General features: G+C 38.2%; 2 protein-coding genes and 1 long non-coding RNA gene across 5 annotated transcripts; 2 read left to right on the top strand and 1 right to left on the bottom strand.

The window, feature by feature from the left end:
* The first annotated feature begins 37659 nt into the window (after window positions 1–37659).
* FAM241A (family with sequence similarity 241 member A) lies at window positions 37660–78080 on the top strand. Its single transcript, XM_043871164.1, has 2 exons — window positions 37660–37997; window positions 75711–78080. The coding sequence occupies exons 1-2, from the start codon at window positions 37824–37826 to the stop codon at window positions 75954–75956; spliced, it is 420 nt and encodes a 139-aa protein (XP_043727099.1). The 5' UTR covers window positions 37660–37823; the 3' UTR covers window positions 75957–78080.
* Window positions 67789–115605, bottom strand: LOC122673409. The gene is made up of 3 exons (XR_006334676.1): window positions 115402–115605; window positions 101263–101334; window positions 67789–67894 (listed from the first exon to the last, which is right to left on the bottom strand). It is a non-coding gene; the product is annotated as an uncharacterized LOC122673409 (long non-coding RNA).
* Window positions 115606–115722: 117 nt separating this feature from the next.
* AP1AR (adaptor related protein complex 1 associated regulatory protein) lies at window positions 115723–142832 on the top strand. Of its 3 annotated transcripts, XM_043871127.1 has the most exons (10): window positions 115724–116151; window positions 126440–126488; window positions 128192–128218; window positions 130678–130703; window positions 133005–133101; window positions 134296–134394; window positions 136474–136532; window positions 137223–137296; window positions 138104–138232; window positions 140959–142832. In XM_043871127.1, exons 1-10 carry the CDS (start codon window positions 116069–116071, stop codon window positions 141222–141224), a joined length of 909 nt encoding a protein of 302 aa, XP_043727062.1. In that variant the 5' UTR covers window positions 115724–116068; the 3' UTR covers window positions 141225–142832. The 3 variants fall into 3 exon arrangements, with proteins under 3 accessions (XP_043727063.1, XP_043727062.1, XP_043727064.1); XM_043871128.1 differs by lacking the exon at window positions 134296–134394 and having other exon boundaries at window positions 115723–116151; XM_043871129.1 differs by lacking the exons at window positions 115724–116151; window positions 130678–130703.
* The last annotated feature ends 1347 nt before the right edge of the window (window positions 142833–144179 follow it).

Here is a 144179-nt window from a genome sequence, read left to right as displayed (position 1 = left end):
TTCCTTCCAAGGAGTAAGCGTCTTTTAATTTCATGGCTGCAATCACCATCTATAGTGATTTTGGAGGCCAAAAAAAATAAAGTCAGCCACTGTTTCCACTGTTTCCCCATCTATTTGCCCTGAAGTGATGGGACCGGATGCCATGATCTTAGTTTTCTGAATGCTGAGCTTTAAGCCAACTTTTCACTCTCCTCTTTCTGTCACATAGACATTTATTATATTAAGTTATGTTCCCTCTATGCTCACTTCCTGGAAGTCTTACAGGCTATGTTGTCCAGTTCTTTCCATAAAATTGGGTCAGGGTTGTTGTTCTTTAGTAAAACAAATAAAGATTTAGCATAAGAGATGAAGATTTGGCCAACAGATTGTCCAATCTTATGTCTGTAAGATTTGGTCAATTTCAGCAATAATCAAGTAGCCAAAAAAATCGCAATTTGTAATTAGTTTGGGGATTTGGTAAACTTAAGACACCGTGAAGTCTATCTTCATTTAGATGTAGCCCTTGTTCTGATATCAAATGCCCTAAATATCAATCAAATCCAGGTTTGGGCAAACTAATCTTCCTTTGGTGAACTTATGTCCCTTTAAGACTAAAAGCTGCAAAGGGATACTGTTTTCCTGTGAGAAAGCTTGAGAAGGAGAGCAAAGAACAAAATCAGGCACATATTTCGACAAAGTACAAACCCTAGGGAATTTTATATTATCCAGGTTGGCCTTCAGGATTTCTCGGAAACAAAAAGGATTCAGTAAAACCCTGAGGCATTACTGTCCAGGTGAATTTTTTTTTTCCTCCAAGTGAGCACAAAGAAGTATTGGTTAACTTCATCAACTGGAATACTAAAAAATGTACTGCATACATCAATTACAGTTAAAAATTTGCTTTTGGTAGGCGTGAGTGTTAGTAGGGGTGTGAGGGTTAGAAACAGCAGGGTGTGAAGGGATAGCAATGCTTATTGCTCAGAGGTTCTAACCAAACTTCCCTTCGGTTTTCTCAGCAGCAAAACAGAAGTATTGCAGGGACTAGTACAAGGAATAATGAGGCCTTGGCCTTGCGATTTTCTATTATAGGCTTTATATCTGTAAAGACTTCTATACTTGATATTGATTATTTCTGAGGAGAGGGTCTGAGGGACCTATTTGAATCTTGATGAGAGGTATGCTGTGGATTTTGTCAGTATCAGTTAGAGATTTTGCCCATAAGGAAGATGATAGGTGATTCAGTAGGGATAAATTGATCAGTGTTTCCAAAATGAGGTACATTTTGGAAATGTCAGAGACAGAGCAAACAGAAGACATTCAGTTCAGTTCAGTTGCTCAGTCGGGTCCAACTCTTGGCAACCCCATGAATCGCAGCACGCCAGGCCTCCGGTCCATCATCAACTCCTGGAGTTTACTCAAACTCATGTCCATCGAGTAAGTGACGCCATCCAGCCACCTCACCCTCTGTCAGCCCCTTCTCCTGCCCCCAGTCCCTTCCAGCATCAGGGTCTTTTCCAATGAATCAACTCTTCGCATGAGGTGATCAAAGGGAGTTTCAGCTTCAGCATCAGTCCTTCCAATGAACACTGATCTCCTTTAGGAGGGACTGGTTGGATCTCCTTGCAGTCCAAGGGACTCTCAAGAGTCTTCTCCAACACCACAGTTCAAAAGCATCAATTCTTCAGTGCTCGGCTTTCTTCATAGTCCAACTCTCACATCCATACATGACCACTGGAAAAACCATAGCCTGACTAGATGGACCTTTGTTGACAAAGTAATGTCTCTGCTTTTTAATATGCTATCTAGGTTGGTCATAACTTTTCTTCCAAGGAGTAAGCATCTTTTAATTTCATGGCTGCAATCACCATCTGCAGTGATTTTGGAGCCCAAAAAAGTAAAGTCTGACACTGTTTCCACTGTTTCCCCATCTATTTCCCATGAAGTGATGGAACCAGATGCCATGATCTTAGTTTTCTGAATGCTGAGCTTTAAGCCAACTTCTTCACTCTCCTCTTTCACTTTCATCAAGAGGCTTTTTAGTTCCTCTTCACGTTCTGCCATAAGGGTGGTGTCATCTGCATATCTGAGGTTATTGATATTTCTCCTTGCAATCTTGATTCCAGCTTGTGCTTCTTCCAGCCCAGCGTTTCTCATGATGTACTCTGCATATAAGTTAAATAAGCAGGGTGACAATATACAGCCTTGACGTACTCCTTTTCCTATTTGGAACAAGTCTGTTGTTCCATGACCAGTTCTAACTGTTGCTTCCTGACCTGCATTTAGGTGTCTCAAGAGGCAGGTCAGGTGGTCTGGTATTCCCATCTCTTTCAGAATTTTCCACAGTTTATTGTGATCCACACAGTCAAAGGCTTTGGCATAGTCAATAAGGCAGAAGTAGATGTTTTTCTGAAACTCTCTTGCTTTTTCGATGACCCAGCGGATGTTGGCAATTTGATCTCTGGTTCCTCTGCCTTTTCTAAAACCAGCTTGAACATCTGAAAGTTCACGATTCATGTATTGTTGAAGCCTGACTTGGAGAATTTTGAGCATTACTTTACTAGCGTGTGAGATGAGTGCAATTGTGCAGTAGTTTGAGCATTCTTTGAGATTACCTTTCTTTGGGATTGGAATGAAAACTGACCTTTTCCAGTCCTGTGGCCACTGCTGAGTTTTCCAAATTTGCTGGCATACTGAGTGCAGCACTTTCACAGCATCGTCTTTCAGGATTTGAAATAGTTCAACTGGAATTCCATCACCTCCACTAGCTTTGTTCGTAGTGATGCTTCCTAAGGCCCACTTGACTTCACATTCCAGGATGTCTGGCTCTAGGTGAGTGATCACACCATCATGGTTATCTGGGTCATGAAGATCTTTTTTGTACAGTTCTTCTGTGTACTCTTGCCACCTCTTCTTAATATCTTCTGCTTCTGTTAGGTCCTTACCATTTCTGTCCTTTATCGAACCCATATAAAGGTCATTTAAACCCCTTGGTTGGCTGCTTTGATGACTAGTGTCAAATTCTAGAATCATTTCCTCATTTTGAGAGAAAGAAATTCTAGAATTATATTTATCTAAGAAATCTTGGCCTAATAAATGAATGGGGTAATGGAACTCAGGAGGAAGAGGTGTGTATCAAAGGGCCTTAACAAAAGGAAATAGGCTCAGAGACAGGAATTTCCAAGGTTCATTAGAGATCCCCACCTTTTGAACTGTTTTAGTACTCTGAGGCAGGAACTCATTATGGTAGTGGGATGGAGCAACAAGAGTGTTGCTAATGTGTGAGTTAGGTCTGTAAGAGTCTTCCTCAACCTGGAGAAATGTTCCTGCAAGACAATTAAGAGGGAGGACTGGGAAGAGCCCCAAATAGTTCTCTGAGGCTCTATCTTGAGAATGGGTAGGGCATTAAAAATGCTGCTTCAAGGGCTGAAGGTGCTTGAAGAGCTGTATTTAAATTTATAACAATCCCTTTTCTAATATCCTGGCCCACTATAATAATACCAGAAATCAGAAGGACTTTGTTTTTGGTTCAGATCAGTTCAATCATTCAGTATGCAACCCATGAACCGCAGCAGGCCAGGCCTCCCTGTCCATCACCAATTCCCCAAGTTTACTTAAACTCATGTCCATTGAGTCAGTGATGCCATCCAACCATCTCATGCTCTGTCATCCCCTTCTCCTCCTGCCCTCAATATTTCCCAGCATCACGGTCTTTTCAAATGAGTCAGTTCTTCACATCAAGTGGCCAAAGTATTGGAGTTTCAGCTTCAACATCAGTCCTTCCATAATGAACACCCAGGACTGATCTCCTTTAGGATGGACTGGTTGGATCTCCTTGCAGTTCAAGGGACTCTCAAGAGTCTTCTCCAACAACACAGTTCAAAAGCATCAATTCTTCTGTGCTAAGCTTTCCTTATAGTCCAACTCTCACATCCATACATGACCACTGGAAAAACCATAGCCTTGACTAGATGGACCTTTGTTGGCAAAGTAATGTCTCTGCTTTTTAATATGCTGTCTAGGTTGGTCATAACTTTCCTTCCAAAGAGTAAGCGTCTTTTAATTTCATGGCTACAATCACCATCTGCAGTGATTTTGGAGCCCCAAAAAATAAAGTCAGCCACTGTTTCCACTGTTTCCCCATCTATTTGCCCTGAAGTGATGGGACCGGATGCCATGATCTTAGTTTTCTGAATGTTGAGCTTCAAGCCAACTTTTTCACTCTCCTCTTTCACTTTCATCAAGAGGCTCTTTAGTTCCTTCACTTTCTACCATAAGGGTTGTGGAGGTGGTTCTGCCTTTCCCTGAGACTGTGGGGCAACTCCCTATGGCCCCAAGATCAGGGGTAACGGACCCTAAGAAAGGAACTCCAAGAACCGCTTTTCCAGGAGGCTGGGACAGGGAGTGCGCAGGATGCGGGGAAAGCAAGCCTCCTTTGGGGAAGAAGAATCAGCCAGCCAGCATGTGTTTGCAAGGAACAGTTTCGCTTATACAACGGGAGACCTCCACATCTGCTTAAAGGACCAAAGTAACAGAGGCAGGGCAATATATCTCCCCTTCCCGTTGCAATTTGCAAAGACACTCCTAGCTGATAGCACTACTGCCCATGAGTAAGCAAGCAGCAGGTGTGTGTCTGACATGACTGGATGCCTTCCTGGGCTCAGCTCCTCAAGGGGCCATTCCTCTCGAAGTAGGCCCCATGTCCGCTTGGGGAGGGGGTTGGGCCCTCTTCCCTCCACACTGCCAAAGGGTGGAGCAAAGCTAGCCTTGTCAGAGGTCGAAAAGAGCAATTGGATGGATTTTCAAGCTCTTGCTAGGCTGCACCGCTTCAGGGCCCACTCGAGCGAAACAGGTGTCCTGTGGCCCCTAGGTTGGGTATGCAGGTTCACACATAGGGTGTGTTCCCATCAAAGGTAAGAATTTTCCTGACAGACCTAGGCTCACTAGAGCTCTCCTACAGAGCAAAGCAGATGGAAGAGATGTGGTGTCATCTGCATATCTGAGGTTATTGATATTTCTCCCGGCAATCTTGATCCCAGCTTGTCTTCATCCAGCCCAGTGTTTCTCATGATGTACTCTGCATACAGGTTAAACAAGCAGGGTGACAGTATACAGCCTTGACGTACTCCTTTTCCTATTTGAAACCAGTCTGTTGTTCCATGTCCTGTTCTAAATGTTGCTTGTTTTAGGTTATGGGCTTTCATTTGATGAAGTTGCAGAAATTTAGCAGTCTTCCTTTTAGGGGATTAATCTAGATTGTGACAGAGCTCATTAGCCAGATTAACTAAATCTGGAGTGGGCCTAGGTTTCAATTTTAGTCCTTTTTAAATAGAAGGGAAAAGCCATACTTGAGACCACTAGTAAACAGAGTTACTGTTAACAAGCTATCCAGGTGGAATGAAGGAAGGAAGACCAGAGTTCTCTAAAAAATACTCTGAAGTCTACTGTAATAATTATGGACAGCTTTGTCAGATTTTTGTGTGCAAGCCTGAATTTTGTTCCAATCAACAGGCTTTGGAGAAGTCCAGGAATTGCCAGATGAAGCTGCCTAATGATTGCATAAAGCTGAAAGTTAACAGGCTGGGTTTCTGGTTGTGACTCTAGATACCTTTCAAAGCTTTTCTAATTATTTTCATGCAATGCTGGGTCTAGGCTTCATGAACATGTACATGAACTAGCTGATATAAGTCAGAGAAATAACATTGAAGAGTTTGAATGACTATATTAAATTCCTCAGTAAATCTGTGAGGATCTTCACTTCCTTTGAGAAAACTCTTTGGGGCCTGCAGTTCAGCTTTAGTCCAAGGAATATAACAAATTAAGGGTTTAGCCTCTGGATCCTCAGAAAGCTTACTATTAAAGGAACAGGTTCTAATAGATTAAAAGGAAAAGAAGTGGGGAGAGTTTCACAGAAAGGGGGAGGTTTGACAAGAGAATTAGTACAAAAGAACCGAGGGTATAGAGGGGAGGTAGGTGGTGTAGAAGAGGAGGAAGATGGCATCGGAGTTAGGGCCTGAACATAAGGAAACTAAGGGAGAGGAAGAAGACGGTGCTGGAGGCAGAGCCTGAGAAAAGGAGCCAGGGAAGAGGAGCTTGAGGCTTCAGAAGCCATATTACCTTTCTTGAATCATTTGCCTCAGTTAATTGTAAAATCTTATTTTGCAGAGAGGTAATTTTAGGCTCCTGATAACATTTGGAAGCCTCAAGTTCAGTTCAGTCGCTCAGTCGTGTCCGACTCTTTGCGACCCCACGGACTGCAACACGCCAGGCCTCCCTGTCCATTGCCAACTCCCGGAATTTATTCAAACTCATGTCCATTGAGTCGGTGATGCCCTCCAACCATCTCATCCTCTGTCCTCCCCTTCTCCTCCTGCTTCCTGCCTCAAAAACCAATCCAAATAAGCATTCTGTTCAGTCTGGGAAATTTTAGAGCTACAGCGTCAAATTTGGTTTTAAGAAAAGTAAGTTTGGGTGTTTCAAAAGTTCCCCATAATGGCCAATGATGTTCTAAATTGCCTTTGGTTAGGTCAGTCCTAACCAAATGTAGGTGAGGAAGGGTCATGGTTTTTAAACATAAAATTGGCCAGGGTCCCTGAAGGGGATGGTACCCTCAGAACATTTAGATAACTGGAATCTCATTTCTCAGAAGTTTTTCTCTAAAGTTAAAGAATTTTCTAACAGTCTAAACAGATCAAACAGTTCAAATAGCCTGCAGGCCTAATAGCAGTCAGTCCCAAGGGAACCGTCTGATCCCAAAAAAGCCAAGCTGAAGGCTGCACAGCACAGTTCTAATCAAATAGCCTAATCCCAAGGGAGTGAGGACAAAGGCTAAACAAGCACAGATCCAAGAGAACAGCCCCTACTGCAAAAAAAAAAAGAAAATCAGGCTGAAGGTTGAACCAACACAGTTCCAATGAAATAGCCCATGTTCCACAAGAAACAGGCCAAACACTAGCCAATTTCAGGAGGGATAAATCCTGTTTCAAAAGGAATCAGGCTGAAGGTGAACACAGTTTCAGTTGGAACTGCCTGTTTATTGCTAAAGCACCAAATGAGTACTTGTATACACAACAAGACCTTAATCAGAATCGGTGACACCTGAAAATAGATTCGAAATAAAATCTGAAGAGCTTCAAAACACAAAGAGGGCAGAGTCTGAAAAACAGGAGAAAGGCTTACTCCAAAACGCTGGGGTCTTTGACAAAAGCTTTGTGCATAAATGTGCTCAATGTAAGTTCTATACCTGTTCGCTTACCAGCCTGGAAGTCATCAGGAGCCTTCTCTGGATCCCCATGTGGACCACCAAAATGTTTAATTAACACAGATTACCAGTTATTTCTCCAGCAAAAATGGGCTTCATTGGAATCAACAAGGATTTGAAATTTGGGGTCTGTAACCACGGTGAGCCACCACAACAGAGAGAGGAGAACTCTTTAAAGAGAGGTAAAGAAAGTTGCCACGTTTACGGGAAACAAAGAGTCCAACGAAGAGTTGAGAGTTCGAAGTATAGGGGCTTCTCATTGGCTGAATTGTGAGAGTCTTTCATTGGCTGAGCTCTTGCCAGGCAACAAGGGGAAGTTGTTTTCCTTCCGGTTGAGTTCCACCGTCCTCATAGAGTATGAGAGCTTTCTTTTCTGGCCTCCTGACGCTATTTTAATTGAAGTCTCTGTTTATTAATTTTTACTCCTTGCACACCATCGGAACACTGCATGTACTAATTACCCAGTGATTCCCTACGGAGAACTCTGGTCCCTCATGTAAGAAACATCCTGCCTTGGAGCCCAGCCCAGGTTCCTGCAACTTGTTCAAACTGAGCTCATAGGATACACCTGTCAAGGGAAGGAATCAGATATCTGTGTCAGCTCTTCCTACTTGTTCCCTTCCTGTCTTTTTGACAACTCCATTGCAATTATTTTCCATGGCTCTACGAGCCATGCCTGGGCTTCCCAAGTGGCTCAGCAGTAAAGAATCTGCCTGCCAATGCAGGAGATGCAGGAGTCATGGGTTCAATCCCTGGGTCAAGAAGATGCCCTGGAGAAGGAAATGGCAGCCCACCCCAGTATTCTTGCCTGGAACATCCCATGGACAGAGGAGCCTGGTGAGCTACAGTCCACGGGGTTGCAAAGAGTTGGACGTGACTAAGTGACTGAGCACCACAAGCCATGCCTATTCTCTAAACATTATCATTTCCTCAGGTTCAAGTGCCACATAGTAATCCCAAAATATACTGTTAAATAAAACAAAATCCACAGAAACTGAGTAATCTGTTCATATCCACAGTGACAAAATTGGGCTTGGTATTCAACTTTCTAAAGCCTAGGAGAATGGTTTACTTTCCACAGCATATAGAACAGTCTTGTAATAGCCATCATTGGACGAACTCCATGAAGCACTTTTTGTTTGATTCTGAAAGTGACATTTTAAGCAGCATGTTGATATATAGTCATTCTAAGAGGGAAGGATCCAAAAGGGATTATCAAGTGCAAAAGTAAAAGGACTAAGAATGTTCTCTCTTGGGAAGAAAATTCTTAGGTGAGAGCAGTGACCTCAAATATCTAAACATCTGGGCTGTATAAAGGAAATCAGATTTATTTCGTGCTTCTCAGGAGGAAGATTAGGAACAATGAGCAAAAGATACAATTAATTCAATCCAGGTTAAATGCATAATATGAGACATTTCCAATGATCAGAATTATCCCAAAATATTGTTACCTTGTGTGGTAGTAAATACCAATTGGTAAAAATATTTTAAGCCAAAGTTAGATGCCAATCTATCGGGGATGTTGGAGACACACACCCGATTTGATCAAATGACTCAAGATTCCAGATGCTTTTTAAATTCTAGACTGTGTCTCAAGTGAAATATAATCAGTAAAAATTTAATTAGTGCTTCTTAAACTTCAGTATGTGTAAGAATCATTGAGAGAGCTATCGAGAGAGTTCTATTCAGGGCCCCAACCCTCAGAGATCCTGATTCAACGTGGGACCCCAGAATTTGTTTTTCTAATATGCTCCCAACTGATGCCAAATCTACAGGTGCAGAGGCCATGCTTTGAATAGCTCTGCAAATCATAATTATTTTGTGAAAAATCATATTATTTGTGAAAAGATGAACGAAATGAAAAGGCTTTGGCAAGCAAACAAGGAAATGAAAAGTGAAGTGTACCTGGCATTCCTATAGAGAAGTAAAACAGTGTAATGACTACTTCAAGGAAAAGTTCCTTCCAAAACACAGGCCACATACACACTGAGGAAACCAGATCTGAAAGAGACACGTGCACCCCAATGTTCATTGCAGCACTGTTTATAATAGCCAGGACGTGGAAGCAACCTAGATGCCCATCAGCAGACAAATGGATAAGGAAGCTGTGGTACATATACACCATGGAATATTACTCAGCCATTAAAAAGAATTCATTTGAATCAGTTCTAATGAGATAGATGAAACTGGAGCCCATTATACAGAGTGAAGTAAGCCAGAAAGATAAAGACCATTACAGCATACTAACACATATATATGGAATTTAGAAAGATGGTAATGATAACCCTATATGCAAAACAGAAAAAGAGACACAGATGTACAGAACAGACTTTTGGACTCTGTGGGAGAAGGCGAGGGTGGGATGTTTCGAGAGAACAGCATCGAAACATGTATATTATCTATGGTGAAACAGATCACCAGCCCAGGTTGGATGCATGAGACAAGTGCTTGGGCCTGGTGCACTGGGAATACCCAGAGGGATCGGGTAGAGAGGGAGGTGGGAAGGGGGATCGGGATGGGGAATACATGTAAATCCATGGCTGATTCATGTCAATGTATGACAAAACCCACTACAATATTGTAAAGTAATTAGCCTCCAACTAATAAAAATAAATGAAAAAAAAAAAAAAAAAACACAGGCCACATCTATGCAACAAACTTTTGGAGAGGAAATTAATTGGTCCATATGGCTGTGAGTGCTCATTTTTAAACATTCCACCAAAGCCCTTCTTTTAAACATTTGGTTAAGTAATTCTAATGTGATGCTGCCATTTAAAAACCTCCTGGGGGGGAATGGGTTACCCACTCAAGCACAGGTATCTCTTCTGCATATCTCTAACAGTCCTTCCAATGGATATTCAGGGTTGATTTCCTTTCAGATTGATTGGTTTGATCTCCTTGCTGCCTATGGGACTCTCAAGAGTCTTCTCCAGTACCACAGTTTGATAGCATGAATTCTTCAGCACTCAGCCTTCTTTATGATCCAACTCTCACATCCTTACATGACTACTGGAAAAACCATAGCTTTGACTACATGGACCTTTGTCAGCAAAGTAACATCTCTGCTTTTTAATTTGCTGTCTATGTTTGTCATAGCTTTCCTTCCAAGGATGGGAACAAGTATAAGAAAACTGTATGGAACTCTAGGGCCAAGGTATAGTAGCAATGGAAGAATAAACTTGGAAGGGATTCTCCTACCCAAGCTTCAGACTTCACTAAAGAAGGGACAGTTCAGGCCACTGGATAGCAGAAAAGTTCACTGATTTGTTTTAGCCAGAGCTGACTGAGGTCACTGAGAGAGCAGGACGCATCCTTGTACAGTGTGAAACAAGGATAATTAATAAGCAGCCAGAGAAATTAGTGTGCACTGGGGATGGGAGCCTTGGGAACAGGCAGGCCATGGGAGCTGGAGGAGGTAGTAATAGCTCAGTGAACATGTCCAGGCTTGCAGCAATCCACACATGGGACTGTTTAGGGAATGAGGGCTTTCATGCCATGGGCAGGAAACCTGTGAAAAACCAGCTTCTGTATCAAAGCTGGGAGTGTTGTGGAAGCTCATTGCCATGTGAGGCTGAGGCTACAAGGTCACCTAGTGACCTCACATTCTGGGCATGTGGCTAAAGCCAAGCTCCACTAGATGTCTTATACCCACTCTACCTACTCATTATGCAACAGCTGGATAAAGGGAAAGAGCAGGAGACAGCCTCTAACAGCCTCTCCTGAGAAAGCACAGCCTCATACTCACTGTAAAGAGGAGCTGCTTAAAAATAATTCTGTCCATTAGCAAAGACATATATTGAAGAACAAACTTGGAGCTGAGAGGTAGCAAGTTGATAACTGACATATTTGTATTATTCCTGGAATTTTGGTTCTCTTTAAAAAATATTTATTTGGCTGCATGGCACATGGGATGTTCATTGTATCATGCAGGATCTTACATTGTGGCTCACAGACTCTCTAGTTGCCGTGCTCAGGCTTAGTTACTCTGCAGCATGTGGGATCTTAGTTCCCCACCCAGGGACTGAACCTGTGTCCCCTGCTTTGCAAGGTGGATTCTTAACCACTGGACCACTAAGGAAGCCCCAAGAATGTTGGTTCTTTTCAGTTTAATGGCTAGGTTTCATTTTTGTAGTCTCTTCATTGCCTAGTTTCTATAATAATATATGCATGCATGCTAAGTCACTTCAGTCATGTCCAACTCTTTGTGACCCTTTGGACTGTAGCTCACCAGGCTCCTCTGTCCATGGAATTCTCCAGCAAGAATACTGGAGTGGGTTGTCATTTGCTTCTCCAGGGGATCTTCCCAACTCAGGGATCGAACCAGTCTGTCTTGCGGCTCCTGCATTGGCAGGTGGGTTCTTTACCACTAGCGCCACCAGGGAAGCCCTATAACAATATACTCCTAAGTAAATACTGAGGAATTAACCGTCTGTTTTGCTGTTGTTATTGTTGCAGAAATTGGCAAGATTATCCTAAATTTCATACGAAAGTGTGAAGGCCCCGGAATAGTCAAAACAATCTTGAAAAAGAGCACAGTTAGAGGACTCACACTCCTTGATTTCAAAACTTACTACAGAGTTACAGTAATCGAGACAATGTGGCACTAGTAGATGGATAAAAATATATATCAATGAAAAAGAATTGACAGCCCAGAAATAAAATATTAAATTAATAGTAAATTGACTTTTGGCACTGGTGCCAAGATCACTCAATGGTGAAAGAATATCTTTTCAACATATGTTGCTGAGACAACTGAATATACACCTGCAAAAGAATGAATTTGGATATAAGGATCCCTACCTCATACATATACAAAAATTCACTCTAAATGGATCATAGATCTAAATGTAAGAGCTAAAACATAAAACTCTTAGAAGAGTAAGTCATCATGACTTTGGATAAGGCAGTGGTTACATAGACATGACATCAAAAGCACAACCAATGAAATAAAAAATAGATAAATTGGATTTCATCAAATTCAAAGCCTTTGTGCTTCAAAGGACATCATCAAAGAAGTAAAAGACAGCCCACAAAATGGGAGAAAATATTTGCAGATCATATATCTGATGAAGCATTTGTATCCAGAATATATAAAGAACTTTTACAAATCAACAATTAAAAAAATAACAAACCAGTGTTAAAAACAGCCCCCCCCCAAAAAAAGGAACAGATATTTTCCCAAAGAAGATATACAGATGGCTAATACGCTCATGAAAAGAAGCTCAATATCAGTAGTCATTAGACAAATGCATATCAAAATCACAGTGATCTATTCACCTCATACCTACTAGGATGGCTATAATCAAAAAGACACTAAGAAAAAGTTGGGAAAGCTATGGAGAAACTGGAGCCCTCCCTGGTGGGAATGCAAAATGGTACAGATGATAGTCTGCACCATTTGGAAGACAGTTTGATAGTTTCTCAAAATGTTAACATAGAGTTACCATGTGGTCATCAATTTCACTCCTCAGCATATACAACAAAAAAAATGAAAACATATATACACAACAAAAACTTACATATGAATACTGTTGCATTTGCACTAGCCAAAAATTGGCAACAACTCAAATGTCCATTAAATGCTGAAATGGCTAAACAAAATATACTATATCCATGCAACAGAATGCTAAAAGCTACCATTAAAAGAGAAGAAGTATTGATATTAATACATGCCACCACATGAGTAAACCTTGAAATCTATTCTAAGTAAGTCACCCACAAACAGCTACATATGATTCCATTTATATCAAATGATCAGAATAGGAAAATACATAGAGCCAGAGAGTAGGTTACTGGTTGTCAGGGGCTGGAGGGGAAAGAGAATGGGGAATGACTGCTAATGGATATGGGGCTTTGTCAAGAAAGATGAAATTGTCCTGGAATTAGATAATGATGATGTTAGTTAGCACCATTTGGTTAGCACCATAATACCAGAAAGAATGAAGAGACAGAGCAAAAGTAAAAACAACACCCAGTTGTGGATGTGACTGGTGATGGAAGTGAAATCCGATGCTGTAAAAAACAATATTGCATAGGAACCTGGAATGTTAGGTCCATGAAAAGGTAAATTGGAAGTGGTCAAACAAGAGATGGCAAGAGTGAGCAACTTTTCAGGAATCAGTGAACTAAAATGGTCTGGAATGAGTGAATTTAACTCAGATGACCATTATATCTACTACCACGGGCAAGAATCCTTTAGAAGAAATGGAGTAGCCATCATAGTCAACAAGAGAGTCTGAAATGCAGCAATCTCAAAAGCGACAAGATGATCTCTGCTCATTTCCAAGGAAAACCATTCAACATCACATAATCCAAGTCTATGCCCCAAACAGTAATGCTAAAGAAGCTGAAATTGAATGGTTCTACGAAGACCTACAAGACCTTCAAGAACTAACACCCAAAAAAGATGTCTTTTTCATTATAGGGCACTGAAATGTAAAAGTAGGAAGTCAAGAGATGCCTGAAGTAACAGACGAATTTGGCCTTGGTGTACAAAATGAAGCAGGTCAAAGGCTAACAGAGTTTTGCCAAGAAAATACACTGGTCACAGCAAACACCCTCTTCCAACAACACACGAGAAGACTATACATGGACATCACCAGATGATCATACCAAAAAAAGACTGATTATATTCTTTGCAGCCAAAGATGGAAAAGCTCTATACAGTCAGCAAAAACAAGACCAGGAGCTGACTGTGGCTCAGATCATGAACTCCTTACTGTAAAATTCAGACTTAAATTGAAGAAAGTAGGGAAAACCATTAGATTATCCAGGTATGACCGAAATCAAATCCCTCATGATTATACAATGGAAGTGACACATAGATTCAAGATATTATATCTGATAGAGTGCCTAAAGACCTATGGACAGAGATTTGAGACATTGTACAGGAGGCAGTGATAAAGACCATCCCCAAGAAAAAGAAATGCAAAGGCAAAATGGTTGTCTCAGGAGGCCTTACAAATAGCTGAGAAAAGAAGAGAAGTGAAAGGCAAAGGAGATAAGCAAAGATATACCCATCTGAATGCAGAGTTCCAAAGAATAACATGGAGAGATAAGAAAGCCTTCCTCAGTGATCAATGCAAAGAAATAGAGGAAAACAATAGAATGGGAAAGACTAGAAATCTCTTCAAGAAAATTAGTGATACCAAGGGAACATTGCATGCAAAGATGGGCACAATAAAGGACAGAAATGGTATGGACCTAACAGAAGCAGAAGATATTAAGAAGAGGTGGTGAGAATACACAGAAGAACTATACAAAAAAGATCACCAGATCACCACGATGGTGTGATCACCCACCTAGAGCCAGACATCCTGGAATGCGAAGTCAAGTGGGCCTTAGGAAGCATCACTATGAATAAAGCTAGTGGATGTGATGGAATTCCAGTTGAGCTAGTTCAAATCCTAAAAGATGATGCTGTGAAAGTGCTACACTCAATATGCCAGCAAATTTGGAAAACTCAGCAGTGGCCACAGGACTGGAAAAGGTCAGTTTTCATTCCAATCCCAAAGAAAGGCAATGCCAACGATGTTCAAACTACTGCACAATTGCACTCATCTCACATGCTAGTAGAGTAATGCTCAAAATTCTCCAAGTCAGGCTTCAACAATATGTGAACCATGAACTTCCAGATGTTCAAGCTGGATTTAGAAAAGGCAGAGTTACCAGAGATCAAATTGCCAACATCCACTAGATCATCAAAAAAGCAAGAGAGTTTCAGAAAAACATCTACTTCTGCTTTATTGACCACACCAAAGCTTTTGACTGTGTGGATCACAACAAACTGTGGAAAATTCTGAAAGAGATGGGAATACCAGACCACCTGACCTGCCTTCTGAGAAGCCTGTATGCAGGTCAAGAAGCAACAGACTGGATGTGGAACAACAGACTGGTTCCAAATAGGAAAACGAGTGCGTTAAGGCTGTTTATTGTCACCCTGCTTATTTAACTTATATGCAGAGTACATCATGAGAAATGCTGGGCTGGAAGAAGCACAAGCTGGAATCAAGAATGCTGGGAGAAATATCAATAACCTCAGATATGCAGATGACACCACCCTTATGGCAGAATGTGAAGAGGAACTAAAAAGCCTCTTGATGAAAGTAAAAGGGGAGAGTGAAGAAGTTGGCTTAAAGCTCAGCATTCAGAAAACTAAGATCATGGCATCTGGTTCCATCACTTCATGGGAAATAGATGGGGAAACAGTGGAAACAGTGTCAGACTTTACTTTTCTGGGCTCCAAAATCACTGCAGATGGTGATTGCAGCCATGAAATTAAAAGATGCTTACTCCTTGGAAGAAAAGTTATGACCAACCTAGATAGCATATTAAAAAGCAGAGACATTACTTTGTCAACAAAGGTCCATCTAGTCAAGGCTATGGTTTTTCCAGTGGTCATGTATGGATGTGAGAGTTGGACTATGAAGAAAGCTGAGCACCAAAGAATTTATGCTTTTGAACTGTGGTGTTGGAGAAGACTCTTGAGAGTCCCTTGGACTGCAAGGAGATCCAACCAGTCCACCCTAAAGGAGACCAGTCCTGATGTTCATTGGAAGGACTGATGCTGAAGCTGAAACTCCAATACTTTGGCCACCTCATGAGAAGAGTCTACTCATTTGAAAAGACCCTGATGCTGGGAGGGATTGGGGGGAGGAGGAGAAGGGGACGACAGAGGATGAGATGGCTGGATGGCATCACCAACTCAATGGACATGGGTTTGGGTGAACTCCAGGAGTTGGTGATGGACAGGGAGGCCTGGCGTGCTGCAGTCCATGGGGTTGTGAAGAGGCGGACATGACTGAGCGACTGAACTGAACTCAACTGATGTTAGTACAAAGTATTGCACATACCAGAAACTGTTGGATTATACCCTTTGGGTGAACTTTATGGTATGTAAATTATATCTCAATATACCTGATATTTATTTTTAGAACTAAAATTTTTATATTTCCCTCCATTTTTTCTTTCCTTTCCAAGTACAGAGTTACAGCCAAAGAATGTATACTGAAAAAAAAAATAAAATTCCTTTCTTTTCTTGGAATAATTAGGATATAGAGAGAATTGGAATGTAATCATCAGAAGCTCCAGTGGTGCAATCGGTTAGGACGCGGTACTTATATGGAATGTAATAATCAGTGACTTCAAGTTTCATAAATCTTACAAAATTGTGAATGGTTGTCATGAATCCTGAAAATTCTTGTAAACAAGTGAATAGTGGAGAGACCATAGAGCTGATTAACCTATGGAAGAGAAGACTTGAGTGAATCACTTGGGCTCTCCCTGGGTCTCCAATGCCTCAACTGTGAAATGAGAAAGTTGGGGTAGATGACCTCCTGCATGCCCTAGAAAATTAGCTTTAGAATCAAATTTTCAATGAGTTAAATAGTAATAAGGATTATATCCTGACCAAAAAAATCTATATTAAATATGGGTAGAAATATACATTATGATTTTCTTTTTCTCCTGATGGAGCCTGTGTCTTCATTACTAGAATTATTATATAATTCTAACCCTGTGTGTGTGTGTGTTATTATGTTTGGATGTTTAAGTATTCTTTGAAGGAATTTTTACCCACATAGCAACATAGGCCTTCTAATTCTATACATATTTGTTCATATTTTACATAGATTCCATTTTCCTCTGTGTAGAGTTAAAATTAAGACAGCTGGAAAAAAAGCTTGGGCTATTTTTGCCAACCCTCTCCTGGGACTCTGTTCCCAAGTTAGGCAGTTATTTAAAACTGAGCAATTGTACTGTCTTTTTTCTAATAGTTATCATTTCAAAAACTGACAGCACTTTAAAAAAAAAAAACAGAATAAAGCAAACCTTCTTCAACTGGTCAGTGTGTTCCCTTGAAACACAATAGATACTCATCTATCTATCTATATTTGGATTTAAGTATATATTTAGACTCTTTATCCTAGGGAGCAGACTGCTTGCACTCTGAAGCGTATTCTCTTGTATTGTTAGTCATCTTCAGAAATCATTACTTCTTCCTTTCCCACTTCAAAAAAAAAGTATGAGATAATTTTAAAAGAAATAATTTGATTAAGACCAGGGAAAGAGGATAAGCAATAAGAAAGAAAAATCACAGCAAATCAAGTTCTGTGAATCTGTTATGTCCACCCACCCGCTCTACACAAGAATCACTGCCTTCGTGTGAAGCCCTCCATGACTGCTGAAGTCACAATCAACCCTACCTCTCCTCTGGGGCCCCTCAGCATGTTCCTCATGACTCCATTTGGCACTTATTTTATTCTTTATTCTGTTGTATGTTATATGAATTAGTTAAATGTTTGTCTCCCCCATCAAAATTGTTTTTCCTCAAGTGTTGTGGCAGAATACTGCTGAGTCACAGTGAATAAAAAACTAGTCATTTCCCAATTTAAAGCTCTCCAAATTCTTCTAAAATGGGGAAGGATGTCTAAGTGATACTTGTATTCCTTGAACAGTTCGCTGTACAATGATTTCATAAAGTGTGTCCTCAATACAGTTCATTGAATTAAATTCACTTGTGAGATCATTCAGTTAAGTCTTATTGATTGGCCATTTCCTTGAGTTAAAAATTGGCAAGAATTCCATTACCTGGTCCAAATCAAGTTCAGAAACCCACTGTTTAGTGTCATCTTCCTCTTTCCCTATAAACAGGCTCTCCAATTAACTCCTTACTTTCAAGTGATTTCTGTCAACATTTCATTCAGCTTGATTTAAAAACTTTCACTAAAAAGTTTTCAAGTTATAGAAATACTTCAATTATAAAAACACTATTGGAAATTAATTTCCTCTTGTCTGTCACAGATTTGGTATTTAAGAAGTGAAGCAGGGAAGCAATAACCAGTAGGAACAGAACATAAGGTGGAGCAATGTTTGTTAGTCTTTTGAGGTGTTATAGAGCCTTTGAGACTCTGACAGAAAATATGGACACACTTCTCAGAAAAATGTACACGTTCATACACACACCATTTTGTATATAATTCCAGCTGTTAACAGATCCTTTCCATTCCTGTCAAGCTATTGATTAATAAGTTTTCTTCTAGAGGGCTACACTCAGAAGATGAAGAAAGTATTGAGTAATTGTCCAGTCATTTCAACTATTTCCCAATTTTAGATCAAGGGAAAAAATAGTTTATTCTGGGATCTACTACTCTTTGCCTGTATAAACACAACTAAACTGGAAGAACACATGATATGTTGTCCACCCTGAGATACTTTTGAGGATGAAAGGGGCACCAATAAGTACCAAAACAACAGAACCATGATCTATAAAAAAAAAATGTTATCACTAAATATTTGTAGAGTTTATAGACCTCTATTATCCAGATGATCATCCCATTTCTTCTTTTTCCATAAGGGGCTAATGCCTATCACCATAAAGGACAATGACCAAATTCTTGGATTTTTTCTTCCTTTTATATTTTAACTAGAAAAAGTCAGTTAAATGTTATAGGACTCACACTCCTCATTAGTAAATTAGTAGGTAGAATACATGAGCTCTTAAGTGCGGCTCTACCATCCTATAATCCCAATTTTAAAGTGAGATTTTTATCAGAAATGTTTGTAAGTAAGATTTTTAAGCCTCCTGCTTAGGGGGGGAAAAAAGCATTTACAATCACAGTGTATTTGTAAAATGCAAATAAACTTGATTGAAAGTAGCTAACAGCTTACAATCAGACTGAGAAACCTGTATGCAGGTCAGGAAGCAATAGTTAGAACTGGACATGGGACAACAGACTGGTTCCAGATAGGAAAAGGAGAACGTCAAGGCTGTATACTGTTACCCTGCTTATTTAACTTATATGCAGAGTACATCATGAAAAATGCTGGGCTGGAAGAAGCACAAGCTGGAATCAAGATTGCAAGGAGAAATATCAATAACCTCAGATATGCAGATGACACCACCCTTATGGCAAAAAGTGAATAAGAACTAAAGAGCCTCTTGATGAAAGTGAAAGAGGAGAGTGAAAAAGTTGGCTTAAAGCTCAGCATTCAGAAAACTAAGATCATGGCATCCGGTCCCATCACTTCATGGCAAATAGATGGAGAAACAGTGGAAACAGTGGCTGACTTTATTTTGGGGGGGCTCCAAAATCACTGCAGATGGTGATTGCAGCCATGATATTAAAAGACGCTTACTCCTTGGAAGGAAAGTTATGACCAACCTAGATAGCATATTAAAAAGCAGAGACATTACTTTGTCAACAAAGGTCCATCTAGTCAAGGCTATGGTTTTTCCAGTGGTCATGTATGGATGTGAGAGTTGGACTATAACGAAAGCTGAGTGCCAAAGAATTGATGCTTTTGAACTGTGTTGTTGGAGAAGACTCTTGAGAGTCCCTTGGACTGCAAGGAGATCTAACCAGTCCATCATATAGGAGATCAGTCCTAGGTGTTCATTAGAAGGACTGATGTTGAAGCTGAAACTCCAATACCTTGGCCACCTGATGTGAAGAACCGACTCATTTGAAAAGACCCTGATGCTGGGAGAGATTGGGGGCAGGAGGAGAAGGGGACGACAGAGGATGAGATGGTCGGATGGTATCACCGACTCAATGGACATGGGTTTGGGTGGACTCCAGGAGTTGGTAATGGAGAGGGAGGCCTGGCATGCTGCGGTCCATGGGGTTGCAAAGAGTTGGACACGACTGAGCGACTGAACTGAACTGAACTGAACTGGCAGAGTATTTACTATATGCCTAGCACTATGTTATGCCCATCACATATCTTCTCACATAATTATATCACAAATGAGGTAGACCCACTCTACCTCATTAGACCCACTCTACAAACAAAGAAAACAGAACTTAGAAAATTGACTGATGTTACATTGCTAGAGAATGACAGAACCAAAATTAAAACCAAGTTTGTCTGCAGGGCACTGGTTCTTCTAAAGTAAAGCTAAAACTAAAAAATTCACTAAGTAATGTCCCAGCTTTGAACTTATCTGTCATTCTACTTGTAGCCCTGACACACAAAAATACCATATTTCCTGTCTCTATAACAGATATCTCTTGGCCAATCACGTAATTGCTTATTATTACAGTAAGTAATAATAGTCATGCTATTGGTTTAGATAGGGGGAAAAGTATATTCAATATTTGTTATTGTTGCTGTTCAGTCACTAAGTCATTTCTGACTCTTTGCTACGCTATGGACTGTAGTACACCAGGCTCCTCTGTCCTCCACAACCTCCTGGAGTTTGCTCAAATTCATGTCCACTGAGTGGGTGAAGCCATCCTACTGTCTCATCCTCTGTCAGCCCCTTCTCCTCCTGCCCTCAATCTTTCCCACCACCAGGTCTTTTCCAATGAGTCAGCTCTTTACATCAGGTAGCCAAAAGTATTGGAGTTTCAGCTTCAGCATGTCCTTCCAATGAATATTCAGGGTTGATTTCCTTTAGGATGGACTGGTTGGATCTCCTTGCTGTCCAAGGAACTCTCAGAGTCTTCTCCAACACCACAATTTGAAAGCATCAATCCTTTGGTGCTCAGTCTTCTTTATGGTCCAACTCTCACATCCAAAGCTATGGAATAACCATAGCTTTGACTATATGGATATTTGTCAGGCAAAGTAATATCTCTGCTTTTTAATACACTGTCTAGGTTTGTCATAGCTCTTCTTCCAAGGAGCAAGCATCTTTTAAGTTCATGGTTGCAGTCACCATCCACAGTGATTTTTGTTAGCATGTATTAAAAATATCTACTGAAAAATAAAATAAAAAATAAAAATATCATCTACTGAGACCAATAATCTAAGAAATAGTTCATAATAGACTACGTCCTTGAATATGAAATAGCTACAATTGTGAGGAGTATTAGTTTACCTAAAAGAATTTTTAAATGACAACCCCAAAACTATACACTATATTTCTACATATGGTATTTAAGACCAACTTCTATCAAGAAAAAAAATTAAAATATGCAAGTATAAAACATATATGAAAAGTGAAGTGTCAGTTGCTCAGTTGTGTTCAACTCTGTGCGACCCCAGGGACTATGGGCCACCAGGCTCCCCTGTCTATGGAATTCTCCAGGCACAAATATTGGAGTGGGTAGCCACTGCTGACCCAGGGATCGAACCCAGGTCTCTTTCACTTCAGGCAGATTCTTTACTATCTGAGCCATTAGGGAAGTCCATATATATATGTGTGTGTGTAAATGTCCATTTTTTTCAGCATTAGGAAGATACATTAACACAGCATATGATTACTATTACTATCACTTTAAAAGACACCACCTATATTATCTAAATATGTACCACCTTGGAAAAAGTCACAGGCCTTTATGGATTTTTAAACCTAACAAATTATAGGTTTAATGTTTTAACCTTGAAGCCTAACATTGCAAAACTTAACATGCAAGAATATAATGCAGATTTTCCTGGAGATATACAGAAAAGTCAAGCAAAATTTAGTAAAGGACATTTTATTAAATAACCAAAAATGAACCACTTCAACAATACTTAAATAAAAATTGCTGAGTAATGTGTCATTTTATATGCTCAGGACTACACAGTAACCAGTTAATCATATGGTTTTTAACCATAATTGTCCTCCTCTCCTTACATGAATCTGCCAGTTTAGGTCTATAACAAGGCAGAACAAAGATGTTTTTCAGAATAGAAATCTTTGAAGACCCTAGAGATGTTCCATTAAATTGCTTTAGCACTTTCTCTCTTATTCTTACTTGTATAAATGTTATATAGTGCCTATCAGATTTTTAGCACATGACGAGGAGGATCTCTTAAACAAGCATGTGTTGCTAGGTAGCAAAACAAGAAAAATAATATCAGAAGATATTAATATTAAATAAGCTTATATTCTTGGTGACCCAAAAGTTTTAAATTTCAAGGAGTATTTTAGAAAAAACTTAAAAGAGTTCCAAACCTTACACCTAGAATGTAACTTAAGTCCATGTAAATTATAACACAAACAAAAATTATAACCAATTCACTCCCCACCCCTACAATTAGGATGAGAATAGTATACACTTTCATTGGTAGATCATTAGATTTGTACCAAATAACATAATTCAAACTAAAAATAGTAAACATGTGCATTAACTATATCCGATGGAACACCAAAGCTGGAGATAAACTGTCTTGTAAAATACACCAAAACATAGGCCCAAAACCAATGGCAATCTTTAACACAGACCCAAAATCTTACCAAATCAAAGGTAAAACATGGAGGTTGTTTTAGCATTACTGCCCAGAAACCTTAAACCAATTGGGTACAGAAAAAATCTGAGGTTTCTTCAAAACCACCCACACAGTGGCTGTCTTCCTGCTCCTCTCGGGTCTGCCCGAGGAGACCAGCTTCCAGCTCAAGCATTAGGAGCACCCAGTGCAAATGGAAACCCTTAGTCAGCCAAATTCCCACCCACATCAGTTCCTCCCCTCAACAGCACCCTGACAACCACAGAAACCGATAGGCTCCATGGCATGCGGGATGAAAGCAGGACCGCTTCTCTTGTAAATAGAAATATTTAGGTACATTGCAGAGACTCAATCAACCCACAGAGCAGATGAATGAAGTATCAAGAGTTTTAAACAGCAAAAGCTGAAAAGATACATATCATTAAAAATGCAGGCTTAAAACATGAAGGAATTGTGTTTTCTTAATTATACTTGGAAAAAGGAGCAAAACGGGTTAAGTGGTCACATAAAGAAAACTTATATGGAAAGTAAAATCCATTTTAAGGGAGTTAGAAAAAGAAAAAATACTTTGAGTAATGTAAACAAAAATTCAAACCATTTGTCTTCAGAATCACTAGTGAATGAATTATGGCGTTCAGAGATTTTGGAGAGCTGGATGGTCATCCTTTAACTGACACATTGTAAACAAATTTAGCTTTCTCAAATGCAAACCTTTCTAAAATCTATTATTTTATTTTAAATGATTATCTATTGTTTTGCTTTATTAATTAGTCTTAAAGGCTTATGATAAGAAACACTGTATAATGATTTACAAACTCCAGCCTGAGCTCAGATTCTAGGTTTTTGATTCATAAGAATCACCTGAGAAACCTTATAAAAATATGGAGAAGATACTCTGATTTACTAGTGCAGGAGTGAAGCCTAGAAATCTGTGCTTTTAAAAAACCTTCCCGGTGATCCTGATTCACAGTCAGATTCATGACACTTAGAGCAAAAGAGGAAGAAGACTTGCCTATTTGTATTCAAGTAGCTTTATTTCTCTGGAGAAGAAAATGGTAACCCATTCCAGTACTCTTGCCTGGAAAATCCCATGGACGGAGGAGCCTGGTAGGCTGAAGTCCATGGGGTCACGAAGAGTCAGACATGACTGAGCGACTTCACATTCATTTTTCACTTTCCTGCATTGGAAAAGGAAATGGCAACCCACTCCAGTACTCTTGCCTGGAAAATCTATCAACGAAAGACCTCCTCAATCTCAGCCTGGGCTTCCTGGAGAAGATGGCATCTGAGTCCTGAAGACTGAAATATTAGCCAAGTAAATCTGGAGACAGAATGAGGAGAGAGAGGGGGGACAATGTGCCAAACACCCCCTCCCCCATTACATACCCCCATACAGTATAAGGAGTGGTAGGAAACAGAGAAGGGCTGGATGGGAATTCAAAGTTCAAGTTCCCATCTTGCAAGCAATGGGAGGCTACTGCAATACACTCAGTGAATGTCACCATCAGATTTTCATTTCAACCAGATGTCTCTGGCTGTATAAGCAGTATGCGTATTTCAGAAGGATAAGAGATGGAAAAAGAAAGATGAATTAGGAACCCATGGAAGAATTCCAGACAAGAGATACTGAGGGTCTGGTGTAAGGCAGTGAAAACTGAGATGGAAAAGGGAATACAAATTTCAGGAAAACTGAGGCAAAAAGACAAAGTGATGGCTTAGATGGAGATGGCAAGTGGGAAGGATAGAAAAGGTGGAGAAAAAGTAAAAAGGAGTCAAGGATGAGCCCACCCCCATCGCTACCAGATTGAAGTGAGTGACTTACCCTTTCTAAATATCATTAATAAAATATGGAGCCAGGATGGGCTTTAAGAGAACTTCTAATTCTAGAAATCTATGTATCATTTTACAACACTGATTATTGAATTATTCAATAATGTCCTCAAAGCCTCTTAAAGTTGGCTTTACACTAAGTGGCTCCTGGACATACTAAGTTCACATACCTGCTTTCTAGAATATTGCCAGTCTATTTCTTAATGTTAAATTATCAGCTATAAAAGTAGTGACTGACAGCATCCCTACCTAAAGCAGCTCTTACCTCTTCTAAATTTGCTATTCTAGATGTACACCATAGGTATGGAAGTTACATAAGTAAGTAATCCTCCTCTCTTCTGAATTACATAGCACTTCATGTGTAATTCCTTATGACACTTTCCTCATTCTACACTGCTTTATTCTTAGTTGTGTAAATGCTTTATATGGCTTACTTAAGCACCTGAGAATATGAAGAGTTTCAATATTCTTTGCACCCCTTCACATAAACCATTCCATACACAACCACGTTGCATACAAAATTTAGACAATACATAGGTGTCTTTTTGCACCAGGATTATTAGAGTATAAATAGACTGTGAATAAATAGACTGTGAGTAAGGACCAAAGCAGCATTTTTCTCTGAGTAGAGGAACTATAATATAGTGCTCAAGAGGCTCAACAGTCGTTCAGAAGATCTTTTGCTTAGTTCTTTGTTCTCAGTTGGGTTCTGGATAGATAGACCGTTAAGAGGCAGAGACAGAAAACAGCAATACATCATTAAAGCAAGAAAAATCAAACATATTCAAGTACAACTGAGAAAAGAGGCAACTATCAAATAAAATATATAGATGGTCCCCTGCTTTTGCAGGTAATGCAGTTCTGAAAATCTATAAGAGAGTTAACTGTGTACATTCTCAAAAGGCTAAAAACTACAAAAAATCTTTAGGTACATCTTATTGGTATAATTTGAAAAATATGTCTAGCAATATGTATCAATTCTTTATTTTTACTTACCCTGATAAATGAACCTCACAGATAAGTGAATAAGCTAAAACTAGATAGTGTATTGTTAAAGCCAAAATCGTGCTACTAGGGACATGCCTGATAAGTTTGACTTTTGTTAAATCACAACTAAGTTTATGAGGCCTATACTGTTTATGTTTCAACAGAACTTTAATTTTTCTAGCACACAGCTTCATATCTATAAAAATTTTATATCAAAGTTCAACTGAATAGTTAAATTGTCACTATTGTTCAGAAAAAGAAAGCAATGGGGCCAAAACCAAGTTACTGGCCCTCTTCCTCTAATGGCTCAAAATAATCTTTTTCCAGCTGCTGAATATAACACCACCTGTGTTATTTGTGAGTGTCAATTAATGATGTGGAAATTATAGGTTTGACATAATTTCAAAAGTTATGACTTTGGGACTACCTATCATTTGAATATTTGAGAAGACAAGTAATCATAGAATTTTGACTCTGTTTTTTAGTATTTAATGTGTTACGTGTTTAAGAGGTAGAAAAGAGCCGGTTAGTATGTACAGAAGATCTAAAATTTTTGCATCTCCAGGGTCTTCCATATCTCTATTTCTGGCCTGAATTCTGTCCTACACGAACTCTGTAAAAGGGTTGAGCCATCAGGGGTTTACTGCTCTTTCTCCATTCTTTTTTTAATTGGAGTTTAGTTGCTTTACCATATCGTGTTAGTTTGTGCTGTACTATAGTGAGTCAGCTGTACGCATACATATATCCCCTTCCACTTCAACCTCCACTTAGACCACCCCCCCCACCCCCCCATCTAGGTCACCTCTGAATTGAGTGCCCATGCTGAGCTCCTATGTTCCCACTAGCTGTCTATTTTACACGTGGTAGTGTATATATGTCAAACCTAATCTCCCTGTTCATCCCACCTTCCCCTTCCCTTCGAATCCACGTGTCTGCCCTCTATATCTGTGTCTCTACTCCTGTACTGCAAATAGGTTCATCTGTGCTATTTTTCTGGTTTCGACATATGTACATTAACATATGGTATTTGTTTTTCCCTTTTTGACTTACTTCACTCTGTATGACAGGCTCTAGGTCAATCCACATCTCTACAAAGGACCCAATTCCATTCCTTTCTAGGCCTGAGTAATACTCCATTGTATATATGTATCATATCATCTTTACCCATTCATCTGTCAATGGATACTTAGATTGCTTTCATGTTCTGGCTGCTGTGAATAGTGCTGCACTGAACACTGGGGTGCATGTGTCTCTTTGAATTATGGTTACTCGGGGTGTATGCCCAAGCAAACATCTTTTTACTCTTAGTTTACTTGCTATAAGATGAGAATTTTCCAAATGTATTTTTAATAGGAAAATAAGCAGGGCAGAAGGTTTTAAAAGAAGCACAGAAATGGAATGAGTTTTACAGGGTAAAGACTTTCAACCCAAATCTAATCAAAATTTAGATACAGCTGAATCAACTCAAACATTGATTATGTACCCACTACATACCTAGCACTTTTTAATGCACAAAGGATAATAGTGGGTCTTCCTTCTGGAAACTTCTACCCCGATTAGAGAGACAAACTCATAAATAAAGGAGTTGCTGTAAGTTGTTAAGGCTGTAATGTGGTAATGCTAAGATAGACATATGCACATAATACTGGTTTGCTAACAGGCTTGATGGAATATTTCACTTGAATCTACTAATTTTTCTCTCTCAGCCTTAATGTATTTACTATCCAGTTGTCAACTTCACTTCCCATTCCTGAAACTCGCTCTGTCTTTCAGACCTAGATCAGAAAGGTAAATGCACAGCACTTGTGCCATCACTCATATCTCCAATGCCACTGCAGTTATTCTTTCCCCAAAAGTTCTCACAAGCTATCTTATACAGTGTACCAGGCAGCCATGAAGAGTAACTGGCATGTGAGATGTAATCCATCTGCTACCCTTATCTAGTTTTACTTCCACTAGTACCCTATTGGCAGAAGCTATTTGAAACTTTCAGCAGGGGGTCTAATTTCTTGCCCAGCCAAAAATACATACTCTTTCATTTCTGTTTCAGCTTTTTGCATTCCCTTTTGGGCCAACCACAAATTTATTTCCCATGTGGGGAATCTCAAGGTCCAAGGTTATTTGGAGAGCACAGATAATTATGGTTTCCTACAAGCAATGAAAAATCACACACATCTCATGTGAGATATGTATTATATGAGACTGTACTCATATAATAATACTAACTAATATGTTTAATAGTAATACTAATTAATAGGTGCCAATAATACCTATATTTTGCAAATATGATAACTGAGGATTAGAGAGAGTCAGGATTGAAAATCAGGCAATTCCTTCTAACCTTTTGCTTTGGAGAATTAACCTCTCCAACAAGAACAACTTGATCAATTGGGATAAAAGCAAAGGACAGCAGCCAAGACACTCAGGTTAAATCTGGAGGCGAAGTCATATAGAAATCATAGAATTTTAAAGCAGGAAGGGGTTTTTCAAATTGCCTAGTTAAACTTTCTCATTTTACTGATGATGAAATCCAGTATCAGAGACTTTAAATGAACTACCCACATTTCTGCAGTCTGAGAGTAGCAGAACTACTCATTTCTTTTGTATCCCAGTTTAGAGCTTTTATGATTCTAACTTTTTCAGTAAGTGACAAAAAGCCAACCCAAGATGGTGTATGAAAAAAAGATGGGGGAGAAGTGGCATTATTGTGATAGATTTACTGGAAAAAGGCATACAGGAATAGCTCAACTTTTGGAGTAGTTAAAAGCTGGCTTTAAGAAGCTCATCTCTCAGTCATAAATTCTGCAGGACAGACTTCATTCTCAGGCCCTATAAGCTGGTTCTCTTGTAGTTTCAAGCTCGTATCACCACACACCAATCCTGTAGACAGGATCTCCTTTTCTTACAGTACAAAAATCCAAAAATTTAGTTTCACTGGCCTTGTTGGACTTGACTGGGGCCATGTGCATATCCTTAAACCAGTTCACTGTGGCCACAGGAGGTAGGAAGGGTAAGATGCATTTGAATTACCTAGTGAAGTTCATATTCCCCACTCCTGGACCCAAAAATAGATTCAATTTCTCTGAAATCACAGACTGAGAGTAAAAGAAGGTTGAATAAATAATTTTTAAAAAGTTGTAGTACTGTTAACGTAAGAAGTAGATACAGATTCAGTTCAGTTCAGTTGCTCAGTTGTGTCCGACTCTTTGCAATCCCATGAACTGCAGCATGTCAGGCCTCCCTGTCCATTACCAACTCCGAGAGTCCACTGAGTCAGTGATGCCATCCAATCATCTCATCCTCTGTCATCCCCTTCTCCTCCTGCCCTCAATCTTTCCTAGCATCAGGGTCTTTTCAAATGAGTCAGCTCTTCACATCAGGTGGCCAAAGTATTGGAGTTTCAATTCAACATCAGTCCTTCCAATGAACATCCAGCACTGATCACCTTTAGGATGGACTACTTGGATCTCGTTGCAGTCCAAGGGACTCTCAAGAGTCTTCTCCAACACCATAGTTCAAAAGCATCAACTCTTTGGTGCTCAGCTTTCTTTATAGTCCAACTCTCACATCCATACATGACTACTGGAAAAACCATAGCCTTGACTAGATGGACCTTTGTTGACAAAGTAATGTCTCTGCTTTTTAATATGCTATCTAGGTTGGTCATAACTTTCCTTCCAAGGAGTAAATGTCTTTTAATTTCAAGGCTGCAATCACCATCTGCAGTGATTTTGGAGCCCAAAAAAATAAAGTCTGACACTGTTTCCACTGTTTCCCCATCTATTTCCCATGAAGTGATAGGACTGGATGCCATGATCTTAGTTTTCTGAATGTTGAGCTTTAAGACAACCTGTTCACTCTCCTTTTTCACTTTCATCAAGAGGCTCTGTAGTTCTTATTCACTTTCTGCCATAAGGATGGTGTCATCTGCATATCTGAGGTTATTGATACTTCTCCCGGTAATCTTGATTCCAGCTTGTGCTTCTTCCAGCCCAGCGTTTCTCATAATGTACTCTGCATGTAAATTAAATAAGCAAGGTATTACAGCTTTGACTGTACTCGACATCACGGAGTCTTGAGTCAAGGATCCTTGACTCTGACTGTACAGCCTTGACGTACTCCTTTCCCAATTTGGAACCAGTCTGTTGTTCCATGTCCAGTTCTAACTGTTGCCTCCTGACCTGCATACAGGTTTCTCAAGAGGCAGGTCAGGTGGTCTGGTATTCCCATCTCGTTCAGAATTTTCCACAGTTTATTGTGATCCACACAGTCAAAAGCTTTGGCATAGTCAATAAAGCAGAAATAGATGTTTTTCTGGAAGTCTCTTGCTTTTTCAATGATCCAGCAGTTGTTGGCAATTTGATCTCTGATTCCTCTGCCTTTTCTAAAACAAGCTTGAACATCTGGAAGTTCACGGTTCACGTATTGCTGAAGCCTGACTTGGAGAATTTTAAGCATCACTTTACTAGCTTGTGAGATGAGTGCAGTTGTGCAGTAGTTTGAGCATTCTTTGGCATTGCCTTTCTTAGGGACTGAAATGCAAACTGACCTTTTTCAGTACTGTAGCCACTGCTGAGTTTTCCAAATTTGCTGGCATATTGAGTGTAGCACTTTCACAGCATCATCTTTTAGGATTTGAAATAGCTCAACTGGAATTCCATCACCTCCACTAGCTTTGTTTGTAGTGATGCTTCTGAAGGCCCACTTAACTTCACATTCCAGGATGTCTGGCAGATAACAAACAGCAAAATCTACAAATTCTACATCTATCCATAAATAATAGTTGAAAGAATAAAGGCTAAGAGAAGACAAAAACTGCCTTTTTAAACACATCCAAAAGACTGTCTTGAAGGGAAAAAAAAGATTAATCAGTTATCTTGTATTTCAAGAAAGAACTGAACCAGTAGGCAGAGACAAGAATACTGATTCAACTCAGTAGATGTAAAAAACTTTCTAACAACTAGAGAGATCCAGTAATTGAACAGGTGGCATCATGAAGTAATGAGTTTCCCATAGTTGGAAGCCTTCAAACAGAAGGAGGGTGACCATCTGTTAGGAATGTTATAGAAGGGATCCCTATACTGGGTGGGAGGTTGTTCTAAACTGCCTCTTAGATTCCTTCCAACTCTAAGATTCTAAATTATTGAGAACAGCATGAATAAAAGATCCAAAAGTCCATTCAAGAACTAAATTATTCAACAAAAGGTAATAGAACTTTCAGCTATGAAGTCAAGTCAACCAGACTTTTCGTGCCAGCCATCCAATTTTACAAAGAAAACAGAAACAGATATATAAAAATGGTTATTTTTAAATTACAACATTAAAATAAATTTTACAAGGAAACACAAAATCCAGAAAGCATTTAAAAAATTTCTCTTATGAATTTTATCTATATGTTCACATAATTTCACTTCTGTCAGATTTATCGCCTAAGTTGAACAGAGTTAAGTTCCATATTACTCTTTTTACCTTCCCAGCTCCTGAGATATAGGATAACTAAGTGGCTTTGTTACTATCAGGCTGTGCTTTTTCAGTTAACATTATATTAAATATGTTTACCACAACGATATAAAATCTTCATCATTACTGTTCTAAGGTCTAATACATTTGATTGTTGGTATACCATAGTTTTGGAGAAGGAAATGGCAACCCACTCCAGTGTTCTTGCCTGGAGAATCCCAGAAACAGAGAAGCCTGGTTGGCTGTCGTCTGTGGGGTTGCACAGAGTTGGACATGACTGAAGCAACTTAGCAGGAGCAGCAGCAACAACATACCAAAGTTTTCTCAGTCATATCCCTATTGGAGGGTATTTAGGTTTCTCTCAATTTTTCACTATAGTTTTGCCTTGAACATCAAACAGTTTTTTTTAACCTCTTTTCAATTTTTTCCTAGGTCTGCACTTGGGCAAAAGGGTATGGATATTTTTATGATTCTGAATATGTTCCACATTCAGAATCATAAAAAAGAATACCATCAGTTTGTGGTGAACTAGCAGCAACTGATTTAACCATTTCCCCAAGACATTGTCCACATTAGGCTTTATTCAACATTTTAAAAACTGCTAACACTTATTAAGTAGCATTTTATAATTGTTTACATTTTGATTTTTTCTTTACTAACGAGTTTGAATAGCCTTCTCAACATTTTTTTTTTTTTAATGAAAACACAATTCTTAATCTACAATGCTACTGTTAGGAGGAAACTCATAGTACATGTGGATGCAAAGAAGCCACATCAGAAAAGCCAAGTAAAACAGTTAATGTAAACAGATTAGGCCCAAGATGGAATCATTCATGCTAAACCCTACCTTGGCAAACCAACACTTAACTGCTTTGATTGTTGGAAAAGGAAGGCCTAGATCAACTGATCAACGCTTACTTGTCCAGCACAAGTTACCTCACCAGGCTCCAAGGCACCTTCCTTTGCTCCATATAAGGGAATAACCCTGCATTAAATGGCAACCCACTCCAGTACTCTTGCCTGGAAAATTCCATGGACTGAGGAGCCTGGTAGGCTACAGTCCATGGGGTCACAAAGAGTAGGACACAACTGAGAGACTTCACTTTCACTTTCAACCAATCAGCAAATGCCCCGTATAATTTTCCTGTTCCTGCTCACTTTGGTCTATAAAACCCTGTTAAATTACACAATTCTTTGAAACTCCTTTCCATCTTCTAGATTAGACGCTGCCTGACTTATGAACGCCTGAATAAAGCCAATGTTATTATTGTTTTTGTTTAGTCGCTAAGTTGTGTCCAACTCTTTTGTGACCCGATGGACTATAGCCTGCCATGCTCCTCTGTCCACGGGATTTCCCAGTCAAGGATGCTAGAGTGGTTCGACATTTTCTATTTCAGCGGCTCTTACCAACCCAAGGATAGAAACTCTGTCTCCTGTACTGGCAGGCAGATTTTTTACCACCGACCCACCAGGGAACAAAGCCAGTAAGATATACTCAGTTGACACTCTTTAACAAAAGAAAGAATAGAAATTAATTCCAAGAAGAAGGGCAAATTTTTCCCTCTCCCAATCAGAACATGCTCTCTGGGATGGCTAGAGAACATTGAGAAACCATCGGTTCCACATATTTCTGATATAGCTTCCTTAAAATAAAGGAACAATAAAGGAAGTGAGTGTCCTCTAGTAAGTTCCTTTTCCTTTAAACTCACATCCCAGTTTTTCCTGGGATTTTAAGATTCCAAACATCTCAAAAAGTATTCCCCATAGTGAAGGCTCTGCTAAATAGGAAAGAAAACAAACTTAAAAAACTGAGAGGCCTAAATTAAAGTATAGGAAGCATATAATAACATCATAGTATGTCAAAATTAAACTGAAAAAATGAAGTTTGGCTCAGTTTCTACAAATAACTGCACTTGCTTCTAACACTATATTACTAAATGAGTACAGATCACTCTGATTCATTTTTTCTCTCTAGAAAGATGTACACACGAGTGGAAGAAGATTTAAAATCAGATATTAAAGGTGTGAAAGTGAGAGATTCAAAGTCCTTGTTCCCACAGCAACTGCACAAGATACATTTGCACTACGCAGGCTACTCCTGAGAAAAGAATATGGTTTTTGCCACTTATTAATCCCTAGGAAAACACAAGGTAAATACACTAATAAAATCACAACTAAAAACATCTATTTCTGCTTTATTGACTACGCCAAAGCCTTCAACTGTGTGGATCACAATAAACTGTGGAAAATTCTGAAAGAGATGGGAATACCAGACCACCTAACCTGCCTCTTGAGAAACCTATATGCAGGTCAGGAAGCAACAGTTAGAACTGGACATGGGCCAACAGACTGGTTGCAAATAGGAAAAGGAGAATGTCAAGGCTGTATATTGTCATCCTGCTTATTTAACTTACATGCAGAGTACATCAGGAGAAATGCTGGGCTGGCTGAAGCACAAGCTGGAATCAAGATTGCTGGGAGAAATATCAATAACCTCAGATACGCAGATGACACCACCCTTATGGCAGAAAGTGAAGATGAACTAAAGAGCTTCTTGATGAAAGTGAAAGAGGAGAGTGAAAAACTTGTCTTCAAGCTCAACATTCAGAAAACTAAGATCATGGCATCTGGTCCCATCACTTCATGGGAAATAGATGGGGAAACAGTGGAAACAGTGTCAGACTTTATTTGGGGGGGCTCCAAAATCACTGCAGATGGTGACTGCAGCCATGAAATTAAAAGATGCTTACTCCTTGGAAGGAAAGTTATGACCAACCTAGATAGCATATTAAAAAGCAGAGATGTTACTTTGCCAACAAATGTCCATCTAGTCAAGGCTATGGTTTTTCCAGTGACCATGTATGGATGTGAAAGTTGGTCTGTGAAGAAAGCTGAGTACCGAAGAATTGATGCTTTTGAAATGTGGTGTTGGAGAAGACTCTTAAGAGTCCTTTGGACTGCAAGGAGATCCAACCAGTCCCTCCTAAAGGAGATCAGTCCTGGGTGTTCATTGATGTTCACGGGGTGGAACACTGGGTGTTCACTGATGCTGAAGCTGAAACTCCAATACTTTGACCACCTCATGCGAAGAGTTGACTCATTGGAAAAGACACTGATGCTAGGAGGGATTGGGGGAGGAGGAGAAGGGGATGACAGAGGATGAGATGGCTGGATGGCATCACCCACTCGATGGGCATGAGTTTGAGTAAACTCTGGGAGTTGGTGATGGACAGGGAGGCCTGGCGTGCTGCGATTTATGGGGTCGCAAAGAGTCGGACACGAATGAACGACTGAACTGAACTGAACTGAAAGTGCATTACAATTTGAGACCAACAGGTTATAGTCGCCTAGGTAATAAAAAAAATCTTATATTTCCCACGGGAAACTGGCAATAATAGCTTTATGTATTTATTATTCATATTATGCAACAGAGTAAAAAGGTCCCCCCCAATAAGATGCACTTGAAAGTATGTGATCTGTGATGCAATCTGAATAATGTCTTTTGTATAAAATGCTACTACTAGATTTTTGGGAAAGAGATGAGTCTCTAAATCTTTAAGAAAGACCAAAGTCTTTATAAACAAATGAATAACAGTTCAAAGAGGAAACTCATGCACTAAATAAAGAATAGCTAGTAAGAAAGAAGGTTCTGACGTCAGTTCTAGGCAGGAATCAGAGAATTCTGCCCAACTTTTGCTGAAAATTCTTGGTTTTTGCCAGGAAAAGCAGCATAGAATTCAAAATAAATAAAATGGAAGCTTCATGAGAGGAGAATCCCAGACCTGAGTCTAATGCCTAGAGGTGTTCAATAAATATCTGTGACATAACTGAAAGAATATACTTGTCAAAGTATCAAGAAGCCCAACTCTTCAAAAGATCAGACATATACTCTAAAGCACTTTAATAAGACTTGTCCCTTAAGTTGAGCAAAGCTAAACTGTATTATTCTTTTCTCCTGGCATATACACACCCTGTGCCTTCTGAGTCCTCATGTATACAAGGAGTTTCTGTTCACTCTGTAACCTGAGTGAAGTGTGCATAGCTGCTTGACTTACCAAGTTAAGAGATAAAAGCCAAAATAGGGTGAACTTCAAAATGTGCCTTAAGCTCCACAGAGTTAGTAGTAAAAGCTGATATTCTCTGTACCACTACACATAACCCTAAAGTTTTCCTAAAATATATAAAGTCATTTTTTTATAAGAAACACTACTAAGAGCCAAAGCAAAATTTTCAGAACAGAATGGCATGAGAGGAAAGCAATGAGGGACATCAGGGAATGTTCTTGGCTTCCCATGGTGACATTTGTTTCTGATTATATATATAACATTAAATACTTTCTTCCTGGAGTCTAAAGGCTTTTAAGAAAGGAAATAAATCAGATACATTTTCTTTCTAATTTGTGATATCCAAAGGCATATTTCCTGGTTTCTGCAGTCCTGACTACCAAAGCCAGAAAACAGGTCTTTAAAATAAGCCTTTAGGTTCCTGCCTATTTTAATTCCCTTCTCTGGGCCTAAAGACATTTTAATAGAAGATATCAAATAACTCATTTTTCTCCATACCTAGGCATACTTACCTTCCATTGAAAGATAGTCTGCTAGTATATCTATACAATAGTATTTTCTCAAAGTTCAGATAAGAGATATACAAAATTTGATATGGGATTTAAGTGCCCTTCCCTTTAACAAAATGGATAGGGGAGTCTAATGTGTATTTTTCAATCCCACTAAGCAATTGATGAAAATGAAAGAGGAGAGTGAAAAAGCTGGCTTAAAGCTCAACATTCAGAAAATGAAGATTATGGCATCCAGTCCCATCACTTCATAGCAAATAGATGGGGAAACAGTGGAAACAGTGTCAGACTTTATTTTGGGGGGCTCCAAAATCACTGCAGATGGTGATTGCAGCCATGAAGTTAAAAGACGCTTACTCCTTGAAAGGAAAGTTATGTTAAAAAGCAGAGACATTACTTTGCCAACAAAGGTCTGTCTAGTCAAGGCTATGGTTTTTCCAGTGGTCATGTATGGATGTGAGAGTTGGACTATGAAGAAAGCTGAGTGCAGAAGAATTGAGTTTTCTAACTGTAGTGTTGGAGAAGACTCTTGAGAGTCCCTTAGACTGCAAGGAGATCCAACCAGTCCATCCTAGAGGAGATCAGCCCTGGGTGTTCATTGGAAGGACTGATGCTGAAGCTGAAACTCCAGTACTTTGACCACCCCATGCGAAGAGTTGACTCATTGGAAAAACCCTGATGCTGGGAGGGATTGGGGGCAGGAGAAGAAGGGGATGACAGAGGATGAGATGGCTGGATGGCATCACCAACTTGATAGACATGAGTTTGAGTAGACTCTGGGAGCTGGTGATGGACAGGGAGGCCTGGCGTGCTGCGATTCATGGGGTCGCAAAGAGTCAGACACGACTGAGCGACTGAACTGAACTGAAAGCAATTAACGCAGTTCTGAAACTACCTATCTAGAGACAAGATCACAGATCTCAGAGGCCAAGGACTCAGTTCCACAAAACTGCTGCCCGCCTCTTCCCCTCCTTCCAACTCCACCCCACCCCCACACACTTCAGAGGTCAATTGCAAGTCCAGGTTGTAACTTGCGCTTCTATTAATATCAGCCAGCTATATAGTGAAAGTTCCCTTGATCACCATCTTTGGGTTCCATTATTTTGCTAGAGCTGCTCACGGAACTCAGGGAAGCATTTACTTAACTATTTTATTACAAAAGATAGTACAAAGTATATGGGTAAACAGTCAGATGAAGAGGTACCCAGGGCAAGGTGTGTGGGACAGGATGCAGAGCTTCCATGCCCACTCTTAGCTGCCCCTCTCCCCCCATTTCCACCTGTTCACCAGCTCAGAAGTTCTCCACATTCCTGTCCTTTGTTTCCGCAGAGGCTTCAGTATGTAGGCAAGGCTGATTAAACTCTTGAGCTTTGGTGATAGACTCAACCTCAGTCCTGCTGCCCTCCCAGGAAATCAGGGGGTGAGACTGAAAGTTCCAATCCTCTAATCGCAAGGCTGGTTCTTCTGGGAATAGGACCCATCCTTAAGTTACAAAGGTGCTACCAAAAAAGTTACCTCATTAACGTAACAAAAGGCATCTTTACCCTTCTCACCACTTGGGAAGCTTCAAGGTTTTAGGAGCTCTGTGCCAGGAAAGGGGACAAAGGCTACATATATATATATATATATATATATATATATATAAAATTCCTTTTATAAATCATAACACCACAGGTAGAAAGAAAAAGAATTATAAACTAAATGTATCCCCTACACTGAGAGTGACATATTCTTACCCATTTATAGAAACGGACACAAAAGCAGATACACTACCTATGCTCCCACGGCTCTGACAACCAACACACACCAGGGAAGCACTCAACAGAGGGATACCTTCAGACCTTCGGAGAGACACGGCAGGGAGGCAAAAGGCACGAAATAGTAGAATGTGTATTACTTGCAAAGGATGGACAGGCAGCCAGCAGCATACGCAGGCACACGGGCAGTGCCAGGCAAAGCCAGAGGGGTCTCGCTGGAGTGTGGAACTCCGTGTCTGTGGGTGTTTCCCTCTCTCTCACACACACACACCAACACACGCCCTCCTCTCTCCCTCACAAACGCACACATCCTGGCTTTCTCAGCCTCGCTCACACGGTCCCTGTCTAGCAGGCTCTCACACAAAACACGCAGTCTCTCCTGTGCACACACCATCTCTTACACACAGTCTCTCACGGTGGTTGCACTGCACTCACACACAAAATTTCTCTCGCATAGTCTCTCACACGGTCTCTCACGCACAGCTCCTCTCTCGTACACAATGTCACACACACATAGAGTCTTTTAACGTACACAGTCTCACACACGCTCCCTCCCCAGTCACCCTCACACGCGCGCGCGCCCCTTGGCCCCGCCCCTCCCTGGCCCCGCCCCCCGGGCGAGCTCCGCCCCGGCGGCTGAGGCGGGGCGAGCCCGTGACTCGAGGGGCCGAGCCTGGCTGGTACTTGTGGCGCCCCGGCCGGCGGGGCGCGCTCTGGAGGCGCCTGTCAGTGGCGAGCGCGGACGACCCTACGGCGGCCCTCGGGCATTCGGTCGCTGCCTCCGGCTTGGCGGCCGTCCAGGGCGGCAGAAGTTGGCGGTGGGATGTGCTCGGCCGGGCAGCTGCTAGGCGGCGGCGGCGGCGGCGGCGGAGGCAGCGGCGGGGAGCGCGACGAAGACCGAGACGCGCTGGCCGAGCGAGCGGCGGCGGGGACCGAGCAGGAGTCCGGGGAGAGCCCGCGGCGGCGCCGGCGGCGGCCGCCGGAGGAGCGGGAGCAGGTGAGCCGGGCGGGGCGGCGCGGTCCCGCCGGTTTCCCGAGCCCCACGCGGTGGCGGAGGGAAGTGGCCCGGCGGGAGGGCGGCGCCCGGGCTGCGGTCGGCTTGGGGAGCTGGGCTCCGCGGCGTTCGGGGAAGCCGAACAGTTGACCCCGAGAGCAGTTGGCGGCGCGCTCGGGGCGGGCCGCGGGGTCGCGTGCCGAGGGCCGACCCGGAGTCGCGTGCCTGGCCGGGTGAGCGCCGCCCTTTCCCACCCGTCTGGCGGAGAGGATTCTCAGGCCAGAGCCCAGGGAAGTGCCCTCCATAACGGTCACTTATCTGAAAGCCTTACATGTAAACACTCTTCCACTTGGAATCGGTTCCCCGGGGCTGTGTTTTGGGGGCCAGCGACTCCCCTCCCGCCTTCCATCTTGGCATTTCTGAACACACCTAGCGCCTCTGTACGGTGTAGGTGTATTTCTGTAGCCATGCAGTCAGTGTCTGAAGGCATGTGTAGGAGCGAGTATTACAATGGATGTTTTGACGGGGACTCTCCCAGAGCAAGTTTTTCACAGGAACAGAAAGGAGATCTAAACTTCATTGAAAAACTGAAAAAGCCGGAAAATTGCTTTCACTTGTTACCAAAGGGGAAAAAAGCATGAGTCCAGCCATAATAAAGGAAAGAGAAGTTGGGCAGTTTTTGATACTCTGAATTTGCTTTCACTAAATAAAATATGGTGATAATAGGCATTATAGCATTTATCTTCACAATTAGGCAAGACGTTTAATGAAGGAAATTGAATTATCCCACATAGTGGGATGCATTTTCACCATCAAATACAGTATACCTTCAAAAATACCTGAGATTAGTTTACCCTCAGAATCCCATTAAAGCGCATAATCCCATTAAAATTATCATTTGCCTATATTACAGGGTATACTGTTGAGATCAATTGATACCTGTCTCCTCTCATTATCCTTCAGCATCTTTTTGTCACATTTCACAAATTCCAACATCACTAAATGCATTAATAGGTAAAGTATAATTTCTCTGCCTTGTGTTTAGGAAACAGAAATAACCGTGTGGCAGGCACAAAATATGCCTTAGCATTAGGTTTGCTCACCATGTGGAAGTGTAATTTTTCATTCTTTTGACGATATAGGAGATGGTATCTGAAGCATATAATTGGTAGCTATGAGATTTTCCTGACTAGTTGCCTGACGGTTTTCCCCCATTAACTGCACCATGACTCAGTAGCTAAAGGGCTGTTTCTTTTCACTCTAGTCGTTCAACTGGCAAAGTGAAGAAAACAGCAACAGAAACTCCCTGGGGTGGGGAAAATATATTTGAACTGAAGGTCCCAAAGTGATTTTCAAGTAGTTGTAAGGGAGTATGTAAAATACTTCATCTAAGCTTTTGTGGATTTTTCAGCAGCAGCAGCTCTGGTCTTAAGAGAATTGCTTATGGTACACAAAAAGAGATGAAACAAAAAAAGAATGAAACATATACCCTAGGAAACAGATATACTTTGCATACCTGCCTCTATCATTGTATGTCATGGAAATTTATTTCCCTATACTCCTGTGAAAATGTTATCATTTTATTTTTATCACATGATTTATTTATGTACTCTAAGCCCACATACACAATACTTGAAAATTACACCTGAGATATGCGTTCCCTCCTAATAATATATATACACCAAAGAACTTTTCATAAGTAAGTCAAAAATAAACGAGAAATTGATACAACCCAACCCATTGGGGTAAGAAACAAGCTTTTGTGATAAATCACTTCTTGGTAATGAAAGGTGTTAGTCTCAGTCGTGTCCGGCTGTTTGCAACCCCATGGACTGTATCCTGCCAAGCTCCTCTGTCCATGGAATTCTCCAGGCAAGAATACTAGAGTGGGTTGCCATTCCCTTCTCCAGAGGATCTTGCCAACCTAAGGATGGGAGTCTCCTGGACTCCTACATTGCAAGTGGACTCCTACATTTTTGCCATCTGAGCTATCAGGGAAGCAATAAATGTAACTTTTTTTCAAGTGCTGAAAATGAAATTTAAAATGTATATGCACTGTCTTGTAATGACAGTAGAGACGTAAAGATATTTGAGGAAGAGGTAGATGAAATTAACAACTGTAAAGCATAACTTACAGAGTTGTTTTAATGTGCTTTTCTTTAGGCAGATAGTGTGTGTGTGTTTGATGCTTTAAGGACAACATGTGGACTCCAAATTACAAATGGAGTACTTTTGAAAACTTGTAAACTTGTTAATGTTTAGAACTTGGAGTGAACTTTTCCATAGAAACAATGATATAAACAGAAACAAAACCAAAACTAATTAGATGGAAATGAGACAGAGGCCATCTCCTTGCTGTCCTTTCTGCTTGACGCACTCAATATTTCAGAATCTGAGTAGCCTCATGGATGTTAAGAGAGAATGGGTAGCAGCCACCGCAGTAATAGCAGAACCTCCCTTATATCTGGACCAGGGTTACGGGTGGTGTCTTCTTGAATGCAATAGCTCCAGAAGGCACCCGACTTTTGCTTCTCCAGCTCTTTCAAAGATTTTTGTCAGCCCCTAATTTTCTGTATTAAATCACTTTCTATTTCTAGTTCCTTCACAGTTTGCCCTTACCTGATAATTTGATGAAGCACGTTTCTTCCTTTGGCTCTTTCCCAGGCTAAAGTCTCCTCCACGTACATCTTTCCCTTCACTGATTTTTCTTTACATTGTTGACTCACAAGCTTTTGCCCTTCCTTCAACCTAGAAGGCTCTTACATCAGCTTTGATTATACAAAATGTGTCTTTGGCTCATTGTTATTATGATACCAAATAAAAATGGTATTTATTTCATGTAGTACCAAAATACTGGTGTTTATATAGGTGTTTTCTCAGTAGCTGAGATCTTGTCAGCATTTTTTTTGTTTTTTTTTTTTTACAATTTATACTTAAATCCTACTCCATCTGAGAGAAAAACTAAGGTTCCTCTGTCCTTCTGACCTGAATCTTTCCAGGTAGGATGACTGACAAGGCAGCCTGTGTCCTGGGAAAGGAGGACTTGAAAGACTGGACCAGGTTCCCCAGATGAAGGAACTGTGTCAAGTCTGAAGTAGGAATTTGGCCTCAGAGAGAAAAGCCAGGAGTCAGGCAAAATGCCCAAGGAACTGAAGGAACAGGACACAGCTATCCCCAGTGTGTGTTGGTAACTGTGGGCATGAGAGACAATCAAAATAAGTTCTGACTCTGAATGCCAGGTCCCTTAGAGTCTCTACTCTGCTGTATACCTAGAAAGTTAAAGTCTCCAGTCCTTTTATTACATTCATGTATGTAATGTGAGTGGCATCCACTTAGACATGGCATTCACAACCTGAATAACCTAAGATGTCCCTGCCATCTTAGAGCATAGGAAGGTACCGCTATTCTTGGATTGGCTTTAGAATCATTATTTTTAGCTTTAAGGTCTTTATGATTATGTGTTATGTACTTTGGAAAGTGTAGAATATAGAACAATCTAAAGAAGAAAAGAGCATTTGAAATCTCACTGAGTAATATTGTGCTTGCTATAAGATATGAAAATTTGGTGTTACTGCATTCATATATCTGTGTGTGTGTGTATACAGATATACACACATTTTTTAACAGGTTTTAATGTAATATTTGAATGTAGTATCTTGTTTTATCTACTTACGCATATTGTGCCATTTTCCAATTTTATAAAAAATTCTTTGCAAAAATTATTTTTAGGGCTACTTAATTGTCATTCCCCTAATACAACATATTTAATTTGCTTCAAACTCTCTTTTATAGATAACACTGTAATAAAAACCTTTGCTTATTAAGCTCTATCTTGTTGTCACAGTTCCTCACAGTTCTACCTTAGAATAAATTTCTAGAAGTGGAAGTCCTAGGTCAGTAAGTCAAACTCTTTGAAGTCTCTTGAAACATCCTAAAGAATTACATTCAGGAAAGCCTGCACCAGTGTACACTTCTGGCATTAGTATGTAAGAGTGTCAGTTAGAAGCCATCCATGACCACAGTGATTTAATTTATAGATTAATCTTTGCCAATTTAGCAGGCAAAAATTATCTTATTGTCATAAGATATTGCTAGAGAGGTTTACTAAACCATTCATATATTTATTGAGCATCTGCATTTTTTTTCTATTTTAAAAATGTTATTTATTTATTTATTTAGCTTCAGTAGTTGTGGCCCACAGGCTTAGTTGCCCTGCAGCAGGTGGACTTTTACCATACCAGGAACTGAATTCGTAGCCCCCTGCATCGGCAGGCAGATTCTTAACCTCTGGACCACCAGGGAAGCTTTGTATTTCTTTTTAATCATGCTCTTTGACCATTTTTTTCTTTTGGCATTATTGTAAGATATTAATGCCATATTTCACATTGCTTATAATTATTTTCCCTGCTTGCTATTTACTTTATAATTTTATGATGTTTTTGATTTAGAAATGCTTTAAATTTTTATTAGCCAAAGGAATACTTTTGGTAATTTCATACACACGTCTTACACCCTCACACATGCACACACACACACGTATATTTATATATATTTCTTTAGAACAATCTTTCTAATCCTAGTTAATTAAAATATCCACCAATGTTTCCTTTATGTGTGTGTTTATAGTTTTATTTTTATTTTTTTACTCTCTATATTTAATCTCTTTACAATGACTTCATGTATTGTGTGAGGTATGGAGCTAATCTTTTTTTCCCCCTAATCACTGAGTAATCCACTTTCTCTTTGGGTTCACAGTCTTTTATAGCACTTACAAATACTGAAATAAGCTTTTACATTTTTCTGCTGGCATTCTGAAAGGGATTTCTTTTTCCACATCACATTTTTGCTGCTGGTTTTTATATATTTAGGTTTAAACTAGCTACCTTTCTGAATTCTTTTATTGATTCACTCTTTAAGAGAGTGTTCGGAGGATGCAGCATGTTTCATATTATTTATTTATTTGGCTGCTCTGTATCTTAACTGTGGTGTGTGGGATCTTCTGTCTTCATTGCGGCATGTGGGTTCTTCAGTTTCAGCAGGTCAGCACTTAGTTGCAGCGTATGGCATCTGACCAAGAATCAAACCTGGGTCCCATGCGTTGGGAGTGTGGAGGCTTGGCCACGGATCATCAGAGAAGTCCCTATTAATTCTAACACTAATATATACTAATATCTCTTAGACTTCTAGCTATATAATCATCCACTCTATAGATAAGGTTGATTTTGCTTTCTTTCAGATGGCAACGCTTTATTTCTGCTTCTTGCCTTTTGCAGTCCTGGAACTTTCAGATAAGTGTTGGCTTATAGATAATTAAATAAATAAATGAAGGAACATGCATAATAGCATTTATCAAAGAATGTTCCACAAGATCATCTGTTTAAAAAAACAGTGGCAGCAGCAGAAAGCCTTATACTTGCTCTTTGATCTGTCATTAAAGATATGATTAGCAGTACATATTCTAGATCCAGAATACCTAGGTTTGAATCCTCACTCTGCTACATACTAACTATAACTTTGGGCAAGTTAACTAACCTCTTTGGCCCTCAGTTTCTTCATCTGTCTAAAGGGGAAAATAGTTGTGTCAACCTCACAGAATTGTTATATGTTACATACATACATGTATATATGTAATACATGTAGAATGTTAGAATGAAAGTGAAAGTGAAGTCGCTCAGTCGTGTCCGACTCTTTGCGACCCCGTGGACTGTAGCCCACCAGGCTCCTCTGTCCATGGGATTCTCCAGGCAAGAATACTGGAGTGGGTTGTCATTTCCTTCTCCAGGGGATCTTCCCAACCCAGGGGTCAAACCCAGATCTCCAGCATATAATAAGCATGTAAGGGTTAGCTTTTGGACCTAATTTTCAACTAGAACCCTAACTAAAAAGAAATCTGAGAAATGTTATTTGTAAGTTTTGCACACTCCGCTGTTAGAAAGCCACCCTAGGAAGGAGGAGGAATAGAACAGTGCTCCTCAGTTTTAATGTGCAGACAAAGCATCTCTTGTTAAATACAGGTTATGATTTCATTGTTCTGGGATGAGGCCTAAGACTTTGCATCTCTCACAAGCTCTTAAAGTGAGGCTGATGCTATGCCCATGGACCACACTTTGCGTGGCAGGGAGTAATAAGCATGCCAACCCACCATACTTTCCCTTCAATATAGTATCAGTAATAGAAATGTATGGAAGTTATTTTACTTTTTAGTATTTCCCTAGATGGGTATATTTGAACTCTAGGTAAAGTGTAAGAAGCCAACAAGCCTTGGTTCCCCAAGCCAAGTGATTTGCTCTCAGTCTTACAACCGTCTCGTACTAGAGCACACCAGAATCCAGGTCTCCAAACTCCAGAGCCGGTTTTGTTTTTGTTTTCAGGAATAAGAGCCTTCACCCATGATGGAAGAACAGTCTGATAAATCTGCTGCCCCCCTTTAGATTGTGTAGTACAAAAGTGGGTATCTGTTTGTACCACTTCCTTTCACATCTTTTAAAAGCAGTCTGCAAACAATACTGTAGCAAGTTCCTTGAGTTTAGATGAACTTGGCCCTGAACGTAATCTAATTTCTTTCCAATGGGCATCTAGTCACTAGAGTAACTCCCAGAATAATTTTGTATATGGTAGGTATCTTTTGTTCATTTTTGTCATTATTCAAGAGTGGAACCTCTAAATCAATGGCTCTTAGGGCAGTTAGACTCACAAGGGACATTTGGCAATGTCTAGAGACATGTTTGAATGTTAAGACTGAGGAGGTATAGTACCATTGGCATCTAATAAGAAGAGTCCAGGGATCCTGCTGAACAGCCTATAATGCACAGAACAGTCGCCTACAGCAAAGCATTGTCTGACCCAAAATGTCACTAGTGCTCAAGTTGAGAAACTCTGCTCAAAAGGAATTAGGGTTACAGTGGTTTGAGTTGTTGAGAATGCTCTACTGATAGATACTCCAGTGGATACGTAATAATTGTTTATTTTCTTGACACCTACATTCCAAACACGCAGTCTCCCAACAGATCTTTTCTTGCATCTTTTCTTCAAGCAACTCCTTATATGCAACTTTGTCCAGTTTTCTTTCCCTCTCTCTTGGAGGATGGAGGGAACACAAGGTGCCCACCAAACTAAGAAGGTATCTATAGAGACTGAAAAAAACAAGGCAGGCTGTTTCATGTAATCAGTGGATCACTGTATTATAGGGTAACTTGCTCACAGGGTGGGATTGAGGAGACAAGGATATGGGAGCATTTGCAGCTGCACTCCACACTGCCACAGGGTCCCTGAGACAATTTGACAGTTAACCTAGGGCATGGGGGTACACGCTTGGAAACAGGAAGTGCCTTCCTAAGTCAATATTTAGGAATAGATAACTAGTCTTGTGGACACAGGGAATAAGTCAGTGAAGGTTTTCATCATTGTTTGGGGACTACAGAGCATGAGGCCAGCCTGGCCCTGATGATTATTAAACAATGCTGATTAGCTCCAAAGCCCTTGACAGCAGAAAAATGACTTACTGCACAGTACAGTCCTGGGTGGGGTCAGCAGAGGAACCCTGTGGGCCCAAAATGGAGTCAGTTATGACAACAGCCACATACTCTCATGTTCTTTTTCTGCCCTTGTCCGCTACTACCCATCTCTTTTTCACCTCTCCCTATTGAGTGTCGCATTCTCCCCTTGTCTTTTATTCTTCCTTACCTCCCATCTTAGCCACTTTCTCTTCATTTCCATACACATTCTCCACCCCACTGCCTCCTCTGTTCTATAGAAGCTGACGTTACAGAGCAATGGAAAAAGTATTGGAGTGTGACTGTTCTAAGTTTGAGTCTTGGCTTTACTGCTTTATTGGTCTTGTCATCCTAATAACTTAATCCCTCAGAGACTCAGTTTCCTCATGTGAGTGGTATAATTCTGTCTACTTAAAGTTCTTATGAGGGTTCAGAAACATTTTGTGTTATGAAAGACCTACCATACAGTAGGCCCTCAATGAATATTAGCTACCTGTTTTACCCTCATCTTCTCTCTCATCTTTTTTCTTTGGTTCCCTTCTTTTTCTTCTTATCTAACCACATCATAGAACTGTATTTTTAGTCTCTGTGATTTTCAGATGTATAGAATAAGTGTTATTTATTGAATAAAGTATTAAGATTTCCTAATCTGAAAATCAGATAAGTATTTCATATTTCTTTTTTTTAAAAGCAGATAATGTTGCTTTTTGTATAGATCTCTAGTATGATTTTTTTTTTTTTTCTTGTTGTGGATCACTGATCCTTGATAGGGAAAATACCCACCCTCCTGTGTTCGTGGTTTTCTCAATTTACTGATCAGGAGAGGTGGCAAAGCAAGGCTAAAGGGAAAAACCAAAAGTAGTACTATGATATTAACCTTGCACTAAGAGACCTAAGTAGAAACTATATCTTTTTTTCATATTTCCTTTAAGCCTTAGCCACACTATCTTTAATTTCTGTGATCTCTGAAGTCATAGTCTTATCTTGCAGTAACAGCCACATATCTTCAAAAAACTCTGAGTCTCTACTAGTCATGTTTCGCTTCCTTAAGAGTGTGGTATGTTCGTGTGTCTGTGTGTGTTTAGGGGAATTAACAAGATAATCAAAGGGTAGTTTCATTTGGACAGAGAAACTGAATTTCTAATTAAGTTAATGCAAAAGATACTTTCTGTCTTCTGATCTAATTTTTCCCACATCCAGGGGGATTTTTGTTTTTTGTTTTTCCATTTAACATCATTGGCAGTTATGCCTTGTCTTGGCTTAGGAAGAGGAAATGGTTGGCTTTATTTGTTGCTGCTGTTTTCTTATGGCAAGAACTAGAGCTTATCTGATCAAAGGGAAAGCATGGTCCAAATGTTTTGAACTTTATGGAAGACAAGAGGATAAAATTATTATTAACACTTTATATTTAAACATAGTGTTAAGGAAATTAAGTTTCCATTTGTGGGTTTTACTATATTCATTTGATACAATTTTTTCTAACGTTGGTGAGATTTTTTTTTAACTCCCTCTTCCAATTAATCCAAAAAATTTGATTTTTGTCTTTTATCCTCTTCATCAAAATTTTACTGGGATGTGTGCACACCACCTACAGAGGCAGGGAATTTAAGTTTGATTTCCCATGGCTGGCAAATTTCATCAGTTTGATTGAATTCAGAATTCCTTATTCCATGGTTTTCAGAGGTAGTAAAATCTAACAGAATCTGTTGTCATGCCACAAATTGAGAATTGAGAAAAAATTCATTTTTAAGGAAAAATGTTTGATTTTGGCTTCTTTAAATAAGCAAACTATTCCATCTGTGGTAGTAGCCAGCATACTTCCCTATATGTACAAGGTACTCAGTAATGTCACCAGAAACTTCATTTCTTTAAAGAAAAAAAAAAGTAGATTTTAGGGAAAGTACAAAAGGTAGAAATTTTTAACCTGCAGCTTGAATCAGTCATACTCTTCACTTCATGACCTGTTATTATCTATCATTAGTTCATGCACAGCATTAACTTTAATTTATTTATTTTTTATTTAATTTAATTTATTTCTTCATTGCAGAACTGTTCTCTTCCACTGCAGTAGGCAACTCTTTTAATATACTTGGCAGATATGGCTGAAATTCTGTGTATATTTTTTAATACTTGGTGGTTTCATTTGTCTAAGTTTTTAACTATGATTTTAAATACTGAATTCTGTTGGTTAAAATGACAATGAAAGCAAATTTTAGTATTTCTCCATTTATAATAATTTCAAAAACTGATTCAAGAACTAGCTGATATTCTCAATGATTTGTATCCATCCTCCCAAATGGATACAAAAAAAATTTTTTTCTCCTTTATTGGTTATATGTAGTTTAGTGTAAGATAAGTGTAAATAAATGTTAAAACTTTGCATTTAATTTAAAAGTGACAAATTATAAATGTAATAATAAACAAGTTATAAATTATATATGCTGCAGCTAGGTGACACTTTATATACTTAGTAAAATTTTATATTTAACATACTGTTGTTGTATAATTTGTAGGAAATAAAACCTGCAGCGACATTTAGTATCCAATAAGGAAGAAAACATGTCCAGCCTCACTGGAAATAAATGCAGATTAAAACTATTAGGAATAATATTTCACCTATCAAGTTGATAATGATTTTAAAAATGAATAATGTGGATTTAAAGAAACAGTTTATGAAATAACAATACACTGAAGTTAGAAGTAAAATTGGTTTGGTCTTTCTGGAAGGAAATCTGGTATGAAACCTCATGGGTTTGATCTACTGCTGTTGCCTCCCACTTTAAAGGTGTAAACACTTTAGAAAAGGGAGGCTAAGTAATATATTGAAAGTATCACAGCTAGTACATTGCAGAGTTGAGATTCAAACCCATGGTAAATAACTGTCAAGCTAGTGTTGGTTCATGAAATTAATTTAGTGAATTGTGAACAGGATAGAATAGGACAGACAGCATCAGAATGCTTCACATGTGGTATGAATGTCATTTTGTGGAACTTTAGTTTATATGTATTGGGTCAAGAAATAAAATATATTTCTTATTGTGGATCACAGTCAAAATCACTGCACTAGCCCAGACAGCTCAGTTCTGTCTCAAAGCCTCTGCCTGGGTTCTTTTTCCCAGATATTCCTTTGGCAAATCTTCATATCATTGGCTTAACTATAACCTCTCTGAGATCCCAGCTCTGCCTAATGTATAGAGAGAACCTCCAGTCCAACCCATCTTCCTCTCTGCCGTTACTCTGTTTTATTTTACTCATAGCTCTCACACTACTTGAGATTATTTTATTTGTGTCAATATATTTATTCTCTGCAGCTTCCCCACTCTCCCTTTCACAGGCTCACACAGGAAACATCTCCATAAGAGCAGAAATTGCATATGGCAAATGCTTCAGACAATTATTTTGGCATCTGTGAAGTAGTATAGAGTCTATAAAATTTTCTATCTAAAATGACACTGCTGGTATAAACGCAGTTGATGTTTTTGTTGAAGCAATGTGGCTTCCCAGGGGAAACTTTCATTCCAAAAATTAGTTTCGAAGAGAAAGAGAACTTTTTGTATAACAGGAACATACTCTATTGTCAGAATCAACAGAAAGGAAATGCATAGCTGTGCATTGAGCTAAGTTCAATTCAGTCATTCAGTCGTGTCCAACTCTGCAACCCCATGGATTGCAGCATGCCAGGCCTCCCTGTCCGTCACCAACTCCCAGAGTTTACTCAAACTCATGTCCGTTGAGTTGGTGATGCCATCCAACCATCTCATCCTCTGTCGTCTCCTTCTCCTCCCACTTTCAGTCTTTCCCAGCATTAGGGTCTTTTCCAGCGAGTCAGTTCTTCACATCAGGCAGCAAAGTATTGGAGTTTCAGCTTCAGCATCAGTCCTTCCAATGAATATTCAGGACTGATTTCCTTTAGGATGGACTGATTGGATCTCCTTGCTGTCCAAGGCACTCTTAAGAGTCTTCTCCAACACCATAGTTCAAAAGCATCAGTTCTTCAGCACATTGAGCTAAAGATCCCTGTAAAACATTTGTAAGAACTTAGGCAAAGATTATGTTCCTTGATGTGCTGTATTTAAAAACCACAGTATCAAGAAGGTGAAAGGTTAACAAACAGAATCTTGGAATGCTAACTAGCATTAATTTATGTAAGTGGTCAGAACTTGCTATTTTGTTTTTAATTTTTCTTGAACTAAACAGAGGAAAGACAGTAAATGAAATGCATAACTAACATAGGTTAAAATTCAGATCAGCCATTTCAATAATAGCAAAGTTAAAGGATAATTTTAAAAAAGAGGTAAAATTATAATGCACATTAAATATAAAATAAACACATGTTAAGGAGTTTGTTTAGCTCATTAGTAGTGAGGGAACCAGACAAATGTGAGAACTGCTTCAATGGAGAAATCAGTCAGAAATGTATATGGAGAAAAAGTATTTTTTTTTTTTTTGAAAAAGTATGTTGAAATGAATTTACAAATGGCTGAGAGACTGGCCTTTTCCATAGGTGGGGTGGGAAGACAGTTGAACCTCTAATGGAACAGAATTTGTCTATTAATAAGAATTATTTACATTGCTGTTGGTTATTGATAATTTACCAACTTATAAAATATCTTGAAAGTCATAAAGGCTAAATATTCTTTTAAACGATGCACAGTTTTCCATGGAGATACCCGTGAGTTTTTTACTTATTCTTAATTTTCTTATAGTATAAAAAAAGTCATTTCTAAAATGTGCTACACAGAGTAGATTAATTTGTGTATTGTGAGGGCACTTGAACTTTTCCTTTACAATGTCTCATGTTCTTGTGCTGCTGTAAAAGATTAATTCTAGTCTTCCATGGTAGTACTGTATAATATACATTGCAAGTACATGTGGAAATGCATGATTTGTATGCATGTGAAAAGCAAGGATTGATTTCTAGTTGAAGTTCTTTCTGCTGAGTTATATAACCGAAATTAACCTGATACTAAGATAACTACTGAGGCTTTCCTAGTAGCTCAGCTGGTAAAGAATCTGCCTGCAATGCGGAAGACCTGGGTTCGATCCCTGGGTTGGGAAGATCCCCTGCAAGAGGACATGGCAACGCACTCCAGTATGCTTGCCTGGAGAATCCCCAAGGACAGAGGAGCCTGGCGGGCTCACAGAGTTGGACACAACTGAGTGACTAAGCACAGCACAGCACAAGATAACTACCAAGAGCAAATTTTGATAAGAACAAGACGGCTGCTCCGAGGATTCCATATTCATGTCTAGTTTTTATTCAGCACACAAATCTCAATTGCTTGTTCCTATCATTCTAGCATACTTTCTCCATGTGTTGAATGGTTATTGGTTTTACAGGTGATTATGTCTTCTCAAGAGTTTCATGGCAGTGTAGACGTTCATTTAGTTTAAGCTTTTAAATTTAAAGGAGGGCAAGAATGAAGTGATTTCTTCATAGAGAATTAGCCAGTTAATTATAACCATTTCTGGTATCCATAAAAATACTCAGTGGAAAACACATGAAAATAATACATGAAGAATAAATTAAAAGAAGACACTAAACTTCCTTTTCATTATTCAGTATGTGGTTTATTTAACAGGAGCATCGTGAAGATGGCATAGTGATTCTGCCATTTCCGGAGGACAGCGTTTCCCCTTTGGGATTTAAGCGATTAAGTATTTGGAAGTCAGTCTTTGAGCACTCTGTATGAGGCTACTAATTTAAGACTTCAGTTGCTCCAGCAACCTCGCCATATACTAAAGACATTTTCATTACTCATTTGTATCATATGGAACATCAATTGCTTTAGCAACTGGTAATAGTCATTGTATTATAGGCAGTTTTCTGTATTATTTGTTGTATTTCTTATTTGTTATTTATTAAATATTATTTATTATTTGTTCCTTATTTTCTTGGTAGCTTTTAATTCATTCATTTAAAACATTTAATGAGCTCCTATCCTTTCCTGGGTAGTGCTATAGACACCCAGAATACAAAGAAACAAACAGAAATAGGCCCAAATCTGTCCTCTCTTTAATCTTCCGTTGTAGGAGGGACACAAAGACAGTGGATCAATGAACAAGTACATCAGTGAGTTATAATGCTATGGGAAAAAAAAAAATAAATGGAAGGTTGGAAGGTGGATAGAGAGTATGTATGTGGGATAGGGCTGCTATTTTAAATAAAATGATCACGGAAGGGCTCACTGAGGTAATGTTTGAGCAGACACTTCCAGGAAGTAAGAATTAACTTGGCTGTACCACGCTTGCTTTGAATCCCTGGAGGATAGAACCAAATTTGAGGATCAGTGTTGGTAATCATGGTTACATCATTCCCCAGTCTAGACTCTCAGTTGTTTCTTATCCATCCCCCCTTCCAGGTTTCTATATTTTATTACTGTTTTATTCATTTGTTCCTACTATAAGGAAATTCAACTCCCTTGTAGAAAGATGAGAGGAAAAAGTAAATTAATTATGGACTTAAGTAAATTAATTAAAGACTATATATTTTTAAAAGTACATTTCTTAAGTATTATTTAATCACACCTTATAATGCATTTGTTTAAATATTTTGCTTTCTTCTTAATACCTGATTCCTTTGTACTAAGGTCTTTAGAGATTTGCAGTACAATTTATTGAGAAGAGCTCAGAATTTATAATCAGAAAATTCCTGTTTTCCAAAACTCAAATTCTGGCTAGTTGTCTACTTCTGAAAAAGTCACTTGACCTCTAGAGTCTAATTTAAATACCCACCTTACGGTGTTTTTGTGAGGTGCAAACACTCGGAATATGTGTATTTAATAAGTTTATTGAACAAATGGCTAATAAGGAATAAAATGGGGATAGAATTTTATTTTTAAATGGGAGAGAATCAAAACTACAATTTTTTCTGAAGATATTAAAAATATTTCACTAATAATTTTCTCCTAGCAAGGGTATGATTTAAAAGGAAACAGTCTTCAGCATATGAACTATATAAGAATTAATAAAATCCTTAGAGTACATGAAACCGCCATCAAGAAAAACTATAGGGTAAGAAGAGAAGACAGACTACCCATAAGTTCCTGAGAAGATCCAACACAGACTCAGAGGGGAATGAGCTGGCAAAAGTAGACCAAAAAGGACAAAGGTGATGAAGACATCTAGAATAACTAGCAGTCTTCTTGCTTGTACTTCTGGGTTGTGCAATTTACTGACGTAGTGGACCTGTGGAGGAAAACCAATATTAAGGCAGACTATGAGTTTGGGACAGGGGATGCTGAGTTTCAGGTCCTCAGTGAAGAAGAACTAAAGAGCCTCTTGATGAGGGTGAAAGAGGAGTGACAAAACTGGCTTGAAGCTCAACATTAAAATAACTAAGATTATGGCATTCGTTTCCATCACTTCATGGCAAAGAGAAGGAAGAAAAAGTGGAAGCAGTGACAGATTTTATTTTCTTGGTCTCCAAAAAGTCCCTGCAGACAGTGACTGCAGCCATGAAATTAAAAGATGCTTACTCCTTGGAAGGACAGCTATGACAAACCTAGACAGTGTATTAAAAAGCAGAGACATCATTTTGCTGACAAAGGTCTGTGTAGTCAAAGCTGTGGTTTTTCCAGTGGTCATGTACAGATGTGGGAGTTGGACCATAAAACCTGAGCACAAAAGAATTGATGATTTCAAATTTTGGTGCTAGAGAAGACTGTTGAGAGTTTCTTGGACTGCAGGGGGATCAAACCAGTCCATCCTAAAGGATTCAACCCTGAACATTGATTGGAAAGACTGATACTGAAGCTGAAGCTCCAGTACTTTGGCCACCTGATGTGAGAGCTGACTCACTGGAAAAGACTCTGATGCTGGGAAAGAACTTGAAGGCAAAAAGAGGAGGAGATGGCAGAAGATGAGACGGTTAGATGGTATCATTGATTCAATGGACTTGACTTTGAGCAAACTCCAGGAGAGGAGCCTGGCGTGCTAAAGTCCATGAGGTCGCAGAGAGTCAGACACAACTTAGCGACTGAACAACAACAAGATCAGTTCAGTTCAGTCCCTCAGTCATGTTCAACTCTTTGCAACTGCAGCACGCCAGACTTCCCTGTCCATCACCAACTCATAGAGCCTGCCCAAACTCATGTCTGTTGAGTCAGTGATGGCATCCAACCATCTCACCCTCTGTCATCTCTTGATCCTCCTGCCTTCAATCTTTCGCAGCATCAGGGTCTCTTCCAACGAGTCAGTTCTTCACATCAGGTGGCCAAAGTATTGGAGCTTCAGCATCAGTCCTTCCAATGAATATACAGGACTGACTCCTTTAGGATTGACTGGTTTGATCTCCTTGCAGTCCAAGGGACTCTCAAGAGTCTTCTCCAACACCACAGTTCAAAAGCATATATTCTTCAGTGCTCAGCTTTCTTTATAGTCCAACACTCACATTCATACATGACTACTGGAAAAACCATAGTTTGGAGTAGAGGGACTTTTGTTAGCAAAGTAATGTCTCTGCTTTTTAATATGCTGTCTAGGTTGGTCATACATAGCTTTTCTTCCAAGGAGCAAGTGTCTTTTAATTTCATGGATGCAGTCACCATCTGCAGTGATTTTGGAGCCCATGAAAAGAGTCTGTCACTGTTTCCATTGTTTCCCCATCTATTTGCCATGAGGTGATGGGACCAGATGCCATGATCTTAGTTTTTTGAATGCTGAGTTTTAAGCCAGTTTTTTCACTCTCCTCTTTCATTTTCTTTAAGAGGCTGTTTAGTTCTTCTTCGCTTTTTGCCATAAGGGTGTCATCTGCATATCTGAGGTTGTTGATGTTTCTCCCAGCAGTCTTGATTCCAGCTTATGCTTCATCCAGTCCAGCATTTCACATGATATACTCTGCATATAAGTTAAATAACAATATAACAAGGGTAACAATATACAGCCTTGACATATTCCTTTTCCAATTTGGAACCAATCCGTTGTCCCACGTCCAGTTCTAACTGTTGCTTCTTGACATGTATACAGATTGCTCAGGAGACAGATAAGGTGGTGTGGTATTCCCATCTCTTTAAGAATTTTCCACAGTTTGTGTGATCCACACACAGGCTTTGGCGTAGTCAATAAAGCAGAAGTAAATGTTTTTCTAGAACTCGCTTGCTTTTTCGGTGATCCAGCAGATGTTGGCAATTTGATCTCTGGTTCCTCTGCCTTTTCTAAATCCAGCGTGAACATCTGGAAATTCACGGTTCACATAATGTTGAAGCCTGGCTTGGAGAATTTTAAGCATTACTCACTAGCATGTGAGATGAGTACAATTGTGCCGTTGTTTGTACATTCTTTGGCATTGCCTTGCTTTGGGATTGGAATGAAAACTGACCCTTTCCAGTCCTGTGGCCACTGCTGAGTTTTCCAAATTTGCTGGCATATTGAGTGCAGCACTTTCACAGCATCATCTTTTAGGATTTGAAATAGTTCAACTGGAATTCTATCACCTCCACTAGCTTTGTTCATAGTGATACTTCCCGAGACTCACTTGACTTTGCATTCCAGAATGTCTGGCTGTAGGTGAGTGATCACACCATTGTGGTTATCTAGGTCATGAAGCTCTTTTTTGTATAGTTCTTCTATGTATTCTTGCCAACTCTTCTTAATATCGTCTGCTTCAGATATCTACATGGAAATGTTGAATATGCAATTGAGCGTACAAGTCTAGAAATTTGAAAAGTTGCCTTAACTGAGAAAAATGAGAAAACTATGAATCTTTTATAAAAAGTACAATTCATTTTAATTGTTGAGGCAGCTGCAGCTGTGTTTGAATATGGTGATTTGAGTACATATCTTTCCTTATATATTAAGCATCTTAATAGCAAGGAGTGTAGACTATTTGCTTTCTGTACCTCAGAGCACTTACCTTGCTCGTGTTAGGCATCCAGTTATTATTTATTGAATTGAACTGAATTGACTAAAGGATTTATTTTGCAAGCCAGATTATTGTGCAAGTCAAGGACTGTGAATTATGAGAGTTGGAGTTTAGTAATCAAAGATTAGTGGTACTCAGGGAAGACGTGACACACACCAAGAACAAGAGTGTGGTTTCCTGAAAGAAAGCAGCTGTTGGTCTGGCACATCTTTCAGGTCTGTGCAGGCTTGCCACAAGTAGGGCACAGCACATCTTGCATAAAACACAGGTACAAAATAGGCCAAGAGAAGATTGTAACTTTAGAACATGACTACAGGCTTTATTACAGTAGGCAGAAAACCTGTCATTTTCATTATATTACTATTTACCCAAAACTAAAATAAGTAATACCCTTTATTATAAAATAAGGTAGCTTATGTAGATATACTATTTTTCAAAAAAAAATGTTTTCTGTAAGAAATTTTGTAAACCCACATACTTTTATTTACAAGAATAGATTCCTACAAACTCTTTAGTGTCATAAATAAGGAGAAGCAGTTGAATTTTTCACTACTTAGTCCAAATGGTTGATTGATAACGCAATAGACATTTATTTCATTCCATAAGAAACTGCACAGAAGTGGTTATTTCAGAATGCAAGGAAAAAAATATCAGCCAAGTCACTGAATCATACAAAACTGTAGTATATAAAACAAGAAGCTGTTATTATACAGAACACAATAAACCACTCACAAACATTGTTATGTGAGTGGCATTTTCATAGCTTTTTAAAAAATTGTCCCATTCGTAAGCACTCTTAGATTTTCTGTGAGACAGAAATCCCATTATAGATCTTAGTAAGAAATTAATGATAAAAAGCTAACTGTAGAGGAAAGAGGGAACTTAATTCTAACAAGGACGGTCCATATTTTTGCCTAGTTTTAGTATACATGGTAGCCATATTTATTTTTAACTCTTTAAATATAATATGGAAAAGATACGTAATAGCATAAGCAAGTAGAATTTTCAAACTTTCATAAAGCTATATACTTCCTTAAGCCTAGGATCAAACTTAAAACTCTTATGATAAAATTTAATTTTAAAAGGGGGCATTCCCAAAGTCATAAATGTTGACGATTCTTTCAACAGGAATGGTCAAGCAACTGGGACAACACAATGGACCCAGTGGTTTTCAGAATCAGTCCTCACCTACTTAGTGCTTCAGATTCTGACAAGTGTCTTTGATTTTGTAATATCTTTGCCTTTCTTGATTTTGTCTTGGAAGGAAGTGTGACTTGCCTGATGCACAAATGTTCCAGTTTCAATCAGGATCTCCATATTGCTTCTTTTGCTTTAGGAATTAAAGTATGTTACAGTACAATCCATTTTTGTATTTAAATTTATGGATGCAAACATTTGGCATTATGAATCTTGTTTAACCTTAAAAATAAATAGCAACACCTCTAAGAAAGAATGATAGAGTAGGAAAGATTTGGAACAATAAATATTTGGAATTAGATGGATAGTTACCAAGAGGTGACGCCTTCCACTTGTGTAGGAGTACCAAGATGCTGAGGCAACATGATTTTGTAAGGAGGCATCTGAGCACAGTTTTTACCAACACCACCACCACGTAGCAGCTTAAAAGGAGCAGGGAGACTGGAGGTTGCTGGAAATCCGAGAGTGCGGGAGAACATGTAGCTTATGAATTTGTGGGTGAATGTAGACTGTGGGTTCCACAAGGAGAAAGTAAATGGCTAAATCTAGAAGTAATCCAGAGGCTTTTAAATTTTATAGCTACTTTCTTACTGTCTATTTGTTTATCACAGTATGATACTGTCTCTTGAGGTTTTGCAAATGTGAGACTCCTGCCCATTTAAAAGAAAGCTACAAGATATTTTTCAAAACAGGTCTTTCTCTTGAGAGGTCTAGTAGGATGGTGAGGTGGATTGAGAGAAACAAAATTCTGATATTTTGGAGGGGGAGACATTTCAGGCTAAGTGAAAGTGAAGGTCGTTCAGTCGTGTCTGACTCTTTGTGACCCCATGGACTACACAGTCCATGGAATTCTCCAGGCCAGAATACTGGCGTGGGTAGCCTTTCCCTTCTCCAGGGGATCTTCCCAACCCAGGGATCGAACCCAGGTCTCCTGAATTGCAGGCAGATTCTTTACCAGCTGAGCCACAGCTGGTGGCTTTTAGCCTTTCAGTCTAAAATCCCTCTGAAACTGACTTCCAGCTTGTTTCTGTTGTTCTTGCTGCTTCATTTTGCCTCTCCTTAATTACAATCAATCAAAAATCATTTTATTTAGAAAGCCAGCCTTTCTGTGATCATTGGAGTACATTCTACTGTATTAGAAAATCATTGTTCATACTGTGAGGACAAGAACATTTCAACGGGAAAGAAAAGGTGTTTATTTTCTGTTCAAATAAAATACATGTTTCTCTCAAGTGGTGGAATTAAGAATTCGATGTTGGTTTGGTTTTTAGTTTTAAAGAAAGAAAAATTTTAGTCAGATTTTATCATAATGAAGACCAGTTGCTATATTGTACAGTGAGTCAAATGCAAACTACTCAAAGCTATTTTTATATGACATTATTTTTATTGAATATAAATTAACCCAGACAAGTATAACTTTGAACTGCTGTTAAAACTGATGCATTAAAACAAATAGAATGTGAGTGATTACAAGAGTGATTTTATATTTATTTATAAGAGAGCTTACAGTGTAGGGCTTTAGAACATGGGCTTTATGGCAGACTGTCTGAACATGTGTGTTAACTCTACCAGTTATTAGGTGATCTTGACTAAGTTACATAATCTTTCTTCAGTTTTCTTTATATTTTGAAGATTGAAGTACTTAAAACACTACCCAACACATAACAGACATTCAATAAATATTAGGGCTTTAAAAATGAATAATATGTTGTGAAATTCATTAAAAACTTCATTTAAGCATTATTTATTGTGTTTAAGGCATATATATCAGAGCATCGCCACAGGGGGCCAGCCTTTGAGATATAAAGGAATAAAGAGGGGAAAAATTAGTCTCTTCAGGTAACTAAATGCTGAGGTAAAGATGTTTTAACCATGGAGTCAGTTTATAGTACATTAGTGCTATAAACCACTATTCTGTTATATAATAAGACAAAAGCAGTTAAACATGCTTATATCATTTTTAAAGACATCATCTAAATATTTGAAAACATTGCAGTCACTTTTTTTTGCCAGTTCTCCTGATTTAATTTTTTTTTTTTACTAAACTGACCTTTTGTTATCTAAATGCCAAGCATTTTGCAACTCTTAAACACATCATATTTTGCCTTAAAAATCTACTTATTTATATATAAATATTAACCTTTTTACTGAATTGTTAGCTTCTTGGAGTTAAGGATATAGTGTTATTTATCTAATACATTTTAGGTATCAGGAAAATTTTATTGAATTGGTTCTCCAAGCAGAAGTGTTTTGAAAGTAAAATAATTTTAAATGTTTTATTGAATAGACATGATAGCTTAAGATAGTCTTATTTGTTCTTACATATATTAATATGTTTATTTCTTTGTTTACTTTTTTCTTTCTGGGCTGTAAAGATTTAATTATGATATGGGGAGTTAGAAAGGAGGAGATGATTTTAATGCTCACAAAGCATTCTTGATTTACTTCTGACATTTCTTCATCTCTTACAAGCTTTTCCAGAGGGTTATAAATACTGCTAACAAAGAACAAAGTATTTTACTATGGTAAAAATAATTTTAAAAAACAGACTTGGGGGTACAAAATTTAATGTATTGGAAGCAAGTAAAGGGAAAAGCAAGACTTTTCCTCTGAGATTTGAATTTCCAGTTAACTTTCCTTAGGCTTGATTTTTTAAAAATGAATTAATTACCAACTAAAATATTTGCTAGACTCTGCTGAGTAAAGAAGGAAAACTGCCTCTTTAATGGTTGATATGAGAGGAAATGAGAAAGAACAAGAAAGCCATTGTTTTTTATTCATTTAGGCTTTATGTATAAGTAAATATTTAAAGTGTTTTTTTTAAGTCCTTTTAAAAAAAAATAAAGTGTTAGTGGGACCATATGATTAAAAGGGAACTTCAAGAGTTGAACTTTTATACCCAGAATTTGACTATCACAGCATATGTGAAAAATAAACACTCTTCAAAGTGCTTAACGTGCTACAGCTAATTCCAGAAAATCTGCTGAGTACTACCCAGGATCCCCTGGCTTATCCTTACAGGAATTATCCTTCAATACACCATCAAAAGTAATTAACATCCAGAAACAACCATGGCAGGACTTCCAGAAAAATGGAGTAAGGAACTCAGCAGACTTTGTCCCAGCAAAACGACAATTTAAGAGGAGAAAATTAAAAATAAAATATCTCTTAAAATCTTTGGAAATCACCCTAAGAGCATACAGCAAGTGAAAAGCATTCATTTAAAAAAATCTACCAAATCTAGGTAAGAACAGTAAGTATTTGAGACATTGGAGCCACAACCTAATCTATGACCGCCCCATCACAGTGCTGTTACAGAAGCTCCATCCCCAGCATGTGTGGCCAAGAAGATGAGGTTCCCCTGTCCCCCTAACTCTCAGTCTAGGGCTGTAGTTTCACCCTGGAAGGGTAGGGCTTCTCATCCCTTCCCCCACTCCCCTCGCAGTTCCGTGTTACAGGAAGTCTGTTCCAGGTCAATGTGGCCAAAGTCTGTTCCCAGTCTTCCTTCCCCCAAGCAACCCGCACCCTGAGCCCAGCCGCTGAGAACGCGGAGGCCCAGTTCCCCTGGCCCACATCACTGGAGAGCAGAGGTCCCACATCGAGAGAAGCAAGCCGGCCAGGAGATGCTCCCCGCCGCCAGTGCCTGCTTACGGAGCAGGGCTGACACTCTAGGAGACAGAGGCTCTGCCCCCAGCTCCCGTGCAGTGGGGCCGGCGTTCTGCCCAGGGGAAAGGCAGATAATAGAAATAAAGAGGTCTTTGGATCTGCCTAAGAGGACTGACTTCGTTGGGAAGAAAGAGTGGAGAACTCCATGCCTAATGGAGTGTTGAAACACCACTAATGGTGGTGTTGAAACAGTACAGATCTTGCTGAAGTGCAATTAAAAGGAGTCTGGTAGTCCCATAATACATGAAAACAACAGAGCAGCCAGAAGTTTTACAGAAAGAACCAGGGAGAGTCAGCCATGAAGAACCCTCGTGGGCTCATAGTCACCTGTGAGGATCAGCAAGGCAAGTGTGCATGCGTGAGGCTGCACCTACTTGGGAGCACTACAGCAGGATGTGGGGCAGACTTGAAAGCATTCCCTAGGCTGCACACAGACCCACCGACATAGGGCAGAAGCCTCAGTAAGAACAAGGGGCTTAATTACGACCTGTGACCAAACACTGACGAACGGTACACCACGCTGACCCAGGGACAGCTCCTAGGAAGCAAGCCTCAGGAATTTCACAATCCCCTGCGGCAGTCCAGAAAATGTATATATGCCCAAGGCTGTACCCTCTCACGAGCAGTAAGTGTAGGCACCTCCACGCTACTAGTCCCTGGCTGAATGTAGGGCAAAGAAGTAAAGTCTCTGAACTATAATAGCAGTTTCCAATACAGCCAGTGGTGAAGAATAAAAATAATGGCTAAGGAACCATAAGCACAACCTCTAACCAATAAACGGCTACACTACCCCAGGGACAGCCTCTAGGTAATGAGAGTAAAAGATGAAAACAAGGGAGAAAACATGAATAGGAACATCAGAGGCTGCAGAATTAGTTCAGCCAAGTCACTAAACGAATAAGCAAACCACCACCACCACCACCTCCAGAGTAGTGGTAGGGGTCAGTATCTAGTGCTGCAAAAATATATCAGAAATGTCCAATTATTGAAAAAAGATTATGAAACATGGTATAAAAACAGGAAAATATGATTGATCCATCTATAGGAAAAAAAAGTCAGACAGTAGAAAATGTCTTTGCTGGGGCCTGATGATATACTTAGCAGACAAAGACTTCAAAACAGCTATCATAAAGATATGCAACAAACTAAAGGAAACATGCTTAAAGAATTAAAGTATGATGACAGTGTCTCATCAAATAGAGAATATTAAGAGAAATTGTTTTTCTTTTTAATTAAATGGAAATTCTGGAGTTGAAAGTACACTAGCCCAAATGAAAATTGAGTAGGCAGAAGATAAAAATCAGTGAATTTGAAGTAGAGCAACAGAAATTATGCAGCCTGAAGAATGGAGAGAGAAAAGAATAGAAAAAAATGAATAGAGCCTCAGAGAGTTGTGGAACATGATTAAACACATCAGTATACAAATAATAGGAATATTAGAAGAGAAGAGACAGAAATAGTCTATAGAATATAAGAAATATTCGGGACTTCCCTGGTGGTCAAGTGGTTAAAACTCCATGCTCCCAAAGCAGGGAGAGCAGGTTTGATCCCTGGTCGGGGAACTGAGATCCTACATGCCGTGTGACATGGCCAAAAAATAAACAAACAATAAGAATGATAAAGTAATTTTTTAAAAAAAATATAAAAAATATTCTAAGATATAATGGCTTAAAATTTTTTAAACTTAATGAAAAGCATTAAGCTACACATACAAGAAATAACAATGAAATCCAGGCACATTATGGTCAAAATATTGAAAGAGCATGAGAAAGTCTTGAAAGCGGCAAAAGAACAATTCATCACATCCAAGGAAACCCCAGTAAGGTCAAGTCGATGGCTCATCAGAAACTTGGAGGACAGAAGGCAATAGGACAAAACATTAAAAGTGCTGAGAGTAAAAACCTACTCACAATCCTATATCCAGCAAAATTATTTTTCAAAAATAAAAGTGAAACACATTCCCAGATAAAAACAGAATGTTTTGCTAAAACATCTATCTTACAAGAACATTTAAAGGAAATTATAAGGATGAAAGCAGTTGATAGTGACAGTGCTTTGAATCTACACACACAGAAAAAAAGAGGATTGGTAAAGGCAATTATGTAAATAATTACAAAAGATAGTATAATAGCACATCTTCTCTTGACTGTTTTAAAAAAGCAATTGCATAAAATATATATATAATTATATTGTTGAGCCTATCACATACTGAAATATATTTGACAATATCAGCACAAGATACCAAGGTGGAAATAAAGTTGTATTGGAATAAGGAAATGACACCAACTAGTAGCTCACATCCACAGGAACGAATAAAAAGAACCAGAAAGGGAGGTGTTAAGAAGGCAGACTGTATACCAGCCAACAAAGAAGAAAGATTAGAAAACTATAAATGCCTGAAATATTTAGGATTTAAAATCAATAGAACCCATTGATAAATTGGATACAGGAAATTAGGAAAAAGAAGGCTTTGCAGATCATTCTTTGAGTTTCTGACTTGTAGAAATTAAGGATAGATTTTATTCCTGAGAATCTGTTCATTGAATGAAGACCAGTTTTGAGGAGGAAAATCAGGTTTGGCCTTGGCTGTGTAGAATATTGAAATACATTCAAGGTAAGTGCTGCTGCGGTACAAGCTGTCAGTCACTCTGCGCGACCCCCTGGACTGCAGCCCGCCAGGCTCCTCTGTCCACGGGGGTTCTTCAGACACGAACACTGGAGTGGGCTGCCATGCCCTCCTCCAGGGGATCTTCCCCACGTGGGGATCGAACCTGCATCTCTTAGGTCTCCTACACTGGCAGGTGGGTTCTTTACCACTAGCGCCACCTGGGAAGCCCATATTCAAGATAGCCAAATGTAAATGTTGAGAAGGCAGTTGAATATATGGTTTTAGAGTGCAGAAGAAAGGTCTGAGCTGGATATAACGTTTAAATAACGGATGTACTGGTGGTAATTGAAACTGTAAAATTTGAATGAGCTTATTTGGGAAGAAAATATGGAGAGAAAAGAGATGAAAGCTTAAGACGAGATGTTGAGTATTGATATTTAATAGCTAAGTTGAGGATGGTGAACTCACAAAGCAGACTGAGAAAAGCATGGCCAGAGAGATAAAAATAGAACCGGAAGAATATAATACCATATAATTCAGAAGAAAAGAAAAAATTGTTGCTGTTCAGTCGCTCAGTCATACCCGACTCTTTGCAACCCCGCACACTGCAGCATACCAGGCTTCCCTGTCCTTCACTGTTTCCCAGAGTTTGCTCAAATTCAAGTCAATTGAGACAGTGATGCCATCCAACCATCTCGTCCTCTGTTGTCCCCTTCTCCTTCTGCCTTCAGTCCTTCCCAGCATCAGGGTCTTTTCAGATGAGTCAGCTCTTCGCATCAGATGGCCAAAGTATTGTAGCTTCAGTTTTAGCATCAGTCCTTCCAATGAATAGTCAGGACTGATTTCACTTAGAATTGACTGACTTGATCTCCTTGCTGTCCAGGGGACTCTCAAGAGTCTTCTCCAGAACCACAGTTCAAAAGCATCAATTCTTTGGCGCTCAGCTTTCTTTATAGTCCAGCTCTCACATCCATACATGGCTACTGGAAAAGCATAGCTTTGACTATATGGACCTTTGTTGGCAAAGTAATGTCTCTGCTTTTTAAAATGCTGTCTAGGTTGGTCATAGCTTTTCTTCCAAGGAGCAAGCATCTTAATTTCATGGCTGCAGTCACCATCTGCAGTGATTTTGGAGCCCAAGAAAATAAAGTCTGTCACTGCTTCCATTGTTTTCCCATCTATTTGCCATGAGGTGATGGGACCAGATGGCATGATCTTAGGTTTGTGAATGTTGAGTTTTGAGCCAGCTTTTTCACCCTCCTCTTTCACCTTCATCAAGAGGCTCTTTAGTTCCTCTTTGCTTTCTGCCATAAGGGTGGTGTCATCTGCATATCTGATGTTACTGATATTTCTCCCAGCAATCTTGATTACAGCTTATGCTTCATCCAGTCCAGCATTTCGCATAATGTACTCTGCATATAAATTAAATAAGCAGGGTGACAGTATACAGCCTTGACATAACTCCTTTCCCAATTTCGAACCAGTCCATTGTTCCATGTCCAGTTCTAACTGTTGCTTCTTGAGCTGCATACAAATTTCTCAGGAGACAGGTAAGGTGGTCTGGTATTCCCATCTCTTGAAGAATTTTCCACAGTTAGTTGTGATGCACAGAGTCAAAGGCTTTAGCGTAGTCAATGAAGCAGGAGCATGTTGGTCCTTTATTGGACCAGAACCTGGTGGTCCGGAGTTGACGATGAGAAAGTGAAAGAAGGAAAGAGGCTAATATTCCCTGGGTTACGCAGCCGGCCTTCGCGCTCCAAGGAATCAGCCAGAAAGAGAGAGAGAGAGAAAGACAGACACAGGGACCCAAGCTCTGATGGAGCAAAGGTGTTTTAATCAGCATGGTGTGGGCATATATACTGTCTTACAAGGTAGTTATTCTCAGCCAAGATAAAGATTAAAATTCCAGACTCATAAAACATAAGGCGATCCATATTAAAGAGAGAGAGTTGTAAACAATCACTTTTACCGTATGGTTCATAAGAAGGAAGATGGTACTTATCACCGTATTGGAAAACTAACGAAGGAAATGCCTGGATTCCTCAGCCCTGGGGAAAGGCTTGCCTTTCCTCTTAACTCCTGAATATTCAGCAATTAATAAGGAACAGAGGATTCCTGACAGATCCAAAACAGCACACAGGAAGCCTCCTGTTAAATGCTTCCTGACAGAAGTAGATGTGATTCTGCTTAGAAGTTGAATCAAATGAGAACTGAAAAACTTTGTCTTGTTTTGTTTTTTGTTTTTGGCCATGCTGCACAACTTGTCGGATCCTAGCTGCCTGACCAGGGACTGAACCTGAGCCCCCAGCAGTGAAAGCACATGGTCCTAACCACTGGATTGCCAGGGAATGCCCCCTAAAAATCTCTTAGTTTACTGATATGGCAGTTTATTGGTAATCTTTACAAGACCTGTTTTGGTGGTGTAAAAGAACAGAAGCCAACAGAAGTTGAGGTCTGATTGGAAGATTGTTAGGAGCAATTCTCCATGGGTCTCTTGCATTGAGAACTTTTGTTAAGGACTGTTTTTCAAAGATATTTGCTAAATGAACAGACTTGGAAGATAGGAATAGTGTCTCCTTTCAGAGTAGAGAAAAGATTGTTTGCCACCCAGTGTAATAAAGATGATGTCTCCCCCGGGACAAACGTCAGGCAGATTTGCTTACAGCCCATTATAAAAGGTGAGAGTTCCCTAAGCTCAAAGTCCCTCAGCTGTGACAGAAACACATTGCATGCCGCATCTTCTTGGCCACTCTGTCACCCTGTGGGACTTAAAGAGAGCTAACATCAGCATGAAACTCAGGCTGCTCCTTGTGGCATGAGTAGTGAAATCATTTGTCTGTGACCCCAGAGATTTGTGTCTGACACCAAGACGGGGATCCTGACTTGTAGGATGAAACAGGAATCCCCAGTCCCAGGCCTCAAAATGGGAGGTGAGCGGTGGGCCAGTGAGTGAGGCTTCGTCTGTGCTTACAGCTGCTCCCCGTCTCCTGCATTATCAGCTGAGCGCCGCCTCCTATCAGATCAGCAGTGGCATTAGATTCCATAGGAGCATGAACCGTAACCCTGAAGTCAAGGCAGAATATCCTGAGATTGCCACAAACTAGAAATAAAGCTCACAGTAATACAGTGTGCTTGAATCATCCTGGAACCATCCCTTCCCCACCCCAGCCCTGGCCCATGGAAGAATTGTCTTCCATGAAACCAGTCCCTGGTGCCAAAAACGTTGGGAGCTGCAGGGGTAAAACATCAGTCCCTTCACAGTTCCTGACAGAGATAAAAAAAATGGGAACAAGCAGAGTGAACTGTTTCAAACAGCTTGATTATGAAGAAGAAAAGGCAAGGCAGAGCTAGTGGCTTAATGGAGGAAAATCTAAGCATGTACAAATACTGATGAGAAGGAGCCAGCAGAGGGAAAGACTGAAGATACATGAGACAGAGGGGTAACGGAAAAGGAGTGCTTCCTTATTTCTTTATTCCTAACAAAAGAGAATAAAAGACATGGACATAAACTTTGGTAGCTGATACGTTTAGAATCACAAAGTTAAGGAAATTCTCTGACTTCTCTTTTTCCTGAGAAATAGGAGGTCAAGTAATTTGCTGGAGGAGAGGAAGAAAGAGAGAAGTAGGAGGCAGTTGAAGATTTTTAAAAGAGATCTGAAATAGCCCTGTGTAGAGAGCAAAAAAAAAAAAAAAAACGTTGAGCAGAGAAATGAAATAGGAATGTACTTGAAGATCTGTTTAGGGTTGTCATAAATTGTTGGTACCCTATGGTATAACTTTCTCTAACTCCACAGGTACCGAGGTACAGACAGAGGAAATAATTCTTACTCCAAGATTAGGGTTTCCCTGTGAGACAATGGAGTTTTAAATTTTAAAGAGATTTGGGTCATAGAACTCAAGCTGAAGGAGAAAAGTGAAGAAGGAAGAAAGTAAGTGTAAGTGAATGTAAGTGAAGTCACTCAGTCATGTCCGACTCTTTGCGACCCCATGGACTATAGCCTACCAGGCTCCTCCGTCCATGGGATTTTCCAGGCAAGAGAACTTCAGTGGGGTGCCATTTCCTTCTCCAAGAAGGAAGAAAGCTAGTGAATTAAGAGAAGTTAGAGACCAGACTACAATCCCAGTAAAGTTGTAAAGAAGTCAGTGGGAGTACAGGTAGTCCCTGCTTTCAAAAATTTGCTTTGCACCACTTCACTTTTGTGAAACTTTGTACCTGTTTTTTGATTAGCAGAGAAATCCAAAGAGGATTTTTTCTTATAAGAAAAAAAAAATGTAAAGCAAAAACAGCATTCAGCTTTTGTTTGCAGTGAACTGTTAGAGGCAGCACACATCCCAAGTAGCTAGAGTGACCACACCAAGCTCCTTCCTCAGGAGCTACACTCAGCATCAGGCCACCAGTGCTTTGAATTGTGTCTGTGAGCATCTGTGCTTTTTCTCAATTTGTTTTGTGTATCTATTATTAATACCAAGATGTGCCCTAAGATAATTGCTTCTTTGCTTTACACCACTTCAGTTTACTGAAGGTTTCATAGGAACTTTTTTCATAGGTTCCTTTTCATAGGAACTCTACTTCTGGATAGCAGGGAAAACCTAGAGTTGAATAAACAGGTGAAAGGAGAAGAGGTTGCAGCAAGATTTAGGAGTTGTTCATTCATTTGTTCATTTCTTCATTCATTTAATAAGCCTCAGTTCACAGGTTACCATGTGCTATTGGTCTAGTGGTTAGGATTCAGCACTCTCACCAGCATGGCCTGGGTTCAATTCCCAGTTAGGGAAGACCTTCTTCTGGGTTTCCCTACTGGTTCAGCCGGTAAAAGAATCTGCCTGCAATGTGGGAGACCTGGCTTCACTCCCTGGGTTGGGAAGATCCCCTGGAAAAGGGAATGGCCACCCACTCCAGTATTCTGACCTGGTTGGAAAGAGTCAGACACAACTGAGCAACTTCCACTTCACTTCATCCAAAAATCATTCCCCTTTTGCTCACTGTGCATTTATAAGCTTACCTTCTCAGTTATGATTTCCATGGACTTGGGTTATTGAGGCTGGCTCTGCTTGACAGCTCGGGAAGGTTAACCTAAAGTAGCAAGAAGAAATTAGCATTTTAGTCTTTACTCTTTATTCTTTTGTGTTATCTGAATACAATCACCATTTACCCATTTTTATTTATTTATTTTTTAATTGGAGGAAAATTGCTTTACAGTGTTTTGTTGGTTTATTCTTGTGTAGTTTTTAAAAACTTTCAGGAAGCTATATCCAAAATTTTCTACTTGCCTAACCCCATTATTATTTTTTAACATTATTAATATATTCTTCATGTTAATTATTGCTAGTAACAATAAAGCCAAATTAATGAGGAAGTTCTTGAGCACTATAATTAAGAACACAGGGCTTTGAAATTAGCTAATAATACTTATTATAATAAATAATGATTAAATAGCATAATGAATATAAAGCACTTAACACAGTATCTAGCATATAGTAAACATTCAGTTAATGGATGCTATTACTAGTTTTCTTTTTTTTGCAATGCCATGAGGCATGCCTGATCTTAATTCCCCAACCAGGGATTGAACTCATGCTCCCTGCGTTGGAAGGGTGGAGGTTTAACCACTGGACCACCAGGGAAGTCTCTAATGGTAGCTATTACTGCTTTTATCATCATCATCATCTGTAGTCAGAACTCTTAGTTCCAAGTGACAAAAATTCAACTTTTACTAGATTTTGCAAAATAGGAATTTATTGGCTCATGTTATTTTTAAAAAACAAAACAAACAAAAAACAGAGGTAGATGCCCTAGCTGGATTCAAGTATTCAAACAATATCCACCATGTCATTTCTTGGCTTTATTTTATATTGACTTCATTCATAGCAAGCTTCCTCCTCATTGTAATAAGATGCTCTATACCTTAGCAGCTAACCAGTTGGGGAAGGGGGGATGCCTGTTTATCAGTAGTTGCAGCAAACGTCTTAGGTAGAACTCTCATTGGCCTGCCTTGGGTTATATGCTCATTCCTTAACTAATCATGTGCTCAAGGAAATGAAATCTTCTGAGTGACCAGGCCTGGAACTTGGGGATGGGCACACACTCCACCAGAACACAGGAACCAAGAGTGGGTGGGGGAGGGTTTTCCCAAAGTTAAATTAAGATGGTATCAATAGAAGAAAGTAGAATAAAAACCAGACAGGCAAAACCAGCAGGCTTCCAATATTACACTCGGAAAAAACAGTTGAAAGTGAATCTTGAATTGTTACCCACTCAGTGAAAACCTGTTTATAGAATGTAGCTTGTACTCTTCTTAAAGTGAATAAGCAGATTCTGCCATACTAATGTGCACAAATTGTTCCATAGATAAGGATGTGCCATAGAAAACATCCCACCTCGACTTCTATATAATTAAATTGTCATAACACATGAAGAAAAATACAACTGAATTTAATTATCACAAGAAAGATGGTCACTAAGGTATTAGGCAGCATGTTACAGTAGAGAGAGAACAGAAGTAAAAACAATCACAGGACATAATTTCTACCAAAAATGTAGTAATAATATTAGTTACCGTACATTGAGTGGTTTTTATATGTATTCTAAAGTTTATCTGTTTCCTTATTATCACGCTGTATGAGGTAGATAGTGATATGCTCCTTTTATACCTGGGGAAACTGACAGTCGGTGGTTAAGTAATTTGCCTCGTATACATGACAAAGATTTGAATCCATCCTGCTTGCTTCCAAAGTCTTTGTTTTTGGTTAATAAAGCTGTGTGATTTAACCTCTTATTTCTTCTTTCTGAAGTAAGAGACTTTAATTACCTTTAAAGATTCTTTGCTCTCAAAAATCCTATGATTATTTCAGGGCTCACCTTTAATTTCTCATCACTAATTTTGCATATTTTTAAGAGATTTTCAGTCAATTATACACTCCTATGTCATTAATTATGGACAAAATAATATCACTATTTAATGTGCATGTCATGGTCTGTACTATTATATGATCATGAAGTAAACTGTCATTTGATAAATGTTCTTCCATTGGGACCTCACATACAAAGAATAAAATTTGGCAAAGACACAAAGTGATTATGTTAGAACGGGGGTAAATGCCATCTACATTTTCGGATTGGTGTGTTTTATGTGTGAAGTGTTTTTGTGTGTGTGTGTGTGTGCGTGCGTGTGTATTTGGTTGGTTGGTTTGGGTTTTTGCCTTATTGCAATTCTGCCAAGCATATCTCCTCATTCTTGCTTGGAGTCTCTTTTTTTCACATTTGAATCTGAATTCTAGTCAATACTGAATGGACTATAAAAAGATTTACTAAACTGCTGCAAATAGCTTTACCTTGTTTAAATTTTTATATAAGACAAAATTAAAATTTGAGCAATTTTATGCTTGATAAAACTCACCTTCAAGTATGCTATAAACTGGAAAAAGATGTAAAGCACAGAAAGACACTGATGTTCATTTCACTCTGTTAAATGTGCCCTTTCTGTGAAAAATGACAACGTGTTTACATAGTTTTTCTTTTTTCAGAGATCAAATACGTAAAATTGCTCTGAGAGCGTAGCAGTGTTACACAGATGTTAGCTATTACTAATACAATACCTGGAGGGAGTATAACACAGGGATTACTGGTGTGGTCGCTGGAGTAAGAATGTCTGAGTTCCTGTCATAGCTCCTTCAGTCACTAAGTGTAAGTCAATGGCCAGACATTTAACTCCTCTGAAACTTAGTTTCCTTATCTGCAAATGGGGAAAATAATAGTGCCTCCCTCACAGCCTGTTGGAAAGACAAAACAAGAAAATGCATGTACAACACAATGCCTGCCACGTGTTCACTGTTCTGCTATACCACTGATAATGCTACCGCTACTGCCTTCCTCTGGAAATTAGAGACCTCTGAGTAAGTCAGGGACTTCAGAGCTCAGCTGTTCATATGAGCCTCTGCTCTTAAAATACAGTTGTTTAGGAACTGAACTAAGCATGTAAATTTTAGCTAACAGCTATCATATTTTACAATCTCTCTAGAATCTATTTATACATATTTGAACAAATTCACAGATGTACTCATGGGGAAATAAAATAATTGATGTTGTTTATAAATTTTGTTTTTATTTTTGAGGAGTTTTTTGCCTAATATGTCATTACTATAGAATATTTCTATTGTTCATTCAACAAATATTTATTATGAGCCTGCTAAGGGCCAGGCACAATGCAGTATAATAAGTACTCTTGTTTGAACTTATATGGTTCTTTTCTTCAATGGCCTTACCCTTCCTATCATAGATAGTGACAGGAAATAGATATATAAAGAAATAATTTTAAAATTAAATATTGAGGTGGGTAGAATAATGGTTCCTCCCCCCTCAAAGATGTCCACATCTTAATCCTTAGTACCTATAAATATGATATCTTACATGGCAAAAAAGATTTTGTAGATATGATCAAATTTAAGGACTTTGAGATGGGAAAATGAACCTGGATTATCTCAGTGGACTAAACTTAATCACAAGGGTCCTTAAAAACAGAAAACCTTCCCCTGTTATTGTCAGAGGAAACAGTTAACTACAGAAGAATGGTCTGAGAGTTGCATTGTTGCTGGATTTGAAGGTGGAGGAAGGGGACTAGGAGCCAAGCAAGATGGACACCCTCTAGCAGCTAGAAAAAGTAAAGAAATGATTCTCTATTTGAGCCTCCGAAAGAAACAAGTCTGCCAATTTTGACTAATAACCTGCAAAACAGGTTAGAAAAAAGTGATACATTTGTGTCATTTTAAGTCACTAAGTCTGTAGTAATTTCATATGGCAGCAATAGAAAGGTAATTCAAACATAATAAATTCTCTTTACTTAAGGTCTGTCTGTGGAGAAATAGTTCTTCTATTTCTCCTAAAGTGTTAAGAATCACTTTCCAAAGTTGTATCAGAAGAGCTTCAAAGAATTTTCCCCAGAAGACACTCAGAAGTCATCATTCCAAAGTAGATCACATGCCCTTTCCAAGGCCAGCTTCTCATAAAGGGCAGAGGATTACTCTTAGACTTGTCATCTCTGAAGCTATAGATGGGGTTTTCCTCAGGTAAAGAATGTGGACTAGATTAAGGTTTGACTGGATTACTGATTACGGAAAGAATAAGTGGATCTTAATAATATCCACAACAAAACATACTGATAATTCCATAAAAATCTATAATTGCTTTGAGATTACAATTATAAATTATACTTTGGAAAAAATAAGTCCATCTTTTTGTTTGGCAAGAAGTGGAGCAGGTAGAAAGTCTATCAAGATATTGCTGTAAAGCTTGGCAGTCACAAGATAAATTCTCCCCATTTATTCAACAAATATTTACTGATACAGAAAACACTGCAGTGATATTGACTGTAATGTCAGTGATTTAAGAATGTTGCCTGTTTTCTTTTCCTAGGGTTATTTGAACCTTTATCCAGTTCTTTGCTGAATATCGTTGATGTTCCCACAGAACTTTATTTGTGAAGATATGCCACTTTTAGGCATTTTTCTAGTGACTTTACTTTTTTCTTCTCCTTCAGACTGCCCAGATTAAGAAATGCTTCAGCAAGGTGGCAGATTTTTAGTAATTATTTTATCTGGTTGATAGGTACTTAGGGGTTCATTGTACTATTTTCTCTAATTTTGTGTTTGAAATTTTTCATATTAAAAAAAAAAAAGGACAAGCAGGCTGCCGCAGCCACAGCACCCCCAGGCCAGTCTTTCTGGGCCTCCCATTTCTAGTCCCCGTCCCCCTAGCTGCTCCCCGGATCTCACGCTGCTGCCTCTCCACCTGGCCTTGAGGAGTTAACTGAGCAATGCAACACCTACTTCTTCCCCTGAAAAACCCACAAACAGTTTGTAGAAGAATTTAAAGTGAATCTTCAGAAAGAACTGTTTTAGATTAAGGTACTGGCTTTGTACTAAAACCTCAAATATACTGAAAAAGGTTTTAAAAGCTTTAGTAACAACAGAAAACCCCAAAGTACAATAAGTGCATAGGTTAAAAGAAATTAGAGGTGATAAAAAAGAAAAAAAAAAAGCTAAATAAAAAAATAAAGAGGCCAAAAATGGTACCAGCAATGCTAGACAATGGAGTAGAAGAGAAAGTTGAGGGACCAGAAGAATTATAAATTAAATCAGGAACTCCTTGAGTTCTATCCTAAAGAAAAGAAAGCCTTAATCTCAGGTAAGACCAAGATTTTTGTTTTTCTTTTTTAATAATAGTGTATTATCGTGGAGCACGTTAAAAAGTGTGAGAAGCTAAGAAACATAAAATTGATCACAGCACATCAATGAAGGAAAATATAGTTCAGAAGTTAAAATACAAAAAATAAGGAAAGGTTAACAAATAAATTATAATTCATGAGTATAATTCATGAGTATATTATCAATATCAAAAAGGATTCATATAAATCCCATTTTATGGATTAGAAAACTGAAGCTCAGGAAACTGAAGTAGTTTGATCAAGGTCATTCAGTTTAAGTGTTGGGAACCTAGATTTGAACTCTCCAGATATCTCAACAACATTTTGTTTTTCTCATTCTTTTTTGGTAGAAATTACAATTCAAAAGTAATTTATTAAATTATATGTATAAATTAACTCAAAAATAATTCTGGCTTAAATTTACATACATTTAACAATGATGCCCCACTGAGTCTCATTTTTTCATTACATCAATGATACTGTGTACTCAAAATAAATTGCTATTATATGGGAAAACACCACCTTAAAGTGAAACACTTTAAGTGAAACCCTTCAGTGAAACACTGAAAATCATTTTGTCTGACTATTGCACATAGAAGTTATATTTTTGCATTTTTTCCTTATATATGTAAACTATTATGTAGGATAAAAAGTAAGGCATTTTTAAATGAAAAAATATTTTTAGTTATTTACTTACTGATTACTGGAATGATTAAGTTTTGGTTTCTAATAAAAGAATCTAAGTTTGATTCATGTGTTTGAAATGTGTCTCAAGTTAAGTTAATTAACTACTTTCTGGCCTAGACAGCCTACTTAGTAGCTTTTAATACTTACTTGTTATCATATGAAATGCTGTACCCAAAGTCTTCTTTTTAAACATGAGTAATCTTCTATCTTGCACCTACTATGAGCAAGTATATGTTCAATAAATAATTACTGATTTGAATCATCATGCCTAAAAGAGATTAGGTTTAATAAATTATAATTACAACTATGTCACTGTGACATAGTTTTTCTTTTGTGACCAAATTAGGCGCTAGTGAAAAGAGAGAAACTATAGCAATTATTTTAGCAAAGATAAGTTAATACAAAGAATTGTTAAGCAGGCATTGAAGAACAGGAAAGGCAAAAACATGGAGGCAGTGATAGTCAAAAGATGTAAAAAATACCAGCATGATAAGCATTACCTGGAAACTTGTTAGAAGTGCAAATTCTCAGACTCCAAGCCCCTATTGTGGCTTACTGAATCAGAAACCCTGGCAGTGGGCTTTCAAAGCCCTCCAAGGAGTCTAACGTAAAAGTTTAAAAACCACAGCACTAAGGTAGGCTAGAGTGCCACAGATAGTAACACCAGGAAGCAGCCACCACTCCTGGGCCTGAGGAAGCAGAGAAGAGAGAGAGAATTACTAAAACTGAGAAAACTGGGGAAGGCCCCATCACACGCAGCTGCAACTCAGACTTCGAAGAACCAATCGCTGCTCGCCTGGTACTGGTGTTTCTGAGCTCAAAGGAGGAACACCATAGACCCTGGGAACCAGAAATCTGAGGGAAAGGAACCCACAGGTTTGATCTGGTGTCTTGGGAAGGCACATTGAGAGAGTTTCTGCAGGTGTTGGGGAGTCACTAAACTGAAATCAGTGGCTGCTGCCAGAAGGACCTACTACTGCCTGAGTGAACTGTCACTGGAGTGAGACCGAGAGGCTCAAGAAACCCATGAGAGGCGAACAGCAAAGAGCAAGTCCCGTCCTCCTCCTCTTGGTGTGCCGTGTCTCTGGTTCCTCTACTGGCAGAGCCTAATGGAGCCAGATGTGTTCGTAGAATTTCACAGAGTGGGGTTGAAGCTGAGAGATTGTAGCTTAATATCTGTCTACTAGAGATAGTAGTATAAAGACCCTAATTGTAGTAAGACTGAGAGGTAATAGAAATACCACATAATTTTTGGTATGTGTGATTGGGTACACATGGACATTTTCTGGGGAACTGATACCTAGGTAAACTTTTAGGCTTACTATACAAAACTATTCCTTTGTGGAAGTTTCTCCTGATGCGATGAATAAGCATTTAGGACATCAAGGACCTACACTGAATTCTTCTTAGCTTCCCAGCCAAAATCGAAAGATCACAGCCATAATAGCTGAGAATTATTCAACAGTAGCAGCAAGCTCTGTTCCAGAGAGATGAGACTGGGTCCTTGAAGTCTTAGTGTCAAAGGAATGGACTAAAAAGAAGCTTACTTATAGCAGGACAGAGCAATCCAGAGCCTGCCTCAGAACAGGAGATTGGTATAAAAAGGTTGTTCTGTAATCACAGTCATTGATAAGAACAATATGAACATGATTTTTCACTTAATAAGTTTTGTGCAATTCCAGGGAACCAGAAAATGAATGGAAATGATCAGCTACTTTCTTCATCTTGTAAATCAGTGTTCTAGTAGTTGAGTGTCCAGTCAATGTCAAGGCCACACAAATCAATAAATCAGTGCTTTCCATTTTCTTGAAAGGTGATCACAGTCACAGCTGTTCTGGGTGACAATCAAAAGGAACATTCCCAGGTATTACTGAATGGTTATCAGAAGTATGCCCAGTACATACTCTGGAAGATAAAGAACTATGAAATGGTCATTACTCTTAAAAGACCTTCACCTGTTTCTCATTTTATGTTTATATTTTGTCTTGTTTTTGTTTTCCAAAGGATATTGAAGAATCACAAAACCACACTGGCGAGCCTGTTGGAGATGACTACAAAAGGATGGGGACACTTTTTGGTGAACTGAACAAAAGCCTCGTCAACATGGGCTTCACAAGGATGTATTTTGGAGAACAAATTGTAGAACCAGTAATAGTCATCTTCTTTTGGGTTATGCTGTGGTTCCTTGGCCTACCAGCCCTTGGACTAGTTGCTATTCTTTGCCTTGTCATTATTTATGTGCAGCAGTAAAATATGGCCAAATGAACTATCGTTTGACATTTGGTAGCCAGATACATAATTAGTGAAGTTATATATTTCACTACATAAAGGCTGAAAAGTTTGCCTTGTTTCAAATTGTGTGTTGTTGTTTTGCAATTAAATTTGTAAGTTGATGTTTAAAATTAAATTCACTCGATTTTAAGAGGGTTGAACATATATATAGTAGCTTATTCATAACTCTTGTTTCACTACTGTGATCTGTGCCCACTTTTAAATACTCCAATTCCCATGCCAAACCTTAAATAACACCAAAAAGTGAGCAGGGAAAATAGGATACAAAATTCAAATCAGACAATATAGATCTTGTAAAAGCTCTAATAAAACATTTTAGAAGAAAAAGCATGAAACAAGGAGCAAAAAATTTTAACTGGAGAATTGCTCCTCACTTACCCAACCAAATAAATCCATATTTTCTGGGAAATAACTTGAGTTTCCACTGTCCCTGCTCAGCCAAAACTAATGTAAATGACAACTTCTATACACTACCTTAATATTTTGATGAAAATCAGTAAAGCTAGCACATTTTCTAAAGATTGAAAAGAAATATATTTATTCTAACTGAGGAAACTTCCCAAGTTAAATGTAACTTTTTTATAATGTAATACTTGGGCTTGGAATCACTTCAGTGTATCATTTGGAATTTTAGACAATTTTGGTGCTAATTAGTTTTTGTGAATTTTTAAAGTATCATAAGCCAGGTCCATAGTTGACTGTACCCTATAGTAATGAATATTTTCCTTGTATTTTTTCCTAGATAAACATTTTCAGTGTATTTTTTTCAGAAATTTACATTTTTATAGTTCTTTTATAGCAATTAGTCTAAGATTTTAAAAATCTATTTCCTATCTTGACATGGATTTTCCCCCCAAAATTGATTTGTATTATGGCTAAAATTCTTTATTATTCTTTTTTTTTTAAAGAAAAAGCTCATTTTCTTTAATATCTGTATTAGAAAGTACAGTATTACAATATAAAACCAAATGCTTAAATTTGGAACTCAGCAGCCAGTTGTATCATATTCCTCTGCTAAAGTCAAGTCAGTAATTGGCCAGGCATGTTATTAATGTGTCTTATTTCAACACTTTGGGGTTTTATATTGAAAAATAGCATTTCTTTAAACATATTTAGAAAATGAAAAATGGCTTACTGATATTTTGGATTTTGTTAAAAAATCTAAAATCTTTATACTTCGGTCTAAAAAACTTTCTATGTAGACAAAGGATAGGTAGTTGAGATAATTATCTAGAAATTTCAGTTAAATAGAGGAAGATAGAGCAATGGGTCATTTTTATCTTTGGCAGGGTAATAACTAAAGTGTGTAAAATGTTTACTGTTCTACTTTATAAAGTTTTTACCCAATCCTGTTTTTAAAATTTATTCTGTATGTCCTCAGTGTCTTCTATCCTGAAGCAGAAAAATGATGAAAATGTTCAGTTTAGATTTCTAAAATTAGATTATCCTGGACAACAGTACCAATCAGAGGGCACTAAAAAATATTATTCCTTTGTGTAAATACAGATCTTTTAAAGATTGACTTTGAAAAAAGACTTTGTACTCTATCATTGTGTTTTTACTGGGTTTGCAATATTTTTAATAGTAACCTTTATGAACCTGGCATAAGTGCAAGTTATTTGAAAAGGTGTCATTATTCATGTCCAGTAGAGTTGCAAGGTTTTCAGTAGAAGTCATGAGATTTTGTATATCTGCATTCAATATTAAAAAGTGTATTTCTTTGTAATACTACTAGAAGTTTTAATTTCCTTTTGGAATGTAAAAAAGAAATAGTATGCATAATAATAGCTCTGGTTCCACCAGTGCCTAATATTGAAAATATTTTTAAAAGTAATTTTTAATTGTCAAATACTATGCATCTGTACACTGCTGTTAATAGGATGTATATTAAATTCTATAAAGAAATGAGATATTTTGATGCTATCTTTTCTGCATATATTATTAGAAGAGCATACCAACAAATCATTTGCTTTAACAGGGAAAAAACAAACTTTGCTCATTTGATGGAAATAAAGTATTTTATGAAAGATATTAGAATGCAAATTATACTGATGTCTTGAAATAAAAAGAAACTGGTCATTTCTTTGGTTCATGGTATAAGGAATTAATTCAAAAACATTCTCAATCATTTCAATCTCAGAAGCCAATTTTAGAAACTACTATTGCTATGAATAAAGAGATAGAAATTATAGTGCTACATTTTTAGATTTGTGTATGTATATATCACTCATACCTCAATGCAAAAGGAAAAGGTCAAGACCTATAAGTAAACTGACTCTGGATGAATAAATCCATTTTCACTAAAGGAAAAACTAAGTTTTGTAGATTTCAGTTGTCTCATATGCTGAACTGTTACATACAAGGTATTTTTCCATTCCTGGCCACCAGTCAGATCATTTCTTAGTTCACTAGTGTGCTGGAGCCAGCTTACACTGGCTTGCAAAAGCCAACTGTATACATTTAATCCCTCTTTGCCTTCAGTGACATCAAGTTGGTAGCCTGACACTGAATATGAGGGGAGTATTTACACTATAAAAATTGGCAAACACAACAAATCAGGGCTCTTTTCTTGTGGGAAGCCAGTTGTTAAACATGTATCATCAGCGCATCACTGATTAGCCACTCTAGAGGCCACATTTCCATTTCTACTCCTACAAACATAAAGGAAGCATATCAAGGCAAATCCCCACAGACCCATCCAAAATTGCATTTGAATCTTTTCCATGTGGGAACTATGGACCATAGTTGCCTTCTGACCAAAGTGTGTCTCTATTTAATCACATGTTTTGACCAGAGAAAATCTTTCTGGGCTATCACTAAGCTGCCAGTCCATTAAAGACTATCCAAATGATCAGGAAATAAGAAACAGTTATGGAACTGAGAGGGCAAATTACAGCAGAAGGCCTGTTGTAAAGTATTAAGCTCAAAATAATCAAAGCTAGGTATTGAGCAATCAAGGACTGTTTATCTGGTTTGTGATTCTATAATATTACATATTTTAGTTATTTTAATTATTAATAATTTTAATTATTTTACAAATGTTTATTGATTTCAGTTTATTTTAGAAGTTTTCATTGTGAATTAATGGCTTGACAGGGTGAAAGAAGAATTTAAAAAAATCAGACTTTCATACCTGTTAGTACTTCTAGTACTAGAATTGGCCAAGGAGAATATAAACTAATGTACAAACTGTGGCTTCAGGATTATTGCTGGACTGAATATTTTCTAAGTCCTATTTCTCTGCCATACAGTTGTGTTCATTTCGCATGCTAGTAAGGTTAACACTCAAAATCCTTCAAGCTCGGCTTTAGCAGTACGTGAACCAACAACTTCCAGATGTACAAGCTGGATTTAGAAAAGGCAGAGGAACCAGAGATCAAATTGCCAACATCCGCTGGATCACAGAAAAAGCAAGGGAATTCCAGAAAAACATTTACTTCATTGACTACACTAAAGTCTTTGACAATGTGGATCACAACAAACTGGAAAATTCTTCAAGAGATTGGAATACCAGACCACCTTAGCTGTCTCCTGCGAAACCTGTATGCAGTTCAAGAAGCAACAGTTAGAACCAGACATGGAATAATGAACTGGTTAAAAACTGAGAAAGGAGTACATCAAGGCTGTATATTGTCACCCTGCTTATTTAACTTCTATGCAGAGTACATCATGAGAAACGCTGGGCTGGATGAAGCACAAGCTGGAATCAAGAGTGCAGGGAGAAATATCAACAACCTCAGATATGCAGATGACACCACTCTAATTGCAGAAAGTGAAGAGGAACTAAAGAGCCTCTTGATGAGGGTGAAAGAGAGTGAAATGGCTGGTTTAAAACTCAATACTCAGAAAACTAAGATCATGACATCTGTTCTTAACATTTCATGGCAAACAGATGGCGGGGGGGGGGGATGGAAACAGAGACTAATTTTATTTTCTTGGGCTCCAAAAAATCACTGCAGATGATGACTGCAGCCATGAAATTTAGAATACACTTGCTCCTTGGAAGGAAGGCTATGACAAACCTAGACAGTGTATTAAAAAGCAGAAACATCACTTTGCCAGCAAAGGTCTGTATAGTCAAAGCTATGGTTTTTTCAGTAGTCATATACGGATGTGAGAGTTGGACCATACAGAAGGCTGAGTGCCAAAGAATTGATGCTTTTGAACTGCGGTTGAAGACTCTTGAGAGTCCCTTGAACTGCAAGGAGATCAAACCAGTCAATCCTAAGGGAAATCAACCCTGAATATTCACCGGAAGGACTGATGCTGAAGCTGAAACTCCAATACATCAGCCACCTGATGGGAAGAGCTAACTCATTGGAAAAGACCCTGATGCTGGGAAAGATGGAAGGCAAGAGGAGAAAGGGGTGACAGATGGCTGGATGGCATCACTGACCCAATGGACATGAGTTTGAGCAAACTCAGGGAGATAGTGAAGGACAGGGAAGCCTGGTGTGCTGTAGTCCATGGTGATGAAGAGTCGGACACGACTTAGTGACTAAACAACAGTTTCTCTGCCCAACCCTTAATTTTTGATGTTCCAGACTGTTCTTTCACGGTCTACACATTACCTTGGGCAATACCACCAGTCCCATGGCTTCACTTACCATTTCATACTAACAGCTCTCCAGTCTGCACCTCCATTTCAGAGAGTTCTATGCAGAATATTAGATTCATACATTCAACTGCTTGCCCAGCATCTATCTGTTCTTGCTTATCCCTTAGTACCCAAAATATAACATGTCCAGAAAAGGAACTTGGCATCTTTTTCCCAAACATTTTCTTCTTCTGTGTTTCTAGTCTTAGCACAGCCCACACGTAACCTATCACTCTTTCACCTTGTTCTTTTACCTCCTAGAAAGTGAAAGTGAAAGTTAGTCTCACGGTCGTGTCTGACTTTTTGTGATCCCATAGACTGTAGCCTGCCAGGCTCCTCTGTTGGTGGAATTCTCCAGGCAATAGTACTGGAGTGGGTTGCCATTTTCTTCTCCAGGGGATCTTCCTGACCCGGGGATCGAACCTGGGTCTCCTGCATTGCAAACAGATTCTTTACCAACTGAGCTACTAGGGAAGCCCTTAGTGTTTTATCTCCTAAAAATACCTTTAATCTTCCCACTTTTCTCCATTCACAGTATCACTAACCTAGTCCACACTGCCATCCATAGATTGCTATCTTAGAATCCTCACTGACCTCCTGCCTTCATTTTTCCATGTTATAATCAATAATTTTTCTAAAATGTGACTGATGTCCTTGGCCTAAATCTTTTCAATGACTTCTTATTACCATTATGATAAAATGCTTAGTCCTTAGTATAGGTTGCATGAACCCCTCGTGAACTGGTTCTTACATACCTTACCTCTATGTATCCACCTTCCTTCCCAAGCCTCACTCTACTGATGGTGTTTTCAGCTGAGAGCTGTACTTTCTTCCAGAACTCTTTTACCTTCTCTCTTTAGCTCCTCCCCACCAAACTGACTAGCACATCCACAGCTTTAAGGCTTATTTAGATATTGTGTCCCCTGGGGAAATTTTCTCTGCCTCTTTTAAATCCTGTTTTGGTATTTCACAGGGCTTCCCTGATAGCTCAGTTGGTAAAGAATCTGCCTGCAATGCAGGAGACCCCGGTTTGATTCCTGGGTCAGGAAGATCCGCTGGAGAAGGGACAAGCTGCCCACTGCGGTATTCTTGGGCTTCCCTTGTGGCTCAGCTGGTAAAGAATCCACCTCCGATGCAAGAGACCTGGTTTGGGAAGATCCCCTGGAGAAGGGAATGGCTACGCACTCCAGTATTCTGGAGAATTCGACGGACTGTATAGTCCATGGGGTCACAAAGAGTGGGACAGGACTGAGCGACTTTCACTTTTACTTTTTACTTTGATACTTAATGTGCTTTCAGAGAACCCTGTGTTTCCCCTGTCAACGTCTGTCATGTTATATTGTAAAAGTTTATGGTCAGCTTCTTTCATTAAACGATAGGCTTCACAGGCAGAGACATGTCTGTCATGTTCATAATTGCATCACCTAACACAATGACTGGCATACAGTATGTGCTCAAAATCTTTGTCAATAAATAAATCAGCTTCATTTATTCATATTCTCCCTAGAGGGTATTCACAAAGAAGACCTAAAGTTGGTTGTACTTTAAAGTTTTTTAACTCCAAAAATATACCCTATTTGCATAAAGAGCATGGATTGATTTATATGTTATCAAGAGCTGTTTATTCACTTTCAATTGAAGAATATTGCTGGTTTTTGCATACATATACAGTATTGCTACTATATGCTTACATTTTTAGAAAAAAATGTATTTTCAGTGTTGTGCTTGATGAAATCACTATTTCTCCAGAACGCAAATGGTAATTCATGCTACCTAAATTTCTTCTTTTTCCAGTATTTTTCAATAGATCTTTATTTACTAAACTTTAATGTTTTAAAAATCTCAGAAATGTGAGCAGGAATTCTCAAGTATCTAAGCTTGGTATTTTAGGCTCCTGAATAAATTCACAACTAGAGTGACCTAGCTGCCCAGATTATATATGTTAAATAACATGTGTATAAAATACTTTATTATTCTTTCTAATAAATAATGCCCTTTCACAGCCCTGCATTCTGAGTCTCCCTTCTGACTCCTTACATTGTTTTCTGCTTGTCAGTTAATTGCTGCCACATCAAGTGTGGGTATAGTCACCTGAGAGTAAAAAGAGTGTGTTTTCCTCATCCTTATTGCTGGAGCGGAAAGCCAAGGCCTGATGGATGTACAGCTTCCCAGACAATAGAGTACCGGGAAAATCCAGATCTAGATGAGCCAAGCTGTATTTCTTCTTTAAAATTATTGAATGAACTCAGCAGAAGCCAGCTAAGATCCAAAACTTGGTCATTCAAATGCTTATTAAATTTGAATTGTTATTTTTTCAGCAAAGTTCAATCACTTAACCTTTCATTGACTTCATCAGCTAGAATACAGTGATTTTTACCACAAGACCATCGACCTTTTTTGTTATGGGTTTACCCCTATATTACAAGAGACTAGCTGATGGTATATTTTTTAATGGGAGATTTTTTAAGGAAAGAATGAAAATTCTATATACAGTATACTTATTTATACCATAGTTGGTTCAAAACAAGATCTTCAGAATTATTTTTGTAGGAGGGGAGAATGAGATATATAAAAACTCAATATTTGAGACTATGTGCCATCTACAGAATGCCCTTCTCTGGTCTGTCAATAAATTTTCCTGGTTTTACATATATATCAAAAATATTCATGACTATCATTAAAGTATTTTCAGCTTTAAAAGGCACAACAGTATATGTTGTGTAAACACATATGTGTGTGTAAACACACCATACAAATAAAAGTGAAGAAGAAACAATTATGAAAGGAAAACACTTAGATGTTGGTTTGTAAAGATTAACCTAAATTAACCCTGCACAAAACCATAATGATGATTTTTCATATAAGGTTTAATATAACATTATTTAATTGTTAGACCAGTGGTTTTCAAAGGTTTTAGTTTGTTTGGCTTCAAGGGGACTGTAAGTAAGTGATTATGATAAAGCTTAGCTTTATCTACATAAACATAAATGATAAAAACAGAGCTGTTTTAGTTGATTTTGCTGTAGGCCCCAGTTCCCTGGGAAGTTAGTAAGCAGGAAATGTACTAGGGAGTGCTCTGGAGAAAGATTCTATAAATCGAGGAAAAGAAGTAGGATGGGGCAGTTCAGTACAGTCACAGCAAGGCCTCAGTGAGTCTACTGGGTGTTCTCAAACAGGAATGATCCTTCAGGATTGACCTATAGTTGGGACAACAGAGCTCTCTTCAGCCAGAAGAAACTGCCAGAGAGGACTGATGCCTGGCGGTTGTCGGCTAGCAGCTTTCCAGCAGTCATCACAGAAGACTGGGTCTTCAGAACTTTGGTTCTAAAGGAAGGATCTGAGCAGCACACACCATCCACACACACTCCCTTCTTTTCTCACCTCATCTTCCATAACCCAGCTCTAAAGAGTACAGTATGAACATGACTCATTTAAATCAAACTCACTGGTCAAGATACTTTTAAATATTTTTAAGGGGGCTTCCCAGGTGGCTCTGTAAAGAATCTCCCTGCCAAAGCAGGAGACATGGGTTCAATCCCTGGGTCAGGAAGATCCCTTGGAGAAAGAAATGGCAACCCGTTCTAGTATTATTCTTGCCTGGGAAATCCCATGCCCAGAGGAGCCTGGTGGGCCCCAGTCCATGGGGTTGCGAGAATCGAACACAGCATAGCAACTAAACAGCAGCCTTTTTAGTCTACTGAGTTGCCTGCTTCTGTTATGAGATTTGGCTGTTAGATTATGACAGTTTTAGTTGACTAGACAGTATGCCCAGAATTCAGAAAAGGCTTGAGGTTGCTACGAATAGGTGAACAGATGATTGACAGAAAAGCTCATTACTTAAAATCAGGAGTAGGAAATCCATGAAATTTTGTGTGCGTTACTGCTTACACCAAAATTTATGCTAGTAGGTCCCTCAGGTAGTGCATCACAAGACATCAGGGCGTGTCTCGGGAGCCGGGTAAGTTTAAGCCTAGACGTAGGTAAGTGCTTTCTGCTTTCTGGCCCCTTTCTCAAGTTAAAGCAATTTTAATCCTCAGACTTTTGGAGCAAGTTGAAAATAAGATTTCCAATGGTAGAGCAGAACTCACTTGTAAAGAAACCATATTCCCCTTGCCCCCAGCGCACTGCTGCAACTGATTTATGACTTGGCGATTTGGCCCTAATCATGGCTTTTCTATTTATTTTTAGCACAAAGGGTATCAGCAGCCAAATTTGGTAATTCAGTAGGCATGAACTTTCTCCAGTCTTGGTTCAGAATATTTGGGGTGCCCCTAAGAGTACTTTTACTTAATATTTTTATCCCTGGAATTTTAGGAGTGAGCAAGATCAAGCAACGTAATGGCCCCAAGCCAGTTGTATACTAAAACTATAACGTTGTTTAGGCAAGATTTCCCCCTTTGGTTATAGAAAAATATATTAGAACAATGTACAAACTTTCAGAATGATCTCTTTATGTTAGACCTGAATTTAAGACTTGGTTCTGCATTTATTGTATCTAACTGTACAATCTGTGTAAGTCAACCACATCTCTTTAAACTCCAAGATTCTCCTCTGTAAAATGGGGTAACTTTATGTAAGACTGAATAAATTATTGCATATCTTATCACAGTACCTTACACATAGCAAGCTTTCAATAAATGCTAGTCATTAAATATAAACATCCACATATAAGAGAGGACATTCTTCACTATCCATGGATATCCATGGATATCCATAAATACAAGGGAATTCTGTTACACTGCTATCATTCACAATTCCTCATGATTAAAATCTTCTGCGAATTGTCTTATAAACTTCAACTATTAGTGCTTCATGAATCAAAATGATCACAAAAATAAGGAATTAAAAAAAAAAACAAGAAGTAAAGGACGCAAAGACTTGAATAGAAATAAAATATGCTCTGTGCAACCACACCTTCCTTAATGAGATGTCATTTTCTCTAAACACTTATTTACTGCAATACCATACATGTTTTGTGCTTCTTTGCCTTAGTAAACAGGTACAGAAACACACTCACCAGTGCATCCACAGGTCTGCTGTGGATCTGAAGAGTTTACAAAATGAAATCAGTTCCAAAAATACCTCTCTAAGTTTTACTCCACTGTATAGGCTAGGTGAAGTGAAATTGTTAGTCGCTCAGTCATTTTTGCGACTCCATGGACTGTAGCCTGCCAGGCTCCTCTGTCCATGGAATTCTCCAGGCAATAATACGGGCGTGGGGAGAGATTTCCTTCTCCAGGGGAATCTTCCAACCCAGGGATCAAACCCAGGTCTCCTGCATTGCAGGCAGATTCTTTACCATCTGAGCTACCAGGGAAGTTTTTTATAGTTTATAGAATTGCAAACGGTATCTTGCTTTGATTACAAAGAAATTTCAGGTTAATCTGTTGGGGCTTATATGTTATATTATGCTTTCAGTGTGCACCAGGAATGCTGTCACCAAGATAAATGTACCTGAACCCTAGTACTCTCACATGTTTCCCGGCTGGCTCAGTGATAAAGAGTCCACCTGCCAATGCAGGAGACATAGCTGACGCAGGTTCGATCCCTGAGTCAAGAGGATTGCCTAGAGGAGGAAATGGCAGCCTGTTCCATTCTTGTCTGGAAAATTCCATGGACAGAGGAGCTTGGCAGGCCACAGTGCATGGGGTCACAAAGAGCGGGACGTGATTCGGCAACTGAACACACACTCTCACATAAGAAAACTAGTACATGCCAATATACATGGATACATTCTGCGCACAGGCTGGTAGAAACCAGTAAAGATTACTAGTATATAATGTTTAAAAGAGTATTATTAATTTGTTCATAAAGTCTTATCTTTTTAGTCTGTAAAAACACACTAAAGGCTTCAACTGCATTGTTCCATCCTGGGTTTCTCTTTCCTAGTTCCTTTTCTTTTAAGCCGTTCTCCCTCCCTGAAAAGTGAACGTTCCTCAAATCAGACATTTATGGCTGTGAATGTTTTATAATAAATTATGGCATATCTTTAGTGCCATCTCCTAGTGTATTTCAAAACTGGTTCTCCCACATTTCCCTTAACTGTCAGTTTACGCTTTCAGATATTTTTATAAGATGCTCAGATAGAGCTCATGTTGGCAAAATACAGCTCTCCTCAGGCATTTCTTCCTTTTTCAACTTGTAAGAAACATTTCTTGAGAGCTGCATGTCTAGCTACCTGAGCACCATAGCCTCTGTAACAGAGATACGGAGCTTTTCCTGTCCTGCCGTATCGCTGACGCCCAAGTCAATGACACGGGCTTTTTCTACCAACTTGGCAAAAGACCTATGCTAACAAAGGAGACATTATTTTTGTAATGCAGAAAGAGTTAGACATAAAAAGACCTGAACATTAATAACTTGTTTTAAATTTCGGATGCCTTACTGATACCACTTAACTAGTGCTAGGCGCTGCTGTTTCGTCTCGGCCAAGAAAGACGAACTGCTATTAACATGACCTCTTTACCACGTGAGTCACTTCTCTCTTCAGCAAGGCCTGTCAGAAATGGTCATACCAGGAAAAAGATGATTCTAGTAAATTCTCGAAGTATATCTAAACTTCGTGTTTAATCTCTTCACTACCATCCAGTCAAAGAGCAGGGCTGTCGCTCCACCTGCCCGGCTTCTCTATTTCTCCTAATGCTGACGGTGCCTCCAGTTCTATGCAGAGCTTTCTGCTTCCCAGAACCATGTTTCTCAATGCAGATTGCATTGCAAGATTAGATTAATCTTCAGAGGAGGCCTAGAGAATGGACAATGATTTTTTTTAGTAGGTTTGGCACATGGAATCAGAGCAAGACTAAAAGGAAACTTTCTGTGAGGCACCATCTGCTGCCAAGCTTTTTCTTTCTGGAACAACGAACATCGTCAGCATGAATTCATGTTTAGCCTAATATAAATACAGAAAAATAAAAACAGATAAAGACAAATAAATAAACAGATAAAGAAATAAGTATAGATATGAGTACATACAAGAGGTTACTGTTGAAAGAGTTCAGGTCATGCCACCCCTAAAATATATCACTTGTGTACATTGATTATTTTGAGCTGAAAGCACTTACAAAGCAGCCAATGCTAAGGAGGTTTTCTCTGAACTCCCCTTATCTGCCTAAAGACAGATCTTCTAAAAGGAACTCAGTTGTCATAAATTCCCTTGACAGGAGTTTCATCAACCAGGGAACACTGACTCCTATCAGACTAGTGGACCCAATAGCCAGACAAACTTTGAAACAAACCACCATACAGTATGTCCCATCTGTTCTTCTAAAAGCCCACTCACCCTCCCTAAAAATCATTTCCTAAACTGCCTGCATCCCTTTCCCCCACTAACATGGCATCATGCGCGTGCTGAGTTGCTCGGTCATGTCCAATCGTGTCTGACTCTTTGTGACTCTGGGCTGTGGCCCGCCAGGCTCCTCTGTCCATGGGGTTTTTCAGTCAAGAGTACTGGAGTGGCTTGCCATTTCCTCCTCCAGGGGATCTTCCCAACCCAGAGATCCAGCGTCTCCTGCATTGCAGGTGGATTCTCTACCAGCTGAACCATCGGGGAACCCCAGTTAAGATGGTATGTACGTTCTCAAATCTCACCAATTTAGGGGCGAAGGTATTCAATTTTATTTTCTGTGTGTGAAATATTAAAGTATAATGAATTTATATACCTTTATCCTGTTAGTCTGCCTATTGTCAGTTTATTTCACAGACACATATTTCCAAACTGAGGGCACCCAGAGGTAACAACACCCCAGTGGTAACCAGTGCAATAGCACAGCTTTGTTTCTGAGGTCTTCCTCTCAACAAATTCAGATTGAGGATCGTTCTAGAACATATCTGACTGGTACTCCTCACATCTGTCAAGGTCATCAAGAACAGGGAGATTCTGAGTAACTCCTTCAGACAAGTGAAGGCTAAGGAGACATGATTATTGAATATAATGCGGTATCCTGGAAAGGATTATGAAAGAAAAAGAACATTAGGTAAATAAAACCAAGGAATTCTGAATAATATATGTATTTCAATTAATAATAATGTATCAATATTGGTTCATTAGTTGTGACAAATTACTATACTATAAATATAAGATTTTAATAGGAGAAACTGGATACGGGATATATAGGAACCCTATGCATACTCTTTGCAACTTCTCCATACATTTCAAACTATTCTAAAATTAAAAGTTTGTTTTAGGGTGGGACGCAGAAAGCTGGGAGGGAGGCTCACGAGGGAGCAGGTATACGTATATTTATGGCTGATTCATGTTGTTGTATGGCAGAAACCAACACAACATTGTAAAGCAATTATCCTCCAATTAAAAATAAACTTTTAAAAAAAGTTTGTTTTTAAAAAAAGCAATTTAACACATTCTACTAAATCCTTAGTCATGTCAGTAACTGTGTATTATCCCCTTTACTATAAATGTAATTTGTGTTATCAGACAACATGAGTTCTTAATGACTTCTCCTTTTGTCCTCTTCTTTCTATGTATTTTTTATAGGAGCAACATACAAAATTCACAATAATTCACTCTTCTTTGAAAATTTATTGATTCGTTACTTTCCGTGTATTTGATTAATCTTTAATAAGTTTCCTGGGGAAGGGCATAGGAATCTAAACGTCCTCATACAAAGCAATGAGGTCACGCCCAGGAGAGCCTTTGGGTTTGACATATACTCCTGTCCTTCTAGTGGTTCCTGCTGGGTGTGGGGTATACCTCCAGAAGTGTGTCCTGAGACTGGACACACTGTGACTGTCTCAGAGTCTGCTGGCTCAGAGGTCCTGAAGAGCCTCACCCCTGTTGAGAATTCTCGCCTGCTCAGGACACAGCAAACTGGAACATCATCTCCTTCCGCCACCAACCCCCAAAGAACAGCCTGAATCTCAGAGCTTACCCAGAAGAGAGTTCCTAGACTAGAACTATCTTAAAAGTCTTTCCAGAGAGACCTCCCAGGTTCATATTGATTTGACTCCGTGGCCTGAAGGAACCTGCAGAGGAAGGATGCAGGGATGGGTCCTGCAGCCTGGCAACCTTCTTCTGCACTCATGACTCCCCGTGGGGGCATCCTCCGTATATCTGCACCGAGAGGCCCTCCCAGGGGAGGATAACAGGTGCTGGGTACTCTCTCTAGCGTCAGGCTTTCCCAGGCTTGATAACTGCTTGGGACAGCAACACCTGTTCTTCTCATTAAGCTATCTGTGCTTTATGAGAAGTCGAAACTATTTCTGCCTGAATATCTTCAGTATACTCTCTACCATCTTTTGAAAAACCTTTGAGAAGTATAGAGTCAGCGACTCTAACTACCCATTGGTGATTATGGAGACGGTCTGTACACTGAACAGGTGAAAAGGGAATTTTGCTTGCAGTCTATTCTTCCCTCCTGCCCTCAAGGAAGCCAGCTGTGCCTGGATTATTCTTGTTTGTCAGCATCAGTTTAAGCACTCAAAGGGATAAAACATTACCAGATAAGGTTTAAAAAACATCTTGACCCTAGTTAAATGTTAAATTTAAATTAATTGGGTTATAGTTATATATTCTATATATAATTTATTATGAATATTTATTATATTTATTTAATTTTTAAAAACATTTTCCAGAAGACATAGTAAGGTGTTAACAGTGGTGACCTCTGAGTGGTAGGTGTGTTCTTATTTAATCATTTTTGCTTAGCTTATTTTCTACAATGCAGTCCATGTCCACTAAAAACAAAAGGCTATTGTTTTTAATCTATGCTAATTTACGCATTTCTGGCATTAAATTTTTCTACCTTCTATCTGCTCCCTAGCTGGCAGAAAAGTGATTTCTTTAAAGGATAATCTATCTAATGAAACAGAAAAGCTGCAAAAATACATACCAAGAATGCTAATAAACTGAGTTTTTACTCATTAAAAAAATGCTTCTCAAAGTTTTCCATGAGGTACTGGCCTTCAGGATGGAAATTTCCAAACTGTTTTCACTTACTACTATAAAAATTGCATGAGTGATCAGGCCTGAACACAGATGGGGAAAGTTGGCGATGCTTAGATGACAAAAAGGATAATAAGGCCCATATACTGAGCTGTTTGCTTTAGACTGCACCTGGTCCAAGCGGCCCCAAAGTGCTTCAAAGCCAACGTCATAATTGGTTGTTGGGAAATGAGCTTAATGTCACAGAAAGGTCAGTTCTAACACCGAAAACCATCTGAACTGAGAACTTCTTAGCACTGTACTTTGAACATAATGTTTATACAGTTATTTTGTTCAACTCTTTGCATTGTTGTTGTTTAGTCACTAAGACATGTCCAACTCTTTGCAGCCCCATGAACTGCAACACACCAGGCTTCCTGGCCTTCACTATCTCCAGAAGTTTGCTCAGACTTAGGTCCATTGAGTCAGTGATGCCATCCAAACATTCACCATGAAGTGATGGGACCAGATGCCATGATCTTAGCTTTTTGAATGTTGAGTTTTAAGCCAGCTTTTTCACTCTCCTCTTTCACCTTCATCAAGAGGCTCTTTAGTTCCTCTTTACCTTCTGCCATAAGGGTGGTGTCATCTGCATATCTGAGGTTATTGATCTTTCTCCTGGCAATCTTGATTCCGGCTTGTGCCTCAGCCAGCCTGGCATTTGGCATGATGTACTTCCCTGATGGCTCAGATGGTAAAGTGTCTGCCTGGAATGAGGGAGACTGGGTTCGACTCCTGGGTTGGGAAGATCCCCTGGAGAAGGAAATGGCAACCCACTCCCGTACTCTTACCTGGAAAATTCCATGGACTGAGGAGCGTGGTAGGCTACAGTCCATGTGGTCGCCAAGAGTCGGACATGACTGAGCAACTTCACTTTTCACTCTAAATATAAGTTAAATGAGCAGGGTGACAATATACAGTATTGACATACCCCTTTCCCAATTTGGAACCAGTCCATTGTTCCATGTGTGGTTCTAACTGTTGCTTCTTGACCTGCATACAGGTTTCTCAGGAGACAGGTAAGGTGGTCTGGTATTCCCATCACTTTAAGAATTTTCCACAGATTGTTCTGATCCACACAGGCAAAGGTTTCAGTATAATTAATGAAGCAGAAGTTTTTGGAATTCCCATGCTTTTTCTATGGTCCAATGAATGTTGACAATTTGACATCTGGTTCCTCTGCATTTGCAAACCCAGCTTGTACATCTGGAATTTGTTGGTTCATGCACTGTTGAAGCCTAGCTTGAAGGATTTTGAGCATTACCTTGCTGGCATGTGAAATGGGTTCACTTGTACAGTAGTTTGAACATTCTTTAGTATTGCCTTTCTTTCAGATTGGAAAGAAAACTGACCTTTTCCAGTCCTGTGGCCACTGCTGAGTTTTCCAATATGCTGGCATACTGACTTTAACAGCATCATCTTTTAGGATTTTTCAAAAGCTAAGCTGAAATTCTATCACCTCCACTAGCTTTGTTCACAGCAATGCTTCCTAAGGCCCACTTGACTTCACACTCCAGGATGTCTGGCTCTAGGTGAGCAATCACACCACCGTGGTTATCCAGGTCATTAAGACCTTTTTTTGTGTAGTTCTTCTGTGTTTTCTTGCTACCTCTTCTTAATCTCTTTTGCCTCTGTTAGGTCCTTGCTGTTTCTGTCCTCTATTTTGCCCATCTTTGCACAGAGAGAGTATGTAGTTAATGCATTATAAATAAAGCTCATGTTATATTAATTTGGCTCCAAATTTCACTTGACTAATTTTGGAAGTTCTATATAAGGATTCTAATTCTTTTGTTTGAATTTTTTTTTCTCTATTTCATGAATCAAAAGAAATTCCAGGCAAAAGCAATGTGACAGACTATTCATCATCATCAAATATGCATGCACTTCTGCTCATGTCATCGCATTCCCTACAGTCAGGTTGGGGCCATATATCAAGTTCTAGTCAATATATTGTGAGTAGAAGTGATGAAGGAAATAGTCATGCTGAGATGAGATTGTTAAAAGTTGGGTGGCCTTTTCAAGCGCTCTTTTCTCTCCCAAAGCAACTTTGAATAGTACATGTTCCAAATCTATAAGAAGATATCTCAATCATTATTGAACTATCTTGTGAATGCAAAGTAAATATTTATTGTGTTAAGTCTCTAAAGTCTGAGGATTAATCTATTAATTAATCATAGCAAAGCAAAAAGTGACTAATTCATACTGCTGATACTTCATTTTTATGTCCTAAATAAATTATCTTTATCCTTATTAAAAAGTAAGCTATTTCAAGAAAAAAATAAAAGCAAATGATACTAGAATATTTAAATCTAGTCAATGTAACATCATACTGAACCTCAGTTAATTGTGATCTAATGGGTAAGACTTAAAAATAGCTTCCAGTACAAAAAAGCTTTGAGGAAAAATTAATGAATGCAAGTCAAACTCAGAAAAATCCAGGGATTAAAAGAAATGATAAAATAAGTTCATGATTTTATGTGAAATTCATTATCAATTGATGTTTCTTAAAGTTAAATCCATAACTTAAAAAATAATTCATGGAAGAAAAAAGAAAAAATTCAGTATTTAAATAAGCACATTCCTAATTTTTGGAGGCTAAAATCTGAGATAAATAATGTTTTACACATGGCAAGACTTATGGTTATGTACATACTAAATAATATAAAATTGGATTTCTAAGTCCAACCATTATTTTTTAGACATCTTTTCACATGTGTCTTTTGGGTTGGAAGATTGTTGAATAAGAGAGGTGAAGAGGATGAAGTTGTCGAAAGAACCAGTGAAAAAAATGGGAATTAAGAAAACTAGAAACAAGGAAAAATCAGGAAAAACTGGTAAAGCAGTGGAAGAAAGAAAGAGCTAGATTATTTTATTAATAAATAAAGGGGGGAAAATGTATATTGATCACAAATTCAATCCCATTTAAAAAGAAACAAGGCCAGTGAATGTGTTATTTTATTTTTTGCCAGCAGGTGGCAGCTCTCACTAAGTGTATAATGGAGATGTTCCTGAGTATTACTGTACTATTCTCAGGCAGGCAATCCTGAGAATTTAATACAGGCTCTCACATGAAAATGGAAAAAAAGGAAGAAGCCAAAATTTTATATCAGTCATTTCTTTATACAGCACTAAAATAGGACTTTTCAAAATTGTTTAATTGTAAGAAAAATATAAAACAATTACCTTCTAGGGGTACAATAGAAACAAAATAATATTTCCTCCAATAGAACAATTTTCAGTTACTTCTTGAATTTCTTTTTGTTTTGTTTTGTTTGTCTTTGTAAACTTTGAGTTGTCAGAACGCACTGGTGTACTCTAGGTAAGATCATGAAATGCAAGGATTGGATGGATGGGACTTAGCATTATCCTAATCACATAAAAAGGGTTAAACACACACAAAAACCACTGTGTATTTCTCAAGGGTACCTATATCTTTAAATAAGTATCAAGAAGGAATATTGAAAGGACATATATGCATTAGTTCTAATGTTTATGAAGGAGAGGGAATGGGATTAGGGATAGAAGATGGAAAAAAATATATTTAGATTTATCCATAAATATGTCATAGTTTCTGTTACTTTAGTAAACAGCATATTTTTATTACACTTCCAATTGTTTGTTATGGTACATACAGAAATATGGTTGATTTTTGTGTATTGACCTTATAGCCTGAAATTCTGCTAAATTCACTATATTGACATTAGTATTCTTTTGTAGATTCATTCAGATTTCCTATCTACAGGTTCATGTCATCTTTGAATAAAGACAAGGGTTGACCATCACCAATCTGTATATATATGATGTCTCTCTCTCTTTTGTCTACTTCACTGTCTAGAATTTCCAGTTTAATAGAAATGGTGAAAGCTGACATCCTTGCCTGTTTTTTAATCTTAGCAATAAAGTATTCACTCTTTCATCATTAAGTATGATTATAGCTGCAGCTATTTTATAGAGTTTCTTTACCAAGCTGAGAAAGTGTCCTTCTTTTCCTAATTTGCTGAAAATTTTTATAACAGATGTTAAATTTTGTGAAATACTTTTTTCTGTGTCTTTGGAAAGGGTTGTATGGTTTTTCCTTTATAGTCTGCTGATATGGTGAATTACAGTGATTAGCCTGAACCAAGCCTACAGTCCTGGGAGAATACAACTTAGTTATGATGTTTTATCCTTTTTATATATTTCTGGATTTTATTAGCTAGTATTTTTTTGAAAATATTTGCGTCCATGTTTACGTGACATAAATTATCTTTTCTTGAAATGTCTTTGACCTGGTATCAGAGTAATGCTAGTCTCATAAAGTGAGTTGGGAAGTATTCTTTTCTCTTCTGTTTTCAAAAAAATTTGAGTAAAATTGGTATGTTTCTTCCTTCTTCTTTAAATATTTGGAGAATTTACCAGTGAAGCCAGCTGAACATGGAGTTTTCTTTATGGAGAAGTTTTTAACTACAAATCCAATTCAATCTATTGATAAAATATCTGCCATCCAACTGGGATGTTTGAAGCATTTATATTTAATGTAGTTATTTACGTGAAGTGTGAAAGTGTTAGTCACTCAGTCATGTCTGACTCTTTGCAACCCCATGAACTGTAGCCCACCAGGCTCCTCTGTTCATGGAATTCTCCAGGCAAGAAGACTGGAGTGGGAATTTAAATCTACTACTGTGTTATTTGGGCTTCTCTCATAGCTCAGATGGTAAAGAATCTGCCTGCAATGCAGGAGACCCCGGTTTGATTCCTGGGTCAGGAAGATCCCTGGAGAAGGGAAAAGCTACCCACTCCAGTATTCTGGCCTGGAGAATTCCAATGGACTAAAAAGTCCATGGGGTTGCAAAGAGTCAGATGTGACTTTCACTTTCACTGCGTTATTTTTCCCTTTCTCCCACCAATAAGCTGTTACTGTTTGTTACTTGATGGGTAGTTTATGATGGGACTTTGTTGTTGCTATTATTGTTTAGTCACTAAGTTGTGTCCAACTCTTTGCGACCCCATGGACTGTAGCCCACCAGGCCCCTCTGTCCATGGGACTTCCCAGGCAAGAATACTGGAATGGGTTGCCATTTCCTTCTCTAGGGCATCTTCTTGACCCAGGGATGGAACCCATGTCTCCTGCATTGGCAGGCAGATTCTTTACCACTGAGCCAGCAGGGAAGCCCCATGGTGGAATGAAGAGGGTTCTTATTTCTCCTGCCCATCCTGAGCCTTAGGAAGGCCATGTGTACCCGGGGCCTTAGGTAGGCTTTCCCAACCCTCCCAGCTCTTAGAATCAACCTCTTGAGAGTCTTGCACGAGAGAAGGTTTTCTGCCTCTCCTCCATCATCATACTGCTCCTCTTGTTACTCACTGCAAAATTCCTGGTCAGGCAGAGGGGTTTCTTGTCCTTCTCACTCTAGCACGTGGCTTTTGCTTCTGTCCCTTCCTTAGTAGCACTGTACCTTTGCCTGGGCCCTGGTAGTAGAATGGTTTCCTGCTCATCTCCCAGGGGTGTGTAGCTTCTGCTTTGGATGTAAGAAGAGTCTAGAAAGTGCAGAGATTTTCACTAAGGAGTATGCTCTCGGATCCCCTGGTCTGTACCCAAGATTATACTCATAGTCATTTTTGTGAACACCAGGTAGAGACCAATGGAAAAGAAATGATAAATGAATGACTCCAAAGCTCCCAAAGACCCTAAACTGCCACTGGACTTCACACTCAGCCTTTAAGGATTTGTTAAAACTTCAGCTGTTTTCTTTTTCCTGCTTTTATGACAACAACCTCTTCCATCTGTGATCTGTGAAAGGTGAAACAGATCATACGTGCCATCTCTCCTTGGAGACACTTTAGAATTTATCTGTTTGCCTAGCAACCTCACTCCTTTGATAGGTTTGATAAATTATGATATTACCTAGCCTTTTCTCATGGTTAGGATGCGAGTGACATTTGTGTGTGTGTGTGTGGTAGGGAGATGTGCCAGGAGATAGATGAAACAAGACTGGCGAGATGTTGATAATTGTTAAATATGAGGGATAGCAGATGGAGATTAGTGCTTTTTTTTCTAATTCTGTATATGTTTTAAATTTTCCAGAATAAAAAGTTTTTGAATAATTGCTTGAAGATTGAAACACGTTAGAGATTAGGCTTCATATTCTAGAAACTGCTTTGTAATTAATATTTATTCTAAAATAGAATAGTCCTTGATAAACTGGGTTTATATAGTAAAGGATTTTACCTCTGAAAGCAGAAGAACGTTAGAAAGAATGGTGAGGAATTTGCCCTAATAATTAACTCATAAACTCTGATTGTTGCATTTCCATCCCGTGACCGCTACACTTAGCAATCTTCTTGTTTGCCAATGTTGTTAATTTCACTCAGTGTAAAGGCGTTGATTTTATTGTCAACTGAACTTTGAGTCTTTTGGTTACCAGCTATTACAATACTTGCGAAGATTTCAACCCTGGGAGAAAGGACCCCAATGATGAAGAAAACTTATGAAATACTCCAGCCCATAAGAAAAAGATTCTCCCACTCCTCTTTTTTTCTTTTTTTAATTGAAATAGAGTCGATTTACAAAGTTGTGCTAGTTTCAGGTATCCAGTTTGCAATTGCCACACCCGGCACCTGAGTTCAGGTCTACACTGTTTAGCCTGCATTGCTGTTGCAGCCCTAGTTGGTTCCCGTGACTCTGGTATCTAATATATTGCTGTCAGAATAAGCTTCTTACCATGCTGCTCTAATTATGTCACCACAGAACATGATTTTAAAGTTCTGTGTAGCTCCATTGCTTGCCAAATTAAATACAAACTTTTCAACTAGTTTTCAAGACCATCTAAAACATCCCAAATCTTTCTAGACTTGCTTCACCCTAAACCTTTGTTCATTCATTCAATAAATGGGCAGCAGTACCTATGAAGTACCAAGGCACGGTGCTGGAATGAACCAGTGATCTAATAAAGAAAATGTCTTTTTGAGTTCTGTAAACCACTCTGCAAATTAATCAAACTGAAGGAAGAGGTCATGGGGACCTTCATTATATAACCGGTTGGTCAAAAGCACAGATAACAACTTCATTGTAATGGGCATAGGAAGCAGGGAGGGATTGGGAAGTCTTGTGCAACTAAGCCCTCGACTTGTGGAATCCAGTGCCATCTCTGGGTAAAAAAAAGGTAGAAATATAGAATACCCAGCTGGTGTCAAAGAATTGCTTGTTAGAGGTATGGGGAATCAAACTCCTCACCCTGCAACTTAGTACTGGGTGCTCAAAACTAAAAAGAACCCCTACTTTACAAACTGGAAAACTGAGGCGACAGAAAAGCAAGCGCCTCGCCTGAGGCTACGTAAGTGGTAGAACCAGCATTACAAACCAAAGCAACTGGTTCAAGAGTCCACACTCTTAACTATGGAATTAATAGACGAAAAGGTAAGAGAAAGAATTACAAGCAGATGGAACAACACATGAAAATACCCCGTGGGCTTGGTGAGAATGGGGCCTCAATGTCCCGGGTGGCTAGAGCAGAGAGGGGAAGTAAGCATGAAGATGTCTCTGAGAGGAAGCAGAGGCTCATCGCGCAGAAGCTTCGGAACCAGGCTGTGGAATACTGTCTACTCTGAGAACAATGCGATGCCATTGAAGTACTGTAAGTAGGGACTGATAGGAGTTTTGAAGATATTCTGGCCTCAGCGTGGAAAAGAGATTAGAGAGAGGACTAGAGTGGGTGTGAATAAACTAGTTACTGCTGATGTTCACATGAGATACGTTGATAGGTGGACTATGATAAAAGTCAGCTTGAAGAAAGAATGGCAGGTTGGAAATACATGTCTTATTGCATAACACAGAAGTCCTTTTCTAGACTTTTGTACTTGGTCTAAATACTTCCCATAAGAATTCATCTCCAACCTTATAATGGAAGTCAACAGAAAAATAAATTCCTACAATATTTAACTTTAAAGAGATAATATTAGATATTATGTTTTGTAGCTACATTCTGTTTTTACAAATGAGAAGACTCATCCAAGCAGTGGTGTTAATACTTTAATAAACAATAAAATAACTTGGAAAGTACCTGGCAGAACATGGCATGTATTAGTCACTCAGTAATATTTATTAGTTTTATGATTACTATTGATATTTTTGATAACCATTATGTTAACAATAAGAATTCAACAGATGTTTATTCAGTGAGTTCTATGTGTCAGATGTTGGCCTAGATTTGGAATATAAAAATAACTAAAATACAATCCTATGTTTCAGCTCTTATGTTCATATCCTACTGATGATTAACTTAGTAAAAGGCTACATTACAACGTGGGAGGTAATTGCAACACAGTAAGGGTTGAAGCATTATTTTTAATTGTGTGAGAATCCAAGCCTTATTACTCTCAATTGGTTTTAACAGGGATTTTCATAGCATGAACACGGTAAAAATCAATATTCAAAGCTCAACGCTTCTGTGGTTCAAAGTTCAATAAAATAGTTATGCTTTTATTTTAAGAGTAATCTGGATCCCAGAGAAAATGTAACCAGATAATGGGTTATAAAACTGAATTTTATTTGGATTTTTATGACTGACTGGGAGAATCCATGCTTACAAAGATTGTTTTTGTTTAGATTAAGACCACAGCCACTTCATATTAAGTAAACATGCATATGTGCTCAATAGTGTCTGACTCTCTGTGACCCTATGGACTGTAGCCCACCAGGCATCTCTGTCCACAGGATTCTCCCGGCAAGAATACTGGAGGGGGTTGCCATGCTCTCTTCCAGGGGATCCTCCCAATCCAGGGATCGAACCTGCATCTCCTTTGTCTCCTAAATTGCAGGCAAAATTTTTACCCACTGAGCCACCTGGGAAGGCCCACATTAGGCGTAGTGTTAAATATATTAAACCTGAGAAGGTTTTCTGATGTATGTGGTAGAGGACGTTTCCTTTCTGCTCAGCATCCTTTCCTTTGGATTAGTGTGGAAGTTCATCCATTCCATATTAATATTTTCAGTCCATGCCAAGCAGGTAAGACTGTCACGACTCAAGCAAAATCAATTAAAATGTCTCCAGATCATCAGAGATTTCATATCAGGTCACTAGGAGGGAATGTGATATTCGCTTTTTCTGGACAAATGACTTGTAAAATGAAGTAGACTTGGAGCAACAATAGGCATCTTTTCGTTATGGTCATCTCTTTCTAAGAAGGTCAGGCAAAGATGGGTAATCTGAGTGATGGAGAGAAATAGAGTCCTAAGGACATCATTTCAACCCTTGTATCTATCTGTGCCTTAAAGTTCTAGCTCTTCCCATCAAAATTTCCACATACATGAACCAAAACAATATGCTTTCTACTTCAGCTTGTAGGAGTTGAGTTTCTTTTGTTTGCAACCAAATGATCCTGACCCCTACATGCTGGTAGTACATAACATTTATTGCTGTTATTATTTCATAATTATTCAGCAGCAGTAATGCATTATGCAAAACATTGTACAATATAAAACAGTTTTAGCACCACAATTCCTATCATCTAGAAACTTATTTAAATTAAGTCATAAAAATGAGAAGGATATTCATTTGCCAGGAAAGAAGATGAGGTAAACAGAAAGGAAAAGATTGTGATATTACACTGATCTCTCTGATGGGCTTTTCCTTATATATTGCTCTTACCCATTCAGAGGACAGCCTGCAGTTATTTTACTAGATTAAGTCAAGAATGAAAAGGTAGAATAATGTCTAACAAGAAGATAACTCAATTGCCATATACTCATAAAACTAGAATACAACAGCAGTAAAATAAATGATCCACAGCTTCACACATCACATTGATGAATCTCGAACATGATGTTGAGTGACAAAGCCATTTCAGAAAACTATAAATAACACTTAACATACCACTAGAAGTATATACAGATAGAATATAATGAAAAGTGAGGAGATAATAAAACTAATATTCAGAATAATAGTTACCCTTGGTAGGAAAGGGGAGAGATGTTATTGGAGAGGCGCAGACAGAGGCTCTCAGAGGCATGGTTAATGTTCTATTGCTTAACCTGGGGTGAGAGCACATAGGTGTATTGATTCCTATTGCTGCTGTAACAACATGCGGCAAACTTAGTAGCTTAAAACAATAAAAGTTCATTATCTCACAGGTTGAAGTTCAGAAGTCTGAAATGGGTCGTATGGGGCATAAATTAAAGTGTTGGCAGAGCCGAGAGTTTTCTGGAGGATCGAGCAGAGAATGTATTTTGGGGCTCTTCCAGTGCTCAGAGGCTGCTGTGTGTCTTGATTTCTAACCATGCTGCTCCAGCCTGCTTCTATCATCACATGCTCTTCTCGGATTCTGACCTTCTTACCTCCCTCTTTATAAGAACCCTTACTATTGCACTGGGCCACATAGATAATCCAGCTATACTGTACACAGCTATAATCTATCCACACAAGTGAGGATTTATATGACTAGGGGAAATACATTATATGAACTGGCAAGCATAGACAGATGTTGCCTGGAAGCACTGAGCCATTTGGTTTGGAGCCAGCCCTAGTAGGGGAGATCGAGACCACCACGGACTCAGAGACGGGGATAAAAGTCCATTATGGAGTAAACACTCATTTGTCGGCAAGTCTGTAGTGCAGGATAGGTGGCAGACATTTTTCTGGAAATCCAGCCTTGGCCTAAAAACCCAACACAAGTTTAGAACTCACTAGGTACTTTGAACTGCAAGTAACAAATCCAAAACCTAAAAATTAATTGAAAGACAAATAAAAGCAACCTACCTTCTAAGATCAGGAAAGGTACTGTTTTAGACTTGCTCCTTAGTTTCCCATGTCCAGCCTGGTGTTAGCCTCCTAGAACAGTAAAGAAAAAAGTGCTTTTGAAATTATATTTGGACCTAAATCATAACTTTGCCACATTTTTGTTTTGTGAGCTTGGACAACGCCTAATTATTTTAACTTCAGCTTTCTCATTTGTAAATCTAATTTCCTCACTGAGAAAGAAAAATGAAATAACTAATTTAAACTTGAAGATTCTAAAAGGCTTTGAAACTATGTTTCTGTCCTTAATGAAACTGTTGTTGATGGTGAGGGGTTGACAGTGTTACCACCTTAACTATAATCAATAGAATAAAGACATTAAAAGAAAAAGAAAATGCTACAACGGCATCATGAAAGAGGAGTCTGGTGGAGCAGGCCTTCTTTCCATTCAATAAATGACTAGCAAAGACAATTACATTAGAAATAATATTAGTATTAGATGTGTATACTAAAGCAATCTACCTTCTAGGCAGCCATCCTAGTTAATCACTGAATCTAGCCCTTCTTCCCAGGTGCATAATTCATAAAATATGTTAATGCCACAGGAGACAGTTAACCAAGTCATATGCTCATTCTCATATACACCAAACAACAAAAAACATGAAATTAGTAACTCAATGGTCTCAAGATTATGTTTCTAATAATTGCAGGAAAAACGCTAGCATGAGTTCACTTCTTGTCAAGGCTGTTGGTCCAAAGGCATGACATTATAGAAAAGGAGGAGAAAAGAGGCTAACTTAGAATATTATGAATTAGTCAACTAGTTATCAGTAACCTGAATTCAAACAAATGAACAATCTTACTTCACATAAGCCACTTTGTTTGGCTGGGCTTCAGCAGTTAAAATGCATTCATTACTCATTAGTTCGTTTATTCAACAGATGTTTCTTGATCATATACTAAGTGCCAAGCACTGCTTTAGTTGCTAGTGATTCAGTGGTGAGCAAATACAGATATAGTTCCTACCCTCTTGGAGTTAACACTAAAACTTGTTTCACTTTGCAAATCAACTATACTTCAATTTAAAAAAAAACAACAACAAAAATCTGTGTCACTGAATAATTGTGAGAAAGAAACAGTTAATATACTCAAAATATTTTGTTGTAATGGGAGAAAACAAAAGCTTCAGTGTCTACCATCTTTAATTATTTAAGCATTTAGAAAACTATGGAGAATGACATAAACCTACTCCAGCTCCGGTCGATCTTACCATTTTGTCTTGCTTTGTTTCTTTCTTTGGTTTAGCTCTCCTCTGCCTGTACTTTTTCCCAATCTTACTTTGCTTCCTTCTTCCCTACATGTAGCAACTATCCTCAATGTTGTGCTTAACATTTCTGTGTGTTAAAAAAAAAAAATTTCCTATATAAATTAGTACATTACGGTAGTATTGTATATTTTGGAATTCCATATAAATTGTATTACACTGTACATATTGTTCACCAGCTTGCCTTTGTTTCATTAAAAATTTTATTGGAGATTTTTAAAAATATTATCATAGTACTAGTTCGTTCATTTTCAGTGCTGTAGAGAAAGAACTGGCAAGCTTTTTCTGTTAAGGGCCAGACAGAAAATATTTTAGGCTTTGCAGGCCATATGGTCTTTGTGGCGATTACTCTGCACTGTGGCACAAAAGTAGACATAAAGGACACACAACAAATGAGGATGACCATGTTCCAATAAAACTTCATCTACAAAAATAGGCAGCTCTGGGCAGTAGTTTGCCAACCTCAGCTGCTGAGCAGTAGTCCTCAACCTCGACAGTAATTAGTGTTACCCGGAGAGCCTTTTCAAAATACCCATGCTTGGTATTGAGACTGAGCTTCCCAGGTGGCTCAGTGGTAAAGAATCCTCCTGCCAAGCAGGAGACCCAGGTTCAATCCCGGGGTCGGGAAGATCTCCTGGAGAAGCAAAAGGCAACCCACTCCAGTATTCTTGCCTGGGAAATCCCATGGACAGAGGCGCGTGGCAGGCTACAGTACATGAAGTCACAAAAGAGTTGGACACAACTTAGCAGTTAAACAACAACAGGTACTGAGACTAATTCAGTTCAGTTCAGTTGCTCAGTCGTGTCCAACACTTTGCGACCTCATGGACCGCAGCATGCCAGGCCTCCCTGTCCATCACCAACTCCTGGAGTTTACCCAAACTCATGTCCATTGAGTCGGTGATGCCATCCAACCATCTCATCCTCTGTCGTCCCCTTCTTTCAATAAACTCTGCGCTAAACTGAGAGTAATTGGGTGACTTAATAGTCTCAATACATAAAGACGTTCTCTTAATATTGCTACCGAGCAAGGGCTCACTGTCTGACATGCAGAGAAGCCAATAATATTACACCAGCCCTTGAGCAAAAAAAGAGCTTGTGTGCAAAGTCAACTGTCATGGCAGGAGGCAGGGCTCAAGTCTTTCTCCCCAGTCTGGGGTTTGGTTAAACTTTCTTTGAATTACGGACGACAGGCTGGTATGTAGAAGTGCCAGTGGGGTAGTTTCCCATTGGAGAGCTTTGTGCTTAGTCGCTCAGTCGTGTCTGACTCTTTGCGACACCATGGACAATACGGTCCATGTAATTCTCCAGGCCAGAATACTGGAGTGGGTAGCCTTTCCCTTCTCCAGGGGATCTTCCCAACATTTAGCCATAGATGGTAAGGTACAGAATGGTGGGTTTTAGCACCGGATCTTCCAGGACAATGGAGCCCTCATTTCTGAAAGGGTTCCAGTGTTCAGGTTCCAAGTGGAGAAGATGTGGGTTCTGAGTGTAACTTGAGGGAGACTTTCCTTATCTGCACATGCTCAGGTTCATGACTTGCAGTTTTGGCTCTGCTGTGTCTGCAAGACAACTAGACATCCATTTATCTATCTACAGAAAAGGACCAGTTTGAGCTGGTCCTGAAGTTACATTACAATTTTAACTGTTAAAATATTGACTCATATTAGTTTTTTCCCAATTCTCATAGCTAAGATTTTTACATAGTTATTAAATCTATTATCTCTTACTGGATTATCATACTTAATTAGGTTACACCTAATCCTACAATCCAGAAGAAACATAATATTGCAGTGATCACAACTGGCTCTGTGTTTAAGCTTCCTGGGTTCAAATCTCAATTCTGCAACTTAAGTTTTGAATATCTTCTTTATGTTTTAGTATTGCCACTTGTCAAATGAGAATTGTAGTAATAATTCTATGACCCAAATGTGTTAATGCATGTTCATAATGCACCTGGTACAGGGGAAGCAGTATAGAATTTAGTTCCTATTTTTATTATAAGAACAAATGTTGTGTGCCTATGATGGAGGGTGTAAAAATGGTTTTAACAAAGTCTTCCAATTAAATAGAACTGAAAATAAATAGGGTAACAAAAGGGGCCTCCTCTGGCTTCAAACCACTCATCTAGTTCTGCTTAACCTCTCTGGCCTTGTGTCTGTCACAGAATGTCTTATGCTGGAAGAACTTGCAGCATCTGAACAGGGCCAAAGGTGTCCACCATTACTGCTATCAACTGATTTCTGTTTCATCAGAGCTTTCTCAGAGGCAAAGTCCTAAGGAGATTACAGTTTCTACAAGTGGTGATTCAAAGGTGAATCCAAAGGAGTGTCAGCCTGCAGCAGGTGGCCACAGCATTGGGGAGAGAGCCAGACTGGTGCTGGGTGTTGGTCCCCCAGGGTACAAGCGCTGCTACCAGTGGGACAGACGGCCACTGTGGCCTGGAGAACGCTGCATGATGGGTGCTGGCACCCGGGAGCCACAGACACCGCACATACCGTCAGCGGTACCCACACGGCCCCACCACCACAACCGGTGCCAGGTGACCGGCTCAGGCAAGGAATAGGCCGGTCCTTTGGAGGCTCTCTGGGACATCCAACGGCAGTGCCTGGGAGGCAGGATTTGGCAGACGGGCAGGACTCAACTAAACAAATTAGAAACCAGTCACAGGGCTGGAGCAAGGTCCTGTAAGCCTCTCTCTGTGCCAGGGATTAAGCTTTTAGTTGTTAGATTTTAGAGAGATGGGAAGGAAGGCTCTAAGGGACACTCCGAGGGCTTCTGTGTGTGTGTGCTGTCCTGTCCGACTCTTTGTGACCCCATGAACAGTAGCTCACCATGCTCCTCTGTCCATGGAATTTTCCTGGCAAGAATACTGGAGTGGGCTGCCATTTCCTCCTCGAGATCTTCCTGACCCTGGGGTCAAATCCACATCTCTTATGCCTCCTGCATTGGCAGGCAGATTCTTTACACTGCGCTTCCTAGGAAGCCCCCAGAGGGCTTGGAGCAATAGCTATTTACCAATCAACATGAAAGTACCCCAGTATCTGAACAACAGTTGTGTGATTTTTTTAATATAACAGGAATAACAGATATTTTTATTTTGCTCTGATTGCTGAACAATGTTTTATTTGGGTATCGGTTTATTTTCTCTCAGCACTTTGAGTATATTACTCCATGGTCTTCTGGTTTTTATTGTTGCTTTGAGAAGTCTTTTGAGGGTCATTATTCCTATAAATGTAATATGTTTCTTCTTTGGCATCCTTTTTTAATATCTTTATGATGCAGGTATTTTTCAGTTTTCATATGATATGTCTAGATATGGATTCTTTTTTCCTCAGGAATTCTATTTTCCACATTTGAGGATTCATTTCTCATCAAGTATTGATAATACTTCAGCTATTATCTCTTTGAGTATCAACAAACCTTTCTTTTCTTGTTTCTCCTTCTAGAACTCCTATAATACCTGGCCATTCTATTTCCTACTCTATTAACTTCTTTTTCATATTTCCATCTTTATGTACTAAATCCTGGGCAACTCACTCAGAATTTTTATTAATGCATAAGTTCTCTTTTAAGAAAATTGTTTGTACCAAGGTAATAGTTTAAAGTATCAAAGAGGCAAACACTTTAATATTTTTTACTGATCCCTTTCGATATGACTTTCATATCACTAAATAACATGCTTTTATTGCTAGTTCTTGATTTTTCAGGTATATAGGTATCATATCCATTATCTATTGCTGCACAACAAACCACCCAAAATGTAGTGGCTTAAAACAGCTTATTATCTTTCATAATTCTGTAAGGTGACATGGTGGTTCTTCTTCATGTGATACCAACTAAGATACTGAAAACTGGAAGGCTTAGATGACTCACTCTTGAAGCTGACGTTTGGCTGGGCTGCCAGTTGGAAGCTCAGCCAGAGCTGTGGGCAGAGCACTTCAGTTCTTTTTCACAGGGTCTAACATGGTAGCCAAATTCGCAGACTCAGTTATTAAGTACTTGCACAAGTTAGGGCTTCCCCGGTGGCTTGATGGTAAAGAATCCACCTGCAATGCAGGAGACATAGGAGACATAGTTTCGATCCCTGAGTTGGGAAGATACCTTGGAGGAGGGCATGGCAACCCACTCCAGGATTCTTGCCTGGAGAATCCGCATGGACAGAAGAACCTGGCAGGCTACAGTCCATAGGGTCACAAAGAATCGGACATGACTGAAGTGACTTAGCACGATTTAGCACACACGCCGCGCACAAGTTAGGATTGCTATGTCTTCTTGATTAATTCAATTTTACCACAATTAAAACACCCCTCTTTACCATTGGTAATGTTCCTTGTACTGATATCCAATTTGTCTCATATTAACATAATCATACCAGTTCTATGGTTTAATTAGTGTTTGTATAATTATCTTGATCCTTACTTTTAATCTGTTTCCACATTAAAAGTGCATCTCTTGTGAACAACACATAGTGTGATTTTTTTTTATTCCAATCTGTGAAAAAAATTCTTACTTTTGAAGTGTTTAGCCCATTTACGGTAATTGTCAATATGGTTGGTTCTACTATCTTGTAATTTGTCTTTCATTTGTCCCATCAATTCTTCCTTCTTTTTTCTTATTTGCTGCACTTTTTTGGATTGAATTCTTTGCCTATTTCCTTGCTTTTAATATTCCTTTTTACTTCTTCCACGGACCTTATAGCTATTACTATGTGGTGTGTGTGGGTGTTTCGTTCATTGTGTGTCTTCCAATGATTGCCCTTAGGGCAGCGGTTCTCAATAGGAGGCAGTATTATTTCTCAGGGCACACTGGCGATAACTGAAGGAATTTGGGGTTGTCACACTGGAGGTCATGGATACCATGCATCTGGTGGCTAGAAGCCAATGATGCCGCTAAACATCCGGTAATGTACAAAACAGACCCCCATGACGAAGAATCATCTGGTCCAGTAGTAGGTCAGTGACGCTGAGATGAAGCAAGCCTGTTTTAGGAGTTATTATATGCATCCTTAATTTACCATAGAAATTGAAATTAAACTATTTTTCTACTAATAGAGGGCTTCCCAGGTGGCACAGTGGTAAAGAATCCGCCTGCCAACGCAGGAGATGCAAGAGACTCAGGCTCTATCCCTAGGTAAGGAAGATACCCTGGAGCAGGAAACGGCAACCCACTCCATTATTTCTTCCCTGGAGAATTCCATGGACAGAGGAGCCTGGTAGGCTACAGTCCACGAGGTCGAAAAGAGTCAGATAAGACAGCACACACACACACATACTGCTAACAGATGAATCTTACAACCGTATATTTCTATGTAACCTCTCCATTCCTTTGTGCTACTATACAGATTTAACTAGTGCATGCTATAACTCCCACAATACATTGTTGCACTTTTTGCCTTATAAAGTCAATTTTCCTTTTAAATATTTAAAGAAAAGAACCAACGGTTTATATTTACCCACATTTCCAGCACTCTTCATTCTTTCTTATAAATCTGCATGTCCATCTGGTATCATTTCCATGCAGCCTGATGAGCCTGATCAGCACTTTTTATAGTAAAAATCTGTTGCATTAAAAATTGTTTATCAGAAAATCTGCCTTCATTTTTGAAGGATATATTCCCTAAATATAGACATCTAAGTTAACAGTTTTGTTTTGTTTTTTCCTTCTTTCAGCCCTTTAAAGTATTCCATTGTGGCTTACACTCATTCTAATAAATCAGATGGAGTGCTTCTATTGCTATCCTGTAATGAGTGTTTTCTCCCTTGATGCTTTTTTTTTTTTTTTTTAGATTTTCTTTTTATCCTTGATTTTCAGCAATTTGACCATGATATGTATAGGTATTGATTCTTTGTATTTATCCTGTTTAGGGTTTGATGTTTTTCATCAAATGTAAATAATTTTTTTTGCTATTATTTCTTCTTCAAATATTTTTTTCTACCCAATTCTCTCTTTCCCTCTCTTTTGTAACTCAAGTGCAAATAGGTTGAACTACTTGATATTATCTCATAGGCTGTTGACAACCTGACTTTTCCCCCCTCTATCTTTTCTCTCTTGGGATTAGTTAATTTCTTTTTAACATTTTCAAGTTAACTAATCCTTTCTTCTACACTATCAAATCTGGCTGTTAAGACTAATGGATACTTTTAAAGAATATTTCTGGTTTTGTATTTTTCAATACAATTTTTAGTTCTAAAATTTATTTTCTTCTTTTTAATATTTTTCTTTACTGAAATATTATATAGTTTCACCTATTGTATCTATGCTTTCTTATATATGCTTCCATATTATAGTTGTGTGAAAGTTCCAGTCTATAGAGTCAAATAGGTGGGTCTTCTCTTTGCTGTTGTTCAGTCACCAAGTTGTGTCCGATTCTCTGCAACCCTATGGACTATAGCATGCCAGGCTCCTTTGTCCTCCACTATCTCCTGGAAATAGCTCAAATTCATGTCTAGGGTCAACTCTAGGTCTACTTTTATTGACTATGGTCCCATTTTTTCCTGCTTATTTTCACATCCATTAAAAAATTAACTTAGATATTTATTTTAAAAAACACTGAAGACTAAAATGTAATTTGTTTTGTTTTGATTATTACCAGAGAGTGCAAGCCCATTCCTTAGTTAAAATGAGGGTGATTATTCAGATTATTCCGAGTTATGTTAAATAGTCAAGCCACAGGGTTTATTTTCAAACTTAAATTCACTCATAATTAGCCTAACTCCCCAACACGTTAACTCTATGTCTTTGATTGTCTGTTTTTTAGTATTTGAGTTGGGAGGAGGTTGGGTACTTTCAGATATTTTTGGCTCATGTTTAGATTCAACTTTGATAAGGTTCAGAATCCAAACATTGTGAGGGTGTAGAGGAGTGTGTTTTTCAATACCTGTTTTCCAGGCTTTACTACTTATTGCTGCTTCCCTGGTAATTGAGTATAAGTGGCATGTAGAGAGGGGAGAACTATCAAGGTAGGTAATTTATTGTCAAATTTGGAGCTTATTCTGGTTATCTATTGCTTCATCACATATTACCCCAAATTTAGCAGTTTAAACATTTGATATACTGACATTTGAACTGAAATAAAACAATACAGACTGAAATAAGACCACTGTATTATATTCAGGAACCATGTGAATCAGGCTGAAGGTAACCTGTCTCCAGGGAGCAGGAATCTTCTACAGAAGGCTCCAATCACGTGCCTGCTGGTTGATCCCAACTGTTAGCTGAGAATTAAGTTTGGGATGATTCCAAACACCACCACATGACCTTTCCTCACACCATAGCAGCTGTGGACCCCTTACCCTGCAGTGGAAATTGCAACATCGTGTATCCCAAGAGGGCCAGCTAGAAGCTATAACACCTTTCACAACTTAGCCTCAGAATTCACATATCATTATTTTCACCATTGTCACAAATTTGACCAGATTCAAGGCAAGAAACATGAATACTACTACTCCATGGAAGGAATGTCATTGTCACATTGTAGGAAAGATTCTGCAGGATGGAAGATACTCTTGAGGACATTTTTGTTGAAAACTCAATCTACTATAGTTTTCTTCCAAATTCCTGTGCATCCTACAAGCCCACATTATTGTCTTAATCTTGGTTGGTTTCTTCTCATCTCCATCTTTGACAAGCTAATTATCCATCCACCTGTATTTAGTCAGTCAGTCAGTTCAGTCACTCAGTCGTATCTGACTCTTTGCAACCTCATGGACTGTAGCATGCCAGGCTTCCCTATCCATCACCAACTCCCAGAGCTTACTCAAACTCATGTCCATCGAGTCAGTGATGCCATCCAGCCATCTCATCCTCTGTTGTCCCCTTCTCCTTCTGCCCCCAATCCCTCCCAGCATCAAGGTCTTTTCCAATGAGTCAACTCTTCGCATCAGGTGGCCAAAGTATTGGAGTTTCAGCTTCAGCACCAGTCCTTCCAATGAATATTCAAGACTGATCTCCTTTAGGATGGACTGGTTGGATCTCCTTGCAGTCCAAGGGACTCTCAAGAGTCTTCTCCAACACCACAGTTCAAAAGCATCAATTCTTCGGCGCTCAGCTTTCTTTATAGTCCAGCTCTCCAAATGGGAAATCACTGAGGTTTTCTGTGTATTTATGAATGCCTCATTTCTCTTTGAAAAGCACTGCCTCAGGGCTTTCTCGCATTCTTCATTCCTTGCTGACCTCATTGAAAAATATGATTTTTTGTTGAGGTTTTTCTTGTTGCTATGATTTGTCTTTCACGTCCTTCTACATCTTAACTGAAAGCAGAAGTTTCTCCATTAGTTTAATTTTATTATCTTCATTTTTTATGTCTATTGTTTTAATTAACTATTCTCTTGTATTCCTGTCTTCTTTTTATGACATTAAGTATTTTAAACATATCTTATAGTATCTGATTGCTTTATTACATTTATTTTAACAGGAATTTTTTCCTCTGCTATCCCTGTGTCTTGCCTATGTCATGGTAGTTTGTAATATGTGACTGCAGGTTCATTTTCAATGTGGTTTTATATTACAGAAGTCCTGTGCAAACTAGATGTGTTATCTCCCCCAGAGAGAATCTGTTTTTAATTTGCAAGAAATCTCAAGGGTATCATTGCATCAAAACCCACTTTTTATGTTGATGTCTTGGCCTGGCATTTCAAGACCCTGAGGTTACTGTAAATTCCAGTTCCTTAACTATAAGACGATAAGCCTTGTTTGGTTTTTTTTTTCCTAACCCAGATCACATCAACATTAAAAAACTTCCTTTGTATCTCCCATCTTTCTTTGCCCTGTTTTCTAATGCTACAAATCAATTTTGCAGACTACCTTTCTCTTTTGCAGGCAGGTTCTATGTTGAGATCTTTTAATAAGGGTGCTGGAGGGACACCGCAAGGAAGGAAGAAGCAATTCATTCTTTTTCTTCTGTTCTATTCTCCGTATGGTGGCAAGCAAATCAGCAGGAAGGAACCCTGGGAGTGATCACCATAGTGGCCACAGCCCTCCTACTTCAATGGTGAATGCCCCTACCCCCAGCCCACAGAAATAGGTTCACGGGTGGACATGTCCCATGTAGCTTCTCAGTTATCACAGTAATGGGTAACATGTTTCTATGGCATTCACACTGTGACATTCAGAGGTCTGAATGTCTACCATGTAGGGCCTTCCTCTAAATATCTTAATTTCTTCATTTTTCCTCAGTCCTGGGCCGATGGTGGCTCCCTGTAGTACCTACATCTTTTAGACCTTCGAGTTTCCTTCTAGAATTAACCACTACTTACCTACTTAATGCTGCTTTCTGTTAAGTTTTCCCTGCTCAAATTACTAGTATAGTTTCTGAACAGGCAAGAGAGGTCTGAAACAAATTACCCAATGGAAGCACTCCATATTAATCACACAACTGCTCTTATTAATCCCTCACTTTGTGAACTGTAAATGTTGAATGAGCAAAGAAGGAAGGAAATCACTCAATGTGCACTGTACTCAGTCATACTGAGCAACTAATAAAGCTCATTACACAACCCAAAGTAAGAATAAATGGGGCATTGGTGATTCAGCCAAGAGTTAAGTAATTTCCCCTTCTAGTTTTCCTTTTATCTTTAAGCCTGTCTCTGTATTCCTTTGTTCTTGGAAAACCACTTAAAGGATCCATTTAGCTATTTACCTCTGCAAAAAGACCACTGCAGAAATTAAAGGCATTTGAGAAGAGTGATTTTAAGGAGCTAAGCCTCTCTTGTATGATAATGCAAAGGTGGTCTGCATTGTAGGCAGAGCTGGTTCACTTGGACTTTTTTTGGAGAAATGTTTGTTTTTGAAGTTTGAAGTTAAGCTGTGAGATGCCTGCAAAATGTTAGGACTTAATTTTTTAGAACTATGCTCTTCTCAAGCCATTGTTGAGTATTCAGAGGCAGAAACTAGCTTTAGTGCAACTTAATTTTTCACTTCATAATGCAGGTAAATATGTACCACAAAACTAGGCAAAAACTGGGTTAAGTCAAGCCTGGACTGGACTATTGGTCTTTTTACATAGTTAAGAACTAATGGACTTCCCTGGTGGTCCAGTGGCTAAGTGGTCCCAGTGGTCAATGCAAGGGACACAGGTTCAGTCCCTGCTCTGGGAAGACCCCACAGGCTGCAGGGCAGCTAAGCCCACGCGTCACAGCTACCCAGTCCATGCTCTAAAGCCCATGCTCTGTAACAAGACAAGTCACCACAACGAGAAGCCTGTTCACGGCAACTTAGAGAGTAGCCCCTGTTCACCACAACTAGAGAAAGCCCATATGCAGCAGTGAAGACCCAGTCTGATCAAAAATTAAAAAATAAAATTAATAACAAGACTTTAGGGACCATAATGATACTGGATTATTGTGTTATGGTGAGATTTGGGGTTTCCAAGACAAAAACTCCTAGTTGGCCAGGGATGAGGTCTCCCTATTAAGTTAGTGGATATTCTCCTTTTTGATCATCCTAGAAAGAGGCAGATCATGGGACAGATAAGTCCTGAGAGTTGGAGAACTCATTCCTGTTTAGGCCACACTTTCTTAGAGCCTGACTTCAAGAAGTAATGTAGGGTATGCCTGAATGCATGTATAAGAGGTAGAATTTTGAAAAAGCTAACTTTTTTTTCATGGAATGCCAAGGATATAGCTACAAAGGAGAGAATCCTTGTTGATGAAAATCTCCTTTGGCCTGTGGATAATAGTAACAACTAATATTTATATTACATTTATGATATTACACATAATTATAGCATAATATAAAGCACATTACAGGAATTATAGTGTAATTGTATTTTGCTAAGCCCTTACTTTTATGTTACTAAGCATTTGATTAAATGCTTAATCATTTATACTGACAAAGCCAAATATTATTATCTGCAGTGGGCATATGTAGTATCCTGTGCAAATTTTGGTAATTCAAACATGCTCCAGTGAATTAAAAGGATGCATTTACATCTATAAAATCAGTAGGCCAGGGTGCTAATGGGGTACAGAGAATTCTTCCCAAGCAGGGAAACCCTAGCCCCAAGAACAACATGATGGTAGCAACCAGTCTCAAAACAACAAAAGGTGATTAATAGTTAATATAGAAGGAATTATGAGCAAAAAGAGATTCAAATTTGGAACTACATAATCCAAAAGGCCAGAGAAGGCAATGGCAGCCCACTCCAGTACACTTGCCTGGAGAATCCCATGGACGGAGGAGCCTGGTAGGCTGCCGTCCATGGAGTCATGAAGAGTTGGACACAACTGAGCGACTTCACTTTCCCTTTTCACTTTCATGCATTGGAGAAGGCAATGGCCCCACTCCAGTGTTCTTGCCTGGAGAATCCCAGGGACGGCAGAGCCTGGAGGGCTGCCATCTATGGGGTCGCACAGTCGGACACGACTGAAGCGACTTAGCAGCAGCAGATGCAGCAGCAGCAATCCAAAAGACAGTTCAAGGTACAGATTGCATCCTGATTTGACTCCAGAGCACCTATATGAAAAACTCCTGCTTTGATTGCGGGATAAACTATAAGACAGAAAAGAACTTCTGAAAGGGATGGCAAAGACAGAAAAGTCCCACTACCTGGAAGGTGGGCAAGTGGTATCTCTTTAGAAGGTTGACATTAAGTGGCTATCATTGTAAATAATCTATTTGTGTCTCTTACTGGTAAACTCAATATTTTGTCTGGGCAATTGCCATACGAATAAATTCTTTAGATGTAATGAATGAAACATATATATCTTACCAGAATACATTTGTCTATTGTCTTAGTGATTTCATAACCATCCTCAACTGTAGAGTTGGGAATCTGATGCTGTATCCGTTCAGCATACTTCCCTTACAGATTCTCCTAAGGTGTGTGTCACTGTGCTCTGCTGTGCTTGGTCACTCAGTCCTGTCCAACTCTGCCCGCCAGGCTCCTCTGTCCATGGGGATTCTCCAGGCAAGCATCCTGGAGTGGGTTGCCATGCCCTCCTCCAGTGTGTGTATCAATAATATATTCCTTTTCATTGCTGAGTAGTATTCCATGGAGTGGAAATTCCATTGGAATAGAAATTACATTTTCTTTAAACAATTAGAGTTAAATTTTAAAGACTGTTTCACAAACACATTTACTTGATTTCAGGGGTGAAAGAGAGAAAGAAAATAGTCATTATTCAGGAAATTATTAAGTCATTCCACCAACACTCACTGATAGCAGATTATTGGGCCAAATATATCCCTATACACTTGATTACAAAAAAATGACTAAGACCAAAATAGGGTCAAAATGAGTTAAGTAGCAGGGTTAAGATTGAAACCCAGGTCGATCTAGAACTCAGGAAGTAAGAAAATGAATAGGTCAAAGAACATGTTATCATTAATAATTTTTTTAATGTAACAATTTTCCTAGGTTAAATTAAGGCAGTCTAAAAATGGACACTTCTGGTTAGTTAGCATCCTATCTACTAGACCATGCGTTTACTAAGTTACGCCTTACACCGGTTTTAAGGTCAACCAGAGACAAAAACCCAGTTTTTAAAGCAACACTTGAGGACAGTGGGGCAAACCAAGTCGCATCAGAGTAGCTATCTCTTCCCATCTACTACTGTTCTGGAAAATACATTTGGACTGGTAACTCTAGTGTCCCTGAATTATCTTAGGCCTCTAATTTATTTCCTCTAGATCTCCGAAATTATTTGAAGATTTGATTTTAAACAAAGCAAAGCCAGTAGGGTACTGTTTCTAAACTTCCCGACAATGCTCACAGTATAGAGGTTGAAACGCAAAGTGGAAACCAAAGAGAAAAAATCCTTGATGCTTCAAAACAACCACAATCAGTTCCCTATTTGCCACTTTGGGTGTAATATACACAAAACCTAAGCACACACCTCCCAGAGAAGTGCCCTCTTCACACCTGATCCCTCTTGACGTGGGGCTCACAAGGCTTTGGTACAAAGTTCGAAAACTGAGCCTTGCTCCTACGACACCGGAGACTCTTGGGACCAGAGGCGGGTAACTGCAAGGTGTAAAGATTTCGTAGTCAGGTCAAGGTCCAACAGAACAAAAACACGCTCAAGAATTCAACTGCACACGCCAGTGCTGGCGGAAGTGACGTCGGGACAGTCGCCGCAGGAGGCGGGGAGGCCGAGGGAACGGCCTATTGGGGCCCGGGAGAGGCCGGGGGTGTGGCGGCGTCGGTGGCGAGGCGCCGGCCTGGGCGCGCCGGAGGGCGGGGACTGCCCTCCTTCGGCGGCGGGAGGCGGTCACTCGAACTGGGCTTGGGGGGCTGAGGCGACCGAGGGGCCATGCGGACTGCGAGGGAGTCCAGACGCTGCCCGGCCCTCCTCCCTCTCGCGGCGGCGACTCGGCGGCCGCAAGAGTAATCGCTGTCTTTGTTCCTTCCGTCGCCCTCGCCTCTCAGGCCGCCGCGCTCCGGCCGGCCCGCCCTCGGCCCCCGAGCCCCGATTCGGCTCGTGCCGCGCGGATGCGGCTGCCGGGCCTGGGTTTGGGCTTTGAGTGGGAGGAGGAGGAGCGGCGACGCCTGGACGGCATGCGATGGGGAACTGCTGCTGGACGCAATGCTTCGGACTCCTCCGCAAGGAAGCGGGGCGGCTGCAGCGTGTAGGAGGCGGCGGAGGGTAAGCCCCCGGGAGGAGGGGCCCGGCGCCCGCTGGCTCCTCCTATTCGGCCCCCGGCGGGGAACCCCTGTCAGTCCCCCATTGGCTTAGAGGAGGCTGGGAGGCCCGCGACCCTGGCGGCTGCACAGATGTCGAGTGGGTGGTCGTAGTGGGGCCCTGGTCTGGAGGGGCCTTCCAGGGAAAGAGCTGGAGAAGCGGGTGGGGTGTCGCTTCTGCCGCCTCCGAGCGAGATTCCCGCTGGGCGCTCTGTCACGCGGGGAGAGAGTCACGGGAGGCAAGGTGTCTGGGAAGCTCGGGGCACCCTCCCGAGAAAGGGCGGTGGAGCAGGAGAATCCACGGCAGCCTGAGCACACCCTGCGTTGAACTTAGGTTTATTGCCGAAGGTGATAGTAGCTCTGTATTTGATTTCTGTCTTTGGCACTGACGGAGCAGGTGAAGAATCTGCTTCCAAAAAGTTGATGTCTCTGAGAGGGTTTTTTTTGTTTTTGTATTTTTTAGTAGAAATCATTTGGATGTTGGAGTAAAATTAAGTTCCAGACATTGAGCAGTTAATTCTTCGGTGTTTGTAATTTGCTAGGTTTCCAGTGGGCATTCAGATTCGTGATGCTAGTAACAAGAGGGACAGTGAGTAACTCTTTAATATTAATTTTTTGGAATTTCGAGAGGAATTCCACAAACACTGTGACACCAGGGAAATCACAGCCCTTCTGAAGTTCTCTTGATTAAATCTGGGATATGCATAGATTTTTCTACTCACACCATCCATAGAATAATAGAATTTCATAATTATTCCATTTTTCTGTGTTTATTTCATAAAATATTGAAAAACTTAAATGCCTTTGAAATTGACTTTGTTGTTGTCTAATATTTCTCAGGAACTCAAACTTAGAATTCAAAATCTGAAGCACACCACTTTATGTAAGAAATGACATTAATTTTGCACTTTCTGAAACAGATTGCCAAGTTTTCAGGATCTGTCCCATTTAACCAGCATCGTTAGGTAATAAGATGTTCAACATACATTGAAGCCAAATGATTTATCGTTTGGATCTTTTGGTGATGTAGATCTAATATGAGTTACTCATTGGTTCATCAGGCATTGTGTCACCTCTCTGATTCCGAGTAGCTAGGGCTTTACACTGTATCCCTTGAATGAAAAAGTAAGGATTTAAAGACTTTGGGCCTAGTTTTGTATTTTGATTTCCGTAACTTAAAGGCTATTACTGTTACAGGGGAGCATGGCAGCTGTTTTATCTTCTCAATGGAAGTCATCTGTTACTTCCAATTTTTATTTGTGGATGCTCTCATTTAGTCAGGCTGCTTAAATAGTCTTGCCTTAGGACTAGATGTCACAGAATCCTTGACCTTGTTATTGTTTTTATTTATTTGTTTATATGTAGTTGCACTGTAGGATAATTAAAAATGGGATCTTATACCCGAATGAAGTAAACAACATGTTTCACTTCAGAGTACTTTATTTGGTGTCTTTGGGATTTGGGGTTTTTCCTCTTTCATGGTGATTTTACAAACTAAAAATGTTTTCCTTAGAGTATAGCATTAAAATTACAGGTTTTACTTCCTGAGCACGTGAACTTGGCAGCTTAGGGAAGGTAAGGGAAAAATCAGTGAATCATTGTCAGTGCTAATTGTCTGTAGATGTGCCATAAAATCTTAATAGTGGGATCTGTACTCATTTGGCTGTGGGCCAGACTTGAACAAACAAGTTCTATTGAGGCAATGAGAGTCTGTGGGTTGTGGACACTGTCATCTAAAACAATATAATGATGAAATCCATCCTTCTGTTTTAATTCTTAAATGTAGGTTTGGACAGTCCACTACTTGAATCTTCAATTAACTTATTGTTTTTATTCATTTTAACTTTATTTTAGGAGCTTCTGATAAACATGCAGAGATAGGTGAATATAGTTTGCTTTTGTTTACAAATAAGGTTAAACTTTATCTCTCATTTTAGTAGTTGCTTTTTTTTTAATCACCTGGTAGTTCTGATTTTCTTTCAGGTATAGGTCTAGGTAGTTAATTAGTAGTTCATCCAAGGACAAAAAAGTTGAGGAGCAATCACAAAAACTTGATTTCTGTTTGTCAATGTGATGACCTTAGAGGAAGAATCCTGGGCTTTCTTAGGCCACTTAAAGCTGGGCATCACAAGGGTACGTTATAATCCAGGGCCTGGGTTTTGAGACTTGTAGATTTCCCATAAGTATCTCAGAGTCAGATCACTCATTTTTCACTATCCAAGTGCAAAACCAGAATTATCTATTTTTTAATTTGTAAAATTTTAGAGAATCTGGTATTTTATGTTCTAGAATATGTCAACTAGTCAGAATGTAAATATCAGTGTTATGTCAGAAATCTTGCTACTAGTAAAGTTATTTGGTGGTTAAAACAAAGGAAGTTAAATATCTTTTAAATATCTTTAAGGGATAACATTTAGACATGCTAATGAGTCATCCTTTTTCACTATAGGGAGTTTTCCCTTACCCATATAGTCTAGAGGGCTCCATCTGCTGGTCAGTTCTTTTTTCTTGAGTGATAGGAGAAATCTGGTGCATAGACACTTAAGGCATGTTAGTTTTTTTCTTTCTCAAACTGAAGATCCAGTATATTTTGTTGTGTTGTATTTTAATTCCCATTTTTATCTTACCATATAATTCCACATAGTGGTTCCAGCTAAGATGTACTGTAGAAAGAAATGGTCATGTTTTATATCCCCTTGATATTTAACATGTGTTGGCCTTTTTGGCTCCAGCAGCAAAGTTGCCTTCAGATGATAGTTCACAATGATTTTCTGTTTTTTTCCCCTGGTAAAAATGATTTTAATAATAACTGCCACCGTTTGATTACTTCCTGTGTTCCAGGCACTATTCTTAAGTATTTTACACTGTCTCATTTATTCCTCACCACAATCCTGTGAGGAAGGTGCGTACTGTTAGAGACATGATAGTTTGAGAATTAAAGGTTAGAAAGTTTAACTTGCCCAGGATAGCAGAGCTGGGAGTGCAGCCCAGGTCCTTCTGAATTGAGAGCCTTTATCCTTAACCACTAATATCATATGGCTTTATATTAAACATTATAAAATTTTATTAAACATGTAAGCATTATAAACATTTATTGCCGTATCTCATTTCATTATCTTGTACGTTGTCACTGGAAGATCTTATGCATATATTTCAAAAACTTGGCTCTTTATTTTGTGTGATAGGCTATCTTCCTTTTCTTGAAACTATCCTGGTTGTATTTACTCTATCTGCCTATTAAATACGGAATTTTTCTTTGTCTTTTCTTTATTTAGTTCCCTTAATTTCGTCCACTCCTGTGGTCTCACATCTTCAGATCAGGGTTCTTTTCAGAGGCTCAGCACTGTGTTTTCACTTGTTTACTGAACAGATACACTTGGATGTGCCAAGGCTCCTCATATCATCTTATCTGAAGAATCTAACAGCTATGTACCATTGAGTGTCTGAAATCATCCATTTTCTTCCCCCCTAGATTTCTTCTTCTGCTTCATGTGTCCCCTGATCAGGGATTAGGGGCCCCCTTAACAGCTCCCATTCGGTCTCTCTGCTACCAACTTCGTGGTCCTCCAGGGGGAGGGGAGTAAAGAATCCACCTGCAGTGCAGGAGATGCAGGTTTTATCCCTGGGTTGGGAAGATCCCCTGGAGTAGGAAATGGCAACCCACTCCAGTATTCTTGCCTGCAAAATTCCATGGGCAGAGGAGCCTGGTGGGCTACAGTGCATAGGGTTGCAAAGGATTGGACTTGCTTGAGACTGCGCGCACCACTCTAAGTTGCTAGTCAGTCTCTGCTTAATATACACTGAACCTGTGTCCTCCCTCTGTGCTTCTTCCTTAAACCTTGTCTTTCAAAGCACCTGCTTAGTGACTTCTAGACTCCTCTCCCTGTTTATCTCTGTGCTTTGGGCCATCTTCCTTTCCTGTCAGTGGAATTAAACTTTCTAAAACCCATACTTGGCTTTCCCTGGCTTAATGATTTCCATCTGCAAACTATTTCCTACAGCTAAGTTGCTCAGCCTTTTTTTCCTCCTGTGACAGATGATGAATTGCATGGCATTCAAACATACAACATAATGTCCATATGAATACTCAGGATTATATGCAGGTCTGCATTTGGGTAAAGAGTGTGATCTCACTCTTTGTTCTCTCATTGAGAAAATCTTGTCGGAATATAAATCAAAATAACATTAAAAGGAAAACATTGACTCTATTCTAATCTCAGAAAACTTTAAGTCATTCATAAACCTTAGTATTTTAACTTTTTTTGGATAAATGATAACCTTCCAATTCAGAGTAGTATGAAGTTCAGACGCCTTAATCTACTTTACCAGCCTAATTACATTTTCCATTTATAGTTCCCTTAGAGAATAGCATTAAAACGGCAGATTTTACTCCTTGTTCACGTGAACAGGGCATAGGCAGGGGAAATCAGTGAGAGGCTCTTCTGCCATCCTTTGACTTGCATATCCCAAGTGCCCTGTACACCAAATGGGCTCTACCTGCTTCTGTTTTCCTAACGTGCAGTGTTCTCTCTTGTGCCTTTCTGTATGTGACCTTTTTCCTTCTTTTCCTGTTCTTGGTGAGCTTTTACTTATCCTTCAATATTACCTTCCCTGTGAAACCTGCTCTAACCCCCTGAAACAATATTATCTCCCTGAGGAAATAATATTTCCTACAGGCTTAAGTCTACTGTGTATTAGGGATTGCAAACTTTTTCTGTAAGGGACCAGCTAATACACATTTCAGGCTTTGCAGGCCATAACATCTCTGTTGCAGCCATTCACCATTGCCATTTTAGCACAAAAGCAGCCATAGACAATATGTAAATAAACGAAGGTGACTGTGTTCCATTAAAACTTTATTAACAGAAACAGGCATTGGGCCATATTTGGCCTGTGGACTGTTGTCTGCTGCCTCCTGATAAATACAGTGGTATGAGCTGAGAGCTCTTCTAGGTCAGGGACTATGTTTTATCTTTCTTCATTTTTAGTATCTCATGTTTGTCAAATGAATATTACTTGTGAACTTGTAAGATCTATGAAACAGTACATATTCTTCTTTTTTATTTCTCAAGCTATCCCATAACTTTGAAAAAACATTACACAGTGAAACATACATCCCACCAGTTTTGTGTTGACTTTCTTTTTATAGACCATATAGAGTACCAGTGAGAATTTTAAAATATTTTACCATAATGTGTATTACTAAAATATAGTAATCAGTAGTCATTGTTGAGAGATTCAGTTTGGTTTTCTGCATATTTGTCAGCTTTGAGAAATATATAAGCGTAAGATGTTTCTCTTGGAATTTCAGAAGTTAGGAAGGAAAACCATAGTAGCCTGAAATGAGTATGAATTTCTTGGACATTCTGTGTGGTACCTTGAGGACTCCCCAGGGCTCTGTTCTGAATCTCCTTCTGTTCCTCCTTAATATATTTGCCTTCCATAATATACTTTTCCTGGCTGATGGCAGGAAAACACATGGTTTTACCTACTACCTGCATACTAATGAGCTCAGTCATCTCAGTCCGAGCCCTGAGTATCTTAATTGCCTACTGAGTATTTCCCCTTGGGTATCAAACAAACTTCAAATTCAATTTGTAAAGTTGAGCTCACCTTTCTTTCCTTCTCACAGTTCTTTACTCCTTTTTTTTTTTCAAATTTTTTAAAACCCGAAGTATTTTTACTACTTTGTGCCCTACTTTGTGAATGGCAAAATGATATAGAATTACCAAAGCCATGAATCTGAGAAACATGTTAAAGTCCTCCCTTTCACTCATTCTCCAAGTCCAAGTTGTCACGTTTTGTAGGTTATACCTTCTGAATGTCTCCTACCATTTTCTTCAACGGTTTACCATACTTCAGGATAAAGACTGAAATCTTTAATGTAGCTTTCAAGACCTCACACGAACTATTCCTTGCCTTTTTTGTTTGTTTTTGCCCCATTTTGTCACACTCTTCCTTGAGTCTATTTCTTCCTTATTTACTTAGATAAATCCTACTTACTCATCTTTTTGTTGCCATTTCAAGGATTATTTCCCACAGAACTCTTCCCAGTCCGAGGATAAGTTCTCACCATAATGGAGCCATCTTCCTTATCTTGTCAGCACTTCCTCAGACTATAATTATACCTGCAATAGTATGCTTATTTGATTAATGTTCTTTTTCTGCTCTCGGTGTAAAGGAATACATTCATGCTTTCTTTGCTTACCATTGACTACCCAACTCCAGGTTATATGCTTAATATGTAGATGTTTAGTAAATACTTGTTGACAGAATTAATGTATACAGTCTTGATCTTTTCATTCCCCTTTGCCTTTGGTAGCTACTGCTGCTCCCCAAACATTTCTTTCCACTACTGGGGGCCTGGCTGATTCCTTCTTCTTCAGCTGATTTTTGAATCTCTTCTTGAGAACATAGCCCTTTCAGAGTATGGTGGTTGTTAATTCACCTATGTGTCTGTCCCATTAGACTGTAAATCTCCTGAATCATGGGTCAATTTTTACTCATTTTTATATTTTAAATATAAATACATAGCTATGTCTGTCATTCATCCAGGGAAGTAAGAAGAATTAGAAGGTTCAAAATCATGGACACATTAAGCGACAACAGTTTTTAAAAGAAGAAGGTGGTCAACAATTTCAGATGCTGCTCATAGACTGCAGAAGATGAATGAGAAAGAAAGAAAAGACCTCTAAGGTCCCTTCTGGTTATTGGTTTCTTCTAAGTCAGGCTTCTCTTAAAGGACAGTGACTTTTTTTTTAATCCATGTTTTCTGTCTTCAACATGTTTAGCAGAACAATTTGCCTTTTCTCTTCCAAGGAACATAAGTTTTTTGAACATCCATTCTTCCTAAATTTGCCTTCATTAGGGAGGGACTTATTTAACAGTGAATATTATTACTTTATTATTACCACCAATGTTGACACTGTTCTTACCTGGAAAATCTGTTGGTGGATTATTTCTTGAGATTTGAATGGTTAAACCTTCATTGAAGTATTTGATACTACTTGAAAAATGATTTGTCCATCATTGTCAATGTAATAGTTTTTGCCAGGGCTTCTCTCTCTAACCTTTCCAATCCTCTGTCCAGAAAAGAAGAGTCCTGGGGAGCTTTTAATTTTTAATAGACTATGGAACAAATTTACCATGATTCTTCATTAATTATTTATAATGTCAAACAGAAGATATAAGGAAAGACTATTATTTTAACAGATATTATACAGTAGAATATGAAGAAAAGGAACTACAAGAATGTAGGATTTATGAGGATTTTTAAGTTATCTTTTACTTAAGTCACTTTGATATAAGAGTATTTGCCTGCTTTGCAAAATAACATGTAGAAGCATAAAAAAACTGTATTTCCATTCTATTCTTGATGAGACTGATTTTGTCATAAATAAGTGATTGTCTTGATATCTGCCTTGATAACACTGATAAATAGATATATATACGAGAATCACCACTTTGGTACCCCTTTACTTTCAGACTCTTACAAGTTCTTTTACTTACCATGATCATTTGTGGAGTAGGATAGCCTATCTTTTCTACCTCTACCTCTTTAATATCCTTTACATACTTGAGTCAACTCTCACATCTTTAGCAACCGTAGAATGGTTGTACAGAAACTTAACATTACTTAGAGACAGCTCTCAGGGACATGAGGATTGTGTGTACAGAAATGTGCAAGGATTGCATTGGAGAGTTCTAGACTGTGTTTTAAAAAGAGGGAAAATAGACTTTTGTTTTATATTATTGGTTTTGGAACCTGTTTCAGCAGCTCATAATTAGTGCACCTGAATATACATGCTCTTGAATACAATGGTGGATTGTTCCCCATTTTATTTGTCATCTTCTCCTTCCCTCCAGGGCTTATGACTAAATTCATGATGCACATGTGATGTGACTTTAAGCAGTTATTTCACAGGTCAGCTTTATTTTATGTGATACTGTGATTCCAGAGGGCTTTTGCAGCTTTTTACACCACTTTGTCCTTTTTCCTTTTCCCCCTCTGGCATTTAAGTTTTGGGTCTTGGATTTATCACATTTATTTTTTCTCTTGTACCTCCATTCCTGACGCTTGCTTCTTTTCTGTTACATCCCCATTGAGATTATGACACTTCTCATCACCTTGCATTTTCTAGTCCATCTCCCTCACTAGATGATTTTTATCTTCTAAATATTTCTTTAATCTATTCATTTCTCCCAATGACACCACTCTAGTCCAAGCTGTCATTTCTTGCCTAGGCTCAAATTTTAATTGCATAATTATTCATACATCCCCTCTTTTTCTGTGCCTTTATCCCCACTCACTTCTCTATGATTCACATGATTCCTGACACAGGAGCAAGTTCTTATGAGGACCCACCTTTTCTATTAACTTGAAGGAAATAATGGTGTTTTCATTCCCCATATAGTCAGAGCCTTAAAGGAAGAGAGTGATGATTGCTGAGGGAGAGCATATAGCACGTTAAGCGTAAATCCTAATACCAGAAGACAGTGCTAATGGAAAACTCAACTCATTTCTGTTTTTATTTGAGAAATGGGAAAGACAGAAGAATGGGGGCACTAGATGCCTGGAATGTTAGGACTTTGTTTACACTGCATATGTTTCATGAATTATTATGGTAATATGATTATTATTATGGTAATATTATTATTATGATAATACCAAATGTTTTGGGTTTTACTGATGATCTCTTAATGGGCAATAAAACTGCTTTGCATCTGTTAGCAAATAAAGATTGTACAGGAAAAATTATTTTTTATTCTTTATGATAATAAACAGTTAGTCATGGTAATATACCATTCTTTTTTACTAAACCTATCTGCCACCTCTGCACACATATACACGTAATACAAAGTATTCTGACCTGTCCTAACTCCTAGATTTTTCCATCTCCCAAAGGGGTGCTTTCTGTTAAAGAATCCTGACACATTAGGAACCCACAGTGTGAGTTTTGGATCCCCATGGGAGGATGGCGGGTGTTCTCTGCCATCAGTTTAGGCGACAATAACAGGATCCGCGTTATAAGTGATTCACTTGTAACAGGATTCACTTATAAGTGAAAGTTTTAAAATTTCCAGGCACTTGCAGTAGTAAAGGAGTTTGAGGGACTCTGACCTGTACGAAGTTGTATACTGTAATAGTTAGAAGACAGACAGTTAATGGAATGTGGTCATATCTTTGGAGCAGGTATTACATAAGAGACACTTACTTGGACTGCATGTGAGTTTCACTAGTAGGAGCAGAAAAAAATGATTAGAATTTTTAAATTTCAGCTTTATTCAGATATAATTGACATAATTGTAAGACATATAAAGTATGCATCATGGTGATTTGACATATGTGTACATTGTGAGGAGAAATTAAAATTAAAGTCAATATTTGGCCCCAGTTGGAAAAATTAATTTAATGGATTATTTGGTTGATGTATATATGAAGTATATTGTTTTTCATTTTCTTCCTCTTATTTTTGCAGGCGTGGTTTTGTATAAACATATATGATCCCACCGGGGCTTTCCACATGGCACTGGTGGTAAAGAACCCGCCTACCAGTGCAAGAGACGTAAGAGACCCAGGTTCGATCCCTGGGTCAGGAAGATCCCCTGGAGGAGGGCATGGCAACCCGCTCCAGTGTTCTTGCCTGGAGAATCCCATGGGATTCTCCCATGGACAGAGGAGCCTGGCGGGCTGCAGTCCATAGGGTGACAGAGAGACATGACTAAAGCGACTTGGCATTCGTGCATGTGATCCCACCATCTAGAGATAACCACTCTTAGCAAAACCGCATATATCTTTTTAGATTTTTGTTGTTTTGTGGGATCATATATGTTTATACTTTTTCTTTAACAAAATTGGGAACATGCTCTTATAGATTATTTAACACACCAGTGTTTTAACAAGATATTTTTCTTGATACAGTAAAAATAATGAGATAAAATTTTAAATTTAATTGTATTCTATTCTATGTAATAAATATATATTAAATTAACTTACAATGACAAGTTTCGTAACTGTTAAGACCCAACAGAAAATTATGAGTTGACTAAACACTTAAACTGCATTTAAAAATCTGGACTATCTGTATTCTTTTGTAAGTTCGATGTTTCCTTTTTGTAAATACAAGATGCTGTATATTGGAGAATTTAAAGTTGCTTTTGAGGAAATAATTTTTATTATATTATAAACCATAGTAACTCAGTTTTAGCATTAATTGTAATTTTTAAAGTTGTTATTCTGTTTTTCTTCCCAGATCCAAGTATTTTAGAACATGCTCAAGAGGTGAGCACTTAACTATAGAGGTAAGTAGTGTTGTAAATCTGATTGGATAAATGTACCTTGAGAAGGGCAAGAGGGACCTTTTTTTTTTTTATTAAGGGGGAAGGATGTGGACCTAAATTTAGTATGGACTATTTATATTTCAATATTATCCATGCTGGTGAAGAAGGGAAGAATTGGAGTGGTGGAGGGAGTGTGAATGGGGAAAACAAGTTTGCAGAAGATTAAGGTCCTGTTCTTCTAATAGAATTGCTTAAGAGGTAGTGTTTTTGTGTTTTGTTTTTGTCTTTTCTGCCCTGCACAACTGAGGGAGAGGGTACTCTTCTATCAGTTACAGTGGCTTAGTAGGCTGTGAGGCTAGAGACACCATTGGCCTGCCCTAGTAGAGGCGTGACAGAATCAAAGCAGCAAGCTGATTTGAAGCAACTCTACAAAAAGAATCACTGAGTTGATTATTCTTTGTTATGTAAAACGTAATGACAGAATCTGCCATTTGCTCAGTCCCTGCTATGCACCAGCCTTCACTATACAGTTTATAAATGTCATTGCACATTCTTGCTACAATTCTGTTGAACAGGTGGCTGTCACCTTGCTTTATGAGTGAGAATCAGAGGCTTAGACAGGTGAAGAAATTGGATTACATTACAGTACTTATATGTGGCAGAACTTACAGCCAATCCAAAACTGCCTTTTATATTAAATAAAGAAGCATGTGAACCAGGAATTAGGTTTTTTTTTTTTTAAATAAATTACAAACCAGCACAAAATATAAGTTCAAAACATTTTGAATTCATTGTTTTCCTGATCTTTAGACAAGAAAACAATATTAACAGTAAAATACATTTCCTTTCTTTCAAGTAGTCATGTATCATATTCTATTTAAAGTATAAGAAAATATTCTATTTTCATAATATAATTTAACATGATGACTTTTATTTGGTCATTTGACATGATAGCATTCATCACATTATGATCAAATTTTTACATTTGTATCTCTAGAAAAACACTGTATTTAGAAATAGCAACTACCATCTTGATTTTCAGTGAATCGTTATATGAATAGATGAATAAATAAAAACATAAGAGAAATTCTTGAATATCTTTTAGTTCTATTTCTTGAGGGACTTACAGTATTAATTCTTAACTCAGGTGAATTAGGAAGTCCTGGCAGTGTGGACTTAAAAGATCCATGAAATAGTCAATTCGCCTAATTCAGATGAAAGTTTTGGTTTATAAGTTTCTGATCTATGTAGAAAATTGCTGTGATTTTCCATTTTCTTTTTAATAAAAGTCATAAATGATTTATTCTTGTCTTGGCTGTCTTGTTTAATAAATCAAATGAAATGGTGTATAAAGAGATACATATATTTTATCTTATAAAATAAAGGTATATTATTTTTGATATGAAAAAGTGACAAAGTTTTTTGTGAGACATGACAAATTTAATATTTGTAATATTTAATGTTTAATGTAATAGTTAATATTATATTAATATTATATTGTGTTATTGATGTAGTCATTAATAATAATTATACCATTACATAATTATTGGTTACATTAATGATTAATATTTAATGTTAAATGTAATATTTAATATTATATCCTAACTAAAAACAAGAGTTCGCTTAACCTTCAATACAATTCATCCTCACATTTTACTACTTAAAATATTTTGTGAGACCTTAGATAACTATTCATCCTAACACTTTCTTTCTTGTTGTTTCAGTTTGAGAATCTAGTAGAAAGTGATGAAGTAAGTATTTTCACAGTAATACAAAATCTAATTTGTTCTCATAGAGCATCTCACTAGTTCTGACAATTATTTTTTAACATTTTCATTATGTTATGTTTTCTTTTAGAATTTTTAACATTTTAGTTTTTATTTTTACTTTTTAGTCCCTTATTTCCTTCTCTTACTAATTTATATTAGCAGATTACTCAGAATTTTCTATGATGAAACATATGTAACACTATATATGTTTATACAGCCTCTGTAAAATACCACATATGCATATAATATATATAGTTTCATCTATAACTTACATATGTGTTTATATATACATATATTTAAAACAGGTTTTTACAGTATTCTGTAGAACTTGAGGAACTTCTAAAAAAGATATTTCTAACATTTTGCCACTAAGTAGGTTAAATTCCTCAATGATCCAGAGTAAACCATTCTTTGACCCATAGTTTTCACAAATTTCTGAGGGTAGAATTTATATGTTTGTTTTATAATCACTTTCTGACTTTAGCCATTATCTTTTCATCAGTTTTCTTTTTGTTTATTTTTACATTTCACCTCATCTAAAAATCAATTTTAAGATGCATCCCAAGTACAGAAATGTTAAAATGGAAAAAAAAAAACATTTCAGAATTAGTGCAATATGGTATATGTTTCTTAGGCACTGATATAGTTAGAATTTTGTGTGTTAATTTCCATTTTTACTAATTATATGAGTTTGTGCAAATTACAAAACCTTCCTTGAGCCTACTTCTCACATCTCTAAAGTGAATGCATATAGAAGAGCATTGCAGGTTTTGTCTTTCTTTATCATTTTTGTTTTCTGAGGAAAGAGGAAAATATATGACACCAAATTTAAATTATTCTTTAGCCCAGCACTTCCCATAGTGTGTACAGGATACTGGTCTCCGTGTAAACCAGCATATTAAAGATTCTGAGAGGAACTAATAAAGAAATTGTTCAAGAACTGTTAAAAATTATTTCAACCTGTCCAATTTAGCATTTCCCAAATTAATTTGGGTATAAATCCATTTTTAAAATAGTAATACATATTTATTATCGTCTGATAGAACATATTTGAGAAACTATCTTTTAACCTTTTGTTTTCCCAGTAAAATTTCTCCCAAATAGTTTTAATGTTTCATAGAATCTAGTTTCTTTCCCTTTTCAGTAATAACTTTAATTTTGTGTATTTTTTTAAACAAACACTTAACATGGTATTTTTTAACTTTCTGACAAGTACCAAATGTAAGAGTTCTCTTAACTTTCAATACAATTCATCCTGAGATTTTACTACTTTTTTTTTTTTAATGTGATTCCTTGTGTTTTCCTAAGGTGCGTTTTGTTGGTTTGAGTGTTTGCTGACCAGTCTGTTCCTCTCTCAGGTCGTAGTGTTTGGTTTAATTGAATGTCATGTTCTGCTTTGTAGTGCTTTTTCCTAAGTTGATGTGGACCATTTGGAATTTTCTTTCTGCAGTTACTTAGTCATATATTTTAATTGTGGGATGTGAATAGCTCAAATATGTAAGAAATGCATAAGTTCGTGGTAATTATGTTCTATAAAGTTGCCGTGAATGCTCTATTAGTGAATCCCAGAACACTACTCTTAGGGAAAATACAGCATTAGCTTCCTGCAAGCTTCCGATCACCTTTTATCAGCTAACAATATATAACCTTGTTTTGTGTTTCTGTTTGACATCTTATTTTTAATGTATACTATTGATTCATTAACTTCGAACTCACTATGCACAGCACTTAATAAATTATGCCTGAATGTAGCTTATCACATATATTTTCTCCATAAACCATATCATAACTTCTCGTGTGATTAGGAACAATAGATAGCACTTTAGCACTACACATGGGGGTCATTTTAAACAGCAAAATCAGCAACAAAAAAAAAAGCGCAAAAAAGTGGCATTGCATAGGCTGCAAAGAGGGCAAGACTGCTGAGACAGGAAGGCAGAGCGTCACCTGCTGCTTTCGCTAGGAATGTGCATGTCAGGCAGCTTAGAGGCTGCTGCTCTGTTCTTGCTCATGAATGACCACAGGAGTGCAGGGAGTATTGGTTTTGATGTTACAAATAAATTTTAGCTCATTGGTGCATTTGCAGTTTTGGAATCTGCGAATAATGATCAGTTGTAAGTGATCAGAGCATAGCAAGTATGTTTGTCTAGTACCATCTTGAACCCAGAAGTTCATTTGGTATATAGTAAATATTTGTTATTAAAAAATTAGGAAATGCTCAGCAATTGGTTGCTTTTTAATTAAGATTGATATTAAAGTAAATTCTACCTTTGAGAAATAGTAAAATGTTAAAGCTTTTTGTTTAAAACACTTTTAGTAATGATATCTGTTAAAGATAGGTAAGCAGAAAATATTTTGACTAAATAAAAATTTTATTGGCTTGCCTTAAATAGAATTCAGCTAGTAAAATTTGTGTAATTGTTTAATTAATTCTTGTACAGGGAGAAAGCCCAGGAAGCAGTCATAGGTAAGGCGTTTTGTTTTTTTTTAAACAAACGATTTCCATATAAACTATAATGAGCTTCTAAAAATCCAGACTGTGTCATCTGCTTGCTTTGATGCACTGAACAGTTTACATTTCAGGACGTTGGTTATTTCTTTCTGTAAGATTGAGATAAATAATAACATTTCAAAAGATTGTTTTGAACATTGAAGATTTTAATGTGCCTAAGTGCTTTCTTATTGAACCTAAGTTTTTATGTATATTTTAGTTTAAAAAACTATATTAATATTGATAAGTACATTTCCTTGAATTTTTTAAACTTTATACCCCTTTTCCTTCCTTAATGACATTCTGAAACTTGTTTCACTAATCATGTTTTTCACTTTGTATAAATAATACCTCAAAACACTAAAAAAAAAAAAAAAAAAAAAAGCCCAGCAGAAGTTAGGGCTAGAGAAACACATGTAGGAGGAGACATTACTATATACATTGCTGGTTAAAACCATGATAATTATCAAGACCTAAGGCTGGAGAAGACGAGGAGGTGGGGGGGTTGGATCATGGAGAGAGAGCATTGGTTTAGTGGTTTGGGGATTGAATAGACGGACGCTAGAAGAGGATTCAGAAGACAATCAAGAAGCAGTGGGCAAAAGCAATCAGGAGAGCACAGAAAGCCAAGGAAGGAGGTGGAGACAGACTAACAGATGGAGTGGAGGGAATGGCCAGCACTGCCACAGGAAACTGAAGTAATAGTATAAGGACTTGAAAATCCCTATTATATTTGGCAACACAGAAGCCATTGATTACCTGGTAATGAAGGCAGACAGACTGCCCTTGTTTGATGGGAGAACGGGAAGTGAGAAGGCAGAGGTAAGAGAGACACAGTAGTTAAGAGCAAGCAACTAGACTTCTTGGGTTCAAATTCTAGCTTTGCCATGAACTATATGACTTACTTGGACATAATCTGTCTTTGTCTCATTTCCCTTATCTATCTACCTTACAGGGTTGTTGCAGGAGTTAAAATTAGTACATGCAAAGCACATAAAAGCGAACCTGACGCATAGCATCTGCCTGCTGTGCTGTCAGTCAGACTTAAGTTCAGACATTTTGGCTGAAATGGGAAAGAGAAGGCACAGTAGTTAGAGACAGGTATAGATCAATTGAACGTTTTTCCTTCTTTCTTCTTTCCTTTCTTCCCCGTCTTCACAAGGAAGAGAGGTGAAAACAGATAAGAAGAGCAGACTTAAGAGAGGTGCCGGTTGATGGTCAGTGTCCCAGAATTCTCTGGAGTGCGGTGGGACAGGAGTAGCACCAGTGATGAGTGAATCAAGTATAAGCAGGGTGGGTGACCCTGAACAAATTAAGGAATGGCACTTCTGTAGAGGAAAGAGAGGAGAGAAGGGAGGGTAGACCTAGGTAAGAGGAGGACTGGCAAGAAATGGAGGGATTTGATGGTTGGAGACATGTTTCCTCATGTCTCATGGTGGGGTGAAATTGACTTCTAAGAGAAAAGAGTCTGCGTGAGGAACTTAAAGAGTGTGTATGTGAAGATTTTGAAGTAATTAGCATAATATATGAGAGGAAGTTGGCCACGTATAAGTAAAGGGTTATTGCTAGGGGTAGAGGCCCAAGTGTATGTTTGATTTTTTTTCTAGCAGCTATCAGCAGGAAGAGCTAATCTTGGCAATGATCCAAAGTCAGACAATGAGTAATCTGGGTGAATAAGGCATAAAGAAGGTTATGCAAGAAGGTGAATGTGTGGGTAAGAAAGTACTTCAGATTTGCCATGGGATCCATATTGGTAGTAAGTGAAGTGAAGCCAGAAGATGATCAGGATAGATAAACAAGAGAGAAAAGGGAAGGATCAAGGGCCTGAGGTGGCCAGGGGGATTGAGCAGGATAAATAGGAGGGCAGTGGGTAAGAGAGTTAAGAATTCCAGAATGACATGAGGGCTGATGTCAAGAGTATAGTGTACTGAGGTTTATATTTTATGATGCACATCTTGGGATATAGTCAAAAAGAACCAGAACCAAAGTAAAGGTACATGGAGTCCACATTTCTTTAAAGTTGATTGTAGTGCTAAAAAATACTCTTGATAGTATGTCATCTTCAACTTACGTACCAAATAAGTACATTAAAAAAAGTGTTAGAATGTATAATTTTTTTTTTACTCTTGAGTTGAAATCAGCATTGAATTGGTTTAGTACATTGTTAACAGTAAAATTTCAGAATTTCACTGATTTTTGAGTGTTTTATTTAAACTTGAACTTACCAGCACTGTTTTTTTTTTTCATTTTCTTTCTCTCCCTCATTTTTCTGTGTAGGCCTCTTACTGAGGAAGAAATTGTTGACCTGAGAGAGAAGCATTATGATTCTATTGTTGAAAAGCAGAAAGATCTGGATATGAAAATCCAAAAAGAGGTGATTAGTCTTATGTTGCTTAAGTATATTTTATCATGTCTCTGTTTATAGGAGAAAGGTGTTATTAAATCATATATTGCATATGAATAGTCATTGGACCTAAATTTAGATATATGCAGATAAAAGTTATTTAAAAGTTAAAAAATTATTCCAGCCTATAATAATTTGGCTTAGTTTGGTTTAATTTATCAGCAATCATATGCTGCCAGTAAGTGAAGAGAATACATCCTTCTGAAAATGATCTTCTGAACTCACAATTAGGCACTGTGGTAAACTACCTGAACCTTCGTGTTTAAAACTAAAAAATGATTGTGTTTCACAATAAGTGGTTCATTTTTTTAAATCTTTCTGTTACTCTTGGATTCAATTACTCTTAGTAAGTGAACTAAGTACTTCTAACAGTCATAAATGTTCTGTTTATTTTAGTATATTTACAGAAATGGCCTGTAATTATAGTTTTGCTATTCATTAAACTAAATGGAATTAGTCATATTCCATTATACATTTAAAAATAGTCTGTTTGGTACCTATTTAATGCTAAATTATTTCCAATTAATGATTTCAACAGCATTGACTTAAGCTACACAATAGATGCTAATATTAGGCTAAAGAAAAATATTGTGTTGGAATTTGATTTTTAAATTTGATTTGACTTGTAACAGGTTATCACTAAAGCAGTTTGTATGCTACTATGAATGGCAGGAACTTAAATTTGGAATTAATTTTTTAATGATAGTAATAAAATTCAGGACATATGTATCAATGTGACATGAACTTTGTGAAAGCTTACTTCACTTTGGTAGAAAATGATATGATTGACCTTAGTTTTGAAGACCTTGAACTAACAAGGGCCCAAACAATAAACTAAGTAGGGTGATAGGCATTGGAATGATTGTTGAGAATGAAGAACACTGCATATTCTAGAGAAAGAAATAGTCTTTTATTTATGCAAACTAGATGCTCTACTTTATAACTCAACTTTTAAGAATTCAGTAATATGTTTCATACTATTTGAAATACTTTGTAAAAAGAGAAATTGAAATAAACCACAAAAAGTTCAATTCTGTTATGCTTTGTAGAACTCAATTCTTTTTTTAATGATTTCTTTTTATTTTATAAATAGAAGCATTTTATTTCTAGAGCAGTCAGACAGGTTCTGATTTTTGTTAATCCTTATGTTTTGTTCATGCACAGTTAGCCTTACGAGAAGAGAAGTTAAGACTAGAAGAAGAAGCTTTATACGCTGCCCAGCGTGACGCAGCCAGGGCAGCAAAGCAGCGAAAGCTCTTGGAGGTGAGGGGACGAGACCCCAGCATACACTAGGGCTGCTTTTCTCCTGATCTTCTCTGACAGGTCTTAGTTGGGACATTTTTTCCCCTAGAATCAAGGGCTTCTTGTTTAACAATGAATGTATTTATTCCTATACTCATAGGAATTTTAAAGGCAAATCAGTGGGTCTTTAACAGCTAGAAACAGCATCAAATTTTATACTTGACATTGAGCATTGTTTGGCTTTAAATTAGGAGAAGCTAATTCTTGTTAGGGCTTCCCAGGTGGCTCCATGGTAAAGAATCCGCCTGCCAATACAGGAGACACATGTTCAATCCCTGGGTCGGGAAGATCCCCTGGAGAAGGAAATGACAACCCACTCCAGTATTCTTGCCTGGGAAATCCTATGGATAGAGGAGCCTGGCGGGCTACAGTCCATGGGGTTGCAAAAGGGTTGGACACCACTTAATGACTGAACAACACCAATTTTTGTTTATCCCAAAGATGAAATTTACTTCTCCAAAATTCAGTATTCTTTTGGAAAAATAAATATACTCTTTGATGAAACACTGCAAAACTGACCTTTAAATACAATTTCTGCAGCATTTTTAAGTTTATTTTTGTGAATTTTTTTTTTTCGCCCCCAACAATTTCTTGATAAGCTAAGTGATTTCGCCACATAGGAATACTATATTTTTCATCTTCGTACTTTTGTCTTTGGGAGATTGACAATTTTGGTCTTGGGAAATCTTTGACATATTATCAGAGAAAACAACAGTTTTATCATAATTTACCATGTGGTATTCAAATATGGCATTCTTATAATGCCAGACAAGCTTAATATCAGACATTCATGGAGCCCTGGCAGGAACTGTTTAGATTAGTTTACATGTTTTACCTTATTTAATCCTCACAACAATCCTGGGAGAAAGATAGTGTTTTTAATCCCCATTTCACAGGTGATGAAACCAAGGGACAGAGATACTAAATAACTTAAGATCCTACAGCTAATAAATGGCAGAGCCAGTGTTCAGGCATTGCTTAGCCAGTTTTCTGCTTCGTGTCGTCCACCATCTTTTGCCCGCAGGAACTCTGCTGCGGTGTGAGCTGAGGTGCAGTACAAGGGTTATGTCACATAATAATTATTGTAGCTTAGAGAAACTAAAAAATCACGTATCATGTTTCTGTGTGATTTCTGTGTGACATGTGCTCTTTATCTCTCTTTCTCCTGTTTTTGGTATTTTAACAGATGAATCAGATTATATGAGGGAGTTTTGTTTTGTTTAGTAAGTTCTAAATAATGGAAAAGTTTTTAAATTAACTACCTTTTACTAAGAAAATAAATATTTTTCTGATTCTAATTTAACCATCTCTTTCTACTATAATTCTCTGCTGCTTGCCTTTTAAAGACTAAAAAGGATTCCATGTGCAGAATCTATTCGAGTTCTTGAGTTCTTTTCTTCTTGAATAAATAGATATGGGAACACATGCAGTCTGTACAGCATCCGCTGACACAGAGGATACACATTATGCGAATTCATTTGACTTTCACAAACGCCCTGTGAATTTGCCAGGGCAGTATTACAGCCGTCTGTAATTTGCAGATGAAGAAGCAGAGAGTATAGGACATGCCAGGGGCATACATAATAACTGACAGAGCCACAACTCGTGACAGGCTTTCTGAACCCTTTGTTTTATTATTTCTGAGTAAACTTAGCCAGATCTTTTTAGTTCTTTTATTTTATTGCTACTTATCTCACCCAGAATAGGACTTCATATACTGTTTTAACTATTACTTTCTTGCTCCTCATCTTTCCAGTTATTAGAAGTTCTTAGGTGTAATAAGGAAGCTACCAATATATATCTTTAAAGTTATTTTTAATAACCCTATGAATATTCTGACCATGTAAGGATTATACAATGAAAAATTAAGAGAAATTCCACCCTTAAATAAGATGATATAGAAGTGAACAGTGATGAATTTAAGGAGAAAGACTTCAATAGAGTCACTTTTTAAATTTTAAAATTTTGGCATTTGATGAATAGTTTTAGAAAATACAATTTTACAGCAGAGTGACCTTGTGTCGCGTTATGTTTCCAAAGCGAGAAAGGCAGAGAGCTGTGCAGCGATGCCATGCTTCCAGCAATGGAGAATATCAAAGGTAAATAATGAAACATACTTCTTCCCTTTGTGGTAGGAAATATTATTTCTAAACAGAACGCATTTCACCTCTGGATGTTTGTATACATGTTCGTGTGTGTGTGCTCCGTAAAAAGAACAGTTGTTTCTCAAAGATACTGTCTTGTAAGATACTGAGAACATTGTTTCTTTATGTTGGAAAATCATCATTATTTATTTTAAATTAACTTTATTGCATTCCTAAGAGTGATTACATCTTTCGTATAGAATATGATGCAATAACACATTGAAATAGCTTTGGATAGATTATTTATGCCTTGCTTGTTTGTGTTTTCCTTAGCTCTTTTCTTAAAATAAAGTTTATGTGTGATCATTTTTTAGAAGATATAATTTCAGTGTCACGTTTCCAGGAGTGTTTCCTGCTCATCCAAAGAACCTCATTCATGCTTCAGTAATGTAAATTATAAAGTTAGACTTATGGCTAAGTTTTGGGTTTGACTTCAAGACTAACCAAAATCTTACCAATATTATTTTCAGTTTATTGCTAGTATTAAGAAAAGTAAGACCTGTTTTGACTAGGGTATTCTGATTGTAAGTAATTATGAATTTGTGTGGAATATACCTTTTCTAATCAAAATGGCATCATTTAACTTTAGCCTGCATTATGTTGTATTGACTATGAATATATTAAAAAAATTCACTTTTATTACAGTCCAGGACCAGAAGATGACTTTGAATCTTGTTTGAGAAATATAAAGTCACAGTATGAAGTTTTTCGAAGTAGTAGTAAGTCTTTTAAAATATGTGGGTACATTTTAAGGTTACTTTATGCCACACTAAACAGATAATGGAAGATCCTGACTGTTTTTCTCGAACTTCCTGCCCTTCAATTTGTGTTGCCCAAATAACTAGCTCTTAAATATACAGTTTTATTTTTACTTTTTTAAAGGAGTTGGAGAAACAGAAACAAGCTCAGAGCTATAGAGAACAGATTTGTGGTTGCCAAGGGGGAGGAGGGGTGGAGGAGAGATGGGGTGGGCGTTTAGGACTAGCAGATTCAAACTGTTATACATAGAATGTGGAAACAGCAAGGCCCTCCTCTATGCACAGTGAACTATTTTCTATGTCTTATAATAAACCATAGTAGAAAAGAATATGAATATATGTATAACTAAATCACTTTGCTTTACAGCAGAAATTAACATGACCTTATAAATCAACTATACTTCAATAAAATAAATTTTAAAATAAATAAAACGAGTTAGAGTAAAGAAAAATCTCAGTCTATTTCTATAGTTATGTATAGGGAGTCTGGCCCTCATTTTTCCATTGAGTTCATCATATTTGAAAAATTTGTAATTCATTTAAATTTGTGTATTTACTGTGCTAGATGACAAAGAGTAAAAAGAAAGGGGGGAAAACCATTTATACTATTTCTAACAGAAGCTTACCAATTTAATGATTTCAATAATTGTTTTTTATGATGTTAAATGGAATAGTATTATTTGAAGAGAGATCATTATTGCAAAATAAATGGTTTTAGTAAAGGAGTATTGTGTCACCATATCTAACTGGGTTTGGTGTATATTCTAGGACTCTCATCAGATGCCACAGTTTTGACACCAAATACAGAAAGCAGTTGTGATTTAATGACCAAAACTAAATCAACTAGTGGAAATGATGACAGCACATCTTTAGATCTAGAATGGGAAGATGAAGAAGGTATTTTATGTTTAAATTTTACCTGAAAATTTTTATTTAATTTGTGTTAACTTATAGAAATCTACTTTGTCTTTACTTTACTTAAACTGAAATGAATGCAAGGTCTTTAAAATTTCTTAGACTCTTATTATATTAGTGATTATCATTTGTTGGTGAACTGTTTAGAGAGTTGCTTAATTCTTAATGTTTCTTGAGATTTAGAAAGAAAATGTTATTTTTCATTTTAAGATTTTTGTAATGCAGCCGCTTAACTCAGTAGGAATCACAGCCCCCTTGTGAGCAACTTAATTAACTTTTGCTTCATAATGATGTGTGCTGCACTCCATGGGGTTGCAAAGAGTTGGACATGACAGAGTGACTGAACTGAAATAAATAAGCAGTTTGTTAGGTTTTTTGGTAGTACAAAAGCCATAACACAGACTTGAATTAGAATTTTACTGGTATGTCTTTCTAGCTGTAGTACTTAAGATAGATTTCTTAATCTCTCTAAGCTGCAGTTCATCATAAAAAGGGAATTATAAAGCTGCTTTAAAGAATGATTATTCACTGTTATATACTGAGGGTCTAGAAAAGCTTGGCACATAATAGGCAATCAATAACTATTTGAACAAATGAAAACATGATTGTGAGGATTAAATGAAATTTATGTAAACCCTCCAGCATGTAGTGTGACACATAGCAGGTACTCAAAATTGTAGCTAAAATGTGGATTTTGTTTAAAGCTTTTACACTGAATAAGGCCCAAGCCTTTATTTTTATTTTAAGAAATGTGTTCGTCACTCAGTCGTGTCTGACTCTGCGACCCCATGGACTATAGCAGTCCAGGCTCCTCTATCCATGGGATTCTCCAGGCAAGAGTACTGGAGTGGGTTGCCATTTCTTTCTCCAATTTTAAGAAATAGGTAATCCAAAAAGGAAGAACCAGTTGCAAAATACAGGACTTTAAGAAAAATAATAAACATTAAATATTTCTTAGAATTTTGAGATGGAATAGACCTTAGATATCCTTTAGACAAGCCATTAGTTTTATCAGTAGAGAAACTGAAAGACTTTAGCAAAGATTACATTAATTCTCAACTAAACACCATTTCTCCAGCCCTATATTTTTCTTATTTTGATCCCAACTAGAAAATTTTAAATTTATTTTTATTTTAACATCTTGTTCAATTTGATCTAAAGACTTTTCAGGTCTTTTAATTGCTACTTTTGTCATCCTCACTGTATACTAATTAAATTTTTAGATAACATGACTTTCAAGGTTATTATTCAAGCCATTATAATAGAATTATTAAACTAGACTTCATAGAGGACAGAACTCACTAGAAACATTATGATGTACAATTCAGCTTCCGTTAGACATAGTAATATTCAATTAAATACAAATCCTCAAAATTATATTAGTTTCCAGCTCCCATTTTTATCATGTCTACAAAGATGATTTAGTTTGCTAGGTTGAGTCTGTGATTTGGGGGGAGTCATAACAGTGATAGATTAAATATTTTTTTAATTATTATTATTGTAGGATTGGATTCTTGAAGCTCAGAAAACAAAACTGTTGACTGTGTCTAGGGATTACTCTCTTATAATCTCTTTTCCTTGATTTTAATTCTATTACTAGTGTTGATCCTACACACGCAAATTCAAGTCTCTTTTCTGTCCTCCCTCTCTTCATTCTGCCAGAATGATGTTTTTTTTCTTCCACGAATTTTGCTACTTTCACTTTACTGACCAGTTTCTTTCTGTTCAGAATTAGATCTAGAACAGTTTCCCCTAGAAATGTCTCTGTTTTGTTATGCTAGAGTCAGAATAGCAAAAGAGTACAGACCTTGAAGCCCAAGGGAATGGAATCACATTCTTGCCCCACCACCCCTGTAGCTGTGTGACCTCAGGTAAATCACTTTCCTCTTTCCTCAGCTTCAGAATGGGGAATAGTGATCGTGCTGTATGTATGTATCTTCATAGAGTGGTTGAGGACCAAATCAGTTCACATATGTCATTTGCAAGCAATGTTAACTGGAACCTAGTAAGTACTAGAAATGTGTATATTGTTATCATTATCATTAGAGTTATTACAACTCTGGGAAATGAAATTGTCATCTAGGTAGGAAAGAAGTTTGGCCCACACACTAATTTGGCCATATAAGACTAATAGCAATTGAAATCCTCCATCCATTCTGCTTTACTTACAGCTTTTCAGAAGTTTCATCTTATCAGTATTGTATCAAAACCATCCTTTGTTGAGTGCTAATGTTCACTGTAGGATTAGACTTTAACATCTCCCTTAAGAAGTCTTCCATAGGATTGTTGTTTTTGAGAACTTTAATTTTGAAAGATATTTTTACATTTATTTTCGGCTGCACTGGGTCTTTATTCAAGATACAGCTCCTCTTCGTTGCAGTGCAGCGGCTTCTCGTAGTGGCTTCTCCTGCTGCAGGGCACGGGCTCTTGGCATGCAGGCTTCAGTGGTTGGGGCTCACGGGCTTAGTTGCCCCGTGCCATGTGGGATCTTCCTGGACCAAGGATTGAACCCGTGTCCCTTCCATTGGCAGGCAGAGTCTTGGTTAAGAAGAGTCTTAACCAAGGAAGATTGGACTTTACTGGACCGCCAGGGAAGTCCAGGATTGGTTTTTTTAAGTTAATTCACAGGTCAAGCCTGATAGTCTCAGTCTTTTAATAAAGTTTGTAAATCCTTACTAAGATTTCTAATAACTCTGCCCATATAATAGGAATGAATCGAATGCTTCCAATGAGAGAACGTTCCAAAACAGAGGAAGACATTCTCCGGGCAGCACTTAAGTATAGCTGCAAGAAGACTGGGAGTAATCCTACGTCAGCCTCTGACGATTCCAACGGGCTGGAGTGGGAGAATGACTTTGTTAGTGCTGAAATGGATGATAATGGCAATTCCGAGTATTGTGGATTTGTAAATCCTGTATTAGAACTGTCCGATTCTGGTCTAAAGCAATATGATTCAGATCAGCAAAAACGATAGGAAAAAATCGTGTGATCTTGTTTGTCAGTTACGACCAAATGTTACAAACCAATTAGAATGTATAAATGGTTGTGCTGAGCCTTTTTGTGAGGGGAGGTAAGAAACTGTTTTGTAAACACTTATGAGAAAGGCATAGGAATGATAGGCTGCGTCTGAGCTGCTTCAGAAGTAAGTGCAATTTCATCATCTGCCTTCTGCTTTTCAAAACAATTGAATGGTCTGTCATGTTACTAATTAAATTTATTTAACTGTTTAGCAATCCTGTTTACTGTTTGTTGCTTTTCACTTTTTAAAAGAATTTTGTTGATTTTACTTCAAATGCTTTCTTAATCCTATTTTAGTAGCTAACTGTGAAAATATTAAGGCATTTTGTGTTCATTCTCAGCAGACATGAAGGGAGCATGAAGAGGGACTGCCAGATTCAGAGAGAATAGTGTTCCTTTTCCAGCATTATTTTTTCCTATGACTTACTTAAATTATGTCATCTAATAGTAAGCACAATTAATTTGAGTAGATGACCCTAAAGAAAGCCTGAAATATCAGTTTCTTCCTACACTTACAGCGTATCCTAGTATATCAATGTTGATTCAGTCTGAACAAAGGATATGATACATTAAAATAATCTTTCAGAATTTGGACACTTGAAGTTAGTATCAAAAGATATTTAAGAAAATATATATACTTAGGTTTTTCACTTCCTTTTCTGTGTGTCTATAAATGAATGTTGAATTTAGTCAATTGATATATTAAATTTCTAGCTGTCATTTTAAAAAATTCTATATTTCCAGTGAATGGTCTTGAAAGATTTTACATGGAACATATTCTCTGTGCATGGTTTATTAAGAAAGGAAAACCTAAAAAAGGTAATACGGGTATTTCAAAGTAAATAAAATCCTTTCTGATACGAAAGAACCTCATTGATTTCATTAAGCTTTCCTTTGCCTTGTAATACAAGGCTTTAATAGGATGGAACTAAGTAAATCAATATATAACTGTATTTTATGATATACAGTTAACTTTTTTTTGCTCTAAAGTGTATGTATCAATTTAAAAGACCAACGATATAGGACACTCCCTATTGCTTGTCTTGATTTTGCTGAGGATTGAGTATGATTTTAGTAAGCAAACTTTTTTCAATTTTTCCTTACTTTTTTTTTTTCTTGCAACAATGACAGTGCATGTTCTCAAAAATATAGGAAGGTCCAGATATAAATAGTAACTTAAAGTTCTTGCTGTACTTTAAAAAAAAATCATGTGGCCCTTTCAATATTTGAACAGCTGGGCCATGACATCTATAGTTTTGTCTCCTTTTTTAATCTCAGAAATAAATATGACACCTTAAATATGTAAATATATTAGGTAATGCTGTTATTTATGTCTCAACATAATTTAAGTTGTAGCTATGTCATTGGAAATATTTTAAAGATAATCTATATTCACATTGCCTGTGTTATGCTTTTTAAAGTTTGTATACATAAGATGTATATTTTTGGTTTGGCATAAGCTACTATTGTAATTTTTCTTGGCATTTTGTTCATAAAGAATTTTTTGAAGGAATGGTGACTTCTCAAAGATTGTGAATAAACACATTTTTACACTTAAAAATAATAAATTATTTGATTATTACTAGTTTTACACCATAAACATGCAACAATTTTGACTCCTGACACAGCTATTTTATTGAAGACAAAAAGGAATGAATTAGTAAAGCAGGATGGAACTAAACTTGAAAATGTTTGTGTTTGAACTGCTAAGAAAAGGATATCATTTTTCTTGCTTTATGTATTTATAGAAAACACTATAACATTCATTTATTCAGCAAATATTGGAGAATCTACTATATCTGGTAGAATGTTAGGGAGAGTGAATTTTATTTGATGTATTAATAGGAAGCCACTAATTATTGTAAGCCAGAGTGTGCAGTGATAAGATTTGCATATTTGAAAAATCCCTGTAGCTGCTCTGCAGAGAAGAGGCTTTAAGAGGGCATGGGTGAATATATGGTACTCCCAGTGGCACATGGGGTAGCTTGGATTGATAATTGCTGTAGGAATGCGCAGCAGATTAACTGCAGAGGTAGACCAAGATTTTTTTTCCAGTTTTACTGAGATGTAATTGACACGGAGCACTGTATAAGTTTAAGGTATGCAGCATAATAATCTGACCTACATACCTCATGAAATGATTATCACAATGAATTTAGTGAACATTTATCATGTTATACATATAAAATTAAATAGGGAAAAGTTATTTTGCTTGTGATGAGAGCTCTTAGGATTTACTGTTTTAACTTTCATATATAACATACAGCAGCATTTATTTTAATATATTTATCATGTTGTACATTACACCCCTAGTACTTATTTATCTTATAACTGAAAATTTGTACCTTTTGACTGCCTTCTTCCAACTCACCCTCACCCTCCCCTCCACTGCTGTTAACCACAAATCTGATCTGTCTTTTTTGTTTTGTGTTGTTTTTGAAGTATAATTGGCCTACAACACTGTTAGTTCCTGTTACACAACATAATGATTTGGTATTTCTATTATACATTTCAAAATGATTACCACAATAAATCTAGTTATCATGTGTCACCATACAAAGATACTATCCCATAGTTATTGACTATATTCCCCACACTGTATCTTCATACCCATTACTCATTTATTTTGCAACTGGAAGTTTTTACCTCATAATCTCCCTCGCCTATTTCTTTACTGCCTTTACCTACCTCCCTTTTGGGAACCAGTTGTTTATTCTGTGTCTATGACACTGTTTTTGTTATGTTTGATTATTTGTTTTGTTTTTTAGATTCCACATCTAGTGAAATCACACAGTATTCGTCTTTCCCTGACTTATTTTACTTAGCATCATGCCCTCTAGGTCCATCCATGTTGTTGCAAAAGGCAAGACTTTGTTCTTTTTTACGGTTTGAGTGATACACATCTTCTTTA

Source organism: Cervus elaphus, chromosome 17 (assembly GCF_910594005.1).
Source record: "Cervus elaphus chromosome 17, mCerEla1.1, whole genome shotgun sequence".
NCBI lineage: Eukaryota > Metazoa > Chordata > Mammalia > Artiodactyla > Cervidae > Cervus > Cervus elaphus.
The sequence above is the reverse complement of the archived record's forward strand: the minus strand, read 5'-3'. Positions and strand labels throughout refer to the sequence as shown.

Bases quoted from the DNA above. Each gene is read 5' to 3' on its own strand.
- AP1AR (XM_043871127.1), top strand. From the start codon at position 116,069: ATGGGGAACTGCTGCTGGACGCAATGCTTCGGACTCCTCCGCAAGGAA. The intron at 126,489-128,191 runs GTAAGTAGTGTT...TTGTTGTTTCAG, and splicing joins GTGAGCACTTAACTATAGAG to TTTGAGAATCTAGTAGAAAG. The intron at 130,704-133,004 runs GTAAGGCGTTTT...TTTTCTGTGTAG, and splicing joins AGCCCAGGAAGCAGTCATAG to GCCTCTTACTGAGGAAGAAA.
- FAM241A (XM_043871164.1), top strand. From the start codon at position 37,824: ATGTGCTCGGCCGGGCAGCTGCTAGGCGGCGGCGGCGGCGGCGGCGGA. The intron at 37,998-75,710 runs GTGAGCCGGGCG...TGTTTTCCAAAG, and splicing joins CGCCGGAGGAGCGGGAGCAG to GATATTGAAGAATCACAAAA.